Here is a 144179-nt window from a genome sequence, read left to right on the forward strand (position 1 = left end):
AAAGACCAATCCCAAGGAAACAGCATAGTATTAATCAGCAAATTAACAAGCATTCATTAAACTTCTCTTTTGTGACATTACTGTGCCAGCCCTTGAAGACACATAGGCAAAAATTCATTAGTTAAAGAGTTTATAATATAGTTGGAGGAGAAAAAACACATCGAGGTATATACAAAATACATAGATTAGATACAAGATAATTTGGAAGGGGTGATGCACAAACATCTGAGGGGAATATGAGAAGCTTAGGCAAGCCATTTAATTTCTGTCGACCTCAGTTTCCTCATCTGTCGTCCTACTCAATTCTAGAACAAGAAAGTCAACATTTCCCTAGTAAGGGGATCAAATACCAAAAGCAAATGAACAAAAAATCAAAATAAGGCACACCTATGATCTAAAGAGGAATATTTGCTTTGGGTTGGTACTAAATAAGACAGATGTGGGACTGGCTGGGCTACTTGAGATGCAATCTCTGGGAGAGCCAGCAGAGGTCACACCTAGATCAAGCTGTTTCACTGGAAGTAGTGACCTTTGCATTGGGAAGATCAGGTCTCACTGACCCAAGGGCCAAGAGCCTTCCAGTCTCTCTTGAGTACACAGACTCAGGACAGGCTTTAGCTCTCTGAATTCCTTAGTCCAGGTACAAGCTTGTCTAAAAGTAGGAATTCCTAGAATTCCAGGAATGCATTCCTGACAATGATTTACAACTTATTTGGCTCATGCTCATACTTACCCCATTGATGTTCACTTTTAACTCTGACCAGAAAAGATTGCTCTCTATATGTGGATTAGGGAACATTTATGGATGACATCTAAAGTATAACATTAAAACTCCTAAGTGGCTGAACCCTGCCACTCTTAGAAAGCTCTGTGCTTTTGAATTTCTCATCCTATCTTCTACCCTTGAGTTTTATACCTAATCAAATGACCTTTTAGGAAGAGGCAATCATATGAGAAATATACATAGCCAAGGGCATAAGTATTTCCATGCATTCTGCTAAGTACTTAACAAATATTTTCTCATTTAATTTTCACAACAACTCTGTGAGAGAGATGATGTTATTGTCTCCATTTTACAATTCAAGGAAATAAGCAAACAAATCAAGTGACATCTCCAAGTTCACACAGCCAGTACATATCTGATCCTCAATTTAAACTATGGTCTTCTTCACTCCAGATCCAGTTCTCTAACCACTGTTACCTAGTTGATGTAAAGCAATTAACACTGCAGAACCCTGATATCCTTTCCCTTCAAATGATGTAGTCACACTGCTTCTCTTGAGGCAATGTCTGCTGAGACTTCACTGGGATCCCTGGGCCTAGTCCTCTCTTTACCTCAACTTGATATTAGTGGACACTCTACTTCCAGGGATCACTGTCTGAACTATTGAAGTTCCTGCCTTAAGTGATTCCAGAATTAAGAAGCTTTTTTTTCTTATTTTTAAAAGAAATTTGTTAAATTGTAAAACAAATAATATCTTTAATAAAAATAAATTTAAAAAATAAAAGAAATTTGTTGTTAATTTATTTTTTAACATTAATTTAAAATTTCTGGGCCCTGAATTCTTTTCTTTCTTCCAACCCTTCACTAACCCATTGAAAATGCAAGCAATATAATATTAATTAAATATATAAAAATCATACAAAACATTTCCACATTAGTCATGCTGCAAAAAAAAATCAAGAATAATAAATTTTAAAAATTATAATTTCAGTGTCCATCAGTTCTCTCTCTGGAGGTCGATGGCATTTTTCATCATGAGTTTTTCAAAATTATCTTGGATCATTGTTTTGACCAGAATAGCTAACTCTTTCACAATTGATCATTATTAAAATACTGCTTGTATTGTCTTCAATGTTCTCCTGGTTCTGCTAGCTTCACTTTGTATTAGTTCATATAAGTGGAAGCATAACAGGAGATGGTAACTGATACTTCAGTTAGCCGTAGCAAATCATCAATTCCATAAATTCTGATTAAGGAACCTTATCCCTCCTAAAGAAGCATAGAAATATATACACTTTATGCTTCTTTCTTATTGGCAAACCAAGCTAATGTGTCAGCAGACTGATGACCTGCAACCTCTCATGATTTCTCTTGGACTAGTGGTAGTTCCCAAACAAATTGCCTTCCTTATAACAGGTAAGCTGCTTTGAAAGAGATAAAGCAACATACTTCAGGAGCATAAGTTATTGAAACTAGTTCTTTCCAAAATCCTCACTCAGGCTGTAATTATAGCTAAGAGATCTCTAAAAAACCAAAACAATGGGAAGACCTGCTAGATGATCCTCTCTAGGTCTTTCACTGCTGTAGTTGATTCTGAGCCCCATTTGGAAGAAAAGACCATCAGCATATCTAGGTAAGTTCTCTAGGAATAAATTTTTGACTTTCCTTTTTGAACTGAGGGGACACCAAGATCAGTAGCTTGTCCTAGATTTACTTGATCAGGCTGGAGTCTAGATTTTCTTAGGTTTGGTCTCCTACCCTGGTCTCTTATGGAGGGCACCGTCCAATATAGGGCTTCGGGTAGCATCCAATATAGGGCCTCTGCCACTATGGTTTCACCTGACCCTGACAATAGTTCATCAGCTTTGAAGAACTCAATCCCTTCAAGAAGTAAGACCTATTTTAAGTCTTTGCCTCCTGATTTGAGGGAAAACTCAGGTAGCTCAGGGGAAGGATTATAAAAGTTTACTAGACTCTTTTCCAGGTGAAAGCAAACTGCTTTTGATAGGCATAGGAATCAAGAACAAAGCATTTTCAAGATTGGTAACCCCATATCATTCATTTTGATACTGCTCCACCATGTTGATGAGAAATACTGTGACAACTTTATTTTTCTGCAATCTACTGTTAAGTCTCCAGGAGCTATCTCTTCTTCCTTCCTAGCCACATGGGACTGTCATAAGGAGAGATGGGATTACTAATTCTAATGTCCTTTGTGTCCATCACTAGAACTAGGATACAGAACACAATATGTTTGGTGTTAATTCTGTAAATTAGTTCAGGTCATCTCTAAGAGGTTCCATATAGTTCTACCCACAAAAACATACTGAAATTGCCATAAAAGCCTATACATATATCAGTTCCCAAGAACTCATAATGCCATTCCCACATAGCATTTACCCTGTTATCTACCACAACTGTGATCCAGCCAGGGATCTATCTCCACTAGAGCAAAGATACCTTTTCCCTTCCTGCTACCCACTGAAACACCCAATGCAAACTTGAGTGCCACTAGGGACCAACTGGAGATCTCCTATAATAAAAGTAACCTAGTCTCTGGTATCTAGCAGTTTTGACATAGTTGACAACACCCTCTCCTTTTCCCGAGCATTATGACTAGGAGTTCAGGTTCTGTTAGCATCCTAGAGTTAAAGGATGACTTGAGCTCAGGGAAACTTGACTCTAGGGGAACTTATTCCAGAAGTCCCTCAAGTTTATATATAAAGACTTGAAAGATGAATGACTATTTAGTGGAGTAGGAACTTTTGGGAATGCCTTAAACTTAGGTAGAGTTGAGGTCCCTTACTGCCTTGGCCCTGCACATAATGATACAATTATATTTGAATTCCTATAGTTGATCCTCCTCTTATAAAACCCATGTTGTAAGAGTCCCACCTAAAACTCCTTACTTCAGAGGGTTTTGCCACTCTCTTCTCACTTAGCAGAACTGGGGCACCCTATCTTGCTGTTCCCAAAGTGCCTATTTATATGGATAACTGTATTTGTCAGAATAGCTCCTAGTATAAGTTGATCTCTTAAGTTTAATCAGCTGGTCTGCCAAAGTCTGTGTGGTGATAGCACATGGGAGACCCATAGCTAAAACTTGACACCACCCGGGGGCTCCTTCCAGAGGCAAGAACTAATTACTTTCAATATAGCTAGTCATAGAATATGGAGGCCATGGCGGGGGGGGGGTGGCTGATAAATCGACTTTTTCTTCCAAACCCAATTCTTTTATGAATTTTACTACCTATTGCTAGTCCTGATCAGAGAACCAGCTAGAGGAAATTCAACTTTATGAAACTAAATATGCACAATTCTCCATCTTAGCTATTAAAAAAGAGACAAAGGACACTATCTGGTGTCTTTAACTTGTTTAACTGACTTCACAGAGTAAGTATTTTGAAAAGTCCTCAAGTTGATAGAATTCTGCTTGTGAAAGGATCTCTATATTAGCTTCATTAAAAGCTAATTATTTACCACCATTCCAGTGACTCATCAACTTCTCTTGCAACCTTTTAAGTTCCTTGATAATGAAATCCCAACCACTTTCTAAATTCTTGGTGGAAGAAATTAGAGTTTAGGAGTTACTAATAGGATAAGTGGGTAAGTCAGTGTTTTTCACACTGTTAACCATTCCTAATTCTCTATCTCCCTCTCCCTCTCCCTCTCCCTCTCCCTCTCCCTCTCCCTCTCCCTCTCCCTCTCCCTCTCCCTCTCCCTCTCCCTCTCCGTCTCTCCCTCTCCCCCTCCCCCTCTCCCTCCCCCTCCCCCTCTCCCTCTCCCCCTCCCCCTCCCCCTCCCCCTTTCCCTCTCCCTCTCCCCCTCCCCCTCTCCCTCCCCCTCTCCCTCTCCCTCTTCTCCCCTCTCCTCCCCTCCCAATTTTATATTTATTTTATTTTGAAACATATTCTCCAGCCTGACCTCTGGGTCAGAAATATTTCTTTGTAAGTTGTCAATCCCCTTCCCTACTGTAAAGCTCTTTCATTTATGCTGTTATTCAGCCTATTAAGGTGCCTCTCCAACTTAAGCACATAGACCTTAAAAAGATGTCTTTCTCTAGTTACTGAATGTGTATAGATAATTTCTTTTTCCTTGTGCTGGCAATTCATTTTTTCTACACCAAAATAATAACCAAGAAATGCTTCCAATATCTTATAGTATACTTATGCAGCTCTGGGTTAATTCCATCAGATCAGTGTGTTCTCTCGGACTTCCCAGATGAGTAGGTAATGGCCCTGGGACAATCCAAGCTAATAAAACCTTTTCTCTAAATTGTCATTTTCCCACTTCAACCATCAAGTGAGTCATGAAATCACTCTATTTTAGTCCAGTTCAGCCAACACCAAATATTTGAGGCCAAGCCTGATTTAGGTAAATAGAATGGTTCAGGTTTGAGATTGGAATTGAATTAAACACTTCTGGACCACCTGACTTTAAACAAAAGTTTGCTTAACATTATTGTGAAAAGAATTGCTTATTCAATAAATGTAGCTATAGCTACTGACTCATCTTGAGCTCACCATCTTCTAAACCACTCTCTACCTGTATTTTTTTTTCAGATGCACTGCCATCTAACCAAACCTCCTTTATCTTTTTTTTTTTTTGTGTTTTTAGGGTTTTGCAAGGCAAATGGGGTTAAGTGGCTTGCCCAAGCCCACACAGCTAGGTAATTATTAAGTGTTTGAGGCCGAATTTGAACCCAGGTACTCCTGACTCCAGGGCCGGTGCTTTATCCATTGCGCCACCTAGCCACCCCTCTCCTTTATCTTTTACTTGGGAAGTTAATGTTTTTAATCTAAGTATAAGACTTTACAGTTATTTCCAGTCAATTGAATATAATTAGGTTCAAACAAAAGTCCTAAGCTGTCAAAATCTTTTTGGGTCCTGATTGACTTTCAATGCATTTGCTATTGCTCCCAGTTTTGTGGCATCTATTCATTTGATGAGCGCAATATCTATGATGTTATCTAATCAATGATAATACTTTTTATATAACAGGGAGTCAAGAAAAGGCTCCTGGGAACTCCACTGAAGACCTCCTTCCAAGTTGAGCCATCTATTAATGATGACATTTTGCATTTAGTCATTTAACTATTTCTGAATCTATCTAAGGATCTACCTCACATCTTTTCCACAAGAATAACATGATATATTTTGTGAAATGTGTTGTTGAAATATAAGTAAAGTAAATTTATTGTAGTCTCCTGTCAAAAAAAGTGAGACAAAAATAATGCCAAGGTTACAATTAGTCAAGCATGAATGAAGGGGAGCAGATTTAGAGGAAAGATCATTTTTCTTTTCTTTTTGGTACATATTGAATTTCTGACACTAGTGGGACAACCAAATATGGATGCCTTATAGAATACTAGAGAAGTGGATTTGAGTTTAGAAAAGTGATCTGGATTTATCTTGATATGCCATTTCATTGATATGATGGCTCTTCTATAGATGAAAAAGACAATTCCATTCTTTCTGTCAAAATGTTTTTTAATTGTTGGTACCATATAAATTCAAGGAGAAAGAAAGTAGCTAAAATGATTTACAGAAACAAACACACAAAAAATATTCCCACATAAAGCCTTTGCCAAACCTCATCTCCAGTCCCCTTCCCTACATCATAAGGAAAACTTCATAACTCTCCCAAATTGAAAACATCCCCTCATCCCCAAGGAGGCAACCAGGAGACACCCTGCCCTATCTCATCTTCAGGCTCTTCTGGTACCCAATGGAAAACAGACTTCAGGAGATGCAGAAAAGGAAATGGGATCTTCTGGGCCTCATGAGCACATGCCCCATCCATATACACCCCAGTCAGAGGATAGCACTGAACTGAGAACTTTGTCCTAATTTTGCCCCCTTCCTTCAGGGAGTAGGGAACTGAACACTGATTCCCCCCCCCCCCAGGGGAATGGTGAATGAAAACTTAACCCAAAGAAGGGTTCCAGTTCATAATACCCACCTGACCTGGTCCTTCTAGTCTTAGATCTGATTTGGGGTACAGCCACTTTGTACAAAGAGTTCTTGGGCCCAGAGTCCTATTATAGCTGTGTTCTGAAGCCATCAGTGAAGGCTGAGAGGAAAGACCCAGGAGGCCAACCCTGGGTCATTCCAGTATTCTGAATCTCTGACCCATTCAACAGCTGTGGGAGTCTGAGGAATAGGGATGGGGACAATCCCATTCTTTCTTGCCTGTGTTTTCATATAAATTCTCTGCAGAGTCTGGGGTCTTCCTCTAGAAATTTTGGCCTTTGCATGGATACCAGTGGAACAAGAAGGTTGCTCAAACTTACTCATACTATATTGACCAGAATACTTCTTTTACCAATACTACATCATTCTGACATTCTTTAAGTTACTTCCTCTGCACAATTCTTTGTTAATAACACAGTGTAGTCTACTCATGCCCCTTATAAACTTCCCTTTGGGTGATCCACAATTTTAATACTTCAGATTTTTGTTGCCCATGATTCAGTCAAATATCTTCATTGAAAGAAAATTGATTTTTTAAAAAAAGGATATATATGTATTTTAATGATAATCTTGAGAAATTAAAAGCACTATATGATTTTCCAGACTCAGTCAAAACATTTCCTTCCCTCCTGTCCAATTCTGAGTTTTAATCAATTTTATGTCAAAATATCTTTTTAAGATGTATACATCCACCTCTATGAGCTATCCATTCAATTATATGGTACAGTCTGGACAAAGGTCATTTTTCATCTGCTGGGTTTTTTTTTTTTTTGAGCATGGATAATTAGACCAAAAACTGAGTGATTACCATTCTCCATTAAGAGACCCTGAAGAATTATGAAACTTGATACAGTTGTCACCATGTCATTTGTAAACAGGATCATATAGAGATCCTCATTTAAACTGTGCTGGATATCCTTCATTATGATCGAAAACACCTTTGATGAGTACATGTCTCCTTTTTTATACCTTACTTAGTATTAATGTTAAGAGAAACATTGGATAAAGTCATCTCCGTTATTGCATCTTTAAAGGAATTATGAATGCATAATATAAGCTATGATAGCAGTATGCCTACAGGGTCCCCTATTTAAAGTCCGAATTGCACAGATTATATCTGTCAATCAACCCACTCCCCATACTACATAGCCCTTTGCTCTACTCCTCCCTCCCTGATCTAGGAGTAGAAAAAATTGAGGGTGAATTTGGAGAATAATTGAAGAATTAGTAAAAATAGAATAGAATTGAATTTTGGGAAAGACCCAGATCAGGTTAAATGCTATGATTTTTGTGGTTTCAAGAGAAGAACAAAAAAGACTCTGAAAAGAGTGAGATTGTAGGTGCCATGTGGGCCCTTGGAAACATAACTTCTAAATGAAACTCATTTTCCTTTTGATCAATATTCCTACAGTTCTTCATCCCCATTTCCCCATCCAGTTCATCCCAAAAGAATTAATACACAACAAACTGATCAGCCAACTCAAATTTTAAAAAGAAATGTAGGGAAGATGGAAGCCTAGGAAATGGAGAATGAATGAAAAACATATCAAAGATTTATTAAAAACAGTGTCAGGACTGCCTATTAATAATGATGATAAAAAGAATTATCATTCATATAGAATTTTAAGAATTGCATTATCTCATATGAACATGTTTAAGTTCAGAATGCACTTAATAAGGCAAGCTAAGGACAACACAAAAAAGTAAATTGGGGTTTTTCTTCTGGCTACATGGGGAAAAGAGAACAATCAAAGAAGGAAAAGAACCATTATTTGGGATGAATGCAATGATGATAAAACCAACTGAGAGAAGACAATTTTCTTAAATGACTTTTTTAATTGAGATGCTGCAAGCTTTTCATTAGGGCAGTTATATTACATCATGTATAGAGAGTATTAATCTGGCAGTGATGCTTAATAGTAGTTTTTAATTCAAGGAAAATTTGTTAATGCACTATTAAATGAAGCATATTATATTAAGGATTCTAACTAGTTCTAAGTAATTTTTCAGCTGTGTTTTTCCCATGAGAGACTTCTAATGATCAAGTGTGAAGTGAATACTATTATATTTTCAATTGAAACTTTTAATAAATGTTTTATAATATTGACACAGTCTCAGGTAGTTTCATAGTTATCATAATTGTTGATATGATCCCTCAGCTTTTTAAATTTGTATTTTAAAATATTTTTGTAAAGCAATTTTTTTTTTGTTTTTGCAAGGCAATGGGGTTAAATGGCTTGCCCAAGGCCACACAGCTAGGTAATTATTAAGTGTCTGAGGCTGGATTTGAACTCAGGTACTCTTGACTCCAGGGCCGGTGCTCTATCCACTGCGCCACCTAACTGCCCCCATAAAGTAACTTTGAATAAGGAATATAATTTTTCATTTTCATAATTTTCTAACTTCAAAATCATCACCTAATTTGAAAGTAACTTTTAGAAAAGAGATTTGAGGCTGGCAGGCTATGAAGGGTTGGGGTGCCCCAGAAATAAGGGGAAGGAAAATCAGAAAAAAGAAACAATTACTTTTAAGTACCTACTATACTAGCATTTTGCTAGACCCTTTGCACAAATCTCATTTAAGGTAAGGGCGTGTGTAATGATGGGAAGAATAGAAGGGTAGTACAAAAAATGAGAAGAGTTATTATGTTGAGAGATGGGAAAGCAAAGGTTTTAGACTCTCGCAAGTGTCCTTTATATAACTACCTACTCTTAGTCTTGACCTGTAATTTCATAATTTCTCCAGGCAGAATGAGCAGATGAGAACAATTTGTTCCAAGGCCATGAAGGCAACTGAAGCAGGCACCATGGAATACTTAGAGCTTAGTCAGACATTGAAGAAGCCAAGGTCATCACTGAATCCCAGGCTATTCTTAAAGCTGACAAATTTGTGCAACTCTGTCATACTTAAGTCCAATTCACAAACAAGTCAGGATATCATTCCATGATGTCTTGGTCCTCTTCAAGAATGAAGGATAAACAATAACAACAACAGTAATCCCTAGAGCTCTTTACAGTACCAGGAACTTGGTAGGTGCTTACGTAAAATATAATTGACTGAATTACTGCCATTACCCTCCCCTGACATCTGGTGTTCAACCTCATAATTCAGCTAAGACTACTTTTTCCAAAGTTACTAATGATCTCTTAATTGTCAAATCTAATGACCTTTCCTTTTACTCCATTTTCCCAATTAAGGGGAAAAAAAGATACCAAAAGTCCAGCAAAACAAATGTCAACATTGGCTATATGCAAAAATGTATGTCTTATTCTTGATCTTGAGTCTATCACTTCTCTTTCAAGAGGTGGGTAACCTGTTTCATCATCAGTCCTTTGGAATCTAGTTGGTCATTGCATTTATCAGAGATATCAACTCTTTCAAAGTTATTTTGTTTTATAATGTTATTGTTACTACACAAATTATTCTCCTGGTTCTGCTCAATTCATTCTATATCTACTCATAAGATCTTCCCAAGTTTCTCCAAAACTGTACATTTTATCATCTCTTATAACAAAAACATTCTACTACATTCTATTCTATATTTTTCTATTCTATTCATATCCTATAATTTATTTTGCCTGATGTATTCTATTAATAACTCTGAATAACTTAGAGTTAGTCTCAGTTGAATGTTTTTGCCATTCCAGAAATGTTCACACATCTGAGAGTCTTTGAGCTTCCTCAAAGACAATTTCCTCAAGACAACGATGTCTTGCTATGCAACATTTTAGCCATAGAGGCTAAGCCAGACATAACATTGTTTTTCTTCAAATCCTTGTTCAAAACCACCTTCTTCAAGGGGCATTCCTAGTGTCTACCAGACACTTTAGTCTTTCCCACTAATGCTACCTTCCTACCACTTGGATGTATCTTGTATGTCTCTATTTTATTGACATGTTATTTCCCCCTTTAAGATGTAAACTTCATAAAGACAAGGACTGCTTATAGGCTTTTATAAGCCTTTATCTCCCCATTGTTAACTCACTGTCCAGCACTTAGTAAATACTTGATAAAATGCTTATTGAGCGATCATGTAAAAAATAGTCATCCAGATTACTCTTGAGAGTATATAAAAACTACTAGAACATATCTGTTACTCAGCATTCCCTCTGACTTCATAGTATCACTATATTAGTCTTGCAGCATAGTGAAATTAAGTATGAGAATAAATATGTGATATTAATCAATTTAAATGCAATGAAGCCTTTTTCCCCCCCTCTTTTGACATTAAGAAGTCTGAAATTCAAGGTGAAAGGTGAAAGAGAGGAAGCAGGCCCCATTCTCCAGCTTCATCTATGTCATGGCTTCCTCTAGCCTGAGTCTATTCATCTATAATACTGGTGAGGAGGAGAGATCCAGATGATCAACTCTCTCTCTCTCTCTCTCTCTCTCTCTCTCTCTCTCTCTCTCTCTCTCTCTCTCTCTCTCTCATCATCATCATCATCATCATCATCATCATCATCATCATATCATCAGCATCACTCTCCTACTCAGACTGTAGAAGTCTGCCAGCTGGATCTGAGTTGACCACTTAAGCTTTGGGACCTATGCTGACTTGACTTGCTCTACTCCAGGCTAGTTATATCAGGATCCGCTAAATTCTAAATTCAGTTAGCTGTTGAAATTAACTTTTCCACTACTATGGACCCTTGGACAATATACTTTATAATAAAAGATGGAAAAGTTCTATAAAGTCAATTAAAATAAGATATGGAGCTGACTATGGATCAGATCCTGAACTTGTTGTAAAAATCAAATTTAGGTAAAATAAAGTAGGAAAAACTATCAGATCATGTAAGTATGACCTATTAACATTCCTTATGAATATGTAGTAGAGGAGATGAATAGATTTTAAGGGATTAGAACTGGTAGATTGAGTGCCTGAAGAACTAGAACAGAGGCTCACAATTGTATAGGAGAAAGCAACAAAAAATATTACAAAGAAAAAGAAGAGGAAGAAAGCAAAATAATAGTCTGATAAGGCTTTGCAAATAACTGAGGAAAGAAGAGAAAGAGAAAGGAAAAAGGGAATGATATAATAAATTTGTATGCAAAATTCTAGAGAATAGCAAAGAGAAGTAAAAAGTTTTCTTAAATGTGGAATGCAGACATAGAAGAAAACAAAATTGAAAAAGACTAAAGGCAAAGGAAAAGGTAACAGCAGAAGATGAGATGGAAAGTGTCATAAAGCAATGGACATAACCTTGGACAGACAGTGGATGAGAGAAGGGCTTAGCATGCTATGGTCCGTAGGAGCACAAAGAATTGGACATGACTATATAACAGCAATAGGACCCTTGGAGAGCTACATGGAATGGCCATCTCTCTCTTTTTCTTCTTTAAAAAGGGGGGGGAACTTGAGGAAGAAATTATGAACTCCATCACACTTGGCCCACAAATTAGTTACTCCAATTGAAGACTAAGTTGAGACAGGATCTTTAAATATTTAACCCCTTCTACAACTTATTCTAGTTAGGGACTGTAATCATTCTCATTCTACATGTAAAATGAGGGTATTAGACTAGATTCTCCCTAAATTTCTCTCAAACATTCAATCTAGAAGCTTTCCTACTTTTCTGACTTCTCTGACCCTAATCACAGCTCACCACAGCCTAGAATAGGATTAATGTCTGATGTAGAGGTAAAATAATGCTAATGTTTGATGGCGAGGTAAAACTGATTGATATATCAATCAGGGGACATGTATTCTGGACATGATAGCACCATTAGCTCCCTATGTGACATCACCTCCTCTTTCTGGACCCCAGTTTCCTCACCTGTAAAAAATAGAGATGATCTCCACCTTATTTATACATAAAACAAAACCCATTAAGATATATAACTATACACATCTATGATCAGAAGCCTCTGTGAACTACACTCAGGGGCTACTAGAGTGATTTGGAGTTTATTTATTGGCTTCTTTATTAAATTACTCATTATCACATCATAATCATTTGGCCTCTAGTTGGCTAATGTTATTGTATGTGTGTAAGAGATCATTTATATAGACAAAAACTCACCTGATGGAAAAAGCCTACTCCTGGAAGTGAAGGAAATAATTTCCATACCTTCTCTTTGATCTTCACACTTGCATTGTGAGCAACACCATTCTTCTCAAGCCTCTCCCTTTCTTCTCCCATGGGCCTAGCCTCTTCTAGTTACTGTTATGACCTGTGATTTGGGAGAAGCAGTCTTTTTTAGGAATTCAATAGAAGAGAAAAATTGAGAAAAAGGCAGAAGGATCAAATCAGCTGTATTTCACTCTCCTACTAGACAGCAATTTCTTTGGAATCCATTTTTGGTGATGAGAAAAAAACTCACATTGATGCATTTGTCCCACTTTGGGAGATTATGCTTTATAAATTGTGAAATGTATAAAATACTTCTCAAAAAGCTCTAGAGAACTCATCTGAGGCAAAGGTCCCAATAATCCCAATTGAGAGTCTATTGTCTTCCATCTTCCATCTCTTTGGAAGCTAGACCAGATACTGATCTGCTCTCTTTTGGAACCATTCATCCAATGAAACACAGATCAGAAGCAGCTATGGTTGATTCAACTTTATCTAAGAAGGTTTTTTGATATTAATTAAGCAAGAATGTAAACAAACTTGAAAGTGGGTAAGCTTTAAGCTTAAAGGGTCAGAGGAGGGAGGGAAGGAGGAAAAGACTACAAATCCTTCAAAGAGTTAACTCAGCTGTGCCCTCCAGATATTCTTCTCTTCCAGGAGAGAAGATGGAACCCTCATGGAGCTCTAGTGGTTACTTCATGCAAGCTGTTTGCTAACCTTTTCCCTTCTTTGTCAACAAGTCTAATATCTATCCATTTCTCTCACTACTTCCCTTTCTGTATCATCTTCAGAGGAACTCCGTCTACACTTCTGTACTGTCACTTATTTCTTAGAGAGATTTGAGAAGATTCTTCCATCTCACCCAAAGATAAAAAAGTCTTTACTGCATATATTTTCAGACTTCAACTCAGTTTTGATAACTTTTTCTCGACTTTTTCTTTCTTTTGTTGTTTAAAATATTATTTATGAGAACTGAATATTTATTTTGAGTTTTACATTTTTTCTCCAATCTTACTTTCCCCCCCACAGAAGGCAATTTGCCGGTCTTTACATTGTTAAAAATTTTTAAATAAAACGAGCCATTCCTCAATTGACAAATGGTCAAAGAATATGCAAAGGCAATTTACAGATGAGGAAATCAAAGTGATCCATAGTCATATGAAAAAATTGCTCTAAATCATTATTTATAAGAGAAATGCAAATTAAAGCATCTCTGAGGTACCACCTCACACCTCTCAGACTGGCCAATATGACCAGAAAGGACAATGATAAATGTTGGAAGGGATGTGGGAAATCTGGGACACTAATACATACTTGGTGGAGCTGTGAACTCATCCAAGCTTTCTGAAGAGCAGTTTGGAACTATGCCCAAAGGACAACAAAAATGTGCATACCCTTTGATCCAACAATACCACTACTGGGTCTATACCCTGAAGAGATGATGAAAAAGGGTAAAAACATCACTTGTGAAAAAGTATTCATAGCAGCCCTGTTTGTGGTGGCAAAGAATTGGAACTCAAGTAAATGTCCTTCAATTGGGGAATGGCTTAACAAACTGTGGTATATGTATGTCATAGAACATCATTGTTCTATTAGAAACCAGGAGGGATGCAAATTCAGGGAAGCCTGGAGGGATTTTCATGAACTGTTGCTGAGCAAGATGAGCAGAACCAGAAAAACACTGTACACCCTAACAGCAACATGGGGGTGATGATCAACCTTGATGGACTTGCTCATTCCATCAGTGCAACAATCAGGGACAATTTGGGGCTATCTGCGATGGAGGATTCCATCTGTATCCAGAGAAAGAATTGTAGAGTTTGAACAAAGACCAAGGACTATTACCTTTAATTTAGAAAAAAAAACCCTGATATCTTATTATGTAATCTTGCTGTCTCTTATACTTTAGGTTTCTTCCTTAAGGATATGATTTCTCTCTCATCACATTCAATTTGGATCAGTGTACACCATGGAAACAATGTAAAGACCGGCAAATTGCCTTCTGTGGGGGGGAAAGTAAGATTGGAGAAAAAATGTAAAACTCAAAATAAATAAAATCTTTAAAATGAAATAAAATAAAATAAAATATTATTCATTATACTGAATAACTATGTAGAGGAAAGGAGGAGGGATATATTGGGGGACATAAAAACAGGAGACCAATGAAAATTGTTTCTTTTTTTAAAGAAAGTAAATTATAAAAATTATAAAAAGGAGTTATCTAGAGTAAAATGAGGAGAGTGAGCATCCTTAAAACTGTCTGGTTAAGGGGTGGCTAGGTGGCCCAGTGGATAGAGCACCAGCCCTGGAGTCAGGAGTACCTGAGTTCAAATTTGGCCTCAGACACTTAATAATTACCTAGCTGTGTGGCCTTGGGCAAGCCACTTAATTCCATTTGCCTTAAAAAAAAAAAACCCTAAACCCCCCCCCCCCCCAAAACTGTCTGGTTGAAGGATTGCAGAAGGTTAGGGTTAGGTTTACAGTGGCTAAGAGGAAATGGGAAAACAGAGAGAAGTCTTCAAGCATTTGAAAAACTGACATGGGGAAGAAGAACTAGAGTTTTTCTGTGTATCCTCAGAGGGATGAACTTGGAGCAAAATGGATCAAACTAGCAAGGTAAATTTAAACTTCTTTACTTCCTATCTCAGCCTAAATTATTCATGACTCCTATAAGTGTCCCCAGGAAAAATCAGTTAGGATCAAGTCACACATGGCTGTCCTTTCGATTCCTCTGGGTCTTTGGGAATTCTGCCTGGCATTGTCCTTAGAAGTGAAAAAGTGAGGAAATGACTGTAAAACTCTGCCTAGGGGGCGGCTAGGTGGCAGAGTGGATAAAGCCCTGGAGTCAGGAGTACCTGGGTTCAAATCCAGTCTCAGACACTTAATAATTACTTAGCTGTGTGGCCTTGGGCAAGCCACTTATCCCCATTGTCTTGCAAAAACTAAAAAAAAAAAAAAACCCAAAGAAACCCAAAACTGTCTAGGAGTAAGTTACTGGCCACCAGGTGGCAACACAAGGCAAAACCTTCTTAATATAATGAAAAAAAGGGTATGGGATATTCAGGGAGATGAGAATCTCTGATGCAAGGGTTTAAGGAGCCCTCTTCAGGGCTGCTTCAACTCTGACGTCCACTTTTCACCCAACTCCAAGAAGCTGTAGCATGCTACAGTGGTCACAACCTGCTAAAACCCTCAGCACATGGTCTACCCTAGGTTGAAGGTAACCAACAGACCCAAGTTAGTCCATCAGTGAATTAGGGGGATGTCTATGCCCCAAACATGTGATGACTTCCTCTGGCCAAATGGACTGATGAGAACCATGTTGTCTTTGTCCTGCTCCTGAACTTTGATGACTCTGGAAAAAGAGTGAGAGTAATGACTTTGTGCCACCCCACTTAAATCCAATGCATACACAAGCTGAGAGATCACCCCATGATGTCATGTGTTCTCTTTGAAATGAAAGACAAATAGCAAAAATGTAGCATAGGGAAGGGAACCAGCTTTTATCAATTGGTAATTATATACTGTACAAACTTATTTCATTTATTCCACAAAATTACCCTGTGAGATAGGTGTTATTATTATGCCCATCTGGCAGTTGAAGGAACTGAGACAGATAGAGGTGTGTCTAGGATCACAGAACAAGGAATGTCTGAAGCAGGATTTGACAGTAGGATTTGACAGAAGACCTAGTGCACTATCCATTGATGCATATCTGTGTCACCACTTAATCCTAAAATAATTGTTTTTCCAATCAATTGGCAAGCACTACAAAAATTATAGAATGGGACAAAATTTCAAAGATGGCACAGTAGGAAGATCTACAGCCTTACAGTCAAAGGACCTAGATTCAAATTCCACCTCTAACATTCATTGCCTGTGAGATATTAGTCAAACAACTTCCCAAAGCCTCCTTTTCCTTTTTTTTTTTTATAAAATAACAGGATTGGATTGGATGACCTCTGAAACTCACATCTTATTGCTTTTATTTGAGAAAAATGAGGCATCAGAAAGACAGTCAGTATGATGAATTTAGAGCTTGATGAGAACATAGAAGTCATAATTTTACAGATAAGGAAGCTGACATTTAGGGAGATGATCCTCTGTATTTCCCAAGGAGTTCACTACCCAACAGAAAATCCCTTCCTATTTCTTGCAGATTTGATCCCCAAACTCTCATGCTGTAATTTCCTAGGAAAGTTCCATTTTCTGGCTAGAAGGTTTATTTCTAAAGGATTAAAAATGTCTCTTCCTCTTCACTGATGGTTGTAGTTCAGGTATTTTACCCACTAACTACCTTCTTAGATGTATGCAGGCACATATCTACCTCCATCATGTATCTCTGTTTCAAATCGCCATCAATAGCTCCTAGAGGAAAGACATTTCAAATGGAATCAACTTTAACCCCTATTCCAGAACATACTAATCTAGTTTTTCAAAGTTTGAGAAAAACACAGGAAAACAGTCTCTCTATTTATTTTTATAGACCTTCCCAGGGAGGGACAGTTCCTTTAACAAGAATATGGTCCCATGAGTTTCAGTCATCTCAAGTTTCTTTCAATAAACAACAAAGCACTAATGGGCACTCCTAACCTCCACAAGGAGGTGCCCTTTAAATTTCGCCCTAAGAACTGCACCCTGCAGTGCAACTTTAAATTGATTAGAGAATTCAGCAAATTGATCAAAAACTCCTTCAATTGACCTTCCCTCTTTAGAAGTCAATGTCAATGATAATGATAATAAAGAAGAAGAAGCATGAGAAGGAGGAGGGAAAAGAAGAGAAGGAAAAGGAGTAGGAGAATGTGTCAAAGAGGAAGAGGGAGGAAGAGAAGGAGAAATATTAACTGAAAATTGAAGAAAGTTGCAATCTAGCTGGCTATTCAAGCCAACTGGATTAGCTACATAGCAATGTACAGAGATTACTTAGATATAAAACAATGTGGTATGGTCAAGTTCAGAGAAAGGAGGAATAACTGTGATTTGCAGGGGTGGATATGTTGCCTGGATTTGGTGTTGCCAATTTAAGATTGAGAGGCCTTGAATGGTAAAAGAATTCACACACACAACCCTGGGATTTGAAAGCCTTCAAAGTGTACAGATTAAAATCTTTTCTCCTCCTGGAGAAGCAGAAAGCTGTTGGTAAGTTGTTAGAGAGCATAATAACAAAGATGAGGTAAATTTTGTCTGAGAGAGAGAGAGAGAGAGAGAGAGAGAGAGAGAGAGAGAGAGAGAGAGCAAGCTGACTTAATCTGGCCATGTGGCATAAGGGCCCATGGAACGTTCTCCAGCACACCTGGAGTACATGACCCATCTTAGAAAGAGAGAGAGAAAGGATAGCCATCCTTACAAGACATAAGTAGGATGAAGAAGAGAGCAAGAAGGTGGCATTTCTTTTCCTGACAATTTAAATGCACTTCTGTTGTGGGTTGGACAGGGTGGCACTTGGGGAGTGGTCTAGCACCTGAATCCTGGTATTCTCCAATAGGCAAGCTATGTACATACTTATTTATTGGTCCTTCAAGGTGCTTGACCTCTAAGTCCAACATGTAATTTCCTGTCACACCAGTGCAATCTTGACCCATTAATGGCCAAGGTCGGGTAGACTGGAAAACCAGAAGCTGGGGGAAGGGGAATGAGCAAATGATGTAGAGAATTGTGAATGTAGTAGAAACAAAATCTATTAAATGGGTGGAGGTTCCCGCTCTTGAGATTCTGCTCCCCTTGGACACTGTTGATTGTATTCTGTCTCCCCTTGACCCTGTTATTTGTATCTTATCCCCCATTTTCCCATTCATCTAACCTTAGCTGGTGGGCAGGAAATGATCTCCTGAAAGGACAGGAAGGACCAGTATTGGAGGGTTACCTGGCTCCAAACTGAAAGGCCACTCCCCAAGCACTACCCTCTGTCCAGCCTACAATGGGAGGGTATTTAAGAGGAAGCACTGCCCCTTCAAGGTGTTGGAGTCTTCCAGCCTCCCATCCAGAAGGATATGACTTTCTCTGGCTCTTCCTTAATCCATGTGGAGCTCCATGGACTTTAGCATGTGACATGGTAAACCCAAGCCTCATGGCTGCCTGCCCTTTTCTCTCTCTCTCTCAGCCTGCCAACTGGCCTGCCAAGATAAATTAGCAATCCATGTGGCTTTTCTTTAAACTAGTCTTAGCTTTCCTATTACTTTATTTGTGTTGTAACTTCTTTAATAAATCTCTATTTTCTTTTACATCTGCATCCCTGGGTCTCAGAGTGACTCTTCACAGCAGATAATCAAACAATCGTCAACACTAAGATCACTCCCATCTTGATGAATTCACATTTAACAGTGGAGTCACTTTGAACAACAGCCCCAGATAGGCACAGATAATATTTTTCCCTCCACATCTTTCCTTCTTTTTTATATAAATATTTTATTTCTTTTCCAATTATATGCATTAGTGGTTTCTACCAGTCATTTTCTGCAAGGTTTTGAATTTGTCCCTGATTATTGCACTGATGGGGAGAACAAGTTTGAACATCTTTCCTTCTAATCACAATATCTCCTATGTCCATAACTCCCTGTATCATATTCTCATAACTCCCTGCATCAGATGAATGACCAATTCATGGAAAAAAATGAGTCTTAAACTAGGTCTTATAACTTCAGGCAAGATTCAGATGGGAGAGGGGAGCTGAACCAGGTAAGGAGTAACCAGTGTAGGAGTGAGTACATTTGGCAGTTCTGGATAAGTACATTGCAGTAAATGAAAAAGACCTGCTTCACTGACTTGTAAAAAGGCTGAAAAGCTCAGGAGAGTCTTGAATGGCAGGCAGATTTATCATGATAAATAGTGAAAAACCACTGAATGTTTACAACCCAGGGCGGTTATACAAAATAATATTAAGGAAAGTTAATTTGTCACTGGTGAAGCCAGGTAGATTAAAAGATGAGAAAGAGATGAGCCCAGAGGCTGAGAGACAGTGAAGGTCTCTGAGTAAAACAGTGGCAGGGAAGGGCAATTATAAGAAAGAAGGAATCTTCTGAAGGCTGGAAGAGGGGAATAGGAAAAGGGAACAAAGAATAATTTAGATGGGAGAGGGGAAAGAAAGATTTTAGAATCTATCTACTCCCAGTTGACCTTGGCAAGACCATTCACTGTTTTGTTGCTCTTTAAAGGGGAGGTCAGAAGGGGAAAAGATCTATTTGTGAAAATGGGCTTTCCTCCTCATTCAACATCACAAGTTCCTTTTTGCATGTCTAATCTTCCCCATGGGCTCTCTCAGTCCCCAGTCTTCCAATAAATTTTTCTAAGAACCTGCTTTTGACTTGTTCTTTGACTTTTGGCAAGCATTGAACACGAGGGAGATAGAACATGTTGATAGAGACAAAACTTTATTACAGAGTAAGAGAGGGGCCAGGTCACATACCAACAATAAAACGAATCAGTGATTTTCCCCATCCCTCTCCACACAAATCTCTCCTGTCCCCAAAGGCCCTAACTCAATTCAATTTAACACAACAGTTGGTATAGAATTTTATTTTTGAAGTATTAAAGAGTTATTCATTGCCGATGTTGAATTAAAGGGGGTGACTAAATTGAGGAGAGTTGAATTGGGTGTGGTTGGGGAATCCATAGGGTTTAAACCTAAACTATCAAAGTCAAATGAATCTGAACTAGTTCCAGAACTGGAGCCTGAATTCAGCTTTGGAGTATTTTTGATCAAGAACTGGATTGCCTTATTCACCCACTTTGCCCTGGGGTTTGCACAGATGGCTTTCTTTTCAACAGTAATAAACCTGTGTGAAGAGAATCAGAGAACCATAGAATTTTTAGTTAGATGAAATCTTAGAGAACATTTATCTCAACATTTTCATTCTACAGAGGAGGAAATTGAGGTCCAGAGAACAGAAATGACTTGTCCAGAGTCTTGTAGCTGAGGCTAAACTAGAACCCAGATCTGCAGACACCAACAGAAAGAAAGAGCTCAGCAATAGAATGGGTGTGATCTCAGGGCTACAGATACCTTTTTCTTCTTAATTTTGTATTTTTTTAAATTTTGTGATAGCTTTTTCTACTTTCCAAGGGACTCTAAGCTATTCTTGCTATTATAGTCTTTCTTCCTGTCTCTGTTAAAGAATAAATATTCCGAGGTGTCTTTAAGGTGACCAGAGCTATTGCACTTTCCATTTTCTGATCTATTTCCCATTAACTCCTTCCCAAGCTCTACAGCTTGACTGGGGTGTGTGTTTGTGTGTGTGTGTGTGTGTGTGTGTGTGTGTGTGTGTGTGTGAGAGAGAGAGAGAGAGAGAGAGAGAGAGAGAGAGAGAGAGAGAGACAGAGAGACAGAGAGAGAGAGAGAGAGACAGAGAGAGAGAGACAGAGAGACAGAGGATAGGGAGGGAGAGCAGGATGAAGGTTTTGAGCTTTTTGATCTCTTCCTCTGGATCACAGTCAAGGATATAAATTAGGTTGGTGGGAAAGTGTGACAAATTTAAGATGGAAATTCTCCCAGAAGAGAAAAAAGTTTTGATAGCTAATACCAAGGGACAGGATCTCTTTTTCCTTATACTGGAGATATACCTGGGAACCTCTGAGACACAATCTAAGCAAACTCCAAGAAAATGGCCCTCTGTGCTTCCTTCCTAACCCAGGGATTGAGTGATGGGTCATGCCTGGTATGCCCAGTTTTGCCCTTCCTGTCTTATCTCCTCCTCTTCCCCCATCACCCACCTCCTCCTTGGAACTGAAATCCAGGGTAGAGTATAGACTTACACAATGGCCTGCCTTCGACAAACTGCTGAGGTCCTTGTCCATGACACCAGTTTTGGAAGTGGAATGGCTCCTTTTATATAGTTAGCACAGCAATCATGTCCAAGATTGGGTCCTTGAACTGAAGAAAACAAAACAAGAAATAGGGAATTAGTTTGAATTGGCAGAGATGGCATGAGGTGGCATAAGGTTTCAGTAAGCCTCAGAGTTTGTAGATTTCTCCCTCTAGGTTTTTTTCTTTTATGAAAAAATAGTACCTCCTTCCCCTCCAAAGGAAATATTTATAGAATACTTAGCACAGTGCCTCTTTGGTTTAGGAATCAACAGTATCAGGGAACATAGGTGATTGACTGATGCCTCAGTTTCTTTGTGATCTCAAGGAGTAACATGATGATAGGATCATATATTTAGAATGAGGACCTTAGAAGATCACTTTATTTTACAAAAGACAAAACTTAAGAAAGCTTAAGTGATTTGTCAAAGGTCAGACAACAAGTAGTAAAAAAAGGATTTGGACCCAAATGTTTGACCCCCCATATCCATCCCACTTTCTATGGTAATAAGCTCTGACTAGTGAAGCCTGGTATACCCTCCCCTTCTTCCCAATGGATCTGGGCCACCAATCCATAGACAGATTAAAGTCCACCAGTAACCCACAGATCTACCTCTGTTTTTTCCTATCTGATGCAATTTTACAGAAACCAAAAGTGAGGACAATGGAAACTATGAAAAGAAACCTGAACATTTCTATGAAAGCAAACAAAAGCATTGTGCCATGGAGGTATAGGTACCTTGACTGATGGGTACCTTGAACGTCATAGACTCTGGCACCTAAATACTCTCTTTTTCCCACAATTCATTATAGTCTTTCCCCTCATATATTAATATTTGGACATCTCGACTCAAAATTTCCACTGCTGCTGCTGTTGTCTCACTGCCTTTCCCCCTCCTCCCAATAAAACATTGGTCCTCTTTCCTCTGTTCAGTAGTACATGGTATAACTTTTTCTTGATTCTCCAGGTCCTCACCTGAGTAGCTGTGCTGAAGAAATATCCCTAGGAAAAGCACAGCCAGGAGAGACATCTGCAAGCCTTTCATGATCCCAGAGTACAGAGAATGCTGTCTCTTTCTTGCTTGTGATACGTTTCTCCTCTTGAGTTGTGCCTGAAAGCTAAGAGGAAGAGAAGGCTTATTTAACCTCTCAGGTAGACTACTTCCCACTTTCAACTGCCACCACATCTGGGGTAATTCAGAGAATTTGTAGACAGATTTAGGAAAAGTCTTGGAATATTTGTGGCTTTCTAGAGAATGGACTGAATGCAGAAGACAGAAAGGGTAGGAGAGAATTGACAAAGAAGACACACTTCTCCTTTTGAAAAGGGACATTCTTGATGTTTCATTAGCAGAACTGAAAGTTCATCTTTAAACTGTTGAGTTCATGTATGAACAAGATCACAAGGATGTCAAGTCACAGTTCCATTTAATTTAATCAATTTTAAGTGACTAAGTGACTGGTCCCGTTGCTAGAATATTAGAAAAAATTTGTAAGGATCTGCTATTTCTTTCCTCCTAGAAAAAGGTATATGTGTGTGTGGGGTGGGGGTGGGGGTGCATCAATTTGGGTATAGTCGCAAAAATCCAGGACAAAGATCATCAGCTCCATCCTTTCCCTACATTGTGGCTAAATGAAATTTCGCTATAATTTTGAAAATCATGGTACCTTGACATGTAAGGGGCATGATAGAAGTTAAAAGGAATTCACTCACCCCCGTCCCCAAATCAGGGAGGCCTAATGGGGTTCAGTCTCAACTAAAATCTGACTCTTCTTCTTCTTTCTTTTCTGCCTCAGCAGAAACTCCTTCAATTTTAGGATTTGGTTTATGTGAATTCCTTTCAACTCCCATTATGTTCATGATCAGTAGTGCCAGAGCCATGCAGATTAGCATAGAACTTCACTTAACCACACTGAAGGGGCTGCATGGAGCTGGTAATCTTCCTCCTGAATTCCTACAGTTATACTGAAATCACTGGTGTCTCCTACAGGTTTCTGGTCAACTATCCGCCAGAAGAGAACTGAGTCACTTTAATAAGAAGGGGCATTTGCAACTGGTTACAAACTAGATAATTATGTTCTGGCTCTTCCCTTCTCCCTGCAAATACTAAATATTCTCTTTGCTACCCAGGGGTTGTCAATAAAACTACAGTCAATAGAATTTCTTTCTGGAAAGGTTCATCATCTTTATCAATACAGATCTGACTGTATGTGACATGGGATTGGTGATTCAGTCTCCAGAATAGTAGTAATATCTCTGGTCCTGTTTGACCTAGTGAGTCCAAACAATAGAATCATACCTAACGTTTTGGTACCCAGGTCAAGAAGCATGAAGTTTCAAATGAACTTTGTAATTTGTGATATAAAAATAATAAATGTAACAAAGATGAGTTTGGGAATGGAGGATTAGTTACTATGGTAGTTTCTTGTGCATTCAATTTTGGTACCTTCTAAATTTTGTCCTTTGAAACAAAAGCCCCACCACCATACCCTAGTTATAATTTTTCTGATGTGTTTAATTGAAGTGTTTAAATGAAGTTTAATTGAAATTTAATTGAAGATGGAGCAAGATTGAAAAATACTGCTTTTGGTTAAGAGTGAAGCAATGTAGGACATTGTGAGGAAAAAAATTAGACTGGGATCCAAGAGTCTTTGGTTCTAATCCCAGGTCAGCCAATATCAAAATGTGAATATAGGCAAGTTAGAGTATTTGGGTTTCAGGGTTCTCTTCTGAAAAATGAGGGGAATGGACTAAATCTTAAAGATTGCTTTCAGCTCAAACACTGTTATTCTTTTTTCACTTTATTTTTGCATTATGTTACATTCGGAACAGCCCCCCCCCTTTCTACACCCCACACTAGAAAAGGTTACCATTTGACATAGATTTATAAATATATATAAAACCATACTTTGTATACTTCTATTTATCAATTCTTTCTCTGGAGGTTGATAGCATCTTCTTTCATAGGATCTTTGTAGATGATTTGAGTATTTATAATACTCAGAATAACCTGGTTCACAATTATTCTTTGAACAATAGTGTCATTACTCTATATGACATTCTCTTGGTTTTGCTCATTTCACTTTTCATTATTTTATTCAAGTCTTTCCATATTTTTCTAAAATCAACCATTTCATCATTTCTTAAAGTGCAGTAGTATTCCATCACAACCATATGCTTCAACTTGGTTAGCCCCTTCCCAACTGATGGACTCGAATACTAGTTCTTTAGTACCACAAAGAGAGATATTGTAAATATTTTAGAACCTATAGGTTCTTTTCCTTTTTTTTCTGATCATCTTGGGAAACAAATTTAATAATGGGGTTGCTGGATCAAATGATTTGATCTGCACAGTTTTATAATTCTTTGGGCATAATTCCAGGTTGTTTTCCAAAAGAAACTGGAAACCAAATAGAATGGATTGAAAGTATTAAGAGGAGATGAATCACTTCTAGTTGGGGTATCAAAGAGACTTCATACAGGAAGTAACAGTTGTGTGAAGTCCTAAAGAAGAATAGCAGTCAGTAGAGAAAGGGAGAAAGTCTGGTCTAGGTATAGGGAGGCAATGATGTATTTGGGAGTTTCATATTCCAGGAATGCATAGCATGCCCCAAGGAGGGAACCATGGGAGAAAAATAGAAGAGGAAATTAGAGCCATATTGTAGAGGGCCTTGAATGTCTGACTAAGGAGTTTTGATTTGATTCAGAGGCAATTAAGAACTTCATTTACAGATAAGGAAAGTGAGGCAAATAGAAGTTAAGTGATCTGCCCAAAATCACATAGCTACTAAGTGTCTATGGCTAGATTTGAACTCAGGTCTTTCTGATTTCAGGTTCATCACTCTATCCAGTCTGTAGCACCTAGCTACCCCTTTTCATCTATTTCTTTTTTTTTTCATTTTTTCATCTATTTCTAAATCCATTTCTATATTTATATCTAACACCTCTCTCTCTTTCTCTGTTCTCTCTTTTCATCTCTTTATAATATCTATATCTATGTGTTCAGGGAGGACTAGAAATTCTGGTGTAAGAGCTTGCCAACCCTTTTCCAGGGCTGCTGGTCCATCTTTGTTGTCCATCTGTCACGTAATTCTCACTTGTGTCTCTAAGAAGCTGTAGCATGAGCAGCAGCCATACCTCAGTAAAATCATTTCAGCAGAGAGTCTAAACCAGGTTGAAGGTAATTAACTGATAGCCCTCCAAATCACTGGTGAATTAGGGTGATGTTTACCTCAAGCATGTAAAGATTTTCTCCAGAGAAATGGCATATGAGAACAATTTGTTCCAATGGCCATGAAGGCAGCTGAAGCAAGTGCTGTGAAATGCTTAGAGTTTGGTCATTCATCAAAGACTCCAAGGTTATCCACTGCATCATGGACACCACTGGTCATCTTGACTTTTGTTTTGCCTTTGAGCTTCAATGAATTTGGAAGACTGAGCCTGACAACTTTGTGCAACTCCACCTTACTTTCACCCGATTCTTTCTCAAATCAAGACTTCACCTCATATCCTGGTGTTCTTTTGTAAGGGGATAATAGACAGAGTATGTGGCCATGAGGAGTTCATCCTGAGAGTCATTGAGACCTGGGAAAACAGGAATGTCCATACCAGAGTGCTCTGAACTCAGGAAGGAGCTCTGGCCCTTCTCTCTCTTTGTTCTCCTGCCTTTCATCCTTTTCTTGTTGAATATTCTCAGGAAGGACCGTTTGTCCTTATCCCTCTGCCTTTCATCCTCATATTGTTCAACTGTCCCAGGAAGGAGTTCTGGTACTTATCTCTCTACCTTTCATCTTTATCTTGTTAAAGATTCCACATTTTTCCAGGATACAGACCTTTTGTGGCATGCCCCTTATACTTCCACAGGCCTGGAGATGAGGGATGCTGACACAAGGGGACTAGGCTTATATATACCCTTATTTCAACTATGTAAGTCAGAGATGTAGCATATACCTGCAATAAACTCCTTGCTTATCTCTCACTGGCTGACTTTCATTATTGAACATGCGGGACATATCCGGCGGAGCTCCCTGAAGAGTTGTGTGAAATAAACTGAGACCCGGCTGCCCAGAGTGGACCGCAACATTCTTTGAAAACAAAGGATGAACCAACAACAATATCTATGTCTACATATTATCTATTTCTATCTTTACTTATACATATCTATGTTCATCTATGTATATACACATTATATATGCCTCTCTCTCTCTCTCTCTCTCTCTCTCTGACTCTATCTCTCTGTCTCTCTCTTTGTATATCTGGGGAGCCTCTCTGATGCTGGTCCTCACAAGGGCAAGATATAGATGGAGTCTTCTGCTTAGAAGTGAGTCAAATCTGTTGGTAAAAAGATTATTGGGCAGCTAGGTGGCGTAGTGGATAAAGCACCAGCCTTGGAGTCAGGAGTACCTGGGTTCAAATCTGGTCTCAGACACTTAATAATTACCTAGCTGTGTGGCCTTGGGCAAGCCACTTAACCCCATTTGCCTTGCAAAAACCTAAAAAAAAAAAGATTATCAAGAGAGAAGGTTTAGAAATAGAAGAGAAGGGAATCCAAGACAGAACCCTGGAGCCCCTAATGAAAAGTGGGTAGCACCTGGATGAAGATCCAACAGAGGAACCAGAGGAGTGGTTAGACAAGTGGTGTTGAAAGGGGTAGATACCTCCATAGAGGAGGGGAGCTTATTGAAAATTTTATTGAGAGTCCCCCAGGGATATGTAGTTTTGTTTTTGGTTGTGCATTTAAAGGCAGAGTCATCTCTAGATAGCTCTTAGATACAGATGCCAATGGAGACTTAGGTGACTGCTAAGCTCCATCAGAGATCTACTCAGGCTTTCTCATTCTATTCAAGTTAGGATGTAAGAAGTCCAGACTATTTTGGGGTAAGCAGAATGGCTCTCATCATTGCTATAGCCTTTTGATCTGATCTGAAAGGCCTTAGCTTGTAGCAAAATACTCCGTGCATGAACATTCAATGCACTGTACCTTCTACACTCAGGGCAAAGCTGTGAGCTCTAGCTCCACACATACTTCCTCCCTGATTTCCTTAGTGGAAATTCCGATCCAGCTAATACACTAGCACTAACAGTCTGCTATCAGGCATAGTGGACAGGATGGAAATAGTCACCATCTATCTTTGCTTAGCCATCTATCCTGCAAGGTGCTTGTTGAGCAAGCAGAATCCCTTTCTTCTTCCAGGTTCAATGGCTAGAGGAGTGACTATCTTCTGGGAGGGAGAGTTTGGTGAAGACTTTATTGAATGCCAATCTGGGTCTCCAAGTGAAAGTACATGGGGGAAAGGACAAATAGTCTACAAATGTGAGTTATTGTTATTTTTAGCAGTATTAGTATTTGCATTCTGAAGGGGTCATCATGTTCTTCACTTCTAGGGAAACTCCCTAAGTTTAAGTTCCCCATTACTTTCATACAAATTTGAAGCTTTTCACTAGAAGGACCCAAAATTCCCCAGTTGTTCTATCAAATTTTTTTTCAAAACAGGAGAAGGGAGATTCTGGACCAACATCTGGGGCTGAGGTTGGGGGAGGAAGGGAAGAGGGAAACTTATCATCATAAAAGAAAATCTTATGAGCTCTTATTTTATAAAGGGGCCTATCACAGACCTCACCAATATGCTTGAGGGAAAGGGGATTATATGGACTTGAGAAAGAAGCAAAAAAGATAGGAATTGGCTTCTACCCTTAAGTAACTTGTCATCAGCCCTCCAAACCTCCAGTTAATCCAATTTACCATGCTTGATGTCCCCTAAATGATATGGGGGAGGTTACTTTTCTTCAGGGACAGTATTTTTCCAGCTCAGTGGAGAAAGGGCATTGTGGGGCAGTTAGAAGGTAAAGTAGGGGCAGTTCAGTGATGCAGTGGACAGAACACCAGAGTCAGGAGGACCTCAGTTCAAGTCTGGCCTCAGACGCTTAATAATTATCCAGCTGCTTTACCTTGGGCAGGTCACTTAATCCCATTGCCTTGCAAAAACCTGAGAGAGCGAGAGAGAGAGCGAGAGAGAGAGCGAGAGAGAGCGAGAGAGAGAGAGAGAGAGCGAGAGAGAGAGAGAGAGAGAATTGTGTTTATTATTATTTTAGTCATTTTTTTCCTCTGGTGTCCAACCCTTCTTGACTGTTTTTGAGATTTTTTTTGGCCTACATTTCTTCTCCAGATCATGTTACAAATAAAGAAACTGAGGCAAACTGGCTCAAGTGATTTACCCAGGGTCACCCAGGCAGAGTCTGAGGACACTCCCTGACTCCAGGCCCAGCTTGCTATCCACTGGCCACCAAGCTACCCATGCATTGTATATAGAAGGCTGGATGAAGGAAGTGAACTCAAGAGTGTAAGGGATTTGATACAAATGGTAAAGAGTGGGTGTTGGATGCTGTCTCAATGACTAATCAAGCAGGACAAAACTGTGCCTATTCTAGTTTCTTCCCAAATCCTGAAACTATTTTTGTTCAATCTGACAAATTTCAGTAGTTACTGTCACTCTGGTAACCAAACCCAAGGGGCAAAGAGACCACCTCAGCTCAAAATAGTCCTGAAGAAAAATTCTTGCCTTATCCTGAAAGGTTGAGAATAATAAATGCTTGCTTGGCAGATGAGAGACAAGCTGCTTTTCCTGGCCTCATTTATGTGGAACTCAAGATCCAAAGGCTCATAAGACTATAGATTTCCAACTAAGTCTGTAAAACACTTTAGCGGGTTATGGAGTCCAACCTTTTCATTTTACAGATGGGGAAACTGAGGCCTGGTGAGGTTTATTGTTTTTTTTAAGGGGCTTTCTTTGGGTTCCACAGCTTCTGAATGCCAGAGGCAGGTCCTTTTGATTCTGAGTCCAATACTGTATCTACTATGCTACAATCTTCCAGGTGGGGCTGCTCAGTAGCACTTTATTATTTTCTAGACTTGTGGTGATTCCATTGTTATAGAAATCTCAAAATGAGAAAACATCTCCAGAGATACAGGTCAGCAGATTCTTAGTCTTGGAGTGTTCCCTTGGCTAATGGGGTTAGGTGACTTGCCCAAGGTCACATAGCTAGGAAATTATTAAGTGTCTGAGGTCATTTTTGAACTCAATCCACTGAGCCACCTAGCTGCCCCGTGAAGAATTTCTATTTCTAATAAACAGCTGATAGTTTGAGGAAAAATAACAATAACTCATATTTGTAGAGTATTTGTCCTTCCCCCCATGTACTTTCACTTGGAGACCCAGATTAGTATTCAATAAAGTCTTTACCAAACTCTTCCTCCCAGGAGACAGTCACTCCTCTAGCTGCCCTGTGAAGAATTCCTATTTCTTATAAATAGCTGATAGTTTGAGAAATTATCACCTTTTCTCTGTGAATCTCATCTCATCTTTCTGCCTCACCATCAGTACTAAGCCTCCTCTGGATAGTCAAGCACTTTTCTTGTCCTGTTATGCTAGGTATCTTATACTTGAAAAAACAATTATTTCTTTGCTGGAAATAATGGAAAGCAAATCAAAGTTTATCGGGCCCTCTGATTTGCTAGTTATGGAAAGCCTGATAGGAGTAGAAAGGATCTTTCTTATACTAATTCAAAGAATAACCTGAATTCAAAGATTGGCAGCTGAGGCTGAAGAAAAGAAGTCTTACAAAACAAACTAGATTTAATGCCTAAGGGCTTCTGAGTGATTAGTTGGCTATGTCTAGCTAAATTCTAGGAATGAGTCACAAAGAAGATAGAAAGGCTACAGGTACAAGGTAGTAGTAATTCCTCAAAGAATAAGCTCTTAGCCACAACAGAGACCCAGAAGATTTGATCTCAGTTCCTCCTGACTTCAGGGCTGGTGCTCCACTGTGCCACCTAGCTGCTCCCTAAGTATTCTTTCTTTTTTTTTCTTTTTTTCTTTTCTTTTTTTTAGTTTTTGCAAGGCAGTGGGGTTAAGTGGCTTGCCCAAGGTCATACAGCTAGGTAATTATTAAGTGTCTGAGATCGGATTTGAACTCAGGTACTCCTGACTCCAGGGCTGATGCTCTATCCACTGCGCCACCTAGCTGCCCCCCAAGTATTCTTAACGTGAAGTTTGTGAACTTTTTAATTAATGTATTTTGATAACTGTATTTCAGTATAATTGATTTCCTTTGTGACCCTATGTATTTTATTTTATTCATTTTAAAAACATTATTCTGAAAATAGATCCATAGGGTCTATCTGCCAATATAATAGTCCATAAGTCTATGACACCAAAAAAATTAAGAACTTCTGTTTCGGATTGTAGTCCCCATGAAATTAAGGACATCTTAAAGAAACTTTATACCAAAACCTATACCTGCATCTACCACACTAATAGGAGCAACTAGATGACATAGTGGGCAGAGTGCCAGTCTATAAGTCAAGAGGATCTGAGTTCAAATCCAACTTTGGACACTTACTAGCTGTGTGATCTGGGGCAAGTCACTTTAACCCTAATTGCCTGGCAGCTAGGGTCAGGTCCTGTCGTCCTGATTCATATCTCGCCACTGAATCCAGATGGCCCTAGAGGAGAAAGTGAGGCGGTGACTTAGTACAGAAACCCCTCTTCCCCCCCCCCACTCTAATTCAATTTGAATACATGTCATGGTACCATCTCTCTGGTATCATGGTCTTCTTTGAAAAATAGGACAAACATCACTTTGGCCTTTTCTTTTTAAAATCTGGACTTATAATTTCAATAATACAGAGATATCCCTATGTGGAACTTTTCCTTACTTGGATGCAGGCACTATAGTGACCTATAGTTTGAGAGTTGTCTGGCATAAGATACTATGTGACTTGCCCATTGTCACACAGAAAATGTGTGTCATTGGAAGGTCTTAAATCCTGGTCTTCCTGATTCCAAGATTAGTCTTCTACCCACTAAATCACAATGCTCCTTATATAGCAGATAAATTGAATGTGTTCATTTGAATTGACTTGAATTCATAGTCATTTTGAATGCATCTAGTCTCTTCTATTGGCCTGAAAGACTGCTAAAACCCTCTAGCAGTCTATGTCCCTTCAAATCTACACAAGATTCCTCTCTGGTAAAATAACCTTCACTTGACCCTGTTGTACCCACTAGTTCTTGTCTTATTCCTTTTCTTCCTTTTGAAGTCAAGCTTCTCAAAATGTGGTCTATAACCACTGTTTCCATTTCCTCATTCACCCACACCTTAGCACTCTGTACTCTGGCTCCCATCCCCATTGTTCTACTGAAAACTTCTGCCTTCAGTCTTGGATTTCTCTGAAATATTGATATTATTGATACCACTTCTTGAAATTCTCCTTTCTTTATTCAGTGATACTGTACATTCTCTCCTGATTCTCTTCCTAACTCTGATAGCTCCTGTCTTCTCCTACCCTGTTTGATGGATATCTCAGTACTCTGACTTAGACTGCTATTCTTCCCTCTCTGTACTCTCTCCAATGAACATATCCCCAACTACCCTCTTTCTCTAGTTCAACTATCACCTGCTTGGGATTGATGACTTCTCCAGATATAGAGACCTTTCCAAACTCTAGTTCTACATCTAAATCTGCCAGCTGGAGATCTCCACCTGAATCTCCCACTAGTACCTGAAACTCATCATGTCTAAAACTGAATCTACCCACTTATTCCTTCCAAACCACCTCCTCTGACTGACTTGACTATTTCAGACAAAGATACCACTACTCTTTTAGTCAACCAGGATCTCATCATTACAAGTTGTCTTCAATTTTCCCCATTATTAAAAACAGATTTTTATTGAGATATTTTGTTTTTACATCACCTATATTTCCCCTGTATCCATCCTCTTCATACCTCCCAGAGGAAATACAAATAAGTTTTTAAAGAAAAGGAAAGGGGGCAGCTAGGTGGTGTAATAGATAAAGCACCAGCCCTGGAGTCAGGAGTACCTGGGTTCAAATCCAGTCTCAGACACTTAATAATCACCTAGCTGTGTGGCCTTGGGCAAACCACTTAACCCCATTGCCTTGTAAAACAAAAAAAAAAAAAAAAAAAAGAGAGAGAGGAAAAGAAAAAGAAAAAGAGACAAAAACTCAGCAAAGCAATACATAGAAAAAAAAATCTGATGTTAGATGCAAGTTGCCAAACTCATGGGTCCCCCCCTCTGTCCTTTGATATCTCTTCTTTAAAGTCAAACTTGGGGGCTGCTAGGTGGTGCAGTGGATAAAGCACCGGCCCTGGAGTTAGGAGTACCTGGGTTCAAATCCGGTCTCAGACACTTAATAATTACCTAGCTGTGTGGCCTTGGGCGAGCCACTTAACCCCATTTGCCTTGCAAAAAAACCTAAACTAAACTAAAATAAAATAAAGTCAAACTTGGTCACTATAATTTCATGTAGTCCAGTGTCAAATGTTTTGTCATTGTTATTTCCATTTGCAGTGTTGTAGTCGTTGTGTATATTGCTTCTATACCTTTAACTACTTCTCTTTGCACCATTTCAAATATATCTTTCCATGGTTCTGTGTTCATCGTTTCTTACAACTCAGTAATATTCCATTACATTTATAATACTCAGGAGATACTTCTAAACCATTCACTCACTCACCCCGACAGGTCAGGTCCTTACTGTTCAATTATTATGCCAAACCCCACTCTAGAGTTAACCCTGAGGGAATGGGGATGTCTTTTCTAGTGCTACAGTTCATGAGTCTCTACCAGTGTGCTTTCCTTCATGACTATGTATTGACCATCAATTAAAGAGAGCTATTTCAAAAGTGATATAGCTCTATGAAGAGTCTTAAATTTGCATCTTCTCTGTCCATGGCTCTGAGTGCAGGCACTGCTCCCATCACTGCTGTCCTGACATATGAATTGCATAAAGTGGAAGATAAATTGGAGATGAGATAACTGAGATAGGGAGACCAACAGGAAGCTACTGAATTAATGTAGATGAGAGGTGATAATGGACTGATTTAGGTTATTGGCTATATGAGTAGTAAAGAGAGGGCAATGATGATGTTTATCCTTCATTTTCAAAGACCATGATATCAGAGAGGTGATTTCAATACAAGAACATGAATTGGATTTGAGTGAGGGGAGTTGTGCTAAGTCACCAGCCTCACTTTCTCCTCCAGAGCCATCTGGATCCAATGGTCAGATATGAATCAGGAGAACTGGAGATTGTCCTAGATGCGAGGCAATCAGAGTTAAATGATTCACCCAAGGCCCAAGGTCATACAGCTAGTAAGAGTCAATTATCTGAGGCCAAATTTGAACTCCCATCCTTCTGACTCCCAAGGCCAGTGCTCTAGCCACTGTGCCACCTAGCTGCCTTCAAAGAGGGAATAAGAAAGAGCTAGATGTGAAGATAGACACATTATGAAATGACAATTAATTGGATATGTAGGGTGAGTAGTAGTGAAAAGTAAAGGAAGATTTCAAGGTTGTGAACCTGGGTGATAATTATATTCTTGATAATCTCAAGCAAGTTCAGAAGAGGATTTGGTGGGGAGAGATATGTAGAATGTGAGATGGTTACAGGCCATCTGGTTCAATGGTCAAGTGATGATTTGAAACTGGAACTCAGAAAAGAGATTAGTCAGTCAGTCAATAAGTGCTTATCAAACACTTAGTATGTGCTAGACACATAAGAGGCACTGGTAGCTAGGACTGGGGAAGGGCTAGGAAGAACCTCTTGCAGAAGGTAAGTCTGGAGCTGAGTGCTGAAGGAAGCTGGGGAAATCAAGAGGAAGAAGTAAGGATTCAGATCATTCCTGGCATGGGGGATAGTCAATGTGAAGGAACAGGGATGAGAGATGGAATTTTGTGTATGAAGGAAAGCAAGTAAGCCAGTGTTACTGAAAAATAGAGTATGTGGAGGGGAATAAAATTTGAGCTGATAAAGAGATTAAACTCTCAAAAGGGGTCTTTATATTTGATCTTGGAGAAAACATGGAACCATTGGTGTTTATTGAGCTTGAGAATGAAAATATCTATGGTTTTTTAAAAATCACCTTGACAACTGAGAAGAGACTGGATTGGATGGAAAGAGATGGATCTAGGAGAACAATTAGAAGGCAATAACCCAGGCAAGAAATAAGGGCCTGTACCAAGTGGAGAGAAAAGGAAGTAACTATATGACAGATAGTGTGAAGTAGGAAAATAAGATTTTGCAATTGTGGAATAAGTGAGAAGGAGAGGAGGAAACTAAAATTTCAAAAGTAAGTGACTCAGGAGTGATGGAGACATTCTGAAGGAGTACGGGTGTGGGAGAGAAGGCAATGAGGTCTGCTTTACACATTAAGTTTGAGATGCCTGTGGGATATAAAATTGAAGAGATCCAAGAGGCAGTTGGGAAAGTGAGACTAGGTCAGGAGAGAGAGGACTGGAAATAGAGATGCAGAAATCATCTGCATGGAAAGAGAAGAGGGCCCAGAATAGAACCTTGCAGCACAGTCTTGTTTAGCGGATTTGACCATAAAGTATTCCCACTATCCCAACTCAATCAATGAGTTGAGAGTATGAGCAAAAGTATATAGTCCATACTGGGAGAGGTGGTGAGAAAAGTAATGTCCACAGAGAAGAACCATGATTCAATGAGAGCCAAAACATGAAAGGTATGATAAAGACAGGGGTTTAAGATGCCAAGATGGAAGAGTAGGAGAAAACGGAATTGCCTAATCTTCCTATAGTTATTTGAGCTAAAATCTAGTGACTGGGAAATCTAAGGGGAAATCTCAGTGGGACAACTTTGCACTACAAAATCACAAATTTGAACCATAGACAGGTAATGAGAACAGAAACTATGGAACAGGAATGGATTAGGATCAAGGATTCAACCCCAAAGACTTCAGTCAGGTAGCCAGACAGGATTTCCCAGATCCAATCATGAGCTTTGCCAGGTGCCCAGGTCAGCAAACAGCACTGGATCTCTCAAGAGGAACTAGACTGAAGACAGCCCCTAGGATTCCCAAAGGGGTTAGCCAACAGCATAAAGCAATTTAGACCAGCCTAGAATGGATGTCCTTTTTTTGATCAACAAATATTTTATTTTTTCTTTCCTTTTTGTTTTTACAAAAACAGATAATCTTTAAGTTTTTTTTTTTAAATTCATGAATAACCCACAATCAACCAAGACATATAGCCACACCAAACTGACTTGATTCTCCAATACCCTGACAACCAGGGAAGTTGAGGAGACTTTTCCTGTAGTACAATTACAAACTCCAGGGGAATAGAAAGGAGAAGGGAAGAGCTCTGTGTGCAGGCTTCCTGTTTTAGGTTTTGCTGTAAGCAGGGTATCATGCTGCCAAAGTCAGGGCTTGCTCCACTCCACTGGTCACAGACTGAAATGATTGATCATCTCTGCTCCAGGACAGGGATAATCCATTTTAGCTGAAGTGAAAAATCCTGTATCCTCTTTCCACCTGGAATCTAAAGCCCTTGCTTGAATGCCTAGTGACCCATAAAAGACTGGGATTCTACTTTTCTCTATCAAAGAGACTCCTGTTTCAGTTCATAACTGTATATTCAGGAAAACCACCAGGTAGCCTGATATAATTTAGCAGCAAATTTTACTGTTTCTACCAAGAAAAAAAAAACTAAATCAAAAAATCCAACAAACAAAACAACAGGTATGTAGGGATGATGAAGGAAAGATGAAAAGATTTCTGGTCCCAATAAAGAATTTTGTTTTCAAATATGATAAATTCCCATGCTGAACAAATTCAGAGTTCACATTTTGAGAGACAACCTCATTTTAGGAAACCTGGCTCCTAAAGGGGAGGGGAATGAAATTTGGAGACCTCTTCCTGCTCATTTCTGGATGTGTAAATTGTGGGGTAAGAGATAGGGAGGGAACTGGTACCCCAAAGGGGAGCAGCCCAAGAGAAGAGCAGCAAAAGCTTTCAAAAGCAAAAGATTGGAGAAGGAACTAATCTGTTATTAAATATTAAAAATATTATGCGTATGTATTCATATATGGACAGCTAGGTGAGGCAGTAGATAGAGTGCTGGGCATGGAGTTAGGAGGATCCATCTTTCTGAGTTCAAATTTAGACTCATACTTACTAGCTTTGTGACCCTGGACAAGTCACTTAACCCTGTTTGCCTCTATGTTATCAAATGAGTTAGAGAATGACATGACAAACCATTCTAGTATCTTTGCCAAGAAAATCCAAATGTGGTTGCAAATAGTCAGACATGACTAAAATGATTAAATATAAATATATATATATATAAACACATACATTTATATAGAATTTTTACCTCCATACACATCTACACATGTACATGTGTAGATGTGTATGGAGATTAAAGATATGAATATATATTAATATCTTTATCTTATGCCTATTATTATTATACATTATTAGGTCCAGAAGTTGGAGAACAGGTTAGAAGTTAGGTGTGTTTGGCATATGGAAAGTCATTGCTTTGTAGCAAAGGAAGTGAGATTGCTCAAATCTAGAATTCAGATTTTTGATTCCCTATAAAACCTGAATCAAATCTTTGACTACAAGTTTGGGAAGCCCAGATTTACGTGTCTTCAAAAATATACAAAGTTAGAAATAGAAAAGGTTTTGGTAATCTAAGGCCATCTGTGCAAGCCTGTTGGGGAGGGAACCTGCAACAGATTTCTTTTTAAAAATATTGTTGTGGTTGGATAACAATTTTTACAACTAGTGTTTCTGACAAAGGACTTATTTCTAAAATATATAGAGAATTGAGTCAAATTTATATGAATATAAGTCTTTCCCCAGATGATAAATGGTCAAAAGGGGCAGCTAGGTGTCCCAGTGGACAGAGCACCAGCTCTGTTTTTGTTTTTTTTTTTTAGATTTTTGCAAGGCAAATGGGCTTAAGTGGCTTGCCCAAGGCCACACAGCTAGGTGATTATTAAGTGTCTGAGACCAGATTTGAACCCAGGTACTCCTGACTCCAGGGCCAGTGCTTCATCCACTGCACCACCTAGCCACCCCCTAGAGCACCAGCTCTGGAGGCAGGAAGACCTGAGTTCAAATTTGTTCTCAGATACTTAATAATCACCTAGCTGTGTGACCTTGGGCAAGTCACATCACCCCATTGCCTTGCAAAAAACCCTAAACAAACATAAAGATAAATGGTCAAAAGATATGAAAAGATAGTTCTCATATGAAAATATTAAAGCTATCCTTATTCATATAAAAATTCTCTAAATAATTCTTTTAAATTTATTTAAGGCAATGGGGTGATGTGACTTGCCCAAGGTCACACAGCTAGGCAATTAGTGTCTGAGGTTGTATTTGAACTCTGTTTCTCCTGACTCCAGGGTTGCTGCTCTATCTACTGCACTACCTAGCTGCCCCTCTAAATCATTGATTAGAGAAATGCAAATTAAAATAATTCTGAAGTACTATCACACAACTATTAGATCGATCAATATGATTAAAAAGGAAAATGATCAATGTTGGAGGGGATGTGGGAAAACTGGGACACTAATGCATTGCTGGTGTAATTTTAAACTGATTCAATTTTTCTGGAGAGCAACTTGGAATTATGCCTAAAGGGCAATAAAATGGTGCACATCCTTTGATCCTGCAATACCATTACTAGGCTATCTTCCAAAGGGATCACAAAAAAAAAAGGATAAAAAACTCACATGTACACATGTGTGTATACATGTACAAAATATTTATATCAGCTCTTTTCATAGTGGCAAAGAATTGGAAATCAAGGGGTTGTCCATCAATTGAGGAATGGCTGAACAAATTGTGGTATATGACTGCGATGGAACATTATTGTTCTATAAGAAATTATGAGGGACAGGATTTCAGAATAGTCTGGAAAAACTTCCATGAATTGTTGATGCTGAGTGAAGGGAGCAGACCTAGAAAAACATTGAATATGCTACAGCAGCAATCAACTGTGGTGGACTTCTACATATCAGTATAATAATTAAAGACAGTTCTAAAAGACTTGTGATGGAAAATACCATTTATATCCAGAGAAGGAACTGTGGAATTTAAAAATAGACCAAAGCTTACTATCTTCAATTTTTAAATGTTGCCTTATGTATTACGTTGTTTATTTCTCTATAATGTTTTTTTCTTCTGTTTGGATTTGAATCTTCTTTCACAACATGATTAGTATGGATCTATGTTTAGCATGATTATACATGTAGAGCCTATATTAGATTGTTTTCTGTTAGTGGAGGGGGAGGGAAGGGAGGGAGGTAAGAAAATGAAAAATTCAAAACCTTGCAGAAAAAGATTAATGAAAAATAAATATATATAATATATATTAAAAATAAATAAATAAAAATATTATCATGAAAAATAATCTACTAAGCTAAAGTGTAACCTTCCCTAAGAAAAAAATCTCTGATTCCTTTTGAGGGGACTTTGTCTTGTGAAGAGGGAATAGTGAGCTATGCAGGGGCTTCTAAAGAAGCTTTACCATAGTCTCTGATGTAGTAATATGTAGCCCATAGTCATTTCACAGCTCTTCACTGGCTTTGATGTCCATCAAGGCAATGAAGGTGAGATGAGGAATGCCGTCAATGTCAGTATCATTAAATTTGATTTGACAATTATCACATTTGCTGGGATTGATTGATCTGAGAAAATTTGGTTCTCCAGTGATAGCCACACAGTTCATTTTACTCAGTTATAATGTGAGCACTGAAAATAGAACATGTAGCAGCCTGTGGGAAGAATTCTGAGCATACAGAACTTTCCTGGTGATACATAAGCTCCCCTCTTTGTAAACTGTTTAATGGTAATCACTGCTCTGCCTTTGCCATCAATGAAATCGATCTTCTGTGCCTTCTTCCCTTTTTCTCTTTTCTTCTGATTGTAATGCTTCTTTCCTTTTCCAGGAGTGACTTATCAGTGACTATGATTCTCCTGAGTTTTCACCTTTTTAACTCTTGTCAAGGCCTGCTTGTGTTTAAAAAAGTTTCTTGGGGAAAGAGGCACATTGTGCTGGCAGCAGAGCTCTGCAATGGGGAGAGCCACAGTTCTGTGGTTTCCTGCAGTTCCAGATTTATGGTTTGGAAGGGATCCAAAGAATCCCTCCACCACCACCCTAGTGTTCTTTGCATTTCAGCTCTAGGCTTCATGGTGCTTGCAGGTGTTATGCCATTAAATCTTTTCTCCTCTCTAGAGAGCAATTCAGCTAAGACTTTTCCATGATGTTATGATGTGCTACAGAGTATTTGTCCTGGAATGGAGGGTGAATTCTAGAGGATCTGTGGGGGTTCACGTAGGAATAGATCTTGACTAGCCATAAATATATTCTCCCTCTTGGCTCTTCTATCCACATTCTTTGACCATGGCAAGGGCTACAGTTCCCCTGCTTCCCTCATTTCCTCCTCCTCCTGGGCCTTAGACACCTTCCTGTGGAAGGAGAGGGGCTGCTCAGGCTCAGGATGGGATATGGGAGGTGGGGCTTGGAGGTGAGAAGGGGGACATTTTGGGAGGGGGACATTTTCCACTGCATCTCTGTTTAAAGGTCCTGGGAGTTGCCCCCTTCCCCCCTCCAACTACAGGGTGAGAAGCCATGCCAGAGCTCCCAGAGAGACTAGCTCCAGGTATGCCAGTACTTTAAAAAGAGTAAGATCAGGGGCGGAGCCAAGATAGCGATAAGAACTGGTCCTGTCTTGGGCGCTATCTCATAAAACTTCTAAAATAAGGACTCTAACTAAATTTTCAAGAGACAGAACCCAGAGAGGAACCCAGTGAGGCAGTTCTCCTACTCAAGGTAACCTGGTAAAGAGCAGAAAGGCTCTGCTCCCCGGGGTTGGAGGGGCACCCGCCAGAGGGGTGGCCTGCCAGAGCAAAAGAACTTCAGCCTCAGGGGCAGCTAGGTGGCCTAGTGGATAAAGCACCAGCCTTGGAGTCAGGAGTACCTGGGTTCAAATGCAGTCTCAGACACTTAATAATTACCTAGCCATGTGGCCTTGGGCAAGCCACTTAACCCCATTTGCCTTGCAAAAAGAAAAAAAAAGAACTTCAGCCTCCCAGAAGCAGCCCCGGGGAGTTTCCTGACCTGGGTGGGGGGGCACCAGGCACAAATTGGGGGAACAGCGGGGGACCTCTGCCAGAGCAAGCAAGTGAAGTCCAGCCCTCAGGGCACACAGCAAACAGCAAGCAGCAGCATGGCCAAGGCAGTCCCGATCCAGGAAACAGAAGCAGGCGAAGACAGTAAGCAGGAGCCCCCAGGGCATGAGCCCATTGAGCTGAGGGAGGGGAGTGAAGAGAGACTGCAGAGTTCTGTCCTCTGCCCCTGGAACAGGACTCTGGGGCTCTGACCACATTCAGATCCTGATCACTGTCTAGGCCCCCCTATAGAACAGCAGGGACCTGTGGCAGAGGGGGGGCGCATATGGTCATTCACAGACCAAGAGGGAGGACAGAGCCTCACACACTGAGACCCTTGTGGGGTGTCCCCAAAACTCAGGAAGTACCCCCAAAACAGGCTCAGGCTGGGAAAATGAGCAAGCAGAGAAACAAGAGGAACACCATTGAGAAATATTTTGCCTGTGAGCCCAAGAAGGATCAAAACACTCAGTCTGAAGATGAGGAAGCACAAGCTTTGGCATCTAAAGACTCCAAGAAAAACAGAAATTGGGCTCAGGCTATGACAGAGCTCAAAAATAGACTTTGAAAATCAAATGAGGGAGTTAGAAGAAAAACTGGGAAAAGAAAATATGAAAATGAAGTCAGCAGCCTAGTCAAGGAAATCCAAAAAAATGCTGAAGAAAATAGCATGCTAAAAACCAGCTTAGGTCAAATGGATAAAACAGTTCAAAAAGTTATTGAGGAGAAGAATACTTTAAAAAAGCAGAAATGGCCAGATGGAAAAAGAGATAAGAAAGCTCTCTGAGGAAAACAAATCCTTCAGACAAAGAATAGAACTCAGGGAGACTGATGAATTTACCAGAAATCAGGAATCAATACTTCAAAACCAAAAGAATGAAAAATTAGAAGAAAATGTGAAATATCACATTGAAAAAACAACTGATATGGAAAACAGATTTAGGAAAGATAATTTTTTTTTAGGTTTTTGCAAGGCAAATGGGGTTAAGTGGCTTGCTCAAGGCCACACAGCTAGGTAATTATTAAGTGTCTGAGACCGGTTTTGAACCCAGGTACTCCTGACTCCAGGGCTGGTGCTTTATCCACTACACCACCTAGCCGCCCCTAGGAAAGATAATTTAAAAATTATTGGAATATCTGAAAGTCGTGATTAGGAAAAGAGCCTTGACATCATTTTCTTAGGGGTTTTTTTTAGTTTTTTTTTTTTTGCAAGGCAGATGGGGGTTAAGTGGCTTGCCCAAGGCCACACAGCTAGGCAATTATTAAGTGTCTGAGACCAGATTTGAACCCAGGTACTCCTGACTCCAGGGCCGGTGCTTTATCCACTGCACCACCCAGACACCCCCTTGACATCATTTTCAAAGAATTACTACAGGAAAATTGCCCTGATATCCTAGAAGCAGAGGGCAAAATAGAAATAGAGAGAATCCACAGATCCCCCTGAGAAAGAAATCCCAAGAAACCAACCCTAGGAATATTATAGCCAAGTTCCAGAACTCCCAAGTCAAAGAGAAAATATTACAAGCAGCCAGAAGGACACAATTCAAATATCATGGAACTGCAATCAAGATCTCACAGCACTTAGCAGCAACTACATTAAAAACTCGTAGGGCTTGGAATATAATATAATGGAAGGCAAAAGAGCTTGGAATGCAACCAAGAATCAACTACCCAGAAAAAATGAATGTCCTCTTCTAGGGAAAAGGATGGAATTTCAATGAACCAGAGGAATTTCAAATGTTCCTGTTGGAATGCCCAGAGCTGAAGAGAAGGTTTGATCTTCAAATACAGGACTCAGGTGAAGCATAGAGATTGGAGGAGAAGGGGAAAATATGAGGGACTTGATGATGAACTGCATGTATTTCTGTATACAAAAATGACACTGATAATACTCATATGAATCTTCTCAATTATCAGAGCAGGTAGAAGGAGCTTTTATAGATGAAGCACAGGAGAAAGCTGAATTTGAAGATAAAATATGGCGTAAAAATGGGGTCAATAGAAAAAAGGGAAATGTAATGGGAGAAAGAAAAAGGAGAGGGGGAATAGGCCAAGATATTTCATATAAGATTTTTCTTTATTCCAATGAGCTATTGCAGTGATATGGAAGGGGGAAAGGCAAGGGGAATGAGGGAATCTTTGCTCTCATCAGAGGTGGCTAAGAGAGGAAACAGCATATATACTCAATGGGGTATAGACATCTGGAGTAAGAAGAAGAGCGGGGGGATGGGGGAAGGGGGGGATGTGAGTGATGGAGGAGAGGATGGACCATGGGGGGAGAGTGGCCAGATATACCACATATTCTTTTTTGCTTCTTGCAAGGGGTTGGGATTGGATGGCCTGTCTGGGACCATAGGGCCAGGTGGATGCTGGGCCTAAGGGGTGGTATGGGGGCTCGGGGCCTCTTGGCTCCAGGGCCAGGGATCTGTCTGCTGCGCCACTCAGCTACCCTACAGCAGAGTCAGTGAAAGGAAAGAGAAAAATATAGTACATGGTAATGGAGAAATACCAAAGGAGGGAGTTGCAATCAGCAATGGCAATGGTGGAAAAATATGGAAGTAACTTTTGTGATGTACTTATAAAGAATGGGACCCACCTGCCACAGAGTTGGTGGTGCTGGAACACAGACTGAAGCACATTTTTTAATATTATTATTTTTTGGGGGGGGGTGCAGGGCAAATGGGGCTGGGTGGCCTGCCTGGGGCCACATAGCAGGGTGATCATTGGGTGTCTGAGGCTGCATTCGGACCCTGGTGCTCCTGGATCAAGGGCCAGTGCTCTGTCTGCCACCCAGCCACCCCTACTATTATTACTATTTTATTTTATTTTAGGTCTTCCTCCCCCCGCTTTTTGGTTTATGCAGGGCAGTGGGGTTAGGGTGGCTTGCATGTCACACGGCTGGGTGATTGTTGGGTGTATGGGGCTGGATATGGGCTTGGGTGCTCCTGGCTCCAGGGCTGGTGCTCTGTCCACTGCGCGACCTGGCCATACCTACAATTATTACTATTTAATTTTAATTTTTTTCTCTCCCCTTTGCTTTATTGCTCAAGTAAGTCTATATTTTTTAGGGGGAGGGGGTACTTTGTTTACTCTTAAACAAGAATATTTTATTAATGTATAAAAAACATTGTACAAAATGAGAATAAATAAATATTAAATTACAAAAAAAAATTAAAATTAAATTAAAAAAAGAAAAGGTTAAGATCAGCTGCAAAAGAGAAAAGACTGAAGGCTTAAATAGATCAGTCATGCAGTGACTTTGAACTTGCTGAGTCTTTCAGCTAACAGTCAGGGGACTAAGAATGCCTGCTAGAACATTATCCCAAGCACATATGCAGCCATGATATCTAGACTCAATTTGGGACTTGGAAAATCCAGGAGAGCAGTGATCAGACCATGATCTTGATTTGATCCCACAGGAACCTAATATAATCAGGAATTATGGGAAGAGTCAAATAAGACAAAGGATCTAGGAATAACTTTTTTTGGTTTTTGAAAGGCAATGGGGTTAAGTGACACAACTAGGTAATTAAGCGTTTGAGACTAGGAATGACTTTTTCATCAAAGCATGTATTCTCTTCCTCCATCTCCTAAAGTACCTTCCCCTGCAGTTGTAAGGTTCTCCAATGTGTTATGTGGATCTCTTTTCTCTACCATCAGCTCAAGACTCTACTAGCTGAATTTCCATTCACCACCCCACCATTTATTTAATGGTCTGTGATTCACTCCCTAGTACACCCCAGTTCCATTTAACCACTTAAGATCAGACAACTTTTTCAAGTGGTTATTTACTTTGACAGTATAGGTGTGTTCAAGGATGATTGGTATGAGGGCTGCTCCATACCTTGCTTTCTACCTTTAATGTCCACCTAGCTCTCATCTGTAACTCCAAGAAGCTGTAGCACATATAGTGGTCTCACTTCAGCAAATGTTTAGTCAGACAGGTTGAGGGTAACTATCTGAAGAGATCTCAGACCTGTCAGTGAGTTATGGGGCTGTCTACTTCAAGCATGTGAAGTCTTCCACAAATAGAAAGAGCAGATGAGAACATTTCATTCCAACTGTGAAGGCAGCTGAAGTAAGCATTGTAGTGTACCTAGAGCTTGGTTAGACATCAAATATGCCAAGATCAACCACTGCATCTAGAGTCATCACAAATTGTCTTGACTCTGTCTTGCTGACCATAATGACTTTGAAAGAGAGTGAGGCTAATGGCTTTGTGCCACTCTGCTTCACTTAAATTCAATTTATCTATGAATCAAAAAACATCCCCCCATGCCAATTTACCATTCTCACCTATCTCCAAGTACTGTGGTGAAGTAACAGAAGCAGATACGCTGGAAGCTGTAGTTGCAACCCTACACATAAGCGATCCAGGTCAAAGGTCTGTCTCCTCACTGGAAGCAACAGTGGGATTTGGCAGCCCCTGGGCTATCTGAGTAGACTTTTAAGGCTGCTCTTGGTGTGAGGAAGGGGCTAGAAAAGGTGATCTAAAAATTCTCTCCTTATGCAGCCCTGGTCTTATTACCACAGCAGGTGGGGATCCCATCCTGTGGTCAAAACACAAAAAAATGTACAAAAACTTCTTCAAAGAAGAGTCCATTCACCATAAGTGCATGGAATGTCCACACATTTATAGACAATACAAGATCTAATAGACCTGAAAGATGAATTACTCTTGTTGCAAGAGAACTCAGCAAATAGTAGCCCTGAATGAATATGGCTGGCAAATGAAGACCAACTTGTTAGGGACTGTTGTGTGTGGGAGCACTGTAAATTATCTTCACCTGGGGTCCTTAAGCACCAGAGCCTTGTTTTACTAAGTGCCATGGGAGTGGGAGTGGATTAAGGGCCTGGGAAGGATATTTAAGCACTGGTATTTGGTTCAATAAATGGAGACCTTGCCTCCCTTGCCTCCCTTGCCTCCCTTGCCTCCCTTGCCTCCCTTGCCTCCCTTGCCTCCCTTGCCTCCCTTGCCTCCCTTGCCTCCCTTGCCTCCCTTGCCTCCCTTGCCTCCCTTGCCTCCCTTGCCTCCCTTGCCTCCCTTGCCTCCCTTGCCTCCCTTGCCTCCCTTGCCTCCCTTGCCTCCCTTGCCTCCCTTGCCTCCCTTGCCTCCCTTGCCTCCCTTGCCTCCCTTGCCTCCCTTGCCTCCCCTCCCACCCCTTCAATATTTACCTGGAGAGAGATTGAAGGAGTCCAGAAAAGTACTCAACATATTGGTGTCCGAACAGGGACTCAACACCAACTGATTGAAATCAGAGCTAGATACAGTTTTCTGGAGTAGTCGAAGCAAAGGGGAGCACTGTGAAGCTGGGATAGGTTTTGCAATTAAAGCTAATCTACTCAACAAATTTGAATGCCCACCAAAAGAAGTGAATGACAGGCTCATGACAATGAGATCACCCCTTGTAGGAAAACACCTTGCCACCACCATCAGGGTCTATGCCCATGACAAAGTCAGACGAAATCAATGAGAAATTTTATGAAGACCTGGAGACCTCCATTATTAATATGCCAAAAGAGGGCAAACTTATAATTCTGTGTTATTTTAATGCTAGAGTAGACTCAGACTTCCAGACAGGACAGACAGTTCTTGGGAGGAATGGAGTTGGAAACAGCAACAGCAATGGTCACTTACTACTGAAGACTTGTGGATCTCATGACCTTATCATCACAAACACTAGTTTCCATTAACCCAAATTCAATAAAACTTCCTGGATACACCCCCACAGCAAACTTTGGACTCTAATAGACTATGTGATGGTAAGGAGAAGGGACAGACAGGATATGAGAGTGACAAAGACAATATGTGATGCAGAGTGCTAGACTGATCACAGATCCATCTTTTCTAAGCTAAATATTCACATTCAACCAAAGTGGTAGCCCCAAAGCAAAATGAATACTAGAAGAATTAATGTCAAGAGATTAGAGTGTCTCTCAGAGCTAGAACTATTTATTGCTCCCTTGGAGGGAAAGTTAAGTCAACAAACAGCTGGCAACAATGGAGCAGAAAAGGGGTAGTCAGCTTTCAGAGCACTGGTGTATAGCACTGCATTTGCTCATCTGGGTCGGAATACTCACAAGCATCAAGACTGGTTTGATGACAATGATGGGGAAGTACAGAAGCTGCTAAATAAAAAATGAGAGCTTCTCAGGGTTTACCAGCAGAATCGTTCATCCATTTCTAAGAATGCAGAATTTAATAACATCAAAAATAAAATATAATTAAAACTTAGAGAGTTGCGGGATTCTTGGTTCAGTAGGAAAGCAGGTGAAATTCTGTTTTTATGTAGATAGTAACAATCCAAGGTGCTTTTAAGATGCCCTGAAGGTCATTTATGGGCCAAAGACATATGGTACATCTCAACTACTCAGGGCTGATTAGTGATAGGGACAAGATCCTAGAAAGATGGTCTAAACATTTCCATAGTGTTTTTTACTTTTTTCAAGGCAATGGGGTTAAGTGACATGTCCAAGGTCACACAGCCAGCTAATTATTAAATTCTGAGGTCAGATTTGAATTCAGATCCTCCTGAATTTGGGGCCAGTGCTCTATCCACTGTGCCACCTAGCTTCCCCCATTGTCATCAATCAATGCAGAAACCAAGGTGAAATCAATCCATTCCTAACTGAAGTTTCAATTGAAAAAGAAGTTTTTAATTCAGTTAGGCTACTTTCATGTGACAAAGCATTGGATGCTGATCCTATTCCAGCTGAGATTTACAAGGTGAGGGGAGTACAGGGGGTCTCTTAAAAAAGCTGATTGAAATTTTCCAAGTTATATGCCATGAGGAGATTGTCCCCCAAGAATTCAAGGATGCCTCTATGTCCATTTCCATAAAAGTAAAGAGAATAGATTGCCCTGTGACAATCACAGGGATGTTTCTCTTTTAGTCTTTGCTGGCAAGATTCTTGCCGGAGGCCTCAATAGGCTTATCTTTCACTTACAAGATGGTCACCTTCCTGAGAGCCAGTGAGGCTTCAGAAGGAATTGAGGAACAGTCAATATGGTATTTGCTGCCCCACAACTCCAGGGAAAAAACAAGGAACAGAACAAAGGTCCATATATAACATTCATAGGTCTGACCAAGGCCTTTGATACTGTCACTTGTGAGGGTTTATGGAAGATCATGTCAAAATTTGATTGCCTGGAAAAGTTCATCAGGATTGTATGCCAATTTAATGACGGCATACTTCCAAGGATTATGGATAGTTGATGTTGTTCTCATGATTTCCAGGTCACCAATGGAGAGAAATAAGCTATGTTATTGCTTTCATGCTTTTTAGCAGGATTTTTTGTCCTTGTTATCAAATGCTTTCACTAAGGCAACCTTGCCAGTATACTGCCAATAAATTCTTCATCTTGAAAAGGCTGCAAGCCAGAGTGGAGGAAGTGTTGGTACATGATTTTTTTTTTCTGAAATGATTGTGCACTCAATGTTGCCTCTGAAACTGAGATGCAGGAAAGTATGGATCAATTCTCTGCTGTTTATGCTAATTTTGGTCTAACAGTTATCACCAAGGAAACAGATGCCCCATCAGTTAAGACCACTTCCAACACTGGAACCATTGGTTATAGCAATTGGAGAAGTTTTCAATACTATGGAAAATACTATGGAATCTTGGTAGTGTGCTTTGTATGCATTGATAATAAGGTTGTTACAAACATTTCCAGAGCTAGTTCAGTATTTGGGAAGCTCCAAAAGAAATTGTGGGAGAGAAGAGGGATTAGACCAAAATGAAAGAGGTATTGATGACCAAAATGAAAGTCTACAGAGTCGTTGTACTGACTTCATTGTTGTATACATACCTGGATAGTCTACCAGTACCATACCAGGAAACTGAATCTCTTCCATTTAAATTGTCTTAGGAAGATTCTGAAGATCACCTGGGAGGAGAAGGTACCAGACACTGAAGTCCTTTCTCAAGATAAACTGCCAAGCATTAAAATGTTACTATATAGAGTACAAATTCAATGGTCTGGTCATGTTGTTCATATGCCAAACATATGCTTGCCGAAAAACTATTTTATGGAGAACTTACACAGGGTAAGTACTCACAGGGGGATCAGAAGAAGGAATTCAACTTTTGAATTGATTGTGCGGAATGGGAAACACTAGCCCTGGATCACGTAGCATATGGGGTGCCTTAATCAAAGAGAGTGCTGTGCTCTATGAGCAAGGAAAATGGAAGCTGCTCAAAGAAGATGTAATATCCTTAAGTTTAGAGTACCCATCTCAGTTGTTCACATAGATTATTTGTGCTCTACCTGTGATAGAACATTTTGACCTCATATATATATATATATTTTTTTGCAAGGCAAATGGGGTTAAGTGGCTTACACAGCTAGGTAATCATTAAGTGTCTTAGGCCGGATTTGAACTCAGGTACTCCTGGCTCCAGGGCTGGTGCTCTATCCACTGCGCCACCTAGCTGCCCCCTCTGACCTCATATTGATCTGATCAGTCACAGTTGGACACACTGTAACTTGTGTCTAACAGTGATGTTTTCTTGGTCTTTTTCAATAATGAAGGATAAGAACCAATATAACAAGAACAAAGTTTAAAAATTCACACACACTCAGGGTGGCTAGGTGGCGCAGTGGAGTCAGGAGTACCTAGGTTCAAATTTGGTCTCAGACACTTAATGATTACCTAGCTGTGTGGCCTTGGGTAAGCCACTTAACCCCGTTTGTCTTGCAAAAACCTAAAAAAAACACAAAAATTCACACACACACACACACACACACACACGCACACACACACACATACACACAGTATCTCTAGGAAATATTTTGTGTTTCTTGTATTTCCCTCCCTGGGGAAGTAAGCTTCATACTTACCTCAGTTCCTATATAACATTGTTTCCTCCAAGTTCATTTCATTTCTATAGATAGAATGCTGCCAGATGATTCCTAATTTCAGCTTTTTTAATGACATTGGCCCTAAATATTGTCCCTTTTTCCTTAGGGCTTTGATGTTGGACTGGAGTCAATACCCATCTTGGATTCTGATTCTGAATCCTTGTGATTCATTGTTCCCACCAAACTAAGGACTGCATTTCCAGCATCAAGAACAAAGAGAACAAAACAATCCCATTTCTGTCCCACAATGAAAGAGTCAAGGGAAAAGGATTACTTATTTGGGGGCCATTTGGACTCAAAGATAAAATATTTTTTGTCATTTCCTCTTATAAAATGAATGGTCTTTCAATGGAATCCATCACATCTTTCAAGTGTAGTTGGAGACAAGAAGGCAGAGATTGCTAAAGCTGACTCAGGCCTTTTGGATGATCGGAACAGTTTTGGATACCCAGGTTTCTCCTATCTGTTGAAGTACAATATCAATGTTTGTGAAATTCCTGTATAGAAAGGGATCCCTGACCTCCTTCTGGGCCCTGAGAAATTCCTTAGAAATATAACTTTGGCTAGGCACCTTTGGGTCTGAGAATAGTCTGATAGGACACAAGGGGTCATGGATATACCATAATATTGTCTAAAGATTTACAAAGCACCCTTGTTAGCCTAATTGTCTTGCTGTATCTGCTAAATTCCAGGACTGTCTCCCCCTTCCCCAGATGTGACTGGAACCATAAGATAGTAAATTCCTGACTCCCTCCGTCTCAGACGATCATTATACAAAGACCCTGACACTTTCTCACCCCTATCTATATAAGAACCCTATGTTTACATATGTATATGTCAAGATAATATATCTAACTGCTGTCTTTGCTTTTCTGTATCTTGCTTGCTTTCAGTACCGCCCCCCCCATCAAAACACTACAAAAACCCTATCCCCTGAACACTTAGGTACTGTCTGATTTGGTTACTCAATCCCCAGATAGTCCCCAGGAATATTAAAGATCTCCAACCTTATCAAATTCTGGCCTCTGTCTTGCTCTTTGGGTACAACATTTGGAGGCCCCAGCAAGATCTTGGTGTTTTGTGTCACCAAAGGAGACCACGGGAGCCTCGAGTTTAGGTTTGAACAGACTGTCTCTCCCTTTCCTAGGGGAGCTGGCCCCTGATGATGTTCCAGGGTCCCCAGGACTAGGTAGACATAGTCTTAGTATGAACCTCTCCTCGACTGCAATCCCCCATTCAGCCTAAGTGGAGATGCTGTTACACCTCCGGAGGTAAGCTTGTTCTGGTTCTGGGTCTAGACTTTTGGTTGCAGGGGATTTCCATATCAGACATGATGTCTGGGTCCCCTCTTTTGGGTGCTCCTTGCGATAGCAGGGACACATTTGGTCAGCCTTTGGGAGGGCAAGATGGTCGGACACAACACTGAAATCTCCCCTCACGGCATTCCTGAGATGTCAGGAATTTGACATTGGCCTGTGTTTGTGGATATCTGTTGAGCTTGTCAGTTTGGAAAAATCTGTTTGTTTGTGTGATTTGTGCTTGTGCCTCATCTGTCTTTATGTGTTTAGATTGTCTATTTATGTGTGTGTTCAGGTTCTTCTATTGATTTGTTAAATGGGGAGAAAAGTTCCACTAAAATTGTCCTTGGGCTGCCACATTTAAATTGCTGCTGTTTGTTATTTTGGGCAGCTAGATTTTTAGTTATCTAATGCCTTCACTGGCTCTCCCCTTGAGCCTGCTTCCTGCCTGTGTTACAGTGGGTAATCTGATCCCTCCCTCCTCACTTCCAAGAGGGACTTTTTATTTTTATTTAAAAAAAGGAATGGATTTTGGTGTTAAATTGATTGAGGCCAAACTACTCACCCTGTTATTTGACTATTATGAGAAGGCTCCCCCCAATTCCTTGTTTATGTTCCCTTCTCCTTCCCATTCTCCTTGATTCTGTGCTGCCAGAGTGTTTCCCCCTCCCTCCCCCTTTCGGGGAGAGAGCTACTTCAGGAAGAATTAGTAACGAAAGTGTTAAAAAGGACCTTACTTTGAAGTTAGAGAAACAGCAAATATTACCAAATATGTTAAAAAAAGAAATCATAGAAAGAAATGCTATTTTAATTTGAAAATAGGGAAAATAAATTTCAGAAAGACAAGTCAGGTTAATCCTAAAGTGTATAATGTGGTTACCAAGATGCCTGTATAGGGGAAACTAAATAACTAATTTTTTTCCAGAATGATATGGCATCGTTAGAGCTTCAGGAGTTTATCAATATAGATTCAGATATTGTTAGTTATTGCAGAAAATTATGGGACATGTAAGGGTTGAAGAACAGAAGACCAACCCCCCCCCCCACGAAAGAATCTAGGATGGTCTCTCTATCTCTATAAAAGTTATTCAGTTTACTCTATTTCAAGAAGGGGAGCAGGGAATATTTTAATTAGGCTAAGGGATTTTTGAATGACTGCCTTCTCCAGGATTTTAGCAGTTATAATCAAGAAATGTTAAATATTAAAACCTTGGAATGGAAAATGCACTGTGAAAAGTGGAATCATATCTGTAGTTTATATAGCTGTATAAGCTATGTGATTCTAGTTTGGAATAGTATGAATTAAAGTCAAGAAGAGCTAATGAAAAGGAATGGTGTAAAATGTGAGTTGTATAGTTTGAGTAAGAGATTCTGAAAGTACTGGAAAGAAAATCCAGACTTAGAGACAACTGGGGGTTCTTTTGAAATATCTGTTAAGTAAGGAAAGTAGTAAAAGTATGTAGACAGAAGGTTTGAGCAGGGTTGATTTTGTACACCAAAGATGGATTTTGGGAACTTTGGAAAATGGTGTACAAATCATTATGAGAAAAGAAGAAAGTATAGAACTATAAGCCTATAGGGAGATATGTGTTTATATGAGATTGGGGTGATTTAAAATTGCATTAAATTGGTACTTTTTTGCAATGTTTGGCAATGAATTGGTTAGAAAAATAATAAACACCATAAAGTGAAAAGTTTCATATGAAAGCAATTGCTAGGTAAATGTTAATTTTATTATGTTATTAATTGATCCTATAATGTGCTAATCTAAAGATACATATAAATTGAATTAAGGGGTTTGTAAAGAATATGTTTGAGTTTGGATTCTGATGTTTTATGTTATGGCTCCTCCAGAGTCATGGGAATCAGGACAGACTTGTGAGTTAGCTTTAGAATAACTAAACAAGAGGAAGTTAAGATTGGAATGTGGTTCATGTATTTGGGAAGAATCTGGAGTGAGTAATGATAAACAGTAAAGGTAAAGAATTAGTACATATCATTTTGATATCTCAAATTGTGGGGAATCTCTCATTCCTAATTTAAGAAATGTTGGTCAGTAAAGATAGAAAATTCTTATAAGTGAGAGCATTGAGAAGTTAGAATTGCACTGATGAAGATGAAGAATTGTAAGGGGATAATAGATAGAGTATGTGGCCATGAGGAGTTCATCCTGAGAGTCATTGAGACCTGGGACAACAGGAATGTCCATACCAGAGTGCTCTGAACTCAGGAAGGAGCTCTGGCCCTTCTCTCTCTTTGTTCTCCTGCCTTTCATCCTTATCTTGTTGAATATTCTCAGGAAGGACCTTTTGTCCTTATCCCTCTGCCTTTCATCCTCATATTGTTCAACTGTCCCAGGAAGGAGTTCTGGTACTTATCTCTCTACCTTTCATCTTTATCTTGTTAAAGATTCCACATTTTTTCCAGGATACAGACCTTTTGTGGCATGCCCCTTATACTTCCACAGGCCTGGAGATGAGGGATGCTGATACAAGGGGACTAGGCTTATATATACCCTTATTTCAACTATGTAAGTCAGAGATGTAGCATATACCTGCAATAAACTCCTTGCTTATCTCTCACTGGTTGACTTTCATTATTGAACATGCGGGACATATCCGGCGGAGCTCCCTGAAGAGTTGTGTGAAATAAACTGAGACCCGGCTGCCCAGAGTGGACCGCAACAAAGAATTTACAAACTTTTTAGGCTTTTGAAAAGAAAATGATTTAAGGCTAATATGACTTTTGGAATCTAAAAGAAGTATGGAGAAAATCTTATAGTCATAAAAAGGGAGTTTTTTTAGCAACTCCCTGGTCTTAATTCTGTGTATTTTAAAGTTTTAGGGAATAAAGAAAACATACATGCAATTTAAATACTCTATGTACAATTAGTAAGCTTTGTATAAGAACAATTTAAGCTATACTTTTTGAGATTTTAAACTTATTTTATAATGACAAATGAATTGAAGTTTCACCTATCACATTTTGTTTTAGGATTTTGCAAGGCAAATGGGGTTAAGTGGCTTGCCCAAGGCCACACAGCTAGGTAATTATTAAGTGTCTGAGACTAGATTTGAACCCAGGTACTCCTGACTCCAGGGTCGGTGCTTTATCCACTGCACCATCTAACCACCCCCACCTATCACATTTGTAAAGATTTTGTTATGAAAAAAACAACTAGAGACTACCTTGCCAATGGGTTATAGTTCTCAAGGTCATTTTGGTCCAGAAAATTTGTGAAAGGCTTTGTTTTTCACTTCATGTTTATGAAAGGGAATATTTTTTAATTTAATATTTATTCTCATTTTGTACAAATAATGTTTTTTATACATTAATAAAATATTATTGTTGAAGAGTAAACGAAATACCCCATCCCCCCAAAAATATAGACTCACTTGAGTGATAAAGTAAAGGGGAGAGAAAAAAAATTAAAATTAAAAACAATAATAATAATATTAGTAATAATTGTAGGTATGGCCATGTGGCGCAATGGGCGGAGCACCAGCCCTGGAGCCATGAACACCTGAGCCCACATCTGGCCCCATACACCCAACAATCACCCAGCCATGTGACATGCAAGCCACTCCAACCCCACTGCCCTGTGAAAAAAAAAAAGACCCAAAATAAAATAAAATAGTAATAATAGTAAGGGCGGCTGGGTGGCGGACAGAGCACTGGCCCTTGACCCAGGAGCACCTGGGTCCAAATCCAGCCTCAGACATCCAACAATCACCCTGCTATGTGGCCCCAGGCAGGCCACCCAGCCCCATTTGCCCTGCACCCCCAAAAAATAATAATAGAAAATGTGCTTGAGTCTTTGTTCAAACACCAAGAACTCTGTCGCAGGTGGATCACATTCTTTATGACAACTCCATCGCAAAAGTTACTTCCATATTTTTCCACCATTGCCATTGCTGATCGAAATTCCCTCCTTTTGTATTTCTCCATTATCATGTACTATATTTCTTCTCTCCCCTTTCACTCTGACTCTGCTGTAGGGTAGCTGAGTGGCACAGCAGACAGATCCCTGGCTCTGGGCCCAAGAGGCCCTGAGCCCCCCATACCACCCCTTAGGCCCAGCATCCATCTGGCCCTATGGTCCCAGACAGGCCATCCAATCCCAGCCCCTTGCAAGAAATAAAAAAGAAAATGTGTTATATCTGGCCTCTCTCCCCCCCAATGGTCCATCCTCTCCTCCATCATTCACATCCCCCCCTTCCCCCTGTCCCCTGCTCTCCTTCTTACTCCAGATGTCTATACCCCATTGAGTATATATGCTGTTTCCTCTCCTAGCCACCTCTGATGAGAGCAAAGATTCCCTCATTCCCCTTGCCTTTCCCCCTTCCATATCATTGCAATAGCTCATTGGAATAAATAAAAATCTTATTATATGAAATATCTTGGCCTATTCCCCCTCTCCTTTTTCTTTCTCCCATTACATTTCCCTTTTTTCTATTGACTCCATTTTTACACCATATTTTATCTTCAAATTCAGCTTTCTCCTGTGCTTCAACTATAAAAGCTCCCTCTACCTGCTCTATTAACTGAGAAGGTTCATATGAGTATTATCAGTGTCATTTTTCTATGCAGGAATACATGCAGTCATCATCAAGTCCCTCATATTTTCCCCCCTCTCCTCCAATCTCTATGCTTCACCTGAGTCCTGTATTTGAAGATCAAACCTTCTATTCAGCTCTGGCCATTCCAACAGGAACATTTGAAATTCCTCTGGTTCATTGAAAGTCTATCTTTTTCCCTGGAAAAGGACATTCAGCCTTGCTGGATAGTTGATTCTCAGTTGCATTCTAAGCTCTTTTGCCTTCTGATATATTATATTCCAAGCCCTACAAGCTTCCAATGTAGTTACTGCTAAGTCCTGTGAAATCCTGACTGCAGCTCCACGATATTTGAACTGTGTCCTTCTGGCTGCTTGTAATATTTTCTCTTTGACTTGGGAGTTCTGGAATTTGACTATAATATTCCTAGGGTTGGTTTTTTGGGATCTCTTTCTCGGGGGGGAAATCTGTGGATTCTCTCCATTTCTATTTTGCCTTCTGCTTCTAGAATATCAGGGCAATTTTCCTGTAGTAATTCTTTGAAAATGATGTCAAGGCTCTTTTCCTGATCATGGCTTTTGGGTATTCCAATAATTTTTAGGTTATCTTTCCTAAGTCTGTTTTCCATATCAGTTGTTTTTTCAATGAGATGTTTCACATTTTCTTCTAATTTTTCATTCTTTTGGTTTTGAAGTATTGATTCTTAATTTCTGGTAAATTCATCAATCTCCCTGAGTTCTATTTTTTGTCTGAAGGATTTGTTTTCCTCAGAGAGCTTTCTTATCTCTTTTTCCATCTGGTCAATTCTGCTTTTTAAAACATTCTTCTCCTCAATAACTTTTTGAACTGTTTTATCCATTTGACCTAAGCTGGTTTTTAGCATGCTATTTTCTTCAGCATTTTTTTGGATTTCCTTGACTAGGCTGCTGACTTCATTTTCATGTTTTTCCTGCATCTCTCTCATTTCTTTTCCCAGTTTTTTTCTAACTCCCTCATTTGATTTTCAAAGTCTATTTTGAGCTCTGTCATAGCCTGAGCCCAATTTCTGTTTTTCTTGGAGTCTTTAGATGCCAGAGCTTGTGCTTCCTCATCTTCAGACTGAGTATTTTGATCCTTCTTGGGCTCATATGCAAAATATTTCTCAATGGTGTTCCTCTTGTTTCTCTGCTTGCTCATTTTCCCAGCCTTTTGGGGGGCTTGCTGTTCTATGGGGGGGCCTAGACTGCAATCAGAATCTGAATGTGGTCAGAGACCCAGAGTCCTGTTCCAGGGACAGAGGACAGAGCTCTGCAGTCTCTCTCTTCACTCCCCTCCCTAGGTTCAATGGGCTTATGCTCTGGGTGCTCCTGCTTACCAACTCTGCCTGCTTCTGTTTCCTGGAACTCGGCTGTGCTGGCCACGCTGCTCTCTGTGTGCCCTGAGGGCAGGGCTTCACATGTTTGCTCTGGCAGAGATTCCCTACTGTTCCTCCAATTTGTGCCTGATGCTCCCTGGGGTGTAGCTCAGGAAACTCCCCCACTGCTGTGAGCCATGGCTCCCAGTGCTCTGGACTGCCTCTGGGAGGCTGAAGTTCTTTCACTCTGGCGGGCCACCCCTCCGGCAGGCCGTCCCTCCGACTCCGGGGAGCAGAGCCTTTATGCTCTTTTCCGGGTTACCTTGAGTAGGAGAACTGCCTCACTGGGTCCCTCTGTGGGTTCTGTCTCTTGAAAATTTAGTTAGAGTCCTTAGCTTATGAGTTTTATGAGAGAGCGCCTAAGACACAATCCGTTCTTCGAAAGGGAATATTGATATGTTAGATCAGTGTAGTTTATTATCTGTTAAAAAGAGGAAATTATACATATAACTGTAACACTGTCATAGGTAATAAGTGTACATTGGACTTTTGAAATTATTGTGTAAAACTAATTTTAAAAATTATGTAACCCTAATTAGATGACTTATCAATAAGTAAGATTGAAAGGTGTTGTCAAACATGTGATCTGCTTTTGGAAATATAAATTATTTTATTGTAATTAATGATTGTTAATGAGGGAAATTATCAAAGCATGATCCTCTGGGTTCCCTGAAAATTTTAAATGATGTGTTGGACCTTGCTCTAGATCTGTAGGTCCAGATATAAATGTAATAATGGAAAGATTATTTTGAGAAATCTAGTTCTTAATGTGTTACACCTATTACTGTTTTGTTAAATTTAGAGCCCTGGGGCAGCTAGGTGGCACAGTGGATAAAGCACTGGCCCTGGAGTCAGGACTACCTGGGTTCAAATCCAAGCTCAGACATTTAATAATTACCTAGCTGTGTGGCCTTGGACAAGCCACTTAACCCCATTTGCCTTGCAAAATCCTAAACAAACAAACAAACAAATAAATAAATAAATAAATTTAGAACCCTCAGCCCCTGAATTTCCAAACCCCCTCCCCCCACCCCTGTCACCAGGTCCTGTCTGTTCCCCCTTGGAAAATTCCTTCTAGATCAAAAGAGGGGCATACAATAGCAGGGAAGGTAATGAACTTTCCTAGACCTATCTCCCCTTCCCCCTGAAGTAGCCTACACCCCTCTCAGAAGATTCCTTCCTTTGCTGAATAAAAAGAGGAGAAGAGGGTAGCAAGTAAAGGGGCCATGTGAGACATTCTGTATTGTTTTTATGATCTTAAAAGAAGAAAGGGAGAGGGGAAATGGATAGAGAAGCAAAAGGGAAGAATGGAGAATCATCTCATAATTAGAAAGAGCAGGGGCAGCTAGGTGGCGTAGTGGATAAAGCACCGGCCTTGGAGTCAGGAGTACCTGGGTTCAAATTTGGTCTCAGACACTTAATAATTACCTAGCAGTGTGGCCTTGGGCAAGCCACTTAACCCTGTTTGCCTTGCAAAAAACTAAAAAAAAAAAAAAAAAAAAAAAAGAGCAATTAGAAATCTTTACAAACAAGGAAGGGGTGGTAGGTTTTAGGCATCATTGGAAACTAACTTTCATCCAAAATGGTCAAAGGATAGGCAAAGGCAATTTACAGATGAGGAGATCAAAGCAATCCACAGCCATATGAAAAATTGCTCTAAATCATTAATTATTAGAGAAATGCAAATTAAAGCTTCTCTGAGGTACCATCTCACACCTCTCAGACTGGCCAATATGACCAGAAAGGAAAAACAATCATTGTTGGAAGGGTTGTGGAAAATCTGGGACACTATTATACTGTTGGTGGAGCTGTGAACTCATCCAACCTTTCTGGAGAAAAATTTGGAACTATGCCCAAAGGGCAACAAAAATGAGTATAACCTTTGACCCAGCAATACCACTACTGGGTCTATACCCTGAAGAGATGATGAAAAGGGGTAAAAACATCATTTGTACAAAAATATTCATAGCAGCCCTGTTTGCGGTGGCAAAGAATTGGAAATCAAGTAAATGTCCTTCATTTGGGAAATGGCTTAGCAAACTGTGGCATATGTATGTCATGGAGCACTATTATTCTATTAGAAACCAGGAGGGACAGGAATTCAGGGAAGCCTGGAGGGATTTGCATGAACTGATTTTAAGTGAGATGAGCAGAACCAGAAAAACACTGTACACCCTAACAGCAACATGGGAGTGATGATCAACCTTGAAGGACTTCCTCATTCCATCAGTGCAACAATTGGGGACAATTTTGGGCTGTCTGCAATGGAGAATAACATCTGTATCCAGATAAAGAGCCACGGAGTTTGAACAAAATTCAAGGACTATTCCCTTTCATTTAGGGAAAAAAAACAGATATCTTATTGTTTGGTCTTGTTATCTCTTAGGCTTTTTGTCTCTTCCTTAAGGATATGATTTCTCTCTCTTCACACTCAATTTGGATCAATGTACAACATGGAAACAAAGTAAAGACTGACAGATTGCTTTCTGTGGGGGGATGGGGGAAGGGAAGTAAGATGGGGGAAAATTGTAAAACTCAAATAATATCTTTAATAAAAAATGATCAAAAGAGAATAAAACACACACACAGACACTCAAAATACACAAAATTTCGTACATAAATACATCCAATTTAATAGGGATTTGGGGGGAACAGGGAAAGAAAAAAGGAGAGGAAGAGAGAGTAGATTTAGAGATGGATTAGTCATAAGAAAAAGGGGAACATTAAAAGGGATTTTAAAGAAAGAAAGATGAAAAGACTTTGAAACTATAATTGTCATCTGAGTAAGTGGGACAGAAGAGGAATGGGGAACAGAAATTGATTGCTTCAAATATAGAGTACTGATGAAGAACAGTTTTCTATTCTATGGTCCTCTTCCTTGTAAAAAGGTAGCAGAGAGAAAAGATAGGAAAAATAGAAGACAATAGGATAGAATTTAGTTATCACAATCATTCAATTATCACAATTATAATTATGAATAGAATGAACTCACTCATAAAATGGAAGAGGGTGGCAGAAAGCAGAATCTAATGATATATTAGTTTATAAAAAACACACTTGAAACATAAAACTCAGAATTCAAAGGGGTTGGAGCACAATCAATTATTCTTTATATGAATTAAAAAGCAGGGGTTGTGGTCATGATTTGAAACAAGATTAACATTAAAACCATAATTGACTAAAAGAGATAAGCAGGGAAACTATATTTTATTGACAGATGCAATAGATAATAATCTTAATATCAGTACTTAACATATATACCAACAGGCATATCATCCAAGTACTTAAAGGAAAAACCTAAAGAAGCTACAAGGGAAAAATAAAAAAATCATAATAGCAGGAAATTCAGAACTCGAAAAATCTAACTAAAAAAATAAAGAAATTAAAGACTTAGACAGAATTTTAGAAAAATTAGGTATGCTACACCTATAGCAATTATTGAAAGAGAAAGAAGTAAACATGTTTCTTAACTTTATAACATCTTCATAAAAGTTGAGGATAAATTAGGGCATAAAAACCTCAGAAACAAAAGCAGAACCATAAAACAATTCAATAAAAATAATATATGCAATAAAGACTCACTGAATAAATAATTAAGATTAGAAAATGAATAATGCAGAACTGGTAAATAATATTAAAAAATAAATAATTACACTAGAATTATTGACAACACTTAGACAACATACCAGAACATTTGGAATGCAACCAAAGTAGTCCTTAGAGGAAATTTTATAACTCTCATTAATAAAAGAAAATGATAATAAATCAATAAATTGATATTGTAACTAAAAATAAGGGAAACTAACAAATTAAAAGCTATATGTGAAAATAGAAATCCTGGGATTCAAAGAAGAGATTAATAAAATTAAAAATTTTTATTGGATTATAAATAAAGTTAAATTATTTTTTTAAAAAAATGAAACATATGGGACTTTGGGCCAAGATGGTGGAGAGAAGACAGACACAGTTCTAAAGTCTCCTGATCTTTCCCCATCTATCATATGAAACAAACCTTTTAACAGAAATCTGATCCACAAAACCCAGAAAGAAAAGCCAGGAGAAAGAAAATCTACCTCAGGATTTGTCTTCCGCAGTGTGGTTGAGTCCAGCTGGGTGAGTCCTGGCACAGAGGGCAGATCAGCCTGGATCAGCCAGATTAGCAGCTGAATTGGAGCCTGGGAGCCTGAGGGCCTGAGAGCCATACCTGCTTGATCAGCAGCAGGGCTAGACCATGGGGGCTTGAGTCAACTAGGGAGCAGAGGCACTGGTGTTGTTGCTGACCCTCTGGAGCTTGCCGACAGGGCTGGGGGGAGAGTTCTGGTGCAGGAGAGCTGTGGACACCATCCCTGGGCTCCTCTGGTCTGAGGAACTCTGAGTCCACACCTCCATTGCAGCTGAAGCCTCTTCCCAGAACAAACACAATTATAGACTACTTCTGCCTCAGGCACAGGTGTGGAAATTGGAAAATTTGTTGCAAAAGGTTAATGAAGAATACTCCTCCCTAAAAAAAAAGAATGGAGTCTGCAGAAACTAATGACTTCAGGAGACAGCAAAAGCCTGTTAAACAAAATAAAAAAAATAGAGAAATAGAAGAAAATGTAAAATACCTCATCAGCAAAACCACTGACCTCGAGAATAGGTCAAGAAGGGTCAACCTGAGAATTATTGGACTTCCTGAAAACATTGAAGAGAATAAAAGCCTGGACTTAATATTAAAGGATCTAGTAATAGAAAATTGCCCTGATATCATGGAACCAGAGGGCAAAGTAGTTATTGAAAGAATACATCAGGGGGCAGCTAAGTGGCGCAGTGGATAGAGCACTGGGCCTGGAGTCAGGAGTACCTGAGTTCAAATCTGGCCTCAGACACATAATAATTACCTAGCTGTGTGGCCTTGGGGAAGCCACTTAAACCCCCATTGCCTTGCAAAAACTAAAAAAAAAAAAAAGAAGAATACATCAGAATACAGAAAGAGATCCTAAAATGAAAACACCAAGGAATATTGTGGCCAAATTCCAGAACTATCAGATAAAAGAGAAAATCTTGCAAGGAACAAGAAAGAAACAATTTAAATATCAAGGAGCCACAGTAAGGATTATGCAGGACCTGGCTGCATCAACATTAAGGGATTGAAGAACCTGGAATGAGATATTTCGAAGAGCAAGGGAGGTTGGAATTCAGCCAAGAATCCACCATCCCGCAAAGCTGAGCCTTCTCTTCCAGGGAAAAAGATGGACATTTAGGAAATGGAAGAATTCCAAAAATTCCTGATGAAAAGACCAGAGCTAAATAGAAAATTTGGACATCAAACAGGAGGTTCAAGAAACACATACAAAGGTAAAAGAAGGGGGGGCGATAAAAGAAAAAAATCTGCTATCCATCCAAGAAGTTGAAACTGGCTATATCCCAGCATGGAGTAAAAGATTCTCATAACTCTTGAGAATTGTAATTCTAGGGGTGTCTAGGTGGCATAGTGGATAAAGCACCAGCCTTAATAATTACCTAGCTGTGCGGCCTTGGGCAAGCCACTTAATCCTGTTTGCCTTGCAAAAAACTAAAAAAAAAAAAAAAGAGAGAGAGAGAGAGAGAATTGTAACTCTAACAGAGAGAATATACCTAGCCAGAAGTAATGGGCACTCATGAATTATCCATGAGACTGCTATCCAATGGGATGAAACTGGCTATAACCCCACTTGGGAGAAAGATTTTAATAACTCTCAAGAATTTTAACTCTGTTAGAATGTACTTAGCTAGAAGTGATGGATACTCATAATTTTCTATGACTCAGATGGAATGATTTTTAAAAACACTACCTCCTTAAAAAAAAGGGGGACAGGAAGGAGATGGGAGGAGGAAGGGGAGTGAATGGGGCAAATCTCATTACACTAAGAGGTACAAAATATCTATGGTAATAGGGGGGAGGAAGGGAGGAGAAACACTTGAATCTTCTCATCGGACTTGGCTTAAAGTCAACTTACACACATACTCAGTTAACTTAAAAATAATCTAACCTTTCAAGTATTAAAAGTGGAAAAGGGGAGGGGGGATGGAGAAAGGGAGGGGGAGGGGGAAAGGGGGAACTAGCAAAAGGAAGGGAAGGTGGGACAGCTAGGTGGAGCAGTGGATAAAGCACTGGCCCTGGAGTCAGGAGTACCTGGTTTCAAATCCGGTCTCAGACACTCAATAATTACCTAGCTGTGTGGCCTTGGGCAAGCCACTTAACCCTATTTGCCTTGCAAAAACCTAAAATAAAAAGGAAGGGAAGGGAAAAGGGAAAAAGGGAAAGGGGAAAGAAAGGGGAGGGGGGTGATATAGGAGGGCAAATACTGAAGGGGGTGGTATTCAGAAACAAAATACTAGGGAAGGGGAAAAATACAAACAGAGGGAAGATAGCATGGAGGGCAATGAAGAATTAGTAATCATAACTTTGAATGTGAATGGGTTGAACTCTCCCTTAAAACATAAGTGAATAGCAGAGTGGATTAAAAACCAGAATCCTATAATATGCTGCTTACAAGAAACTCATTTGAAGCAGAGAGATACATATAGAGTAAAGGTAAAAGGTGGAGCAAAATATATTTTGCTTCAGCTGAAGTGAAAAAAGCTGGGGTAGCAAACCTTATCTCAGACAAAGCAGCTGCAAAAATAGATAGTGTTAAAAGAGATAAGGAAGGGAACTTTATCCTCCTAGAAGGTACTATAGACAATAAAGTTATTTCAATAGTGAATATATATATATATATATATATATATATATATATATATATATATACACATCCAATGGGGTAGCATCCACATTCTTTTTTTTTTTAGGTTTTTTCAAGGCAAATGTGGCTAAGTGGCTTGCCCAAGGCCACACAGCTAGGCAATTATTGAGTGTCTGAGACCGGATTTGAACCCAGGTACTCCTGACTCCAGGGCCAGTGCTTTATTCACTGTGCCACCTAGCCGCCCCCCAATAGCATCCAAAGTCTTAGAGGAGAAGCTGAAAGAACTACAGGAAGACATAGATAGCAAAACTCTACTAGTGAGAGACCTCAACCTCCCGCTCTTAGATCTAGATAAATTGAATCATAAAATAAACAAGAAAGAAGTTAAGGAGGTAAATAGACTTTTAGGAAAAAAACTAGATATGGTGGACTAATGGAGGAAATTGAATGGGAATAGAGAGAAATATACCTTTTTCTCTGCAGTACATGGAACTTATATAAAAATTAACAATGTACTGGGACATAAAACCCTAATGATCAACTGCAGAAAGGCAGAAATAATGAATACATCTTTCTCAGATCACAATGTAATAAAAGTCATATGCAATATTGGGCCAAGGAGATATAGACCCAGAACCAATTGGAAACTGAATAACCTCATTTTAAAGAATGAATAGACCAAAAAACAAATTATAGAAAGAATTAATCATTTTATCCTAGATAATGACAGTAATGAAGCAACATACCAAAACCTATGGGATTCACTCAAAGTGGCTCTCAGGGGATATATTATAGCTTTAAATGCTTACATGAATAAATTAGAGAAAGAGGAAATCAATGAACTAAATATGCAACTAAAAAAATTAGAGAAAGAACAAATTAAAAATCCCCAATTAAAAACCAAATTAGAAATTCTAAAAATTAAAGGAGAAATTAATAAAATCAAAAACAAAAAAACCCCTATTGAATTAATAAATAAAACTAAAACTTAGTTTTATGAAAAAACCAATAAAATTTATAAACCTCTGGTCAATTTGATTAAAAAAAGAAAACCAAGTTGCTAGTATCATAAATGAAAACGCTGAACTCACCACCAATGAAGAGGAAATTAAAGTAATAATTCGGAATTATTTTGCCTAACTCTATGCCAATAAATTTGATAATTCAAGTGAAATGGATGAATATTTACAAAAATATAAGTTGCCCAAGTTAAATGAAGAGGAGATTAAATATAGACTAGGTGCATTAGCAGGAAATGATTATAGTAATATGCTGTTTGATAAACCCAAAGAGTCCACCTATTGGGATAAAAACTCTCTCTTTGATAAAAACGGGAAAATTGGAAGTTAGTGTGGAAGAAACTTAGATTAGACCAACACCTCACACTGTTTACCAAGATAAGATCCAAATGGAAACAGGATTTAGACATAAAAAAAACAATACTATAAGCAAATTAGAAGATCAAGGACTGACTACCTGTCAGTTCTATGGAAAGGGGAGTAGTTCATGACTAAGAAAGAGTTGGAGAACATCACCAAAAACAAACTAGATGATTTTGATTACATTAAATTAAAAAGCTTTTGCACAGATAAAACCACTATAACCAAGATCAAAAGAAATGTAGTAAATTGGGGAGCAATCTTTATGACTAATGACTCTGACAAAGGACTCATTTCTAAAATATACAGAGAACTGAGTCATATTAAAAAAAAAAAGCCATTCCCCAGTTGACAAATGGTCAAAAGATATGCAAAGGCAATTTACAAATGAGGAGATCAAAGCAATCCACAGCCATATGAAAAATTGCTCTAAATCATTAATTATTAGCTAAATGCAAATTAAAGCTTCTCTGAGATACCACCTCACACCTCTCAGACTGGCCAATATGACCAGAAAGGATAATGATCATTGTTGGAAGGGTTGTGGGAAATCTGGGACACTATTACACTGCTGGTGGAGCTGTGAACTCATCCAACCTTTCTGAGAGAGAAATTTGGAACTATGCCCCAAGGGCAACAAAAATGTGCATACCCTTTGATCCAGCAATACCATTACTGGGTCTATACCCTGATGAGATGATGAAAAAGGGTAAAAACATCACTTGTACAAAAATATTCATAGCAGCCCTGTTTGTGGTGGCAAAGAAGTTGAAATCAAGTAAATGTCCTTCAATTGGGGAATGGCTTAGCAAACTGGTATATGTATGTCATGGAACACTATTGTTCTAGTAGAAACTAGGAGGGATGGGAATTCAGGGATTTTCATGAACTTATGCTGAGTGAGATGAGCAGAACCAGAAAAACACTGTACACCCTAACAGCAACATGGGGGGTGATGTTCAACCTTGATGGACTTGCTTGTTCCATCAGTGCAACAATCAGGGACAATTTTGGGCTGTCTGAAATGGAGAATAACATCTGTATCCAGATAAAGAGCCTTGTAGTTTGAACAAAGTTCAAGGATTATTCCCTTTCATTTAGGAAAAAAAAATAGATATCTTATTGTCTGATCTTGTTATCTCTTATATTTTTTGTTTCTTCCTTAAGGATGTAATTTCTCTCTCATCACACTCAATTTGGATCAATGAACAACATGGAAACAAAGTAAAGACTGACAGGTTGCTTTCCGTGGGGGTGGGGGGTGGGGGAGGGAAGTAAGATGGGGGGAAAAATTGTAAAACTCAAATAAAAATCTTTAATAAAAAAGAAACATATGTACAATTAATTTATTTTTAAAAGGAAAAAACAAATTATCAGTATCAAAATAAAAAATTTAAATGAAGAATTGAAAAATATTATTAGAAACTACCTTGTCCATATTTTGCATTATTTATGTTTGTTCAGTCTAGGACTTGATTTCAAACTACTATCAGTGGATTTATTCTTCCACTGGGCAATTTATTTCAATTCTCTAAGTCTTCCAGCTTAGAATCTTGAGATTGCAAACTCTTATCTTTAACTTCCTTCGCATTCCCCCCCACCCCTCTGACCCCATAGGACCCAGAACTGGGCTCTGCATACAGGTAGAGTCTGATAAATACTTTTTGAAGAATTAAAAAAAAGAACTGGCCTGGAAAGACAGGAAGACCTGGGTCTACCAGCCCAGGACAGGGCTACTGGAAATGAGTCACTAAAACTAAAGTATGTTGTTTAGACTCTAAAGGAATTTAGATTCATCTCTGTGACAGTCAAACACTGATAAAGAAGAAGGAGGGGAGATCAAGTGAAGGCTGTTGGAGGGTGCTTGGTGGAAAGGATTGTTTATCCTACCCAACCCCTAGCACCAGTTTTCACATCTGAGCCCAGTATAGACCTGGGCATGGACAACTGACTGTATTCTAGCTGCTCCTGGAATAATGTGACAATATCAAGGCTAGAAGGAACCCTAGAGTTCACATCCTGTCTTATTTTATTCCAGTCACTTGCAGTGGAACAAAACTAATAATAATATGTCCTGAGGGTCTCAATTACCTTTTCTGTAAAGTGAGGAAATTGGATGAAATGACCAATGAGAGCCTTCCTATATTCCATGGTTCTATGTTTCAAGGCCCTCCAGTTGCTCAATTCTAGATGCTAAGACAATATACAAAGTGTTTCACTTGTATTAGATAAGCTATTCCTCACAACAACATTAAAAGATCTAGTGGGGGGAACAAGGACTGCATCACATCCACCTTCCTGGAAAGACAGTTAAGAAATAGTAGTAAAGGGTTGTGCCTAAAAGGATCTAACTTTGTTTGTGTCATGGACTCCTTGGCATATTATTATCAAAATTTTTTTAAATTTAATTTTTATTTTTCCAATTACATACAAAGGTAGTTTTCAACATTCATCCATTTGCAAGTTTATAAGTTCCACATTTTTCTACCATCCTCTCTTTCCTCCCCCTCACAGGGCAACAAATAATCTGGTAAAGTTATACATGTTCAATCTTATCAAAATATCTTTTAAAGAAAGTTCAAGAACCATTGTCCTAAGGTTACACAGTGAGAAAATTGATTTAATGAGTGAAATTCTAATCAGTGTTAGTCAACTCAATATGATTTTAGAAGAGGTAATGATTGTTAGTCATAATGAATGTTTACAAATTTAGTCATCTAATAATAGGTATAAGAATAAATAAGAATAATGTATTAATCCACATACTGTAAAAGTTGTAAAAGAATATAGATTCTAATAGAAAGGTCCTATAATAGAACTCAAAATTTCATTAACGCTTACTTGTGTAATTACAAGAGCACTGACACAGATATCTCCTTTCTGTTTTGCTTAAATTCCATAACCAAATTATGCATGGGTGGTTGTTATGATATGGAATGCTCTGAGAAATATAATCTTGAAACAGATGTATAGCCATATCATCTTCTCTTGTCCAGTCTTAGGAATAGCCCATCCACCTTGTGACCACCTAGCCGCTATCTCCAATATTAGAGATATTCCTTACTTCACCAAACTCATGACCCTGCTGATATTTGTTTTTGTCTGTTTTAGTGTATGTCACATACCAAATGATGGAATTATTCTGTATTTGAGACCAGTGTTCTTGTTCAGGCTATAAGGAACTGTAAAAGTTGGTTGGTTGTTCATCATTCTTGAAGAGGACCAAACTGATATCACTATTTTAGAGTCAAATTAAAATGTGTCAGACTGTGGCTGCTCAGACCAATATAAGCTCAAAATGTTCTACCAAAGGTCGGGCACAAATAGGCCATGTGAACTTTTGGAGTGAATTCTCTAAATTTGTGCATCTTGCATTTCTTTAGGAAAACATAAAAGTAGTGCCCTGGAAGGAGAGGGCATCTCAAATCGTGAGGAAGATCTGAGGTCCACTCCAATAGAGAGGACCGTAAACCTTTTAATAAAAGGCCATTGGTTCAGAGCTCTGCCTCAGTCTCCTTTATAGGTGAGACAATTTTAATCACCACATTATGGGCACCCTGAGATGGGGCCTCAACTTCTTTTGTCCAGCCTCAGCAAGGGACCCAACCTTGAATGTTTGCTAATGGCCACCCCTCCCCCGCCCCACACTGACCCTGGGGAGTTTGGACTTCCCTCATTACCTGCACTCAGATTCTCTGAGCTTGAGGTCTCCTCAAGATTTGTGAGTCTAGATTTACCCTAAATTAATTTTCTTTAAGAAGGGTCCCTGGGGGGTGGCTAGGTAGTACAGTGGATAGTGCACTGGCCCTGGAGTCAGGAGTACCTGAGTTCAAATCTGACCTCAGACACTTAATAATTATCTAGCTGTATGGCCTTGGGCAAGCCACTTAACCCCATTTGCCTTGCAAAAACCTAAAAAAATAAAAAAAATAAAAATAAAAAAAAAAGGGTCCCTGGGGAATGACTTGTAACCTTATAAATTTGATGCAATTCTCTAAATAACTTTAATTTAGTTTCAAATCTTTAAAAAAATTTCTTAGTTTTTAATTAATTCTTATATCTGTCTTTCATCTCTTCAATTTCTAATATGGTCAGGGTTGGAAGGAGAGAAAAATAGAGATTTATCCTTTTTTAAAACTTTTTTTAAAAAGCAGCCTGTTTCTTATAATTGATCATGCCAAAAAAAAAAAAAAACAAACCTCTTGAGAGCTTAAATGATTACAGAATTTTTAAAAGGAAAACTCATTTTCTGAGCCTGAAAAAGTTTCAACTAGCCAATTTCAAAGTCTGAAGTTTTAGGGTATCAATCAGACTTTGAAATTGGTTTTAATTTTAGTTGGTTTTAATTTTAATTGGTTTTAATTTTAGTGCTGGATAAAGGTATACTAAAAAAATTGCATTTAAAGTTTGGGAAAACTTATTGCAGAAAGGAATTTTTTTTTAATTGAACCAGATTATGACAATATAACACTGTATTGTAAAGAAGTATCACAATATTTTTTAACCCATTTTCAAACATTTAAATGGTTTATTTTCATATTACATTAAACTTATTGTGAAAATAAACATAAATCCCCCTCCTCCCAAAAAGATAGAGAAATCTCAAGAAAAATAAAGTTAAAAAAAAGTGTACTTCAGTCTGTGTTCAGATACCATTGTTTTTGTCTCTGGGATGGGTGGCATTCTTTATTATAAGTCCATCAGAAAAGTTACTTCAATATTTTTCCTACAGTTGCTATTATTAAGCATATTTCCTTCCATTTTTATTCCCCCCTACTCCCATTTATTCTAATTTTTCTCTCATATCACTTTTTCCTCCTCAGAAGTGTGCTGTATCTCATTACCTTCTTCCACAATCTTCCCTCTCTTCTATCACCTACACCCCTCCTTCTCTCCACCTGTCCCCTTTCTCCCAGCCCTTTCCTCTCCTTTTTCCCTGGAGAGTAAGATAGATTTCTATACCTTATTGAATGTGTATGTTATTTCCTCTCTGAGTCACTTCTAGTTTGGTGGGGTTTTTTTTTTTGGCAAGGCAATGGGGTTAAGTGACTTGCCCAAGGTCATACAGCTAAGTAATTATTAAGTGTCTGAGGTCAAATTTGAACTCAGGTCCTCCAGACTCCAGGACCTGTGCTCTATCCACTGTACCCCCTCACTTCCCCCTCTGAGCCACTTCTGATGAGAATGAAGGTTCACTCATTTCCCCCTCACCTAATCCCCTTCCATGTCATTGAAAAAAGCTTTTTCTTGACTCTTTTACATAAAATATCTTAGCCCATTCTGCCTCTCCTTTACCTTTCTCCCAGTACATTCCTTTTTCACCCACTGACTCTATCTTTATAATATATTATACTTCATATTCAGCTCCCTCCTATGCCTTGTCTATACATACTCCTAACTGCTTTTATAAATGAGAAGGTTCCTATGAGTTATCAGTATCTTCTTCCAATGAAGGAATATACACAGTTCAATATCATTAAATCCCTCATAATTTGTCCTTCCTATCCACCCTCTCTATGCTTTGCCTGAGTCCTATACTTGAAGATCAAATTTTCTGTTCAGCTCTGCTCATTTCCACAGGAAAGTTTGAAAGTACCCTACTTCATTGAATGTCTATCTTTTCCCCCTGAAAAAGAATGTTCAGTTTTGCTGGGCAGTTGATTCTTGGTTGTAGTCCAAGCTCTTTTGCCTTCTGGAATATCATTTTCCAAGCCCTACAAGCCCTTAATCTAGATGGTGCCAAATCCTGTGTAATTCTGACTGTAGCACCAGAATTATTTCTTTCTGACTGTTTGTAGTATTTTCTCTTTGACTTGGGAGTTCTGGAATTTGACTATAATATTCCTGGGAGTTCTTTTGGGGTGGTGGTCTCTTTTTTTTTTTAGGTTTTTGCAAGGCAGATGGGGTTAAGTGGCTTTCCCAAGGCCACACAGCTAGGTAATTATTAAGTGTCTGAGACCGGATTTGAACCCAGGTACTCCTGACTCCAGGGCCGGTGCTTTATCTGGGGGGGGTCTCTTTCAAGAGGTGATCAGTGGATTCCCTCAATTTCTATTTTACCCTTTGCTTCTAGGATATCAGGGCAATTTTGCTGAATAATTTCTTTTTTTAAAAAAATTTTATTTATTTATGGCAATTGGGTTAAGCGACTTGCCCAAGGTCACCCAGCTAGGTAATTATAAGTGTCTGAGACCAGATTTGAACCCAGGTTCTCCTAACTCCAGGGTCCATGCTCTATCCACTGCAACACCCAGCTACCCTCTGGATTATATCTTAAAAAATGAAATCTAGGCTCTTTTCCTGCTCCTGATTTTCAGGTAGCCTAATAATTTTTAAATTATCTTTCCTGTTGTAGTGGCAAAGAATTGGAAATTAAGTAAATATCCTTCAGTTGGGGAATGGCTTAACAAACTGTGGTATATGTATGTCATGGAACACTATTGTTCTATTAGAAACCAAGAGGGATGGGAATTCAGGGAAGCCTGGAAAGATTTGCATGAACTGATGCTAAGCAAGATGAGCAGAACCAGAAAAACATTGTACACTCTAACAGCAACATGGGGGTGATAACCAACCTTGATGGACTTGCTCATTCCATCAGTACAACAATCAGGGACAATTTTGGGGTATCTGAAATGAAGAACACCATCTGTATCCAGAGAAAGAATTGGGGACTTTGAACAAAGACTATTACCTTCAATTTAGGAAAAACAGAAAAACATTATCTTACTATACAATCTTGCTATCTCTTATACTTTATTTTTTTCCTTATCACATTTTCTTCTCTCATCACATTCACCTTAGATCAATGTATACCATAGAAACATTGTAAAGATTAACAGACTGCCTTCTGAGTGGAGGGGGGGAGGGAAGGAAGATTGGGGGAAAAATTGTAAAACTCAAAATAAATAAAATCTTAAAGAAAAAAAATTATCTCTCCTGGATCTTTTTTCCAAGTCAGTTGTTTTTCCAATGAAATATTTCACATTTTCTTCTAGTTTTTCATTCTTTTGGTTTTGTTTTATTGTTTCTTGATTTCTCCCAAAGTCACCAGCTTGCCTTAGCTCCATTGTACATTTGAAGGAGTTATTTTCTTCAGATAACTTCTCTCCTTTTCCATCTGATCAATTCTGCTTTTTAAGGCATTCTTCTCTTCACTAACCTTTTAAACTACTTTTTCCATTTGACCTAAACTGGTTTTTAACATGATATTTTCTTTGGTATTTTCTTATATCTCCATTACCCAGTTGCTGACTTGGTTTTTGTAATTTTCCTGCCTCACTCTCATTTCTCCTCTCAATTTTTCCTCTACCTCCCTTATTTGCTTTTCAAAGTCTTTTGAGCTCTTCCATAGTCTGAGATCAATTCCTATTTTTCTTGGAGGCTTTGGATACAGAAGCTTGGACTTTGTCATCTTCTGAGTGTATATTTTTATCCTTCATAGGTCCAAAGTAAGTTTCTATGGTCAGATTCTTTGTTTTCTGTTGTTTGCTCATTTCTCCAGTTTATGACTTGATTTTATCATACTTCCGAAGATTTTGGGAGTTTTGGGGACCCCACACTCCACACACACACCTACACACACACACACACACACACACACACACACACACACACAACACACACACACACACACCTTAATTCATCCAGCATCTTATTGACTGCTCTCCTGGCCTGTGCTCTGGTCTATGGGTGACCATAGGCACTTTCCTCTGTTCTGGAACAATGAAGAGGGTCCCTACTCCTCTGTGGTAGTATGGGGGCCCAGACTGCACTGGATCTGAGTATGGGCAAAGCAGCAGAGTCCTGTCCCAGGAACAGCAGAGAGACCTCTGCAGTCTCTCCCTAGCCCCTTACCCTTAATGTGAAATATCTCATTGAGAAAGAATTGACCTAGACAGCAAAAGAGTTCTCTTGCTCTCCCTCCAAGTCATCTCCAGATCCTTTGGACAAGAAGTCTGGAAACCACTCCTGCTGCCAAGGATTCAGGCTTCCCTAGGGACCCAGGTGCCCTGTGGACTGTTACTGGAAGGCTGAAGCTGTACTGCAGCTCTTTCCAACCCTGGACCTGGTGGAATTGACCATTCCTGTGGATCTACCAAGTTGTCTTGGGCTGGAAAATTGTTTCACTCATTCACTCATAGGTTCTGCTGCTCTAGAATTTGGTTAGAGTCATAATTTTATAGCATTTGGGGTTTTCTGGGGAAAAGCTTCTGGGAATTCCTGCCATCTTGGCTCTTCCCCACCACAGGTTAATTAGAAGGTAGAACAAGGAAATTTTAGACCATCTTTAGAAGAGAATAAAAATAGGTGAAATTGTAGTTTTATTTATCCTTCTGTTATTTACTACTTTTAAACCACCACTTAAAGGGTACCAAACAAGCCTTGACTAGGGAGCCTAAATTGAAAGTGTATCCAAATGCCTGTCAACTGGGAAATGGTTGGACGTGTTATGGTATATGAATAGTATAGAATATTATTGTTCTATAAGAAACCATAAATGGTCAGATTCTAGAGAAGCATGGAAATTAATTACAGGAACTGATGCTGAGAGAAGGAAGTGGAACCAAGAGAACATTGCATGCATTAACAGCAACATTGTGAGTTGATCAAACTTAATGTTTGCAGCTCCTCTCAGTAGTTCAGAAAGCTAGGACAACCCCGGGAGGTCTGTTATGGACAATGTTATCTATTTCCAGAGGAATAAAAACAGAAAACAAAACCCAAAAAAACTACAAAATCTGAATAAACACTATTCACTTTTTTAAAATTTCTCTTGTTTTTCCTTCCTATATCATAGCTTTCTTTCTTTTCCCTCAGTCCTAATTCCTCATATAGAAAATTACTGATCTGTAAATATGTTAAACAAAAATGTTTATGTACAATGTTTACCAGGCTTTTCGCTGCTGAGTGGAAAGGGGTGGGAAGGGAAGATAGAAGGAAATTATTTAACTTATGAATGTGTAGATGTATGTGAATGAATGTTAAAAAAAAAACTTTCATAATAAATAATTGGAAAAATAAAGTAAAATATCAATTGTGAAAAAAAGTGGATCCCAAAGTTCCCCCAGAAAAAAAAAATCAGAAAGCAACCAAAGGTAAGTAGGGTTCTACTGCAGTTTAAATCAATTGTTTGAGTAAATTAAAAACATAGTAAAGCTTGTATTGCAATCAATTGGTAAGTGAAAACAAGTCCAAACAGTATAAATAAATCTAAGATAAATTAGGGATAGAATCAGTGAAGATAGAATTGTGAAAAGAATATATATTTATTTTTCCCCAATTACACGCAAATGTAGTTTTCAAAATTGATCTCTTTATAAATTTTTGAGTTTCACATTTTTCTATCACCCTCTCTTCCCTTCTCCCTCTCCTTGGTAGTAAACAATATGTTAAAGGTTGTACATGGGCAATCTTGTTTAACATAAGGAATATGTATATTTATTTAGTTAGTTTTTTTGGCAAGGCAATGAGGTTAAGTGACTTGCCCAAGGTCACACAGCTAGGTAATCATTACTTGTTTGAAGTCACATTTGAACTCAGGTCCTCCTGAATCCAGGGTCAGTGCTTTATCTACTGCACCAACTAGCTGCCCAGGAATACGTATATTTAAAAGAAAGAATGCTATAGGAATAAATTTGAGCATGTATCCTAATAAAGGGTGCAACTAGAGAGACCCTTCTTTGGGATATCTTATGAGCCTGAACACCAAGTCTGTGACTAGAATTCCGCAAGTCTCTTATAAAAGCTGACAGGGATAGAACCTTCAGGACAGGGAGCCCTGTTTTCCATACCCTAAAAACAGAGAGGATAATTTAGTTATCATAGGAAGGGAAAAGGGGAAAGGACAACACTGAAGCAAGCCACACTTGTGACTGGAGAAGCAGGGCACTGTGATTCCAGTTGTAGAGGGTAGGGACTAGTGGTGAAGCCTTGTGACTCTTTAATAGGAAAGAAAGGTCCTTAGTAGCTTTCATGGTATTAGGGCTGATTACAGGGCCATTTTTTAGTAACTTCCTTGAGTTAACCTATTAATGATGACTTTGACAGTAAGATTGACTAGTCTGAAAGTCAGGAAAAGCCATAAGTGATATTAATGATCATAGGTGCTCAAGTTAGGTAAGATCAAATTAACATGAATCTATGACTATAAATATAAATATAAATATAAATATAAATATATATAGCTTGAAATTTTGAGGGAAAAAGAGAACTTGCAAATTATTTAAAACACAAAATAAATGGATTTAATTTTGAATGATCTGAAAGGAAATTTTTAAAAAATTATGCCCTGAGTCCTTTAGAAAAGTACAATCTCGGGGCAGCTAGGTGGCATAGTGGATAGAGCACCGGCCCTGGGGTCAGGAGTATCTGAGTTCAAATCCAGCCTCAAACACTTAATAATTACCTAGCTGTGTGGACTTGGACAATCCACTTACTTAACCCCATTGCCTCGCAAAAGCCTTCAAAAAAAAAAAAGAAAAAGAAAAGTACAATATCTGTCAGAGTTTTCTTGTAGTGTAATTTCTATGTCATTACTGTGCCATAGTTGAATCCTTAGTCATGCCCAAATGAATTCATTTGTCAAAATAGCTAGATAAAAGTTTTTTTCCAGCATAAAAGACATTAACTTTGAGGAGACAGATCATGTCTTCTCCAAAGTCATCCTGTTTACCAAAGTCTGTGATACACAACAATGAGGAACTTTTGCTGAATGAGTTGTTCTTGAGTCTATTTATCTATCACTTTCAAAAAAAAAAAGAAAAACAAAGTAATCAAAAAAAAACTGTGTGATTTAACTAATTCTAATTGTTCAGAAGCTCTTAAAGAAATTGGTATCAAATGTGCATTTTTGACCACTAAATAACCAAAAAGGGGTTTCCCAGAGGAATGAGTAGAAGAAAGAAAAAGTGGTGTTACAAGAGGAAATTAGAAAAGTTAAGAATGAATAGAAAGTTAAAGAAAGTTTGAGTCTCTAATGCATTGTTAGTGGAATTGTGAATAGATCCAACCTTTCTGGAGAGCAATTTAGAATTATGCATAAAGGGCCATAAAACTGTGCGTTTCCTTTGATTCATCAGTAATATTACTAGGTCTATCCCAAAGGGATCAAGAAAAAAGGTAAAAAAAAATCCCACATATACAAAAATATCCATAACAGCTTTTTATGTGGTGGCAAAGAATTGGAAATTGAGTGATACCCATGAATTAGGGAATGACTAACAAATTATGGTATATAAATATGATGAAACACTATTGTTCCATAAGAAATCATGAGGGCCAGGATGCCAGAAAAGCTTGAAATGACTTACATGAACTGATGATGAATGAAATGAGCAGAATGAGAAGAACATTATACACCCTAATACCAACTTTGGGTGATAAACTATAATAGACTAATTCATTTCAGCAAAGACAATTCTAAAAGACTTGTGATTGGAAAATGCCATCCATATTCAGAGAATGAACTGTGAAGGCTTAAATGAAGACCAAGACCTACTATCTTCAGTTTTTAAAAGTTGTCTTATGTATTTGTCATTTTTTTCTCTCTAATTTTTTCCCCTTCCATTCGGATTTGATTCTTTTTTCACAACATGATTAATATAGATCTCTAGTTACACACGGAGAGACTATATTAGATTGCTTTCCGTCAGGGGATGGAGGAGGAGGAGGGAAGGAGGAAAGGGACGGAAGGAGAAATATGTAAAACTCAAAACTTGCAGAAAAAAAAATGATTCATGAAAACTACCACTGCATGTAGTTGGAAAAACAAATAAATAAAATATTTAAATTAAAAAAAAAATTGAAGTCTGCACTGACACAGAGTAGATCCAGGGTTTGAGAGTAAAGAGTTTTAGAGTTTTGAAAAGAAAATTTAAGAGGTCTTAATCCCACTGAAATCAAAAATATTTAGAAAAGATATAAGAATATTTTTATGTAATGCCCCTTTAATAGTTGCCACATGTCTTCTACCCCAAATTAATATAAAAATTTAAAATAAACTTCAATAAAGGATTATTTCTTTGCTCTGTTTTAAATAGTTATACCAAAGGACTAGTAACTTAGAAAGTTTTAAAACTTTAAAGTTTTAAAGTTTTTGGCTCTTTGAGTAACTAAAAGGAAGAAAGAAGCAGTAATGAGAAGGGTCTACATGATTCTTATAATGTAATTCAACTAAAAATTAATAGTATTGCCACAAGTAATTATAAATCAAAATTGGTTGGGTTGAAAATATTGTAATGGTAGTATACTTGAGAATCCAATCAGTCCTTATGTGTACAAATGGAATAATAAATATTCACACCCATTTCCCAGGTTGGGAGAAACACATAGTTGTGAAATACTTAACATAGTGCCTGGCTTATGTAAAGAACTATAGTGTAGGAATGAAATTGAACAAAATACTATCCCAATATTTTTTTTCTAATTGGCCTGGAATGGAGCAAATTGAGAAATTATAGGCTAAACATTTTAAATTATTAAAAAAACAGGTTTACTAAAAACTTTCAAGGCAGAAAAATCCTGGCACGAAACTGTCAGGGTAATAAGATAAATGACTTTCAATGAATTAATAAGTTTTCAAGATATTTAACTAAATTATTATTATATGATTGGTGATATATTGAATACAAGAAGGTTAAGAGAATCTGTTAAAGCAAGTTTTTTCCTCTTTTTGATCTGAATGTTGCTACATTATAAATATATGCCATATGATCATTAGAATATGATTTTTAAAAAGCTAAAAAAATAACAAAAATAGTAGATGACTTAATGCTGGGAGAGAAATATGGTGAAGTCCTCTTAAGAGATCTTTGTCAGTGAAGTTTCTTTTGAGAAGGTAAAAATAGAATTCTCTTGACCTATCTGCAATTTCCCCACCTGATTAATTCTAAAGCTAGCTGTACTAATTAATTCTGAGGCTGGTGTATTGTGAAACCAGCAGCACAAGAACTAGGGCCTCTCCCACCCAAAGTGAAGAGATAAAATTTTTGAATAGCAAAGTGGATGCCATTTGGATTATTTGAAAACTCATTTAATTGAATCTTTTAATGCCATTATTTTGAACTTACTCTTCACTGTGTTTGAAATTGTGGTGAAGAAACGGAAACAGCAATACCTGCAGGTCTTCTGAGGAAAGTAAAGCTACTCCTTTCCAGAACTTCTATCACCTGGTTTACTTTTTTAATTTATAAGGGTAGGTCATTGTGGCACACAAGAAATAATAGATTTTAATTAAGCAAGAGTAGATTACTCTAGACACCACCCCAGTGGCAACTTGCATGACAACTTGTGTAGTTTTTAATCAGTTTGTCTTTCAAATCTTCTCCACTGGTGGTCAGTCTGCTAAATTACACCCCAATTTGAGAACTTAAAAAAACTTATTATTGTGCTCAAGTTAGTCCTTAACAAAGTTTGAACTATGGTGCCATAGTTTTCATCAAGGAAATTGTGTTCAGATATGTCCCATTTGCCTACATGGACTTTGGTGGGAGTATCTCATCTCATTCTCATCCCATTGTATTCTTGAAATGGTCTGATATTCTTCTCCCTTTTTTTTTTTTCTGCAGATCAAGTGTGGGTGGGAATGATACTAATGAAAAGATGTAATTTTTGAATACTTAAAAAAATTCTAAGTGAAATTTTGAGGATAATATTTGAGAAAAATGATTATCTAGCCCTAAGCTGTAATTAATGAAATTTTGCTATTTGAGGAAGAGTCTCCTGGAATTTCAATTTGCTGTCTTTAATCCAAGTGTAAGTGTCTGATTCCTCATGAGGTTGCTGATTCACCATTCAAGGGAAATGCCTTTTAACCCTGTAGTTTAAGGACTGTCACAGAAAGATGTCTGTCCCTGGGAAAGTCAAGGGAATGACTTTGAGAAGGTGAAAGTAGGAATATCTTGACCTATACACATCTTGGTATATAAGAAATTTCCCCACCTGATTAATTCTGAGGACTGGCTATGACATCCTGCTATATAATTGGCTGACAATGGCTCATACCTGAAATCAAGCAAAACTAATGGCTCTATGACCCTAACTTTCTCCTCACTTAGCTAATTCCATTGATAAGAGTAAGTGCAAAAGAAGATGAACTCCTATCAGTGACTTTTAATAAAGTTATACATGCTAATATAATGAGGGATTATTTTGAATTTTCATTTGAATTTCAAATAATAGAGACCATAAAGCCTTATAACTGGTGGATTATTTAGTTCCTAAGAGACTTCCCTATAACATTCTTTCATCATGATAATATGGCAAGTAGGAGGTATGACACAATTTTCAAAATTAGAATTTTAAGCCTAAAATAGAATCATGTTCAGTTTTGATTTAAAAATGGGGGGTGCAGAATTATAGAATATCTAATGTTACTAAAATGAGAAAAATCAACTTTATTTGAGTTTATTATTACCACCTCAATATTGAACATGTCTTATAAAGCAAGTCTATTTTATTATAAATAACTTATTTGATCTGTACTGTCCTTAAATAGACTACTTAATATATTTATATATATCATCCAAGAACCTTTTCTGACAATTGCAATTATTTAAATGATTTTTAAATGAATTCAATTGTGTACCAGAATTATCACTGTAATTTTTTTTAAAGTATTATATTTTTTTTTTGCAAGGTAAACAGGGTTAAGTGGCTTGCCCAAGGCCACACAGCTAGGTAATTATTAAGTGTCTGAGACCAGATTTGAACCCAGGTACTCCTGACTCCAGGGCCGGTGCTCTATCCACTGCGCTACCTAGCCACCCCTTAAAAAGTATTATATTACTAGTTCCCTAGAGTACAGAGTACAGAGTACTAGAGTACAGTTCCCTCCTAGAGTACAGAGGACTAGCTAAAGAAAATGACTAGGAAAGAAAATAGAGGGATAATTTTTCAATCATCATTTGTTAAACTAAAATTAGGGGCGGCTAGGTGGCGCAGTGGATGAAGCACCGGCCCTGGAGTCAGGAGTACCTGGGTTCAAATCTGGTCTCAGACACTTAATAATTACCTAGCTGTGTGGCCTTGGGCAAGCCACTTAACTTCATTTGCCTTGCAAAAAACAAACAAAAAACAAAACCAAAAACAAAACCTAAACTAAAATGACAAATTCTGTAATCTAGAAATATTTATATTAGTGCTATTAAGGTTTGAGCTGACCTGGTTATTGTAATAACAGACTAGAATTGTATTAAGATCTCTTTTGTCAAAGATTCTTTAAGATAGAATGGGATCTCTGCAAGTAACCTGAAATGGAGAAGCAAATTCACTAGAAGCCAACTCATTCTAGCATTCCTAAGAGGAGAGATCTTCAGAGCACCACAGGACTGCATCAGAAGTTTTCTCAGAGACTGAACAACTGTATGAGAGTGGATGAATAAGCAAGACACCTTCATCATCATGATCTCCACAAATGATTTCTACTCCATTTGTTCCTGAACCTGCAGAGACTGGAACCTCAAATCCTACTTTTTTTTCAGTCTCCTACTTTGGTTTTTACTCTACAACTGACAGCAATAATTCCTTTATCCATGGAATTCAACTTATTCTTTATTTTCCCCCATTCCATATGTTACAACCATCTAGATCTGTTCATGTCTGTAGGAATGTTCCTTCTCATCACCACAATAAGGTGGCTGTTTGTAAAATGGTTGAATTGTTTTCATAAATTCAGAAGATTTCCAAAACCTGGACAATGCTTGCACACTCAAACAAATGACCCTTGATCCCCCAATTCATGTACCTTGTAGGACATATTTTGCTTTTCCATTGTGGTTCTTGGTTAATGAGACAATTGCTCATCTGAGATATTTATTGTATATTTAGTATATTATGAATTAATAATTAATCAAAAAGAACATAATCAGTATAAGTTGCGCCCAATTCCCTCATTACTATTATCATCTTTGTGCCTCAGAGAGGGGACTGTCCCCCTTTTTGTCTTGCATCATATGTGGAGGACTGACTGCCCTCCATACATTAGATTGTAACAATCCAAATAAAGACTGTGGGGGTGGGGTGGGGGGTCTTTCTGTGTATCGAAAGGAAGAATGAGAAAGTTGAAAGAGTGAAAGTCCCTACTCAAATTCTTCTGTGTTATTCAATTCATTATGATTTTATAAGAAGTAATGATTATCAGTATTTAGGAATGCATATTCATTAAGTTATCCATATTTAATATAAGTATAAGCATATATACTTATATATAATAACAAGTATAAGAATAAGCAACATATTAATCCATACTTTGCATAAATTACAGAGAAATACAGATTCAAATAGAAAGGTCCTACAATAGAGCTCAAACTTTCAATGCATTGGTCATTACTGCTTAGTTGCATAACTACAAGAAAGTTGGCATAGATATTTCCATCTTGTTTTGCTCAAATTCCATTACCAAATTATGAAGGGTGGTTACATGGTATGGAAAGTCCCCATCTGATATATTCTTGATAACATATCTTCTCTTACCCATCTTCTCTTACCCAATCTTAGGAATAGCCCATCCATCTTGTGAACACCTAATTAATGGAGATATTACAAGCTTCATCCAACTCATGACCTTGCTGACTTTGGTTTTTGCCTATTTTAATTTAAGCATAAAATTCCAAGTGATGGAATTATTCTGTATTTGATAAAGCCATTCTTGAATGTCAAGTTATGAGGGGTTATAAAAGTAGGATCTTAGAAGAAGAGGACATCTCAAATCATGAGAAAGATCTGAGGTTCACTTCATTAGAGCAGACCATGAACCTTTTTAAAAAGTGCCACTGACTCAGAGTTCTTTAGTCTCTTTTATCCAATGAAGTTGAGACAATTTTAATCACTGCAGTAGAAAGTTGGTGATAGGACTGGGACTAAAGTACAGTTCTCCGGACTAAATTAAGGTCTTTTCCCATCATACTATGGATCATTCAAATACAATAGGTACATTATAGTTTTAAGTGATCAGGACATGTATGGAATCTAGACATGTCACTGCAGTTAAAAATGTGTTTACTTGGCTCCCTGAAGACTGCTGACAGCTTGATGTCTTAATACAGACAAAAGCATGTTCTTTTTACACACTCTGTCTCTCTATGTCTCTGTCTCTCTCTGTTTCTGTCTCTTTCTGTCTCTGTCTCTGTCTCTGTGTCTCTGTCTCTGTCTCTGTCTCTGTCTCTCTCTCTGTCTCTGTCTCTGTCTCTCTCTCTCTCTTTCTTCCTTCCTTCCTGCCTCACTCCCTTCTGCTTTCTGTGTCTGTTTGGCCTTTCTTCAAGTCTTCTTACACAAAAATGACTAATATGAAAAAGTTTTATAAGTTTGCCCATATATAATCTACATCAGATTGTTTACTCCTTCAGGAACTGGGGGCAAGGGAGGGAGGAGGAATAAAATTTGGAACTCAAAACTTTAAAAAAAAATTTTATATGTAATTGGGGGAAAATAAAATATTTTTTAAAAGGGAAAAATACAGCTGGTAGCTTGGTCTTTGGCTTCAGTAAGAGAGTTATAGTTTCTAAAACATGGAAACTGAGAGTTCAATTGTATTGCACCCTGGCCGGAACACATCTGGAATTCTGCATTTGACTCATTCAAATTTCAACTTGAATAATTACTATTAGGCCCTGGACAAGTCATCTAAGCTCTCTGTTTTCAGGTCTATCATCCCTAACATGAGAAGGTTGTACTCAATGGCCTCTAAAGTCCCTTCTAGCTCTCATTCTAAGATTCTATGATACCCTAAATTCTGAGTGCCACATCTTTAAAAAGATATTAGCAAATTTAAGACCATTCAGGGGAAGACAACCAGGATGGTGCAGATGTAGATCATGTTATAAAAAGATGCTTAATCTAAGAGATTTTGGAGCCACTTGCTATCTGTCTTCAAATATTTGGTGGGCTGTCATGAAAAAGGAAGATTAGATTTGTTCTGTTTGACCCAAAAAGTCAGATGTAGAAGAAATGGATAAAAGTTGTCAAGAGATAGATTTAGGCTTAATGTTGGGAAATATTTCCCAATAATTAAAGATATCCAAAAGTGGAATAGGTTGATGGGAAGTAGCTGGGTTCCTATTCAGTAGAAGACTTCAGATGAAGGATTGATAAATACTTTAGTATGTTGTCAAAAGAATTTTTGTTTAGGCATGTGTTGGGCTTCATGGCCTAGAGCTGTTTCCAGTTCTAAGAGTCTCTCATTTTGTAGAGAAGTTGCCTTGTGTGTCATATACTCAGAAGAACAGGTCTAAGGGATGGGGAAATGAGAATGAGCATTATGAACCTCACAGAAAGCATCTAGGATGTCTCAGAAATTTTCCAGGAAAGGGGGTGAGGAGAATTACCACCCCCAACTCTGTGACTGAGAACACAGAGCATCTGAGAGATAGCCTTTGGTACCTGCCAGTCTCTCTGATATATGGGTGTGGGGTGGGAAAGTGAGATATTTTACTGGGGCTGGAATGAGAAACAAGCAGTAGAACCAGTCCTTTGGTCTAGGATATTGCCTAATTGGAAGTGATTTAAGAGGCAGATTCCAGGAAGAGAGATCATGTCCTTCTGGGGGGACAAGGGACATCGGGTGGGTAAGGGAAGTTGTTTATATAAGGAAGTCTGAATTCCAGGGAGAGATTGAAGAATAAAATATATGTTCCTTCTTGAACAGGAAATCATCTGTCTTTAGTCTCTCATTGTGATATGAGAATAGACAGTTGTATTGGCTTTTCATGACTCTGCTGCCAGAATTTTTAGTCCTAGAGCTTATTTTTCTCTGATTCTCTCTAACCTAGCTATTCTAACACTGAATACCCTTTTCCTTCAGCTTCCACAGCTCACCTTTTTGCCCTCCCAAAGTAACTAGAAATTCACTTTTCCTATATCATCCCATTTTATCCTTTTTTATTCCATTCTACTTAATGCCTTTCTGTTCAATTCAGTGCCACCCCCTCTTCTCCTTCAGGATATAGTATGCTGTATTATAGTGGAAGGAGTGCCAAATTTTGGAGATCAAGTTAGGTTCCAATTCCACCTCTTACTATTCTCTTCTTGTATGCCTTTGAATAAGTGTTTCCTGCCCTGAGGTTTAGTTTTCTCATATATCAAATGAGGGATTTGGAATAGATGAACTCCAAGGTCAGTTACAATTGTCAGTCTTTAGCATTTATCATTGTTATCCCTTTCCAGACCAGATCACAGATCATAGCACCCTGGGAAGGGATTGGATGTTCCCTTAAAATATGTATAGTGGAAAAATTGCTTTGTCTTCTTGTCCAGGAACCTGGATTTTTTAAACACAATTAAACCATTAACTAACCATGTGACCATGAAAAAATGCTTTCTCCACCCTGGGCCCCAGTCTTTTCACCTGGAAAATAGGGATGATAATCTCTGCTCTGCTTAGTTGCCTAAGTACAAAAAAATGACATGGAACCACATACAGTTGGACTGACAAAGTCCCTTTGACTACTGTAATGATCAGGTAACAAAGGATGTATTAGCCTATTTGCTTGTCTGTTGAACTGGTCACTACCACATGAAAATCATTTGATATCAGGATGTTTAACATAGACAGTACCCTCATTAATTCAGAGCCCTCTAATTGAGACTTCTCAGTAATCTAGAGAAAAGATGAGTTAAACCTAACTTTTCTGCTTTCTATGGAGAAAGCAAATCACATCAGGGAGCCATCCAGAGATAGTTAACTAGCTGGTGAGAGGCTTCCAAGCCATGCCATTCAGGGATTGATTGAAGGACTTGAGAGTGTTTACTATGAAGAAGAATAGATGTGACTGAAATATCATTAATATCTATTACCTGTCACTCTTCTTAATAATCCTAGTAATGTTAGAATCCTAGTAAGGTTCCTTATTCCTACTTTTAAGATATTTGTTCTACATTACTTGAGCTGAACAACACTCTGAGTCCCCACCGTAAGAGCTTACCTTATAAAAGAACCTGTCTTGAGTTGAATCTTGATTCTAATGTCCTTGCCCCTTTCCGTTGGGATTCATGGCATGAAAGGCAAAACAGCTAAAATGGAGTGATTTTCTTTGCTCAGATTACAGAAGGGAGACCTTGCTACCTAATGTGACTCCTGCTCCCCCTTTTCTCCTAAAAAATAAGTACAAGACCTTTACTTCAGCTTCCTGGTGGAAAATCCTCTAGGATGGCTTTGCTATCCTGTTATCTCGATTAAAGACACTTTATTCCTTCACTTAGGAGTTTGGTTTATTTAAGGACTTGACACATGATAGCTAATCTCAAGTATTTGAAGGGCTGTAATTAGACTTGTTCTGGTTGGCCCTGGAGATCAGAACTAGGAGCAATGGTGGAAGTTATAGGGAAATGAATTTAGGCTTAATATTAGGGGGAAAAAACTTCCTAAAATTTTGGGCTAGATTCTAGGCCTGAGATTTCATTGATTTGGAGAGATCCTGCAAGAGGAAATTCACTCCACTAATTCAGGATAGTACCTTCTCTCCTTAATTTATAGCCTTAGTGTTGCCTGTAGTAGAGTTCCCTAGTGCACAGATGTAATTAAAAAATGATTACTAAAGTAAATAAAATACAAGGAATGTTACTTTGTGGTTTTCTGATTTAGCATGCATTCTGGGGAAATCTCTTTCTATTTGACACCATTGTTCTTCAATACTGAGAAATGAGGCAATTCTTTGGACAGGGTCCTACAGCCTGTATATGTCAAAGGCAGAAGTGGAACTCGCGTCTTCTTGTAGTTAAGATCAGTTCTCTATCTCCTAGGCCACACTACCTACCTTAACATTTAGCTACATCTTAATTTTCAAGCAAAGACTAAACAATCAGTTGTTAGGGTTGTCTTAAAATGGGCTCTTGGATGGGTATTCTCTGAGGATAGGTGTTCTCTGAGATTGCTTCCAATGCTATACACACACACACACACACACACACACACACACACACACACACACACACACACATATATATATATATATATATGTTCTGTGAATTGTATAAGCAACAGTACACAGATGTCTATCCTACTCTAAAGGAAAAATGTTGAAGCACTTTAGCAGCAAGCTTTTGTATAACATCAACATGCTAAAGCCAAATGAATCTTACCTGCCACTGTTTCTCTCCCATAGTACTACCTTGGTCTTTAAAGAACTGGTTTTCTTTGCAACTGTTCTTTATTTCAGATTTGTCACTGGTTCACACCAGCCTCCTGCTGTCCAGCTGTGATTAGTGGGGTTTGACCTGAAGGAGTTAAAAAGGCCTGCAGCCTCCCTGCTCTGGCCACTGAAGACTGGTACAGCCTGCCAGGGTTAGATCCTGCCAAGATGGGTTTGTATGACTTCATTGGCTCTTTTCATGAGTCTCTGCAGCTGTGTGTTATTATTTATCTGGGAAATCATGAGACCGAACTTTCCATTTGTTGGAAGAGGGAAAGAAAGCTCAGTTTTAAAAACATTTATCGCCTGGCCAGTCTTGGAAAGACCAAGTAGGGAGGGTTTGCTTATGGTTTATATCATTTTGTCCAAGCTAGAAATTCCCTTTGAGTCAACCTGAATTTATTAATAGTTGCTTTGGATTCTATCTTGTGGGAATGTACATAGAAATTCACTTTGTTGTAGTCGATACCCAAATAGTCATTACAAAGCTTGGAAAGGAGGAAGCTGATAAGAGACACAAATCAGGAAATGACAGCCTCAAGGGGTCAGGCAGGAAGTTACAAATGGAATGAATACCTTTTAGAGATGTGATCTATGAAAACTTCATCAGGTCCTGCATTTCTACACAGTACTCATTTCATTTAAGACCTCTAAACTCACTGGAGGGCCTCACTGGCAATCAGGACTCTGGTCTGCATCTAGCAGAGTATGCAAAAGAAGCCAAAGGAAGGCAATTACTTCCCAGAGCTGATCTCTACCTCCAACTTAGTCTCTCCTTCAATAAGGAGGGAAGGGATTTAAAAAAATTTTTTTTAAATTAGCAATTAGTAACATCTGAGGAAGAAATTTAAACAAATATTGCAAAATTATGGACAAGCCTGATCTCAAAGAAGAGATGTTGGAATTATCTCCCTCACCTTTTTATTCCTAGTCATCCTTATTCATATCTGCCCTCTGGATCCAGATAACTCCAGAGGATACAGTGAGGCTGTTGACTTTGCATAGCACCTCCTCACTCAAATTGAATTCACTTGCTTGTCATGGCATCCATGGTCTTCTTTGGGAAAGAAGAACAAACATCATCAGAAGTGGGGGAATATGAAGATGGAACACAATATACTTCAGAGTTTTTCAATGTGTTGGTTAGTTTGACTGAATTAGTCTTTTTCTTTATGACAATGTTTTACAAGGAATGATTATCTGAAAGTAGAGAAAGATGCAGTGGGAAACAAAAGTGATCTAAAAACAAAATCTATTAATTAAAAAACTTTTTAAAGTGAAAGACCAAAGAGTAAGCTTGTTAGATATGGAAGAACCCTAGAGAACACCTCATCCATTTTTCAGAAAAAAACTAAGATGCAGAGAAGAGAAGGAATATTTCCTAGGTCAGATAGCAAGCTGAAAGCAGAGTCAAAGTAAGAATGCAAGGTGGTAAGAGAGGTTTATGATCATTGCAAGAATTCTCCTCCTTTACCCAGGATATTAGCATCTTTCGGCTCTTCTTCCCTTTTGGGGACTTCTGCTAAAAAAAAAAAGCCAACATTTGTTTCACAGGACTTTTAATGCTTCTTTTTTCTTACTAAAATACAAAATGTTACAGACACTAGCAATGAATAATGAGGAGAGGAGTCAATGCCTGTCAAGTGCCTCATCCCTCTGGAAAGGACAGCATCTTTATCCACTGTCTGTTGATCAGGGGTAGTTGTGTTTGGTGGTCCCCAGGATGGGGATTAGCTGCCCTTAGAACCTCCTTCTACTACTCCCTACTCCCACCCCTTTACCCCCTTTCAGGGCAGGAGAAACCACTTTCCAGGGTTCAGTATACTTCCCACAAAGTTCAGCTGTTTCCAGAGAATCTATAGAATATTCATTCAAAATGGCTTCTAATCCTGTTTCCATTCCTTTCCCCAAACATGTCCACTATCTTCCCTACTTGTTTTATCTTGGAAAACCTACTTTCATGAAGCTAAAACCAGGCAGATCAGCTAGGGTTGGTCAGTGGTCCCAAAACTATAAGGACCAGGCCAAATCAAAGTTAAGACTTGCATGTTTTATTTTCTGATAACCAAATTGTGTTCTAAGTAGGTTGCTTTGCCTCCAGTCTTAGAATAAGAGGTCTCTGGAGCCCAAGTAGGGGAGGACCAAGGGTCTTCTTTGAGGACAAACACAGAGTAAGAACTGCAGGCAAAAAAATTCAATAAAACTGAAATTAGGGATTTCCATGAAAGAGGGCCATGGGTCCATTCCCCACCTTTCAACTGACCAGGATAGTGTCAGCTTAAGAAATGTATATATTATATATTACATATATATACATCTGTGTTCATCATTTTAGACATTACTCAGTTAATGTCTTGGAAAGCTAGTCTCCAGACTATGACTTCCCCTTTATCTGTCTGTCTCTCTCTCTCTCCCTGGGCAAAGGACATTCAAGGGAAAAAAATCCAGTTCAGACCTTTGCTCATCTAACTATATAATCACTTTCTTTTGATTCTAACAACCTAGTTTTGGGAGAGGGATTAGGGATTTTATAACGTAATGATGATCAGTGAAGAGAGTTAGGTAGAGTCACTCTGACCTTGAGAGACAAATTAAAAATGCTGATCCTTTTCATCATTTTCATTAGATCATTGGTCAACTATCTTTCACCAATGAGCTGGGTTAGATCTACAATTCTCTGGGTTAAGTAGGTAGTATGCACTAAAGATATACTTGCCCAGGGCTAGCAGCATTGAAAGTCCTTCCCTCACTTCTTTCTCCTTCCTCAGAACATATCTCCTCCCAGCTGGTGACTAAGTGGCAGACACCTGTAAGTTTCTCTACTCTCCTCACATCATTGGTTTAAGAGGCTCAGAGAATGCAAGGAGACTGCAAATGCTGGTGTAGGAAGATGGGGGGAAGACTTTAGGGAAGAGGGTGCCCTATACTCTGACCATGTGTCATTTGCAAACTATATGGGGGCCCTTTCAAATCAAGGATCAAGGACATGGGTTCTGAAGCATCTATTCACCTTTAGCCCATTCCCCAGAGTCATTATCAAATCCCTCTTTCAGTAGGGGAAAGAACCAGCCCCTACAACCAGCAGAGATTTCAATAGCTGAACCCAAATTCCTCAGAAAAGCAAAAAAATAAAATGAACAACAACAAATAATACAGCCTCCCCCCAACAACAAAACCTCCTACTCAACAAAAATCTTTTCATTTCCTTTCCAACTATGTCCCATTGGCTTTAAGGGGGCTGAGGCATCTTCAGGAAACACCACATTTGCCTCATGCAAAGAATGAGAACCTGGCTAGGGCATTTGGTTTCTGTACAGGTGACTGATTTGAATAGCACCTCAGCTAGCCAGGAAGGTGGGGTGAGTGACATGGGATACAGGTAACCAAGGGAGAACAGAGAAATGATAAAATCTGAGAGCAAATCAGCCAACCCCGAGGGCCCAGAGCTGGATCCATGTGTGATAGAGAGGTGGTTGGGAAGAGGGAAGGAAGCATCAATAAATAGCAATTCATCAGAGGGGAGAATCTGGTACAAGGGGAACCTTTGTCCGCCAGCGGCATAGGATTTTCCAGCTTCAGGGCACCTTCCGGGGCAGGGGCATGCCTCTTACAATGGAATTAGGAACTGAGAGTGTCCCTCACTCTAACCCCCTTTGGTGGTTTCCAGGGTAGCCAGGCTCTTGCTTCAGGGTTGGAGCAGGGCCATTGGCACTCCCAGCAAGGGCCAGAGCAGCAATGGGGTGGCTGACTCAGTCAAAGATCAGTGTCTGGACACAGACAGAAAAGGCTTACATAGGGACTCAGGTTCACACAGGGACCAAGACATAAGAGTTACTCCCACAGCTCCTGGGTATATAGCGGAGCCCCTCCACCACTTCTCCTGCCATCCTACGAGGGCAACTCTGGAGGCTCTGATAGGCAAACATGGCTACCCCCAAGCAAAAGAGGAAACCCAAGAAGGCCAATAAGCCAAAAGCCTGCCTTCGGGTTGCTGCCTGTGGAGAGTCTGGGATGGGTGTGATGGCAGATGCTAGCTTTTGGGGATCAGCTGTGGCAAGGGGAAACACTTCCACTTTGGAAGGTAGGTTGGTTCTCTCAACCAAGCCTGGACTCGGGGTTTCTGAGGCTGGGATAGAGGCAGGGGAGTGATATTCTGCATGGTCGATAGCCAAGTTGGAGAACGGATTTGTGAGAGTGATAACAGAGCTCATCTCCTCACTAATAATGGGATTTTCAGTTGCAAAATCCCTTTCTTCCACTGGTTCAGAGTGGTCTTTTGACCTTCCTGACCCCTCCTCCCTGGGTTGAGAAGTAACAGGGATCTCCCCGGACATCTTCCCCTTCACCAAGGAGCCTGAATCAGAACTCTCAAGGATTGGAGTCATTGTTGTAGATACAGCCTCCATAATGAAAGTCTCAGTCCCCTGGGAGGCTGGCGGAGGATCTGGACTATTTCCCAGAACCATGGATGAGGTGGATCTCACCAGAAGAGGGTCAGGGAATGACACTGATGAACTAGCTATGTTGTCTGGCACTGCTGGGGAAGTGTCCAAGGTCATCAGTTCCTCTAGGAAGGCAGATGTTGGACTTGGGCTAGGATTGATGGTGGTTGGGACAGGGGCACTAGTGACTTCTGGAACCAGGATAGTAGCTGAAACAATGTTCTCTCCACCATGGACCTGGGTGGTTGGAGGTTCATTTTCTCCTGTTAGTTTTTCGAATGTGCCACCATTCTCCTTTCCTGAGACTTGTTTCTGAGCAGCAGCAGCAGAAACATTGTTCAAAAACTGTACTGCATCTTGTACCCATTTTTCATTTGGATCAGCACATAAGATCCTCTTTTTTATAGTTGTGAATCTGAAAAAGAAGAAAACAGACAATGTTGACTCCCAGGATATCAGCATTTGAAGTAGGTCCCCTAGTTTAGAATACAGTTATCTCACATTCATTATAAATTATGTAGCCTGGTATGAAGCAGATAATCCTAAACTCTATGCCAGGAGATTTGAGTCCATACCTTATTAAAGAGAGGTATGGTAGAGTAGAGAAATTTTGATTCAATTTCTATCTCTGAAACAAAATGACTGTGCAGTCTTGGGCAAACCACTTAACCCAGAAAAATTTCTGATCTGCAGTGGTTCAAGAGGTTACTCCAATAGAACTTTCTTGCATCAATGAAATCACAGATCTTGTCCTCCCCCCCCCCCAAAAAAAAAACTCAAAAAACCCTACTGGCTTGTGTGACCTAGAGTAAATCACTTGCCCTCTTTGAACCTTTTTTCCCATCTATAAAATGGGATTAACGACTGCTTTTGTCTCATAGGGTTGCTATGAAGAAAACACTTGTAAAAATTAAAGCAAGGAATTATTAATTATTGTAAGTGTTGTGTTGAGATTTGAGTAGCTCAGACAATTGAAACCTGATGTTTATGAGCTCAAGGCTTTGACTTTATGGAGGGGCAATTAGTTTTTGCCCATGGGCCCAGAAGGTCCCTTTAAACCCCTTCCAGTCATAATCACAAGTGCAGGTCCTTGATCGTAAGTGCTAAAGGAAAGTGTGTGGATGACTCAATGTAAGCTATCCCCACTGTTTAAACTCATCTCCAAGACCAGGTGGCTTCACAAGGATTCAGCTGCATCAAATGCATGTGGGAACGTCAGCACAGATGCAGAGAGATTGTATGGGGAAGTCAGCATAGTGACTTGAGGCTTCATAAGAAAGAAGACCTTCAAGGAAAGTGTTCTCTGGACATATCAAAGTCCAGGATTCTGGGTTCAGTAATTTTGTTTCCTTTATCTCTTCATGTCTGAAAACAAAATGAAGAAGGCCAGCTACTGTTCTTGCTGGAGTAGTTAATTAGTTCACTGTAAATAATAATCCTGGTGGAAAAGATTCCATGACACTCTTCTATAGTTTCCAAGAAAGACAATATTTAATTCTTAAAAAGAGAGATGTCTGTCATTTCCTCAAATTCTGTAAAAAGGACTATAACTAGTGTTCTTAGGGAAATTTTAGATCTAGAAGCTCTCTCTGTGGGTCTCTCTGCCCGTCTCTATCTTTGTCTCCATATGTCTGTGTGTGTGTGTGTGTGTGTGTGTGTGTGTGTCTCTTTCTCTGTATCTGTGTATCTTTTTCTCTCTGTTTCTCTGTCTTCTCTCTATGTCTCTGTATCTCTCTTTTTCTCTGTGAATCTGTCTTTGTCTCTCTGGGTATCTGTGTATCTTCCTCTCTCTCTCTCTTTTGATATCTCTCTGTCTATGTCTCTCTCCTTCCCAGAAATAAAAAACATCTCAGTACTTTTAACTTCCCCCTACTGAAGATATATTTCCCAATTTTTTTAAATTCTTCTGGCCTTTAAGAATTAAAAAAAAAAGATATTTGGTTTCTAATATATTGCTCCAAACAAAAACGCTAAGAATCTTCCCAGGTCAAGGTGGTTTTTCAGCTTAATTAGGATTTGAATCTTCTCTTTGATGTGCCACCACAGGTCCCCTCTGAAGGGGAAGGGGAAGAAACAAGCATTTATGAAGAACTTCTTTCAGGGGGGCTCTTATTATCTATATTTTACAGTTGAGGAAACTGAGGCAGAGTAACTTAAGTGACTTGCCCAGGGAGACCCAGCTGCTAAGTGTCTGAGGCTGGATCAGAGCTCGGGTCTCTTGTGCACTGTGGCGCCACCTAGCGGTCTTCTGTACTCAGACTCAGTTCTCCCATCCCCAAAATCGGGATGGTAAGAGTTGCATTTTTATCTCACATTGCTTAGGATGATCAAAGGAGTATTTAGAACCGGAAGGGACCTCAGAGGATTTATAGACCAACCCTTTTGTTTTACAGTTGATGAACTCAAGGTCTGAAGGGGCTAAGGGTAAGGGACTTAGCCCTGGCCCTATAGGCAGTAAGAAACCAAGGTGAGCTTGGGACTCAGGTCTTAGAGGGTTAGGGCTGGATGAGACCTCTGAAGTTAGCTAGCACAAGTGTCAGACTCACTATAAAACTCCACAGGGCTACCTGAACAAGATCAAAATGTAATTCAGAAATGTTTACTAAAATAATAATACCATATAATGATAATGTTAATTTGAGGTTTTCTAAGTCTATATGTAGCCAACTAATTTCTTTTTGAGTTTGACATAATTGCTCTCATTTTCCAGATAAGTAATTGCACAGAGAAATTAAGTGATTTGCCCAAGGTCGATCAGGTAGTTTCCATTATAGGTGGTATTTGAACTTGGTTCTCCTGAATCTAAAACTAATGTACTTTCAAATGAGAAAAATGACGTATCTTATATGTCATCTGATATTACTATTATTGGGATCTATTCCTCCACAATCACCATTCTTCTTTTTCTTCTCAGAAGTAAAAAAAAAAAACAACAACTCAGTTACTTTTAGCTTCCCCCTACTGAAGACATATTTCTCAATTTTTTTTAAATTTCTCTGGACCTTCCTTTAAGAATTTTTTAAAAAGAAAGGTATTTGAGGGTGGCTAGGTGGTGCAGTAGATAGAGCACTGGCCCTGGAGTCAGGAATACCTGAGTTCAAATTTGGCCTCAGACACTTAATAATTAGCTAGCTGTGTGGCCTTGGGCAAGCCACTTAACCCCATTTTCCTTGCAAAAAAAAAAAAGAAAGAAAGAAAGAAAGAAAGAAAGAAAGAAAGAAAGAAAGAAAGAAAGAAAGAAAGAAAGAAAGAAAGAAAGAAAGAAAGAAAGAAAGAAAGAAAGAAAAATATTTGGCTTCTGATATATTGTTCCAAACAAAAATGCTAAGTGTCTTCCCTGGACAAGATGGTTCCTAATGTTAAGGACTATTGAGGGATCTTCCGAACTTGTCTTTTTGAGTTGTCATATTTTCCAGAAATACTTGACCCAGAGCATGCAGGAGGCCTGAATATGTCAAGGATGAAGCTCCCCCTGAACTTAAATAATTTGCTGTTGCACACCAAATTGGACTCCCTGTATGTCCTTAGGAGGCAAGACAGGTGCCAGTCAGGCTGTGATAGGCTGGGATAATGCTTGTGCAGCTGGGGTCCGTTGCAGAAAATCAGAAAGTCAGAACCTCAGATCCTCCTATCTTCATATTCTAGCAGTTCCCAAGGGAAAAAGAATGTGACTTTTGCCATCACTTTGCTCCTCCCCGTGGGGAGTGGTCTTCTCTTTTTTCCCACCTTTGCTGAATTATTCCCCTTCCCTTGTCATGCCCCTTCCTGGTATCCCCTTCTCTCTTTGTCCTATTAGAAAAATGTAAACATCTATAAAAGCTGAGATCCTTTTGGGTCCCACATGCATGTTCATTTCTCCTGTAATAAACTTGGTTTTCACTTAAGTCTTGTGATGTGATTGACTGTTGACATTTGGGGTCAGAAATAGGATATGATGAAAGAAAGGGGCTCAGACTGTCCAGAGAATTCAGATGCAGGGCCTCACCTGCAACAGATCTCTGATTTGGGGAATTCCACTTCTCCATTCATATCTCAAATTCCCCTCTCTTTGACTTGAGTTCTTTATTACAAAAGAAAATAGGTTGTCCACGGTACAGGGGACAAAGGTGAGATTTTCTTTAGTTAAGGTTATCCCAGATGATGCAGATTTGAAAATCCAATTTGAATAAGTGGACTAGATGTTTGGATAAAGCTAGGACAGAATTGGGCTTAGCTATCCCTAGCTTGAAGACTTTGCCAAAGAAAATTTTAGGAGGAGCCATGTTAGAAATAAAGGATATAAGACATATAGACATATGGGTATGAAAATGCAAAAGTTTAGGGTTATTTCTGCCATTGCTGTTTCAGTTGGTTTGTGTGTGTGTCCCTCCCCCCGCCCGGGGTACTAACATGTCCAAAGATGGCTTTGTTCCCCATAAGAGGACTGCCCTGGGTCAAATTTTATAGCTATATGACCCTGGAGCCTGCAGTTATTTATATGTGATTGGTGAAGATGTGCATTTTAATTTGATTTGTAAATCTAAAGTCTAGGCTAGCAAGGAATTTTTAGCATGGCTAAATTGTGTTTCTTTTATCTGTGCTTATTTGTCTTCCTGTGTTTTACTACCTAATTTATGTTTCTAGAAAGCTTTTACTTCCTTTGAATTTCTGAACTGTGGTCAAGTTCTTTCCATCACCCCCCACCCCACCCCTGGAATGACTAGTTTATTGTTTTACAGCTAGAGAAGAAGGTCATTTCACTGATTATCAAAAGACAAGTTTGAGGGCTATTTCAGTGAGAGATTCAAGGCTTGAACTTTGGAATTGGATTGGAATTGGAACCTTTCCTGGCTCATCAAAAAAGGTAGTCTTTTTTGACCTGGGATATAACTAAAAGGTAATTGAGTCTGATTGGAATATCTAGTTTGATATTAAATTAAAATTAATTGAATTAATTAATTAAATTAAAATTAATTGATTAAAATTAAGCACAGAACAATGTAAATGTAACTGTGTGTACCATGAAATTGGAAAGCTTGCTATAAATTGTATAAAACTCAATGATTTAATCATATATTTCTATATTTGAATTTCTTTTTTTTATAATTTTATTTATTTAAGGCAATGGGGTTAAGTGACTTGCCCAAAGTCACATAGCTAGGCAATTATTAAGTGTCTGAGGCTGGATTTGAACTCAGGTTCTCCAGATTCCAGGTCCAATGCTCTATGCGCTACCTAGCTGCCCCCTCTATATTTGAAATTCAAAAACTGTCTTGTTCCTTATCCATACAATATTATTTCTGAAAGTAACTTGAAAATGTTTTGTTGCTACTTTTGTGAATACTATATCAGAACTTGTCTATTACTTGAATAGACTTGTAAGCTGTTAAAGATTTTTTTATAAGGGCTAAAAGCTTCTTTTTTTTAATTTTTAGGTTTTTTTTTTTGTAAGGCAAACAGGGTTAAGTGGATTGCCCAAGGTCATACAGCTAGGTAATTATTAAGTGTCTAAGGCCAAATTTGAACTCAGGGACTGCTGACTCCAGGGCTGGTACTCTATCCACTGCGCCACCTAGCTGCCCCTACTAAAAGCTTCTTAAAGGATTCTTTTTTTTGCTTCCATTTCTTAGCAATTAACAAAAATGTTAATAATTCAACAGTTTAAATGTTATAGGCATATTAATAACCAACATTTAAACCTTAAGAATCAAATTCTTTAATAGGTCATTAGTTTTGTTTAACACTATTATACATTAAAAAATGTTAAGGAGAATTCAAGGAGTGAATTAAATAATGAATGGCATAAGGGAAGAATCTGAAAATAAAGAGGGTGTAGATATTTTTTACTAAAGACACTTTACATTGATAGAAATGGTCGAGAAAGTTTTGGCTTTCTTGTAGCATGAAAATTGTATGAAATATCATGTATTTATTTTAGTGGAAACTATAGTAATAAGAATTGCTACTTGATTTGGAAATATATAGGAGGAAATCATAGAAAGCTCAGAGTAAATTGACAAACTGTGGGTTCCTTCTGAGATTGTGGAACCTAGATTTGAATTAAATTAAAATGTGCTCTTAAGTGTGTTGGTTGGGGTAGATTAAATCCTAAAATCAGACTGCCACTTTTACAATCTTTGGCAGAGAACTGACTGGAAATTTGTGTAAAATATAATACCAATAGTATTAAAATCATAACCCTTGATTCTGTGTAATACCATTTGGAAAATAGAACTAGGTATAATTGAATTCATTCAAGTCACAATTTATGTGAAATTTGTCTCAACTAATTTGATGTGTAAGACAAGTCAGAATTTATTGTACTATTTGACGTTAAGATAAATTGGGAAAATTCATGGATTTGAAATTTGTTAACTCATTGTAACTCCATGAGAGGAAAAGTAACTACATCCCAACTTAAATTGTGATTGGTGAAACTTGCCATTTGAGGTTAAAGCTCACAGGACTGTAACTGATTTTTGTTTTCAGTGTGAATTCAGGCATACTTGTCTGATGGATCATTTAATGATTCATCATTCCAGAGAAATGCCACAAGCTACTCAGAGGGAATATGATCCTGAACTGTTACAGGTGGAGATCTGTATATGGAAGAATGTCAAGAGGATGATCTTGACCTAGCCTAAGGTAAGATCCTTCTAGCTCAGATTCCCCATTGTGTTCCTACTGAACAAGAATGTTTCCCATCCAGACATTCCTGGAGACATTACTACATGGTTTACTGTCAACTGTGACTGTTAGCAGAAGTCAAACCTAGCTAAGAATGCTTTATCTGGTCTTATATGTGTTGAGTCCTCAAGGACTAGTTTGATGCTGTTATGATCATATCCCAGTTTTTTCCCCCTTTATAGAAAATTTCTACAATCTGAGTAAAAGATATGAACACAATGCAAGTAGGTGAGATCTTGCTGTTTTCCATCTGAATGTGCAGTTATTTCATATCTCAAACAACTAGGGAAATTAGTACTTGTACTTTCATCTGCCTGCTAATGTTTAGAAGAAACAAAGATAGACAAGGATTTTGACCTCCATATGAGTAATATTAAATCCCTGATATAGCCCATTCTTTCTAAATAATATGGGAATAATTAGGCAAGGATAAAAATAGTTTGTGAAACAAAGATGCAAACAAGGTATTAAAAATTATTATCCCGTAGATTAAGAAAGGAATATATCTGAACTACTATAATAAAATGCAGGTGTGTAAGATGAGCTATTCAACCTAGAATGATTAGTAAATGAGTATTTGGCCTAGTCATTTGCCTGTTGGTAGACATTTATCTGTATAAAATAAGATCCTTAAATGTTTCAGAACAATGTAAGAATAATAGAATATTGATACAACTGTTTGAGGGACCTAGCTGTTAGTCTAATAATTATTGAAACTAATTCAGAAACATCTTCAGTTAGGTTTGTAGAAAAGAATTTTGGTGCAATCAATTTTCTTATAGAGATGTAATTTATGGAATATTTTGTGTCACATTAATGGAAAAGTCAATTCTATTCATTTATTACTAATGTAGAAATAATATCTGTTTGTACTACATCCTATAGTAACAAAGATGTTTTCTTATAAACAACTTATCTGATATGCACTGTTTTGAACTTGATTGCTTCAGTGTCATCCCAAGTCTTTTGCCATGATTAAATTAATTTGGTGACTTATGTGACTACATTTATGTATCATGGGTCATTTTCTTGTAAAGTATTTACTATATCCTGATTTTGTGTACAGATAGAAATCCTTTTCTATCTCAGTTTCTCCTAAAGGGGAAATATTGGATAATTTAATTAATCAAAAATTAATTTAAATTGAATTGTGCTTAAAATCGAACTTCTAAAATGATTAATGGATAATTGCTAAATATTGCTAAGCTAAAAAAAATTTGAATAAAAATATTGAGACCACAACAAGTTCATATGAATATATTCATGTAATTTGGAAGATTTTGAGAGTTCTGCCTTCTGAGGTATTTAGAATGGTATATATTTGGATATAATATATATATATATGGGTGTATATATATACATATACAAAATATATATACATATATATACATATATAAAATCTATTTGTCAATATGTCAATAGCCCTTTAGCTTGTTGTAAACAGGTACAAAGTTTAGAGTAAGATAGAAATGGCATGAGATATTTATAACCCAAATTTCCTTAAAGTTTCAGATAAACTTATTTGGTATTCCCCCTTTTAACTTTGTTATTCATTAGATTAGAACTTCAAAGTTTGAACTGGTTTTTACAACATGGACTAGTTATTGAAAAACAACATTTTGAGAGTCCATACCAACTTATATTGAGATCTGATTTGTTAAGGATTCTAGCAAGAACAAATGAGAAGCCTCTATAAGTAACCTGGAGATGGAATAGGAAAATCCAAGGAGGGGTGCCCTCAGAAAGTCCTAAGAAAAGATGTGCCAGGGAACTTGACAACCACATGGGATATCTGAGATCCAGAAGGAATTGTGTTGATTGAATTGATATTGGGCAGGAGTACTGAGTTGCAGAGATTTAATACCTGTTGCTGATGTGTCCATTATTATATCCCTTTGGCTTTTGTTTTCTTTATCTGTATTCTATGTTATTTTGATTACTTTGATTTTGTTTGGGTTTTTCTCCTTCAAATTAGCCCCTAATTTTGGTCATTCTTACTATGGCTTAGCTGTGGTTGGCTAATGGTTAATGGTTAATGATTGGTTAACAGTACTGTGTATACTGCCTCTCTGTGGTCATAGGGATACCTAGAGGTTTCCTTTGAACAAAGGGGAAGGGGAAATGTTAAGGACTCTTAGGAGATCCTCTGAACTTATCTTTTGGAATTGCTGTATTTTCCAGAAACACTGGATCTGGAGCATACTGGAGGCCTAAATGTATCAAGTATAAAATTACCCCTGAGCTGATATAATTTCTTGTTGTACCCCAAGATGAATTCTATGTGTGTCCTTGGAGGCAAGACAGGTGCCAGTCAGTCTGTGATAAGCTGGGATAATGCTTGTGCAGTTGGGGTCCTTTGTTCATAAGCAGATCCTCCTGTCTTCAGATTCTAGCAGTTCCCAAGAGAAAAGAATGAGGCTTTTGCCATCACCTTACTCTTCACCATGGGGAGTGGCATTGTCTTTTATCCCACCTTTGTTGCATTGTTCTCCCCTCCCATGCCATGCCTCTTCCTGGTAACTCTTCTTCCTTTTGTTCTATTATTATAAACATGTAAACATCTGTAAAGACAGGGAACCCTTTGGCTCCCACATGCACATTTAGTTCTTTTGTAATAAAGCTGGTTTTCCCATAAGTCTGATGATGTTGTGATTGCCAGATGACATTCATAGGACCAGGATGGAAGTAATCTGTGAATGTGAGAGTATGTGTTTATATATACATATATATGCATATACATATATATATATATATATATATATATATATATATACATATGTGTGTGTGTGAGGCTATGACAAGGCCACTTGTAAGAAGAATAATTTAGTTGTCAAAGATAGGAAAGTCTACTATTATCTCTACAAAGGAGGTGTGAACCCTTCCATCTTCTCCCAAGGGTATCTTTGCTGTACTTGGACCTCATTTGGGGATTTAGGCTAAGGATTACAAATTGCTTTTGTTCCTCTTAGGGCAGCAGGCCCTCGTTTCATAAAGAAATAATCCAGTTACTACTCAGAGAAACCTGAGTACAATTTTCTCCAAACCCCTGGAATGACCATGTGAAACTTAATAAGGTATTCATAAAACTCCTGTATAATAAAACAACTATCCCAAGAAGTTTACATACTGGTTTTTTAAACTGCATTTTGATTAAGAGATACAGTCGAAGTCTTATAGATCTTATTAACTTGGGGGGGTTCCTCAAAACATGTTCTAAGACTATATGTTGTACGTGGCTAATGTGGAAATATATTTTGTATAACTGAAATAAAATCATTTACCTTCTCATAGAGGGATTAGGGGTGGAAGGGAAGGAGAGAATTCAGAACTCAAAATATTAAAAATTGTTTTAAAATTTTCACATGCATTTAGGAACTATCTAATAAAATATGTTTTTAAAATTTTTAAATTACTATATAATTGGAAATATGTTAAACATGATTGCACATGTTTACTTATTATCATGGAGAAGGGGAGAGAAGAGAGGGAGGTAGAAAAATGTGGAACTCAAAAACGTCAAAAAGATGAATGTTGAAAATTATCTTTGCATGTAATTAAAATAAATAAAATAAAATAACATTAAAAAAAAAAGTATGTTCCACACAACTAAAATACCTATTACTACCTGGTAGAATCATATCCAAATGTGCTTTTGTTGAGTAAATTTCTTCTGAGTAAAATCTTTAAATATAAACACAAATAACAATGATCATACTTTGTAACTGAACAACAGTCCCTGCTTTCTCATTCTCCCTTTTGTCAATAGAAACACCCAGTAGAGGAAATTTTAGATACCAAGACTGGAAGGCTTATCCCATAGCTTGGAATGTTTTAGGGTTTTTTTTTTGGGGGGGGAGGTTGTTGCTTTTTTTAGTGAACATTAAAAACAAAATAAAAAATTTTTATTGAGGGAAAAAAGACAATGTTGCAATGATGATGCCAACTTACTTGGGAGTTCCCTATATCAATTAAATCTAGTCCCTATCCCTAATTTATAGTTGATTTAAGAATAAAATATCTTTAATCTCATGTTCTACCTGACTTTGGTCTCAGATTAAACAATCTTTTTCACTTTAGATGAGACAGCAACAATAGAACATTTTCCTTTAAACTATTAATACTTGCTAGAGATGTTAAAAAATGGGGAGGGAAAGGGTTGGAGTGGTGGGGGCATAAAGGAACAATGGGCTGAAAAGTTTGGCCTCAGGAGGTTTGTTAATACACGCTGGTAGGTAAAATAGGAATGAGTTTGAAATATCTCAAGATCCTGTCACTCAAGCTCATATACCTGGGTATTAAAATCTCCCTCTAATGGAATTGTCTTCCTCTATTGGAATATGAGCTACTGAAGAACAGATTGTCTTGCTTTGCTATTAGTATCCATAGAATTTATCAAGGGGCTTTGCACCTTGTAAGTACTTGGTCAATGTTCCTTTATTCATTTTACCCTTTTCTAGCTCTGGGTTTCTGATACATGTTCTCTTTTTTTCAGAGTGACTTTGGGAGGGACAGTTAGGTGGCACAGTGGATGGAGCACCAGCCCTTCCCCCTCAAGAAATGAATGACTTAGGGAAATTTGGTGGGAGCAGGTGGAATCAGTATTTTGAGAAACATAAAGATGTTTCTTCAAAGATCAGTAGAAGGGGCAGCTAGGTAATACAATAGATAGAGCACTACCCCTGGAGTCAGGAGAACCTGAGTTCTAATCTGACCTCAGACACCTACTAGGTTGTGACCTTGGGCAAGTCACTGAACCTGATTGCCTCACACACTCAAAAAAAAGCCAATAGAGATTTAAATACTCACTTTTATGTAGTTTGGCTAACTAAAAATATTGACTTGAAGGGTCAATAACAGGGAAGGTAGTTTGTGATTTCTTTCTTCTTCCCATGCCTTACAAAACCCTTCACTAGTGAAAGCAAGATGGAACACTTCTTGATAGAGGTGATGAATTCAAAGTTAAGATATATATATTTGAACATGATCAATGTGGGAATTTGTTTTTCTTGATTGAGAATATTTGTTGCAAGGCTTTTCTTTTACCAAACTGGGGGTGTAGGAGTGGGAGTAGGAAGGGGACAACATAAATGCTTGCTAATTGAAAAATGAATTTTTTAAAAAAAGAAATAAGAAAGGGAGTAGATGGGAGAGAAGGTCAAGTTCTTTGGTGTATGAAGACTATTATACTGCTTGACTGCTAGCTCCCAGGAGCCTTGTATAGGGTTAAACAAATGACTTTGGATCCCCCAAGACTTAGTCCTGCTCCATAAGTTCTGTGGTAGAATAGAAAATTTGAAGAGTTTGTTATCTGGTCAAATAAGGCTCATGCCAATACCAAGACCAATGAGTAGTCAGAGATTACAATGGCCCCTTCTGACTTTGGCCAGATGCTCTCTCTGACACATATAGCCCCGGTCATGCAGCCTATAGCTCCAAGCAGAAACTGTTCAACATTATCTACAACAGGTCTTTCATTTTATGAGTTCATAAAGTACAAGTGGGTTGTCCAAGCTGACAGACAGTAAGCAGCAGTCTCAGGATTTGAACTCAGGTCTTCTGTTTCTATAACCAATACTCTTTTTTTTTTAAAATCACAGTTGGATGAATTCTAACTTCTGTCAGGATGATGATACCTTGGGTGTTAGTTGTCAGGAAATATGGGAATAAGACATCATCACAAGGATGTGGCAGAAAAGCATACTGGGAAGGAAGAGTGCCAGGGACATCCCCCAAAAGTAAATTGGCTGATTATCAAAAGATTCTTGGAGCTGCCCAATTCAGTTGCTCGATTTTTATGTGGGTAAGAGATGCTCTTCTAATAGGAAAGGGAAAGGTCAGAGGTTCTGAGAGGAGTGGGGCAATGAGAGGTACTTACATAATAGCCTGTAGTCGACAAGAAGGTGATGTCACAGTGTAGTTCTTTAAAATGCTTTGGGGCACTTTTCTGCTCATTTTGGAGCACTCCTGGGTACATTTATTCATGCCAAAATGTTGTCCTAGGGCAATGAAAGTAACCAGAATTAGGAAAGTTTCAAACATATAGCTGGTTTTTCTTCTTCAGAATTCCAGCACATTCCCCAGCTCATATCTCCACTTCCCCTCCCAATTCTTCCCCCAGCACTGGGCTTGGAGTCCCAGACTCAGAAGGTACTTTAAAAACTATCTAGGTCAGCACAGTGAATAGAGTACCAGCCCTGGAGTCAGGAGGACCTGAGTTCAAATATGACCTCAGACACTGTGTGGCCTTGGGCAAGTCACTTAACCCCCTTGCCTTGCAAAAAAAAAAAAAACAAACCTAAAAAAAATTATCTAGGCCAGCCTTCCCTTTCCCCTCTTATTTACTAAATGAGAAAACAGGCCTAGAGTAGCTTTCAGTCCAAAGTCGAACGGGGGAAGATAGAAAGATCAGGATTCAGACACACTTTCCTTGCTTTCAGACCTAGGGTTCTTTCCCCTCAACTAATTTATTTTTTGTCCTGGAAAGTTTTCCTTTTTTATTTTTTGAAATATAGCTCTGAAAAAAATAGGCTTTAAAAAAATCCCATTATGTTTCAAATGAAGCTATTTGTTTTCTGTATTGGCATAAACTTTGTGAGGGTCTTCCCTCCCAGAGTAATAGCTATGTGATGGTAAATTGAGTTCTCTTTTGTCTCAGATCTTACTTAGTCCTTAGTTGTCTTGACCTTTATCTAGCCAGTGAACTTTGAGGATTCTTTAGGAGAAAGTGAGGCTGATAACTTGGCCCAGCTTTGTTTCACTTCAATTCAATTCAAGTACAAGTAAGACACAGGCACATCACCTCCCTCCTCTTCAAGATCAAAGAATGAATAAGTTGGGAGATCCCAACTTAAAGCCTGGCTCAGCTACTTAGCACCTATTTGAAACTGGCAAGTTGCTTCACTTCTAGAGGTTTCTCTTTCTTTATAGAATGGAAAGATGGCTAAAATCCTATTTCAACATCCCAAGAGCCTCATTTTAATCGCCCTCCCCTCACTTTTCTTTTCAGTGTCATTAATCACAGTTATCCCGAGTCCATAGGTTAGTCAGACATTCAATGTTGACTCCTACTTTATTGCCATGCTTTGAGCCTCTGACGATGCTTTACCTCCCTCCTTACACCCACTCTCTCTAACCTCCTCTCCACCAACCTGGAATTTCCCCAATTTCTGCCTCTCTCCCCACTTCCAGCCAGGGAAGCTAGCTCACTCACTTCTCCCTGCCCACTCATGGCTTATGCCTTCCCACACTGTTCCTACATTTGACTCAGAGAGCCTTTGGCAAGGTACCTAAAGAATGCCATTCATTGAAACTCCATTCTTATTCTCTAATCCCTACTGTGCTTGAGATTTCATTGTATAAATTCTGATGTTTCATTCATTAATTTTTTTAGACAGGTATTTTTTAAGCCAGATTCTATGCTAAACATTTAAAACAAGTTATTTTTTGATTCTCACAACTACCCTGGAAGGTAAGCACCCCAGTTTATGGATGAGAAAACTGAGGAAGACAAAAATTAAATGACTTGTTCAGGATCTCATAGATAATAAATGCCTCAGTGGGATTAGAATTCTGGTTTTACCTGACTTAAGGCCCAGTTCTCTATCTACTGTGCCACCTAGGTGACTCTGTTTTCTTTTCTAATATTACTATCCTGAATCCCTCAATCCTGACTTCAACTCAAGCACTAGCTTCTGAAGTAGACCCTTCCTTATAGCCCCAGCTCCTAGTTCTTCTCCTCAAATGACCTTGTATTTCTTTTGTATATCTTATATATACATGTGATAGATAGAATGTGAACTGAACTGGTAGAATGTGAATCCTTGGAGGAAAGGATTGTTTTATATTTGGTTTTAAATTCTTGTTTTTAACATGATATATGGTGCATAATTTTAATATTGATTGATTAATGATTGATTGATTGATTCCTCAGTTTTTCCTTGACTCATCCCTGCTACCTAAATTCCTGCCTACTTCCTAGTTTTAACTTTCAGTACAGTTATGAGCCTTGATCCAGATCACTGTCCTAGTCTCATACTCCAGTGCTACTGTAGTTTCTAGACCCTGCCTCTTGTTGCTCTTGGTCTATTTCTGATTCAACTTATTCAAACTTTATCCATCCTTCAAGGCCTAGGTCACATGCCATCTTGTCCATGAATACTTCCTAGTCTACCCCAACCCAAATGATCTTTCTGCTTTTCTGAATACCTGCCTCAACCTGCCTTCTTTTTGTACCCATTCTTCTCCAGTTGAATTGATTGAAACAAGCTTGTGAGACATGATCCTGCTTACTTGCTTATCCTGGCCATCCATTCCTCCTCCAGGTTGTCATAGAAATATAAGCATTTGCACATAATGCGAGAGTGCATAAGCATACACTTCAGTCCCCTTCTTTCTTCTTTCCACCATATTCTCTACCACCTCTACATCAAAGCTTAGCAGGGAGGAGAGAGAAGACTTGGGAAACCTCATAACATGCCCAGGTTAATGCCACATTTCCCTAGGGTAGTCTAATACTGCAAAAGACACACAGGACCCTGGACTACCGACTTGAGAAAACTATCCCTTCCTCCCATCTGAGAGTCTCCCAGGAGAGTTGCTGAGTTATTGTGTCAGTCCAGAGATATAATCTTGGAGGCTGAAGCAAAAGTCTCTATGAGTCATTGAGGAAACTTCTCCCTTCCCCCTGTTTCCTTCCTTAGGAATCAAAATGCAAAAGTAAATGAAACTTTGAAGACTTTTTAATCCACCTCCCCTACTGGCATTGGGCTACTGTAGAGGACCTCAACATAACTCAGATGCTGTCCCCAAGGCTTCTGCCCTCTCCTAACCATGACTGTCTTCAGCTGACCATGACCAAGATGGACATGAAATGACTTCTGAACCTCCAAAGGAAATCTAGGAACCTGCTTAGGTCACTGAAATGACCTCTTCTAGGCTCAGTATTACTTAAGCTAGGAAGAGCCATGTTCATCCTCTTCCTGGAGCAGGACCTAAACAAACTGAACCTTGAGGCAGGTTCTCCTGGGCACTCCAAAGCAAAGGTTGGAGCTCCTAAGGAGATAGGAATTTCCCTATCCCTAGACTCCTATTAAAACATTTAAGCCTAGGATGAAGGTCACCAAGCTGTATGTATCTTCTCCAGTATTAAATTGGATACTTAATGCTATACAAATACTAAATGATAAGAGTATCATTTATAGAGTATTTTATGGGTTTATAAAGCAGTTTACAACCACTCTCATGTGAGTCAGCTATTATTATCTTCATTTTACAGATTAGAAAACAAAGGGCTAGATGGGCTTAATCACTCAATCTGGGTCACAGTAAGTGTTAAAGGAAGAATTTAAACATAATTTCTTTCCTGATTCCAGGTCCCTTTCCTGCATAATTCTTCCTTGACCTCCTGATAAAAAGATTTCCTGGTCTGCTGTAGAGTGGTTAGATTGAACTTCTCCCCAGTGACAAGGAGACCATAAAGACAGAGAAAGTCAGAATGATGGATGGATATCTATGAGTATAGACCCTAATACCAAGGTCATTCTACAGATCCCTGAGTTTCTTATTAGATGATCTACTCATGATTGGTGAGTTCAGAGATACTTGAGGTCTGCATACCCCAGACTGGAAAATTTGCAAGTGACTCCAACTGATTTTCAGCTTCAATACTGAGAAGAACATTGTTTCTCTCTTATATCAATAGCCAGTTATTGAATTAGAATTAAGGTTTTTCCCTTTCCTTTTCCTCGATGAAAAATCATTTCCTGTAGGTTATTCAGGTAACCTCTGAAGTTTAAGGTTTGTAATGAAATGAAATCTTGGTCATAACAGATCTGTTCAAAAGGTAACTAAATTTTAGTTTAGATGAATTGGTGGATTCCAACCCCTTTTGTTTTATTCAGACAGGTCTGGTTAAAAGTGAATTACCCCTCTTGTCTAAATTACCCTAGACATGGTGATATGGGTATAGATGAGTCTCTTTGACCAGACTGAGTAATCAGTCATTTCCTCCAGACTCTTATTAGAATAAACCCACCTCTCATTGTAATGTACATTCTCTCATTACTTGTTAGTCAGAGTTGATTTCTACCTCATTGCACCCCCTTTTCCAAAGGCTTTATAAGTACTGAAAACTTCACAAGTTCTCCTTGATCATCAAGAGGAACAAATGAGTCCATTTTGATGATTATTTGCTAACTGTAGTTAATAAAATCGATTATAATTTACCCAGAAACTGTCTCTCAGAAATTTCTGATCTATATAATTTAAACTACACAGACTAGGCAGCCCAGTGGATAGAGTATCAGTCCTGGAGTCCAAATCTGACCTCACACACTTAATTTGCCTAGCTGTGCAACCTTGAGCAAGTCACTTAACCCCATTGCCTTAAGTTAAAAAAAAAAGTCCATAAACTACACAGTCCCTAACTACTGTGATCATTTTGATTTAGTCTATAGAGTCTATTTCCTGGGAGAATGATGGATGTAGCTTGATTTCCTACAGTCAGATCAAGCTGGTGCTAAGGTATTAGAGATATAAATTGGTTTGTGTTTTTTTTTTCCTTTGAGGCACCAGTTCCATCATTAAGTTAACTTAAAGTTAGAGTGACTACCTCATGGCATCACTTCCCCTCCTAGAACAAAGGACAAATCATCATCATCATCATCATCATCATCATCATCATCATTATCATCATCATCATCATCATCAGAGTGACTACCACCCTGTTCTTCAAAAAACTGAAAATGACTACCAGAGATCACCCAGAGCAAGCCCAACCACATTTTGCTACTTTAATGAATCACTGACGTGAATACTCTCCCAATAATGCAAAGCATAATCTATTGATATTTGCCTTCCATGAGTGATTCTTGTCCAAAAGCTCCCATTGATGTATTCAGTGTTTATCCACAATGTTTGACTCTAATAAGTGTGCTGACCAATCAGTTCCATGGTTTGTTTGTCTTACTGAATATCATAGACGGACATTTTTCATTCATTTAATTTTTCCTCTATGAATAGTTAGAACTCTTGAGTGACTATGATCTCACCTAGGAAGTTCTACAATGTTTTGTGAATAGTTAGCTCTTGAAGGATTATGATCTCACTTAGGAAGTTCTACAATGCTCTGGGACCTGACACAATCAACACAGTGTCATATTGCAAAAAGGATCATCTGAATGACTTCAATATTTAAAGGTAAACACTTTTTGACTTGGCCTTGGCATTGTACATTCTCCAAGACTATGACAAATAGGGCACAAACTCCCTAATTTGGGGGAATTGTATATCTCATTTAATATTTGTAATCAAAGTGTCATATAAAGAGAAGTTCAGAAAAGGAAGCACAAAGTAGCAGGCAACTTTTCAAATGTAAATTTTATTGTATATTTTAATAGAGAAGGTGGCATAGTAGACAGAATAGCAGGTCTGAAGTCAGTAGGACCTGAGTTCAAAGTGAGCCTCAGACACTTATTAGCTGTTGTGACTCTGAACAAATTTCTCAACCCTGTTTGCCTCAGTTACTTCATGTGTAAAGTGAACTGGAGAAGTAAATGGCAAGCCACTCCATCATCTCTGTCAAGAGAACCCCAAATGGAGTCACTAAGAGTCAGACATGATTGAGCAACAAGTTATCTGTCATTATGTCTTTTAAAGATTTTTGCATGATTTTGACATAGGGAGATAGTTTGTTGGAATTTGTTGGAATTTATGGAGATACGGATATATATATATATATATATATATATATATATATATATATATATATGTATATATCAGTTAAACCTTTTTTATAATTTTTTTAAAATTCTGAATTTAAACCCCCCAAAAAAAGAGTATTCACAAATCCACAGCAGGAAACAAAATGGTAAGATTTGTGGTTTTTATATAATTTGCTTTACAAAATTTTTTTAAAGAATACAACAAATTCTAAATCAAAAAATTACCTGGGGCAGCTAGTTAGTACAGTAGATAGAGTACTGCTCTGAAGTCAGGAAGACCTGAGTTCAAATTTAGCCCAGGGCCCATAATACTTACTTAGCTGTGTGACCTTAGACAAATCAATTTAACCCCATTGCCTTGCAAAAAAAACCCAAACAAACAAAAACTCCTAAAGTTTTGTGCTTCCTCCTGAATTTCCATTCTCTTCTATACTTTTTTAAAAAAAAAGTTTAACTAGGGAATCAGAGTTAAGTGACTTGTCCAGGGTTACACAACTAGTAATATGAAATGACTGAGGTTAGATTTGAACTCGGGTCCTACTGACTCCAGGGCCAGTGCTCTATTCACGGTGTCACCCTAGCTGCCCTTCTATATATTTAAAAAAAATTCAATAGTCTTTTATTGGCTATAATTTGTTAATAGTTTAACTTTCTGCTCCTCCCCCAGTTAAGAAACAAAATAAGAGAAGGGGATAGCGGGTAGAAATCCTTGCAGAGACAACAACCAAAAATGTACCTGCGTCAAACCTCTCCCTCTGTTGTGCTTTTAGATTAGAGGATGAAGTGGGGCAGTCAGCCCTGCTTGGTCATCCTGAATCACTGGGGTTTCTGCATCAACTTCCATCTTCTAGGGTTAGGCCTATCTGGATCTCTGAGGTTCAGAGTGCTGGCTCTTCAGGACCTTCTGTGGAATCTTAAGTCAAAGTGCTAGGGATCTCTGAGCTACTAGAAACCTGGGCTCTCAGTTTGCATATTACTACATTGTACTGATCATTGACATTCCTTGGGGTTTTCCAGGTTCCCTGGAGTTGTTTCAGTTGAGCCCTCTACTCTTGCTGCCTCTTGATACAGACTGCTCTTCCAATTTATTAGCTTGAGCTGGTGATAGTTTTTTGAATAATTCTGGGTTGACATTGTTGTATTTTGTCATTAGAGTATTCTTTGGTCTGATGTGAATTTTAGATTTTTGTTGAAGTAAGTATTTGGGAACTTCTTGGTTAGCTGTCTACATGAGTTAAACTTCTTTAGGAAATGGATATAATCTGTTGTCTATTTTTTTATCCTTTCCCCATCTTTCTATCATTGTTTAAATAGGTCAAATTGAAGTTATTTTAAGTTTATACCATTATTCTCATTTTTAGTATTTTTAGCTTTATATTCTTTTGATCTTTGCTTTAACAAATCTCTTGCACAACCTTGGAGAACCAAGGACCACTTCTACATCGTGAAAGAGTTCAAGGTGAGATTTTGTGGTGGCCCAAAATCTTGCAGAGAGGATTTTTTCAATGGACAATGGGACACAAATTTTATGGCCATGGGTCTAGTCAGTGCTGGATACACACACACACACACACACACACACACACACACACACACACACACATACACAAATTATTTGACTGCTTACATAGTAGTAAATAAGGGGTGCCACAATACAACCCTATTCATGCAAAAATTCCCTTAACTCCTCTATCCCAGTGCCTGGCATTTCTACCACTAGTTTAGTCCTTAAAAACCTCCTTGAGGGAATAAGTGCATCTAAAGATCACAGGGTCATGACTCATTGATCTGGAAAAAGGATTTAGAACTCATCTAGCTTTATAGAGATGAAACTGGGGCCAAGAAATGTTACTAATTAAAAAAATGTCTACGGTGGTATTTGAACCTTTATCTTCCTGACTCAGAGTGTAGCACTCTGTTCACTATATCATGCTATCTTTTGCAGAGAAAAAAAGAGGAGCCAATAGGGTGTGGTTGAGGGCCAAGAGGTGTTACAAATGCAGGAGCTGGGTTAGAGGTCGGAAAGATCATTTATAGCTATGGGGGAATGCACAAAAGTATTTGATCCTATCCATCAGAAACAATAGTCAAGGAATAAGTCAAGAGTGACATTTTTGGAGGAGAGGAACATAAGCAGAGATACATAAGTAGGAAAGTGATGAATCAATTCTGGGAATATCAATTCAGCTATTATGGCTCAATCATCAGGCATGTGCAGAGGAATGTTTGATAAAATTGGACAGGTTGAGTAGAGTCTTGGTACGATCTGTAAATTCCTCCACAAACTGAGGGAAAAAAATTGGATCTTTTCATAATCTTTTATTCTGGATTGGGAAAACAAGGAGACTGCTAAGCATAGCACAATTTTTGATCAGGGGGCATAATAAACCAAGTTGTGAATGGAATACTTTGAGAACAAATAGCCTATTAAAAAAGATATTTATAGAAAGTTAAGCTGGTACTCTTAATTGTTCTGTCTAGTGAAACAAAGAATATCTTCAGAGTAATCATAAGTCAATAATTAGCATGTTGGACTGGAGTTGGGAAAATCTGAATTCAAGACCTACTCACAAATAGCAACTAGTTTAGGGCAGCTAGGTGGTACAGTGGATAGAGCACTGGCCCTGGAGTCAGGAATACCTGAGTTCAAATCCAACCTCAGACACTTAATATTTACCTAGCTGTGTGGCCTTGGGCAAGTCACTTAACCCCATTGTCTTGCAAAAACCTAAAAAAAAAAAAAAATAGCAACTAGCTGTAAGACCATAGGCAAATAGTTTGATCTCTTTGGTTCTCAGTTCTTCATCTGTAAAATAAGGGACTTGGATTTATGACCTCTAAGAACCCTTTCAACTCTAATTCTAACATTCCTCTGATTCTTGGACATCTAAACCATTATTTCTGCCTCTGGTCATGGAAGTAAATTCATACCCAGTAGCATCCTTTGAGAATATGTTCCTATTCTCCCTCCAGGTCATCCTTATGTTTCTATCTTTTTCTTCAAGGCTTCCAGAAGCCCTGAGTTGGATCTGAAAACAACAAAATTTCTCTCTCTCTCTCTCTCTCTCTCTCTCTCTCTCTCTCTCTCTCTCTCTCTCTCTCATCACGAAATCCTGAGTTCAAATCCAGTCTCCAACACTGAGTGATGCTGGGTAAATCACTAACCTGTTTGCCTCAGTTTCTTCAACTGTAAAATTACTATAATAATAGTGCCTATCTCCTAAGATTATGTTGAAGATCAAATGAGATAAAGCACTCAGCTATAAAAAAGTTTTAAAATAAGCTTTTAAAATCCAAAGCCTGGTACATAGTAGACATTTAATATTTGCTTTTCCTTTCTTTCTCTTCCTTCCTTCTTCCCTTCCTTTTCTTCCTTCCTTCTTTCCTTTCTTCTTTCCTCTCTCCCCTCCTCGCTCCCTTCTTTCCTTCCTTACTTTTTTTTCCCCTTTCTTTCTTCCCTCCCTGGTTATTCTTTCCTCTCCTGGGGTGGGAGACAGAGGAGAAGATGAGAATAGTAATGAGGAGCCCTGACATAGGAGGCTGCAAAGATAGCTAACTAGTTCTATGAGCTTCCTGTGATAAGAGAAAGTATCTGCCACTAATTCATCTCTTAACATCTTTACACCTTATTTTCCTCATCTATAAAATGGAGTGAAGTGGATTAGATGACTTTCCTAAGGTTCATCACAACGTTAGTAGCCCATGTTTCCTGAGTCTTAGGGAGTGCTATGGCTCCAGGGTAGCCTCAGATCACTCCATCTCCATTCCACCCTTGGCTCTGCACCATCCCCACCCTCACTCCCCATCCACTCTCCACAACAGTGCTACCCAACACTCCATTGTGATCCCCCCCCCCTTAGAACAGACAAGAAGAGCTTACAAAAAAGAAAGGAAGAAACTAAGACTTTTTTATCCCTTTCTTTCCTGGGGAGTGAGTGGGAGTGAATGCGTCAGTGCTTGGGAAAAAAAAGAACTGCTCCGGACTTGTTTCTGCAGGTTTGTTATATAATACAGTTAAGTCTCTTTATCAAAAAGAAGAAAAGCAACCATTTCAGGGAAGTCACAGACTCCCTCTTGCATAAGCAAGATATGACAGGCCCAAGGCCCAGAGTGGAAGACCTCTCTCACCCTCACCTTCACCCTCACCTTCATCCACATTCTCATCCCCCTCCCTCTCCTCCACACCTGAGCATCTCCATACCTCTGGTTTCAGGACTCTCCCAGAGGTCTTTCCAATCTTATAGGGCTACCTTAGCTGCTCCAGAGAAAAGATTCACAAAACAAATACCATAAACAATGTAAGAATCATCTGGTTCATTGTTCTTTGTGTGCATGTGTGGTAGTGGGTGAAAATGGTAGGATTTAGAGTCAAGGTACCAGGGTTCAAATCCTGATCCAATTGTTATTTTGGTTAATTAACCTCTCTGGTCTTTAATTTCCTGTGATATTGGGATATGGGGGATTGTACTATTAGATGACTTCTATTGTCCTCTCCAGCACCTAATCTATGGTCCTCATTTTACAGAGGAAAAAAACTGAGTTCCAGGGATATTCAATGATTCGCTCTGTGGTTACTAACTGAGGTAGCAGCAGAGTTCATGAATCCTGTCTCCTATTCATTTGCCTTTACATTCCATCACCTCTCCTGGGTATCCTCTGTTAATGGGCCTCAAGTTTGACTATAAAGAATTGACTTCATCCTGGGGATTTCTGAAGTCAATAGAGAGCACCCCAAATATGAGAATTTCAATACAGGCTCAGTATCCTAGACAATGGTTGGAGGCATTGTCCATGCAGTTGCCTTTAGCCTTAGATCAAGCTGATGTAAAGCCCCTTGAGACTCAGGCCCTTCTTCAGAAACACAGGAAGAAGAACATAGGATTTTGCTATATGGGGTTGACACCCTCTTGCCCTTGACCACAACAATAATAAAAATCACTTCCATTTCAATAGCTTTATGGTTTTTTCATAACACCTCCACTTGAATTTGATGACAAAGCCTTTGATAATATATTCCCATTTAAGAGAGAGGAAAACTGAGGGACTGAGAGGGTCAGTGATTTGCCCCAAATCAAAGAAGGGGTGGTAGAGTTATGCCTTCCAATCCTGCCTCTATTAACTATGTAATCACAGGTCAATTGTCTGAGTCTTGGTTTCCTCAGCTGTAAAAGGAGGGAGTTGGTCTCTATCCTTTCCAGTTTTGAATTTATAAACCTATGTATGAGTAGAACCCAGGTCTCCAAACTCCCAGTTCCTTTCCTTTGCACATTATATTTTCTCCATGCCTCCATAGAGGATTGGTCCAGAATTAAGAGTTGCCCTTCCCTTACTCCGAATCTGGGTTTCTTCTATCTCTATCCACTACCCCATACATAGACCCCTCCCCTTCCCCCAACAAGTTAAAAACAAGCCCCAGGGTGATCAGAAAGATTCTAACCATCTTTTTTTTTTTTAAGTAGAACCAAAGTAGCATTCATTCTACAAGGAGGAAGGAAAACCAGCTTCTTGACTTTCTATGAAATGACTCCTCTCAGCTGAGATTACCAGCAACTCCCTCTTCAAAAAAAGAAAAAGAAAAAAGAAACCCAGATTCAGAGACTCATGATTCCCTCTAGCTTTCTAGTCCCTTCCAGCTCTGCCCCTTCCTTGTAAGAAAACACCTGGATGTTGTGTTTTTTTGGAGAAGGTTCTTCTACAGTGTATATGTTAATCTCACAGAGGTTGGTCTACTCTGCCAGAGACACTGGTTTGAAGGTCTAAAGTCTTGTAATTAATGGCTCTATATGTGAGGGAAGTGAGCTGATCTCTTAGGAGCTTTTGATTCTCTACAATCAATATCTAGAGCTGGAAGGGACCTTAAGAGTGGAAGAAATTGAGACCAGAAGGGATAAGTAACTTGCCCAAGCTCACAAAAACAGCCAGTAGCAGAAATGGTATTTGTACCCAGGCCCTTTGTCTCCAAATCCAGGACTGCAACCTCCTAGGCTGAGGAACCCTATTTACTGGAGTGTTCCACTAGGGAGGCATGTAAGTGTGAAGAATGGCGACAGATGCATCCTCAAAGGTCAGGGTCTGGCTTAGGGAATAGATAGGCCTATTCCATTTGGTGGATTTGTGGTCCTAAGTGTTTCTTGATGAAAAGGCCTAAAAAATGCAATGGGTACCTGGTCAAAGACCAGGAACTGTATAGTTCCAAAGCACCAAATACAATTATTCAGAGATTTCAGGAAAGTTTGAACAGGAATAGTTATATATTAAACCAATTAACCTCTCTGGACTTTCCAGTGAATTATTGCTATTTTGCCAGAAAACCCTCCCACCCCACCCCCCTTCAAGCTAGCTCCACCCCATCAAGGGGCTGCTCCTCCTTCCCCAAGCTACCTGGGAATTCATAAAACATCTTCCCTTGTAGGTATTAGTCATCTCTTCAGAACTACCTGCCCCCAGAGTATGCAGACAACTAGGGTGGACTACCACGAACCCCCAATCGAATCCAATAAGCAGTCATTGTCCTTCATCTGCCCTTTCTCTCCTCCCACCCTCAGTCTCTGTCATTTAGCTCCGAGAGATCCTGAGGTAGCGATGGAAAGCTCCCTGGTTCAGGAACTGAGACCTAAATTCTAGAAGGCTCTGCCACTGCCTTCTTTACCTGTGTCCTTGGTGGCTCCCCTCACCTTGCCTCAGGGCCTCTGTTGCCTCCTCTATAAAATAAGAGATTTGGATCAGATGATCTCTAAGGTCTGGAGCGGCTCTGCCTTTCCTTTGGTGTGACATTTGCAAAGGACTCATCCTAACGAATCCTCCATCCAGGGCAGAGCAAGGCCCCTCTTGGTTAGTCACTAATACATATTTTAAGAATCAGGGCTGTAGCACATTGCCCCATTCCCCTACCTACCAGCTTCCCTGTACAACGGCTCCCAATCTAAAGGAGGACAGTGGAGGAGGTGGGGGATGCTGAGCACCCCACCGCTACCCCCATTCTTCCACCTTATTAATTAATAAAGGGTCTTGGAGCAAGTTATTGGCATGGTGGGAGAGGGTTGGGACCCTGGGTCCGACCAGCCTCAGCTCTTCCTACTAATCTGAAATGAATTGGATCAGCCGGGGAGCGCAGCCTCTGGGGAGGGCGGCCGGGGATGGAGCTGCGGCTGCCATCCTCCCGGGGAGGACTCACCTGCCAGCGGGGCCATCAGAGGGAGGAAGACAGCTAGGAAGAGCAGCTTCGCGGACCCCATGGCAGCCAGCGCTGCGGATGCCAAGGCTGCTGCGGGCGAGGAGCCGGGGGCCACGTCCCGCAGCCTCTAAGGGTCTCCCCGGGGTCCCTGGCGCAGCGGCTCCCGACAATCCCGGACTCCCCGGCTAGCTCCGACTTGGGAACCGCTGACACTGGAGTCTGGTCCCTCTCTTCCTCTGTCTCTCCCTCTCTGCCTCCTCACCCCCCAGCTCGGTGGGAGGAGAAAGGAAGGGAGATGGAGCGCCCCTCTTGCCACAGATTGATCAGGAGGTTGCCAAGTAACAGTCGGGGAAGAGAGCTTTTCGGCTCAGCTCCCGCAGCATCGGAGGAGGGAGCCGAAGGTGAAACCGGGGATCATTCCCAGCCCACTGCTTTCCCCCTCCCGCTCAGCCCTGCCAGGCCATTGGTTCTTTAAATAAACATTCCCTGCCGGAGAGAGAGTGGATTCCAACCACGTGCTCCTTCCTCCTCTCCAACAGAATAATTTTTTTTTCCTTTTTCCTGTTCCTTGGCTCTTCGTGAACCTTCCATTCATTGTAGGAGCCTAAGGTGGACTATAGTAGTCATTTATAGAACATAGAAAAATCAGGAAGGGATCTTCCTTAGGATTCCTTAGAATGTCAAAGCTAAAAGGGGCCTTAGGACATGGAATAACGTCAGAACTGGAAAGGACTCTAGGTTACAGGATGACAGGACTAGAATTGTAAACTGGTATAAAGAGAAGGAACTTTGAAGTTCACCTAATCTATCTAGTCTAGCCTTCTTATTTCACATGCGGAGAAACTGAGGAAAAGGAAATGACCTTGGCAGCCAGGTGGCACAGTGGAATAGGGGCCTGGAGTCAGGAAGACCTGACTTCAAATATGACCTCAGACATTTAATAACTTTGTTACTGTGAGCAAGAACATCTTACGTATTATTATTATTATTATTATTATTATTATTATTATCTAATAGTGGAGCCAAATCTCCTAATTTCCAAACCACTGTTCTTTCCATTATATCCTATTGCACTGTACAGAAACACATTTCAGGACAGGGTCCTTGGGTCTGAGACTGAGAAGGGAATAAAGGGCTCAGAAAGAAAGATGGAAGGTGCTAAAGATAGACTTCATTCACTTTCCTGTTTTGCCAAGGACTAAAGGTCACCTGATGCCTGGTCTCCCAGAGAGACTTCTAAGTTCATTTATTATCTTTGGCCTTCTTTCTCCCCTTCTCTAACACACACATCTCTTCCTTTTCTGGGTTGTATTTTCCCCCAATTTCCTTTTCCCATACCCTCTCATTTATTTTTTTCTCTCTTCTTTTCCACTCCTTTCCTGCTTAGGGCTCAGGCATACCTCTTTAACGGCTCCCTTTCTCCACTATGTAATCAACAGAGACATTCCTGATGCATAGGCCTCTAACCAGGCTAATGAAGTCATTCATCTCTGTGCTGAACAAGACTTCAGTTTGCTCACAATCAAACTATTCCTCATGGAGTGATCATAGTTATGGAAATTTTTTATTTCCTTTTATTCCTCCTGCAACTTTTGGCTAATATAATCTTACCTGACTAAAGCTTGTCCCATGAGATGTAAAATTTTCCTTATAGCTTTAAATATTCCTTAGATAAGAAGCCAGAAGAAGAATCACATCTGTCCCTGATTGGTTTTTGTAGTTCAGATTTTTTTTTCAGACATGCCTGACTCTTCATGATCTCATTTAGTATTTTCTTGGCAAAGATCCTAGAGTGGTTTGTCATCTCCTTCTCAATTTACTGATAAGGAAACTGAGGAAAACAGGGTAAAGTTACTTATCCAGGGTCACACAGCTAATAAGTATCTGAGGCCAGATTTGAACTCACAAAAGTTACTTACCCAGGGTCACACAGCTAATAAGTCTCTGAGGCCAGATTTGAACTCACAAAGATGAGTCCTCCTTACTCTAGGCCCTGTGCTCTATCCACTTTTGCATCTAGCTGACCTACCCTAATCCTTGGTGCCCTCTTCCTCAATCAGTCTATATGTCAAACTTCTAAATATAATTTAATCTGTAACCTGATTTAGTTTACCTATATAATTTTTGGTGAAGTTTATTTCATTAGGGGATGTAAAAGATTATGACTATTTAACCAAGTTTGACATTGAAGGAAATATAGGATTATGGATCTATCTTCTCTTTTATGGCAAAAAAAGATTGTAAAGACAGTAAAATGAAAAAGAACTATTTGTCACTCTGACATAAGAATTCTTGTTAGAATCTTTATAGTTTAAGCTTTCTTTATGCCTGAGTATAATAGTGCCTCTATATTTTCTGCATTGTGGTAAATATATATTTGGTAGCAATTGCCCATCATATGAACTCAGAGAGGAGATATTTCTTCCAAAATAATGCATAGTGACCTTTGACCCACCTACCCTGGAATATCCTTCCCAGCAGTTGTAAATGCCCATCTCTTTCATTATGAGGATCCTTCCCTAGTGTCTTACAGAGTTGACTAATTAGCATATGAAGTCTCAAGCTCCCCATCCCTTCTCTCTCTCTTTCCACTGATTTCTGAGCTAGGACTTTCCCCCAGAAATTCCTGCCTCAGACTTTGAAGAAATTCTACCTTACATGACACCATAGTGAATGTGAAGGTAGAGAAGCTTAACCCAACTCAATGTTGCATCCTTGTTGAATATTCCTTTTGTGGCATTGTTAGGTAAACTTCCTTTTGTTAATGGTTAGATCTTTGAGTGTCTTATTTTATTCCAGTTCCAAATTTGAACAACCAGTCTGAATCAGTCCTGGCCCACAAATGGGGAGAATAATCTTTATCCTATTACCTCCAAGGGATGTTATAAAATCTCATGAGATCATGAGTGTGAAAACACTTTGGAAAGTGGAAACCGCAATATGTAAACTACTGTTGTCAAAATTTGGCAAAGTATTGGAGCTTATGCTTGGGAGTTGGGAAAAAAAGAGGGGGCAGAAAACATTCCCTGTGATAGAACATATTATCGGAGCAGGTATGTCTCAATAGTACCCATGTGTGTATGGGGTGGCTAGGTGGCACAGTGGATAAAGCACTGGTCCTGGAATCAGGAGTACCTGGGTTCAAATCAAGCCTCAGACACTTAATAATTACCTAGCTATGTGGCCTTGAGCAAGCCACTTAACCCCATTGCCTTGCAAAAACCTAAAAAAAAAAATAGTACCCGTGTGTGCAGTACAGCTAGGTTGACTAGTTTCCAGGAGAAGCCTCATTATAGGTCTTTTTGAGGCTAGAGCTACCACAAAGTTGCTAACCTCAGTCTCTGATGAAGGGTGCCAAGGGGTTTCCCACCAAATTAGAAAACAGGCTAGAATCTATAGGGACAGAAACCACTATGAAAAAGGAGAATTGTGAGGCAGCTAGGTGGCACAGTGGATAGAGCACCAGCCCTGGAGTCAGGAGGACCTGAGTTCAAATGTGACCTCAGACACTTAATAATTACCTAGCTGTGTGACCTTAGGCCAGTTAACCCCATTGCCTTGCAAAAATAAAAGGAAAAAGAAAAAGGATAATTGTACTTGACTGGTACCCTTGCCTTGATTAAGGGATGGTTTGCAGTGGGTGAGGAGGTTGAAGAGGTGAATGTGTTTAAGAGGGCTCTGGTGAAGTGTACTTTGAGACTGGGAAATGACTGTATTTCTCAGTTCAGGACACTATTGAAGGTGAGGAACTAGTAGTCTGGTATCAGATTGTACATATATGCATATCCTCTCATACACTGTATATACATTATATATATGTGTGTGTGTGTGTATATATATATATATCTATATATATATATATATATATATATATATATATATATATATATAAACAATTAAATCCCTGAGCTACATGATTTATAAGGTTGTTGTAAGGATAAAAAAAAAGATATGTGACCAGAGGATTGAGATCTGGAAAGGACCATAAGACCATCAAGTCCAACTCCTATCCCCATACTATTTCCATTTTACAGACAAGGAAATCAATCAACAAGCATTTATTAATTGCCTTCCATGTGCTAGGCAATATGTTAAGCATTAAGGAAAAAAAAGCAAAAAATTGTGCCTTTGGGGAGCTTACATTACAGCTAGGAGACAATATAAACATAAATACATACATATCTATATCTATATCTATATCTATATCTATATATATACACATATATATATATATATATACACTTTTGTAGTAGAGTTTGGTTTTTTTTTTAACAGAGATAGTAGGACTATCCTTTATTTATCACTAATATTCCTTAAAGGTTATTCCTCAGGGGGTGGCTAGGTGGCACAGTGAATAGAGCACCAGCCTTGGAGTCAGGAGTACCTGGATTCAAATCCGACCTCAGACACTTAATAATTACCTAGATGTGTGGCCTTGGGCAAGCCACTTAAACCCATTGCCTTGAAAAATCTAAAAAAAAAAAAAAAAAAAGGTTATTCCTTAGTCTGCAACTTGATTCATTCCTTTATTTAATCTTATCATTCTGACTCCAGATGAACCAGGGACCCGTTTATATATTTGATCATTCATTAATAACATTTTAACATCTGTCAATCAATTAACCTCTAAATTCATTAATCATTATTTATTTAACAAACTGGAGAAATTGCTTTTCTCAATAGTAGTTACCATATATTAAATCCCTTAATCCCCTAGGAATAAACAGATATTAGTTTCTAAACATATGATTAACAATGAAAATATAATTAAACAGCTATATGAATAATTATTTACAACATTTTAGCTGTGAGAATGATCATGGTCAGTCAGACCTCAAACCCTCATTGTAATGATTGATGACTTTCCTTCATTTCTGAAAATATAGTCATACCATTTAGTTCATATTTCTTAATAAAACAGTTGACTGTTGTAATAAAAAAGAAGTTGATCTCACCTTCTTTCTCTCTATAGTAATAGTAGCATCAGAGCATTTTAAAACTTGCAAAGGGCTTTAAAGATAGTATCTCATTTCATGCTCACAACAACCCTGAAAGATACATGATGTTATTCCCATTTTAAAGTTGAAGAAATTGAGGTAGCTAGAGATTAAGTTACTTACCCACAGTCACACATCAGGAAAAGATCTGAGGCTTATTTTTAACTCAGGTATTCCTCTTTATCTATTATCCCATCTCACCTACTGGAAATATTAAAAGTATTAAATCTTTGTCTATAATACTTATCTTCTTAGTTTATCTACAAAGTCTCACAGATCAGAGGCAAATTTAAACAAATTCTCCCTGACTCCATAGGGAGAAATATGTCATAGAGTGACAGTCCTACCTATAACTCTTACCTTCTTCTCTCATAAATATATATAGCAATGTTTCTATGAGTTTTGTAAGAACAATTGGCTAGCATGATTTAAATATAAAATGGATTGTTGGGTGGATCTAAAATGTCTCAGGAAGACTGAAGTTTCTTTCCTTTGTGACAAGGACAACCATGCCTGAGTTGTTATTCCCTAGTTTTCCTATTGCCAAAAAGATATTGGACTTGGACTTATATCTACTTATTTACTTTGAATATTTGACATCTAGGAGTATTAGTTTTGGGGGGGAGTTCAGTATAAAAGTCATTTTCCCTAGTCATTGGAGTTCTATCCCAAAACCTTAGTGGTCACAGTTTAATCTCATTAGGTTTTGCTTTTCCTCCCCATCAAAGGCTTATTACACAAAAAAATGTTCACAGAAAGAGAGTAAACATATTTATCAAAACAAGTGAGTAAGGCAGTAATTAGGAAAGCTATACCAATCAGTTTAGATGATAGGGTACGTAAGGGTTAACGGACTCTACAGCCCAGGAATGAGATGAAACTCTCAGCAGTGGTCTCATTTTACAGTAAAATATGAGTAGAAGAATTCAGTTGAGAAGATGGGTTGGGAGAGGTTTGAGGAGAGACAAGCAGGTTGTAATGTGGGAAAGAGAGATAGAGTTTGGTAGGAAAAGATAAAGAAATTGCCTTGTTTACAGTGAGGACTCAGCTCATACTTGATAACATATATGTCTCAGGCAGAATGGTTACTCTTTCCAAGTGGATTGTGGGATTAATCCAGTAGATTTGCAGTGGAAATTATTCGGATAATACTGAATGAATGTGTGATGTAAAATATCTAAATGGTAGTACTATGAATTGCTTCATGTTCTGATAATTAATAATAATAATAATAATAATAATAATAATAATAATGTTTATCCTTCATTTTAGAAGAAAACTATATCAGGGAGCTGATGCCATGACAAGCACATGAATTGGATTTAAGTGAAGGCATGCTGTGCTAAGTCACCAGCTTCACTTTCTCCCCTGGAGCCTTCTGGGTCCAGTGGCCAGATATGAATCAGGACAACTAGAGATGGTCCTTTGAGGCAATCAGGGTTAAGTGACCTACCCAAGCTCACACAACTAGTGAGTGTCAAGTGACTGAGAACAGATTTGAACTCAAGTCCTCCTAATTTGAGAGTTGGTGCTCTACCCACTATGTCATCATGTTTAAGTATCAGCCTCTTAGAAAATTGTAACAGTAGTTACAATAACAGTAATTATGCTGTGACCCTAGGATGTATTCAAGGAAGATTAGTATCTTGGTGTGAGGGTTGCTTTCCACCTTTGATGTCCCCCAGGGCCACCTAACTCTCACCTGTGGCTCCAAGAAGTTGTAGCATGCCACACTCCAGTATACCATTTCTGCAGGAGGGCTGAACAAGGTTGAGGGTAACCAAGGGAGTCCCAAACTCATCAGTGAGTAGTGGGGGGTGTATAACCCAAGCATGTGAATTCTTCCACTGGTGGAATATATAGATGAGAACACTTTGTTCTGATGGCCATGAAGGCTGCTGAAGCAGGTGCTGTGGAATGCTTAGAGCTTGGTTAGACATTGAAGATGCCAAGGTCATCCACTGCATCTAGGGCCCTTACCAGTTGTCTTGATTCTGTCTTGCTATGCTGGATCATGATGACTTTTGGAAGAAAGAGTGAAGAAGTTGATTTCATGCAGCTCTGCCTCACTTAAATCCAATTTATGTATGCAACAAAAGACATCACTCATAACCATTCCTCAAAGTCCTGTAGTGACAGGCATGTGACGAAGCAGCAGTTGCAGATATACTGGGAGCTGTAGTCACAACCCAGCACACAGGAAGCCCAAGCCATAGCACTGATCTCCACTGAAAGCAGTAGGGACATTCTGCAGCCCCCCTGGGTGACCAAGCAGCCCTTTTAAGAATTGTACTGCTCACTTCCTGATTTGAGAAAGGGGCTAGAAAAGGTGCCTTAAAAATTGTCTGCTTCCCCAACCCTGGCCTGATTACCATGGCAGGTGGGGAATCCCACAGTGTGGTCAAAACACAAAAAAAAATCTACAAAAACTTCTTCAAAGAAGACTCCACTCACCATCGGTGTATGGAATGTATGCAAACTCAAAGACAACACAAGATCCAATAGACCTGAAAGACAAACAAGTCTTGTGAGAGAACTCAGCAGGTATCATATCCATAGTCCTGCATGAAACAAGGCAGGCAAATGAAGGTCAACTTACTGAAGTCAGAGCTGGAGATGTATTTTTCTGGAGTGACCATAGTGAAGGGGAGCACCATGAAGCTGGGGTAGGTTTTGTAATCAAAACTGATCTAGTCAGCATTCTTAAATGGCTACCAAAAGGAGTGAAGGACAGGCTCATACAATGTGATTGCCACTTCCAGGAAAATGCCATGCCACCCTCATCAGTGCCTATGCTCCCAGCATGACAAACACTGATGAAGTTAAAGAAAAATTTTATGAAGACCTGAAGACTCTTATCATCAATGTACCAAAAGAAGACAAATTTAAAAGTATGGGTGTAGACTCAGATTACCAGACATGGCAGGGAGTCCTTGGGAGGAATGGAATGGGAAACAGTAACAGCAATAGTAACCTTTTTTTATTAGAGATTTTATTTATTTTGAGTTTTATAATTTTTCCCCCAATCTTACTTCCCTCCCCCCACCCCCCACAGAAAGCAATCTGTCAGTCTTTACTTTGTTTCCAGGTTGTACATTGACCCAAATTGAGTGTGATGAGAGAGAAATTATATCCTTAAGGAAGAAACATAAAGTATAAGAGATAACAAGACCAGACAATAAGATATCAGTTGTTTTTTTTCTAAATTAAAGGTAATAGTCCTTGAACTTTGTTCAAACTCCACAATTCTTTCTCTGGATACAGATGATATTTCCCATTGCAGACAGCCCAAAATTGTCCTTGATTGTTGCACTGATGGAATGAGCAAGCCCATCAAGGTTGATTGATCATCACCCCCATGTTGCTGTTAGAGTGTACAATGTTTTTCTGGTTCTGCTCATCACAATCAGAATCAGTTCATGCAAATCCTGCCAGGCTTCCCTGAATTCCCATCCTTCCTGGTTTCTAATAGAACAATAGTGTTCCATGACATACATATACCACAGTTTGCTAAGCCATTCCCCTATTGAAGGACATTTACTTGATTTCCAATTCTTTGCCACCACAAACAGGGCTGCTATGAATATTTTTGTACAAGTGATATTTTTATCCTTTTTCATCATCTTTTCAGGGTATAGACCCAGTAGTGGTATTGCTGGATCAAAGGGTATGCACATTTTTGTTGCCCTTTGGGCATAGTTCCAAATTTCTCTCCCAAAAGGTTGGATGAGTTCACAGCTCCACCAACAATGTAATTAGTGTCCCAGATTTCCCACAACCCTTCCAACAATGATTGTTTTTCCTTTCTGGTCATATTGGCCAGTCTGAGAGGTGTGAGGTGGTACCTCAGAGAAGCTTTAATTTGCATTTCTCTAATAAGTAATGATTTGGAGCAATTTTTCATATGACTATGGATTGCTTTGATCTCCTCATCTGTAAATTGCTTTTGCATATCCTTTACAATAGTCACCTTCTACTGAAGACTTGTACATCTCATGACCTTCTCATCAGAAACACATTCTTCTGTTTACCAAATGCAATAAAACTTTCTGTATGCACTCTAGTAGCAAACATTGACATCTATTAGATTATGTGACTATAAGGAGAAGAGACAGACAGGATGTGAGAGTAACAAAGGCAATTTGTGGTTCAGAGTACTGGACTGATCACAGACTCATCATCTCTAAGCTAAATACTCATATTAAACCAAAGTGGCTACTCCAAGGCAAAATGGATGCTAGAATTAATGTCAAGAGATGAGAGTGTCTCTCTGAGATGGAAGAGTTTGTGGCTAACTTGAAGGGAAAACTGAGTCAACCCCACAGTTGGCAACAATGGAACAGAGTGGGCAGCTTTCAGAGATCTGGTGTACATCACTGCATTTGCTCATCTGGGCCATAACACTCACAAACAGCAAAACTGGTTTGATGAAAATGATGGGGGAAATTCAGAAGCTGCTAAATGAAAATTAGAACTCCACAAGGTTTACCAGCAGGATATCTATTTCTAAGAAGGCAACTATTTCCATCAAAAGTAAAATCCAAGTGAAGCTTAGGGCTCTTGGCTCAGTAAGAAGGCAGATGTGATTCAATTTTATGCAGATAGTAACAAATGAAAATATGTTAATGATGCTCTGAAAGCTATTTATGGGCCAAGGACATAGTATATCTCAACTACTCAGTGTTGATGGATCCACATTGATTAATGATAAGGATATGATTCTAGAGAGATGGGCTGATTACTTCCATGGTGTTCGTAATAGACCATCATTAATCAATGTAGAAGCCATTGACCATTTACCTCAAGTTGAAGCCAATCAGTTCCTGGCTAAAGTTGCAACTGAAGAAGAGGTTTTGAATGCCATTAGGCTCCTTTCAAGTGGCAAAGCATCTAGTGTTGATTCTATTCCAGCTGAGATCTACAAGGTGGGGGGGTCCATTGCTTATCTAAAAACTGACTGAAATTTTCCAGATTATATGGCATGAAGAGGTTATCCCCCAAGAATTCAAGGATGCCTCCATCATCCATCTCTATAGAGATAAAGGGAATAGATTGTCCTGTAGCAATCACAGGAGTATCTGTCTTTTAGTCATTGCAGGTAAAATTCTTGCTAGAGTCCTTCTCAATAGGTGATCCTTCACCTGAAAGTTGGTAGAGGAACAGTTGATATGGTGTTTGCTGCCCAACAACTACAGGAAAAATGCCAGGAACAGAACAGAGGTCTGTATACAACATTTATAGATCTGATTAAGACCTTTGATTACCGTCAGTTTTGAGGGTTTATGGAAAAATTATGCCAAAATTTGTTTGCCCAGAGAAGTTTATCAGTATTGAACTTCAGTTTTATGATGGTATGCATGCCCAGGTTCTGGATAGTGGACTATGCTCTTGAGATTTCCCAGTCACCAATGGAGTAAAACAAAGCTGTGTCCTTGCTCCCATGCTTTTTAGCATTATGTTTTCAGTCATGTTATCAAATGCCTTCAATGAGGATATACATGGCCTCAATATCAGCTACCACACTGATGGCAAATTTTTTAACCTGAAAAGGCTACGAGGGGCAGCTAGGTGGCACAGTGGATAGAGCACCAGCCCTGGAGTCAGGAGTACCTGAGTTCAAATCTGGCCTTAAACACTTAATAATTACCTAGTTGTGTGGCCTTGGGCAAGCCACTTAACCCCATTGCCTTGCAAAAAATCCTTAAAAAAAAAAAAGGCTACGAGCCAAGAAAGTGGAGGGACAGTTGTTGCATGATCTTCTGTTTGTGATTGAGCACTCAATGCAGCCTCTGAAGCTGAGATGTAACAAAGTATGGATCAGTCCTCTGCTACTTGCGCTAATTTTGGTCTAACAATTAACACTAAGAAAACACAGGTGCTCCATCAGCCACACTATACCATCCATATGTGGAGTCATTGATTACAGGAAATGAAGAAGTTTTGAGTACTGTGGACAAGTTCACTTACCTTAGAAGTGTACTTTTCAGGGAGGTACATGTTGACAATGAGGTTGACACTTGCATGGCCAGAGATGGCTCAGTATTTGAGAGGTTCCAAAAGAAAGTATGGGAGAGGTGAGTTATTAGACTGACTACCAAACTGAAGGTCAACAGAGCCATTGTGCTGACCTCATTGCTATATGCTTGTGAAACCTCAACAATCTACCAATGACATGTCAGAAAACTGAATTGCTTCCATTTAAATTGTCTTGCAAAGATTGTGAAGTTCACCTGGCAGGAGAAGATACCAGACACTGGACCTTTCTCAAACTAAACTGCCTAGCATTCCAACATTACTTCAGAAAAATGTTAGAATGCCAGATGTATGCTTGCCAAAAAAAAAAAAACCAAAACTATTTTATGGAAAGCTCACACAGGGCAAGTGCTCACAAGGGGGCCAGAAGAAGCGATATCAAGACACCCTGAGGGTCTCATTGAAGAACTTTAGAATTGATTGTACAGCATGGGAGACACTGGCTCAGGACCCCCCAGCATGGTCTGCCCTCATCGGTGAGAGTGCTGCGCTTTATGAGGAAAGTAGAATTGAAGCAGATCAAAGGAAATGTGACATCTGTAAGTTTAGAGTAAGCACCCTAGGTATTCACATGGACTATTCGTGCCCAACTTGTGGTAGGGCATTCTGACATATAGCAGGTAGTAAAGGGAAGAGTTCAAGGGTGCTTTCCTTTTCCATAAACTCTCTCAGAGTTTAGACTCTCAGAGAGAGAGAGAGAGAGAGAGAGAGCAGGCAGTCTTTCACTTAGTCCTTTTTATCTCAGCTCTCTCTGAAATATAAAAATATTTCTTGGGGTGGCTAGGTGGTGCAGTGGATAGAGCACTGACCTTGGAGTCAGGAGTACCTCAGTTCAAATCCGGCCTCAGACACTTAATAATTACCTAGCCGCGTGGCTTTGGGCAAGCCACTTAACCCCATTGCCTTGCAAAAACTTTAAAAAAAAAAGATATTTCTCAAGTAGCAGATTAGAGTCATGAATGCCAAAGAAATTGGACGCTTATTAGATAAGAGAAAATCATTAAAGTGGAAAAACATATCTAGAAACTAAAGGCAACAGTACTAATAAATAGACTGGATCAGTTACAGAAAAATGCACGATGCATGAAGCAACTTAGTTGTTTCAGAGACCATGCAGATATGGCCTCTCCCTTGATTGCACAGTAACAATAGGAGGGAGAAATGAGCAGGTTGTTACAGGGGTAAAATTGACCGGATTTGGTCACAGATTAACTATGAGACATAATAAAGATGAAGACAAACAAAAACCCAAAGTTATAAATATGCTTGATTGAATTAACAAACAAACCATTGACAGAAATTGTAAAGTCAGAAGAAGAAACACAGTAAGTCCTTAGAATCCTAATGGGACCCTTCAATCAAAAGTGATTGAAGGACTCTTATATAGAGGACTGGCAGCTACAGTGGATATAGTACTGGACTTGGTATCAGGAAGACTCATCTTCATGAGTTTGAATTTGACCTCAGACAAATCACTTAACTGTTTGCTGCCTTGGTTTCTCATCTGTAAAATGAGTTGGGAAAGGAATGGCAAACCACCCCAGTGGTCACAAAGAGTTGGACATGGCTAAACAACAAATATAGAGGGCATGCTTGCTCAGGTATGGACTGGACTTAATATTTCTGAGGTCCTTTCCAACTCTGAGATTCTGGGATCTTTCAGCACAACAGGATTATAGATGTCAATCTGGAAGGTCATCTAGAATGCCTTCATTTTACAGATGAAGAAAATGACTGTAGAGGGTAAAACAATTTGTGCAAAGCCACATAGGTGGGACAGTTGGGATCCTGCTCCTTTGATTTCAAAGCCAGTAACCTGTCCTCTGTGGTTCTGCTTACCAATTTTTTCTGCTGGAACAAAGGGAGGAATTAATTCTTTGAGATCAAGGTGATAAATAAGGAAATTTTCACCCTTAACTGACACTTTTAATGCACAGTATTAGAATTTATTATATATCATCAATTATGGGACCTATGTTTCTTCCTGTATGAGATGAGAACTTTGGATTAGTTAATCATTGAACATTCCCTCCCTCTCAGGAGTCTGGGATTTGATGCCTGAATATGTAGTGCTTAAAGTCTTTGCCTCATAAGGCTACATTTTTGCTCAAAGTTCTGAAATTAAGCATTGTTGATGATGCTTACATTCTGTAATGACTGCCTTTGTATTTATACATTAATCCTGTCCACTTCCTGGGGACTTCCTTAACTTCTTTAAGCTGATACACACTACATATACCCTTAACATGAAGATAAATACACTGCTGAATCTGTAAAATGATGGTCTGAACTAGATGATCTCTAAGAATCCTATGAGTCAGTAGCTCTGAGTTCTAAGCCTTAGTTCTACCACTTTAACTACATGACCTGACACTTCCTTGTTGACACAGAAAAGAGGGAGAGGTTTGGGTGGAAATCACATGTCTTCTTCCACTTGGCATTGACATGTTCAGACTCTGTTCTTGAGGAGTGGGGGAGAAGATAGAAGGAGAGGACATTGTACACCTTTCATTTCACAATCATTCTGTAAATCAGCTGTAAGAATTAAAAGTAAAAGTAAAAACAGCTGACAGGAAACAACCAGATTAACCTTGAAGCAAAAAATAAAAGATCATTAAAAGCAAAGAATACCCTATGATCGGATTTGGAGGAAGAAAGGGGGCAAAGAGTTAGTAGTAATAGGAGGTAGAATGACTCATCCCTCTTCATTAAAATAAGGAGAGTGTATTAGGATGATGTCTAAGTTATTCCAGCTCTGAGTCCTAAGTCCTAAATCTTATGTCCTAACTTTGAAGATCACTTTTGTCTCTATTTTCTTCAGTTTCAAGTTCTTCTAAGTCTGATATCCTATGTTATAATAGCTCTTTCAGCTCAAACATTCTATTTCTATATTCTAAGATCCTATTCAACTAAGGTCTTGTTCAACTCTGACATTCTGTCCATTTCATCTCAATATCCTTTAGCTTAAAATCCCTTCTAAATCTGATATTCCATGTTATAAGATCCCCTTCAGCTCTGAAATTTTGTATTCTGTGTTTAATGGCCAAGGAGCATTTACTGAAACCCTTGGCATTTCCAGGAAGGGAAGGTATGTGTTGAGGGACCTGAGATTTGGAATGATGAAATGCTTTTTGGTCTTGATCCAACCATATCAGTGGGACTGGGCAAGCTTTTGGCGTGTTTTCCTGCCAGCAAGGAAATTGTTGCTCTACTTCAAGCATAATACTATTCCAAAGTTGGGGCAAGAAAAGATCATGACTTTCCAGGGGGGGAGGTTCATGGAGAAGTGGTCAAATAAAATGAAACTCACAGAGGGAAAGAGATAGTTTACTAATCTGTTAAAAGTAGGCATTCTTCCTTCTCTGGACTGCTTCATGGAAGATAGGATGTTTGAACTGAATTTGAAGGTGAAAAAGGAAAGAGGGAATCTGAAGATGCTAGAGAAAGAATAATTGGGGCTTCAAGATTCCTAAAATTGGTGGGATCAAAAACCCAGGTGGGAGACTGGAGCTTTGGAGAAGAGGGAAAAGTTCCTGTCCATGAGAATTTTTAATCTAGATTCTAAGATTCAATCTCTCAGTGTGAATAAGCTTCTCAATTACATTACTTGACAAAGAACGCTATGGAGCACTTGACTGGTAGATACTTATAATAATAAGAATCTCACAGGATAAAAAATCATGAGTGGGTTCTAATCTGCGGCAGTGGATATTAATACTCACATTCTTGAATTCATATTGAAGTGACATCAAACAGAATTGATTCTAAATATAACTTAATTGATTTGTTACATTGACTAATTAAATTATTTTAATTTATATATTTCTCCTCCAATTTTTATTATTTCCTCTTCAAAAAGAACATTGAGCTTGAGATCAAAGCATGTTGCTATAAGGACCACGGAATCTGATTTACAGTTGGAGAGGACATTAGAAGTCCAATGGTTTCGTTTACATTTGAGAAAAGTGAGGCAAAAGTAGTTAAATGTCTTGCTTAGGGATGATTTCAAGGAAACCTGAAAAGATATGGACTGATAACAAAATAAAGTAAGCAGAATCAAGAAAACAATTTAGGTTTTTTTTTGTTTTTTATTTTTTATTTTTGCAAGGCAAACAGGGTTAAGTGGCTTGCCCAAGGCCACACAGCTAGGTAATTATTAAGTGTCTGAGACCGGATTTGAACCCAGGTACTCCTGACTCCAGGACTGGTACTTTATCCACTACGCCACCTAGCTGCCCCCAAGAAAACAATTTATACAAAAACTACTATTTAAAGAAACAATTGTGATAGACTTAGGACCTCTGGTAGATACAATGTCCAACCATAATTCAAGAGGCCTCATGATGAAACATGCTGCTTACCTCCAGAGAAAGGAGTAAAGGACTCAGAGTGCATGTAAATTTATCCATCTATATTTTATATCTTTATACTTACATATATATGTATACATGTAAATGCATATATATATACATACATAAAATGTGTGTATGCATATGTATGTATATCATTGTTGATCTCTATTGCTGTTTGTATCATCAGTTGGTACTAACAACCTGGAGAGGAAAGAGTCACATTGCTTTGTGGAGATCTTTAGCATAACTGGTAAGGCACTCCTTTTAATGGTATGTCTGATATCCAGCTCCTTTGTTCCATCCTGGATATTTATAGCTAGAAAGCTTTTCAGATTCTGCCTTCTGATAAGAGGAATGGTATAAGAATCCCTCTCCAAAACTCTATTTTGGAGTGTTTTTTTAGCTGGGCCCCTCACACACAACTATGTTATCCACAAGCTTAGAGAAATATTAATAAATGTGCATATTAACTTAATTCTGATTTTTTTATGAGTACAAATTCTTGAAGCTAACATTTGTCCCTTATTAGGGCAAACTCTGAAGGCTAATGCATATTTATTTTTTTAAAGGACAGACTTATGGAGGTCATCAATATCTGTCTATATGTCTATAGGTCTGTTTGTATTGTGAGTATTTGAACATAACTAATGCAGGAATTTGTTTTGCTTATCTATACATGTTGCAATGGGTTTTGTTAATCTTGTTTTCTCAGTGAGAGTGAAGGCGATAGGAAAAAGAGAATTTGGAGTTGAAAATAATAAAATGAATTTTTAAATTTATTTATGACAATGGGGTTAAGTGATTTGCCCAAGGTCACACAGCTAGGCAATTATTAAGTGTCTGGGGCTGGATTTGAACTCGGATCCTCCTGACATCAGAGTCTGTGCTCTATCTACTGTGCCACCATAACTGCCCCCATAAAAACAGAATTAAAATAAAATCCTGCCCAGAGTCATCTAGCCAGTGAGCATTAAAGGTAGGATTTGAATCTGGGTCTTCTCAACTCCAAGTCTAGTATTCTTTCTACTATATTTGGTCTTGTGGTCCTCAGTTTCCTCATCTGTAAATCAGAAGAGCTGTGAGAAAGTTTGATTTGGAATCGGATGACTGGGTTCAAAATTATGCCATTCCTGGTCTGTGTGACTTTGAATAAGTCCCTTCACCACTCAGGGCTTCTAAAAATGGAGTTATATTAAATGATCTTTGAAATCTCTTCCCACCCAGCAATTTGGTGATTCTAATTAATCCCAACTTTCCCTAGAATACAACTCACAGAATACAACAAAGACCATAATTGAAGTCTTAATCTTTTTACTTCAGTCTTTGTAAGGAGTTTACAACCTGATGGGAGTGGATGAGGGTGAGGGAATGGTGAGAAATAAGAGAAAAAGACAGACAATTCCACAAGTTAGAACAGAATAAGTACATTCCATCACTTAAGAGAGACTTGAAAGATTCAAGAAAGGAATCTTTTTGCTGGGGGGATCCCAAGGTCTCATGAAGGAACTAGCAGCTGAGCTAGGGCTTAAAGTGGGGATGGGTTTCAAAAGGTGGGTGTGGGGGATAGGGAAATCATTTCAAGTAGGAGAAACATTGCAAAGGCATGGAAATGGGAGTGCAAACTTTATTGTCTCCACTTTCCTAGCTGAGGAAACTTAAGATGTAAAGAGGTAAACCAGATTTATTAAGGGTCACATAGCTGTAAGCCAAAGTTCCAATTCAGGTTTTCTGACTCCAGCTCCAGTGTTTTGCCTCTTAAAAGTAGTCTATTAAAGGAAGGAGCAGGAGAGGGCCAGAAAAAAAGGTAATGGGGACCTGTGGGATCTGACCAAATATACAAGGAAGGAATGGCAGAGTATAAAGATCCCATCTAACTCTCAGTTGACCTAGCCCCAGCCTCTAGCATGCAATTAGAGGGCCTTGATTTGAACCCTAACTCTGCTTCTAACCACCTGAACAACCTTAGGAAAATCATTTCACTTCTCCGGGAATCAATATTCTCACCTACAAAATGAACTGGATGATCTTTTCTTTTCAGATCAAGTTACAGTTAGAATCTCAGTACTGGTCCTCTTCCAAAGGATTGAGTAGCAAATCCAGTTTCCCTTTCTGGCCATCATGAAGGGCCTAATCTGTCCTAGAGGGGCTTTATAGACCTGGAGATTTTTCTTAATTACTTTCTTCCTGAGAAAGTTTCCTCTCAGAAAGTATTAGGATTTGGACTCTGTGACCAAAAAGTTCCCACTCTCACCCTCTCCCACAAGATGCCTAAGGTGCTTAAAATAAATTGATCATTCAAGATTTTCTTTTTTTAGTTAATCATCTCTTCTTTTAAAATACAAGTCTTGGTTGAAGGTGTGAAGAGGGGTGATGTAAACATAAAGCCATTATTAGTAATTCATACTCCAATTATTCAGCTGTGGAATCATTTTATACTATAAATAAAAAGTTCTTAACCTAGAGTCTGTAAGTTAAAAAATTATAATTCTTTATATATATATATATGTATATATATATATATAATATATGATGTTTCCTTTGTAATCCTATATAATTTATTTTATGCATTTAAAATGATTATTCTGAGATGAGGTCCATGATGCATTAAAAAAAAAATTAAGAGCCCTTACCGTAAGGCATTAGAGGGGAAATTAGGACTGGAAGCTGTATATAAGATATCTGTAGGGGAGAATGAAGTAATTAGAAGGACTTGGGACCTCCAGGGTAGGAGAGGACAAAAGAGGGAGTATAGACTGGTTGGATGGGTCCTGTAGATCTTAGCCTATTTCTTCTGGCCATGGCCTAACACTATTCAGCAACTGCATTGATATTGATTCCCATTAAAGGATGAAGATGAAGACCATATCTAGGAACAACATCTGGAAAGAGAGGCCTTCAGGACTTCCACAGTAGGGTTGCAGATTCCTCACTTATTCTTTTTGAGAATTGTCAGGGCATGCTTCACCCAGGCCTTCCGAGGGTCTGCACAGATCTCACGATTCTTTTTTGTTATGAGGCTAGAAAGAACAAGAGTTAAAGAAATGTTGTTATCAGTGAGTGAGAATTCTCCAGAATTCTTCAGAGTTCAGTACTTATTAAGTCCCTGATGTGTAAAGAGTGCCCTGCTATCTCTTAGAAAAGCAATAAATACTAAATAGGGTTTAAAGGACATCGAGAGGAATGATTTAATTTTTAAAATACTTGTTATTTTAAAAATAAAAATAATTGACTATCAAAAAAGAAAAACAGGGACGGCTAGGTGGCGCAGTGGATAGAGCACTGGCCCTGGAGTCAGGAGTACCTGAGTTCAAATCCAGTCTCAGACACATAATAATTACCTAGCTGTGTGGCCTTGAGCAAGCCACTTAACCCCACTGCCTTGCAAAAACTAAAAAAAAAAAAAAAAGGAAAGACAATAACAATAAAAAACCAAAGTGACTCTGTAGCTCACTTCCCCCTTTATTGCCCTCAGTCTTTCCATCTGTAAAATGAGATAATTGGATTTGATGACCTCTAAATGCCCTTTCAGTTCCAGCATTTGAAGTTCAAAGATTAGAATTCTTTCTCACATTCTGTGTATTCTATGTTCCATCATCTGTTCATCTGTATTCTCAGCAAGAGTCAGTTAAGTCAACATATATTTTTTAAGCATCCACCATGCATCAGGTACTGTGTCCTAGCATCTAGGGATACCAAGAAGGATAAAAGATAGTCTCTGCTCTCAAGGAGCTCATGGTCTAATGAGGGCATCAAGTGTAAATGTCTATGTTCAGGTAGTACAAACTATGTACAAGAGTGCACTTGTCTACAGTTCCCTGGGGGTTTACAAAGCATTTCCCTCACAACAATCTATGAGGTAGGTAGCTCAAATGCTACTATCCCCACTTTACAAATGAAGACACTGAGACTCAAAGAGAATTAGTAGTTTATAAGCTCAAAGTCATATAGCTACTAAATAGCAGAGTCAAAATTCAGACTCAGTTCTTCCTTCTCCAAATCCAGTCATCTCTGTCCTATTTCTCCCTGGCTCTGCCTCTTTCTCTCTCCCAGTTGTATCATTTTACCTCTCAAATCACTGTTAGCTCTTATTTTCTTAATAGAACTTTATTTTGTTTTTAGGTCCTCCTCTTCCTCTCTTCCACTGAGAAAGCAATAAAACCAAAATCCCTATTACAAATACACATAGTTAAGTCAAAAAAAAAATTCTGCTCAATCTTATGTTCTTGATCCTAAGGCATCTTTTATGTTTTATGTCTTAAATAACCAGCTGAGTCATCTTTATTTTCTTTTATACAATTTAATACACACATACAATAGCCCCAAGTGCAAAATCTGTTTTAAAACAGACACAATCTATTGATAATTCCCTTAATTTTATGGGCTTAGGATGCCTTCAGCTTCGATTATTTTCTGTTCCATGTTCTAAGGTCTCTTTTAGTTCTGACATTCTATGATTTTCCAAAAATAGAAGCTCTAGGGCATTATCTCAAGGACAATATAATCCCAACTGATATGACAAACATAATAAGCATTAGAGAAGCCTTGAAGCAGTCTATTCCACTTGTAGAAAGAGACAGAAGAAAACTAGACCAAAGAGTGCTGAGTGGACATCAGATAAAGAAGACATTAAAAGCAAGTCAGATCCACTCTGGGAAGGCTTTCTGGAGGAGGTTACTCCAAAGTCTGAAAACACCCACTTTCCAAATAAATTGATTCTAGGAATTTGTCCACAATTCTGTCTTGCCTCGCTGACCAAACCTTCTTGTCTCCTCCGGTCCTGTAGTCATCAATTTATTTTTACTTTAAAATGTTGGAAATTGGGAATTAAAGGATGCCCATCAACTGGGGATTGGCTGAACAGGTTGTGGTATGTGTATGCAATGAAATAATAATTATTATGATGTAAGAAATGATGATTGAGATTTGTATGAACTAATGCTCAATGAAGTAAGCAGAACCAGGAGAACCTTGTACACAGTACAGTAACATTGTGTGAACATCAACTATGATAGACTTAGCTCTACTCAGCAAAACACTGTTCCAAAACAATTCCAAAAGACTCATGATGAAAAAGGCTATCCACATCCAGAGAAAGAACTATGGAATATGAACACAGTTTTGCTTTGGCTTCTTTTGTTCGTGGTTTTCCCCTTTTGTTCTGTTTCTTCTTTTACAACATGACTAATGTGGAAGAATGTTTGACATGATTGCACATGTATAATCTTTATCAGATTGCTTGTTTCCTTGGGGAATGGGGAGGAAAGGGAGGGAGGAAAGGAGAAAATTTTGAAACTTGGTATCTTTTTTTTAAAAAACTCAGTATCTTATAAAAAAAATCAATGTTGAAAACTATCTTACATGTCATTTAAAAATATAAAATACTACTGCTAAAACAAATTTTTTTTGAGTTTCAAATTCTCATCCTATCTTCCTTATTGGGAAGGCAAGCAGTTTTTTTATAGATTATACATGTGTAGTCAATGCCAAATATATTACCATGTTAGTCATGTGTCATGTGTCACACTCTACTTATCTGTGTAATTGTCATAACTCACTAATTAGAATCAATAAATCTTAATTAATGCTTATTATGTGTTTGGTCCTGTGCTGAATCTTGGGGTCCAAATACAAATAAATAAGATGGTCTGTGCTCTCACTATGTAGAAAACAACACACAAAAGGCTATAGAAGTTCCCAAGGCAAGAACTGGGTTCCATTTCATTTTTTAATTCCTCCCTCCTTCTCCCCTCCCCACTGGACTGAGCACAAGGTCCTGCTTATGGAACTGCATTGATTTGCCACCTATTCCTCACTGCTAGAGCTCCAGTCTGTGTCCACCCAAGAGGGCATCTTCATTAATGCCTAGGGATCACTTGTGCTGTCAACACTTGTGGGCTTGGAGGCACTGGAAAAAGGGAATTCAATTTAGGTAAGGTTGGGTGGGGAGAAGGGGGGGCTCTCTTGTGCCCTTCAGGCTTCAAAGGTCAGTATGTACAAACCAGGCCCTAAATGGTTCTCTACCAGTTGTGATTCAAGATGTGCCAGAAAAGTCCTCCATCCTTGCATGGAATTCTAGATTTAGAACTGGATCTTAGGGTCCTAGATCTTAGAGCTGGAAGAAACCTCAAAGAATACCTAATCCAAATCTCTCTTTTTACAGATTAGCAAACTGAGACTCAGGAAATCTTGCTCATGCTCAAATGAATGGTGTCAGTGGCAGAATTTGAACCCAGAATCTATGATTCCAAACTCAGGGCTCTCTCTCCACTATATCCTGCTGCTTCTCCATTAAGGATTTTGTTCCTTTGTATCAAAACACTTGTACTTTTCTGAACCTGCAAATTTCCCTTAAGAGGATGTCCCATTGTTTTCATTATCAAATTGAGCTCTTTTCCTTTCCTGGCACCTCTGGATAAATCTGATTTTTTCCCCAAGGGAAAGGGACAATGGAGCACCAGCCTAGCTGAGTAATTCCAGTGGTTGGCCATTCCAGGTGTCCATGAAGAAAGAAAGACTTCCATCAAGAAGAAATGGAATTGGAAATCAGGATAGAAATAACAAAACCTGGGTTTACTCATCTTTTCTTAAAAACCAGCTGTGTAACTTGGAGTGAATGAATTCTTCCTCTACCCCTCTTCCCTTAGAAATGGGAACACTCAGACCTGGGCTAGGCTACCTTCCTAGGTCTACTAACTCCCAGCCCAATTAAGAAAGAAATAGCTTGTCCGTTTATCAACCTACAGAAGGTCCCACAGCCTGTGACTAAGGTCTGATTTATGCTTCTCATAATCCTCATCTACCTCTTAACTCCCCAGAGAAGAAATACTTACATCATTCCTTTTTTGTGGCAGGTGTCAGAGGTCTTGTAGAAATCTTTCAGGAATATCAGAGGCACGGAAAACTGAACGAAGTTCTTGCAGCAAACACTGCTCTCCAAGTTTACACCAAAGGGGCCTGCCAGAAAAATAATTAGCATTTTCATTTCTAAGCTATTTTCTGATTTACAAAATGCTTTCCTACTGATAACCTTGTGAGTGGATGCTATTAACTCTTTTTATGGATGAGCCTGAATTCTAAAGAGCTGAAATGACTTGAGCTGGTAAGTGGTAAAAACCAGGTTTTGAATTCAAGGCTTCTGAGTTTTCCAGGATGCCATTGCAGAAAAAGTAAAGAAAGGGTGTCAAACAGGCCTGGACAATCAATCAGCAATTACCCTACTCCCTGGAACAGGAAGAAATTAGATGCAATGAACAAAACTCTGGAAAAGTTAATTTTACTTTTTTTTAGTTAATTTTACTGGCATTTATTTGGTACTTTGTCTATATTACTTCCTTTAAGCCCCTTAACAGCCCTGTGAGATGTATATTATAGTTCAATTAAATTCAAATTTAAGTACCTACTGAGCAAAAGATCCTCGAGATTCAAATAGATATTATTATCATCCCTAATTTAGAGATAAGAAAACCCAAGTCCAGAGAGGTGAAGTTATTTGTTCAGGGTTACACAGCTAGTAAGTGTGAAAGGTAGCCATAGGTTAGGAAGACATATCTTCATGAAGATAAATCCAGTATTGTAGCCATGAGGCCACATTCCCTCTTCACATCAAGGTTTCATTTTCCTCCTACTCCTCCTGCTCCTGCTCCTTCTCCTCCTCCACCTTTTCCTCTTCCTCCTATTCTTCCTGCTTCTCCTGCTCCTGTTCATCCTACTTCTCCTTGAAGATGATAAAATCCTTTAAGGGACTATGTGTTATCACCATTTTTGAGATTTATTTCAATTCAATCATGGTTAACAGGATGTTGACTCTGTTTGCTATGCTCAAGCTCTGGAGATTCAAAGATGAGAAAGAAATCACCAATTCCCAAAGGAGAACTCACAATTTCTCAAGTGAAGGAAATTTTCTGTGGTCATGTATCATTCTACAATGTACTTCCATTTTTAGGGTTTTTTAATTTTGCATTAGGCAATCCTCAAATGATCTATAGACTGGTAGGATGGATAAGATGATTGGAGATACAAGGCAGGACATGTCAAGAATTCAGGAGAGGTGTGCAATGTGGTCTAATGGGATTCAGAGAAGGAAGAGGTCACTCTTCGATAAAAGGTATACAAAAAAAGGAGAAATCACTTGAATTGAAAGACAAATGGAATCTCGATAGGTAGAAAAGGAAGGAGAATATTTCCAGAACACACAAATAAAGGTGAGACTCACTCAGTGTTGTTCTATGGTAGATGGAGCCATTACAAATTCAATAATGTCAGGAGAGTTAAAAAAGAAAAGCATCTGATTTAAAAGGTAGAAGGCCTAGTCCGAAGTTAAGGGTATACACCATCTAGGCCTTCTCAATGGTCCCTCAGGAAAACAAATAATAGGCTCCTAACCATTGGGGCTGAAAGACCTTTCCCATTCTTCCAATACAGCTCTTGTAAGAAGTTCCAAGAGCAAAAGAAACTTGACCAAGAGCAGAACCAGGTCCAGAACCCAAATCCCCTAACTTCAAGTCCAACATCCTTATTGTTATGAAGTGAAAGCATTTCTTCTATTTCTAACCCTTGCCAGGAAGGGCCAAAAAAGGAGGTAAATTCTTTGTTCAAGGAAGGTCAAGGACCTTTCACACTTTGTCCCAGATACCTCCTTACCTGCTTGAGTGAATGGAAGAGAAGTGCCTAGGATCAGAGCCACCAGTAGGGTTATCTGGAAGTAGAGCATGGTTCTTTGGTGTCTATCCTCACCCTGAGCCAGTGTTCTCAGTTAAGGAATGAAGAAGGTCAGCTGCTTTTTAATCTTCTCCAGCCAAGCCACTAAACCCACCACCCACTTTAAAGTTCTTAGTCATCAATGAGCCCAAAATATTTTTGACATACAAATCCAGAAAGAGGAACTTACCACTTCCTCTCAGTGGCCAGGTAACCATGTCATAGGGACCTTTCTATTTTGAGGAGGTTTTTTTCCCTTGCTTTTGTATCCCCATGAAATAAGCATTGAATTAATGTTGTTGAATAAATGAATGAATGAATGAATGAATGAATGAATGGAGATATCATTAGAGGAGGACTTTACTTTTTTCCTGTTGCCTATAAAATAGTTAATAATATGTGAAGAATCTAAGCCATATGTATAAAGAGAGTTTTATAAATAAAGCTGTGGTGATTCCTTTTGTAAAGTCAGGATTTTTTTTTTTAAAAAATAGCTGCTCCCATAATTTATCTGTTTGTCTTTGTATTCTATATGTATTACATGTTTAGAGCAGGTCTTACCTTGATCTTCATCAATTGATTTGGTCAAGTTATGCCTTTCACAAGTATGAACACTCAATTCCTCCTCAGTAACCAATTAAATTAAATTAAATTTTGCTATTCATTGCAGCCCTATTCATCGCAGCAAATAATTGGAAATTAAATGAAGATCCTTCATTTGGGGAATGGCTTAACAAACTGTGGTATATGTATGTCATGGAACGCTATTGTTCTATTAGAAACCAGGAGGGAGGGGAATTCAGGGAAGCCTGGAGTGATTTGCATGAACTGATGCTGAGTGAGATGAGCAGAACCAGAAAAATACTGTACACCCTAACAGCAATATAGGAGTGATGATCAACTTTGATGGACTTACTCATTCCATCAGTGCAACAATCAGGGACAATTTGGGGCTGTCTGCAATGGAGAATACCATCTGTATCCAGATAAAGAACCGTGGAGTTTGAACAAAGACCAAAGGCTATAACCTTCAATTTAAAAAAAAAAAACACGTCATTTCATTATGTAATTTTGCTATTTTTTTATACTTTATTTTTCTTCCTTAAGGATATGATTTCTCTCTCATCACATTCAACTTAGATCAATGTATACCATGGAAATAATGTAAAGACTAACAGACTGCCTTCTGTGGGGGGGGGGGGGGAAGGGAAGCAAGAATAGGGGAAAAATTGTAAAAGTCAAAATAAATGAAATCTTTCTTTAAAAAAATTAAATTTTGCTTAGGGTCAAATAGGTGACTCAGTGGATAGAGGACTGGTCATAAACTCAGAACTTGAGTTCAAATCTAGCCACTGACACCATCTGTGTGACCCTGGGCAAGTCATTTAACTCTGTCTTCTAAATTTTTTTCATCTGTAAAATGAGCTGGAGAAGAGAATGGCAAACCACTGCAGTATCTTTGCCAAGAAAACCCCAAATGGTATTAGACATTACTGAAAATGACTGAACAACACAAAAACCAATTAAAAGGTTTTTCTTTCAAATAAGTAGGCAGGAACAATCACAGTGTCTGTGTGTGATCTGAATCTCTATTACCCATCATCTTATTTCCAGAAGCAGGTTCACCAAGCTCTCTATGTGGATTGGCAGTAGGCAGAGTATACTGTGCATACTCTGAGGATTGGACCTCCATTGACCATTACAGATACATTGCATTTTCTTAAATGTTATTCCTGAAATGGTAGCTTGGTGGGAGAAACCCTAATAACCTAGGAGATAAGGGACCTTGGTTCTAGTCTCAATTTTCTTAATTTGTTGCCTAGGCAAGTCACTTCCTTTCTGGAACTCTATTAAGAAAGAAGGAGGGGGCGGCTAGGTGGTGCAGTGGATAGAGCACTGGCCCTGGAGTCAGGAGTACCTGAGTTCAAATCTGGCCTTAGACACTTAATAATTACCTAGTTGTGTGGCCTTGGGCAAACCACTTAACCACATTTGCCTTGCAAAAAAAAAACAAAAAACAAACCTAAAAAAAAAGAGAGTTGATCCCTTTCAGATCTGACAATCTACATGAATGTTCTTGAGTATCTTCCAGTTCTGACAGTCAAAGTCCTCAGATCTCTTCTAGATCCTTTTAATCCATATTCTGACCTGACAATCAGTGTTCTAAGGTACCTTTTAGCTTTAATACTCAATAGCTCTAGGAAAATCCAAAGTTGTTCTTATCTGTGTGCTTTGAAAATGTGTGCTAAAAATAAATAAATAAGTCAATTGATCAATCAATAAATGAAAGTATGTGTGTTGATCCTCTATTCATAATTGTGGAACTTCCTTCCTCTCTACCAGTCAACTGCCTAATATAGCCTCCTAACTTTCTCCTAAATATTCTTGTAGGTTTTCTCCTCATCTTTTTTCTCCATTGTTTATTTTCTGAAATCTTACTGTTCCTCTTCGTCTTCCCTTCTCCAGTCTGTCAAGCTTTCTATAGGTTACTGAATTAAGTGTTTTAGTATCTTTTTATATTATAGTATAATTTTAATTCCCAGTACAATATTGTAAATTTTCTAAGGGTTATGTTCATCGTCCTATTTACTTTTATTTATTTTTGGATTTCCTAAAAGACATGATGATGATGTTATCATTTGTCCTTCATTCTTGAAGACCATGACATCAGAGAGGTGATACCATGACAAGCACATGAATTAGATATGAATGGGGGGCAACTGGGTCCAGTGGCTAGATATAAATCTGGACAACTGGAGATGGTCCTAGATACAAGGCAATCAGGGTTAAGTGACTTGTCCAAGGTCATACAGTTAGCAAGTGGCATGTGTCTGAGGCCGGATTTGAATTCCTGTCCTCCTGACTCCAGGGTCAGCACTCTATCCACTGTGCCACCTAGCTGCCCTCCTAAAAGACTGAGGTTGCACAGCAAATCAGAGAAACTGCCTCCTGGGTGGGGTGGGGGGAGAGAAGCAAAAATAGGGGGAAAATTGGAAAATTCAAAATAAATAAAATCTTTCTTTAAAAAAAAAAGAAAGAGGAGTGGCTAGGTGGTGTAGTGGATAAAGCACCAGCCCTGGAGTCAGGAGTACCTGGGTTCAAATCTGGTCTCAGACACTTAATAATTACCTAGCTGTGTGGCCTTAGGCAAGCCACTTAACCCCATTTGCCTTGCAAAAACCTAAAAAAAAAAAAAAAGAGGGGGGGGAGGAAGGAAGAAAGAAAAGAGAAGAGAAGAAAGACAGAGAGACAGATTTAGAACTAGATCTTTTTTTTCCCTTTATTCTTTGGTATTCACTGCCCATTGAAAAGCAATGACACAAATAAAATTATACATCTAAGACCAAAAAAAAAAAGAACATCAGATTAGTATCACTGGATGATCATACTAAATAATCAGAAATATACTCAAAAACAGTCTTTCAAGGAATTAAAGGGAAGTTCCTTTTCAGGGACCTAACTTTTCAAGTCACACCAAGAATTGTGGGAAAAACCAGTTAAAAGATAACCTTAAGGTTTTTCCCCCCTCCTCTGCCCATGTTACTCTGTTTAATACCACATTTGTTCGGTAACACATCTGGAAGGTCCCTGTGACCAAATCCTAGTTGCTTCCATCCTCTTTCTGTGGCATTTAGTTTCTACTGGGATTAAAAAAAAAATGAAAAACCAAGCCCTCAATAACAACAACCTGCAATCCCCAATTCTGCTATTCTTTTGTTTCACAATTTAGGGAAACCCGAGAAAGTTTGAAGGGCTGGAATTCAGTGGGAACAAAGTCACCACTATACCCTGAGGTTCCCAATTGGAGCTTCTTGAAAAGACAGAAGAATCCTCCAGAAAGATGATTACACAAAGGTCAACCCGTTTGGAATGAATATTCATTTCTGGATTAAAACCAAGTCCTTGTATTAAAGAAACTCTCAGAATGGAAAAGTCAAATGATCCCTCAGGAATCATCTCCTCCACACTTTCTTTCAGAGCAAGCATCCCAAAATATTCATCTGTCTCCAGACTATCCACTCCCTGGAGTTTCAGGTAGCTTCAGAAAATGATAATGTCATTCATTTTACTAAGTGGAACTAGAGTATACTGATAGGGAGGGGGAGCTACATGTTACATTTAGTTGTAAGGTTATATTAATCAGCAAGAATTATCCAGGGAAGTCCAATCTTTAGTGACTCTTATTGTTAGCTAC

The 144179-nt window shown here is 38.7% G+C and overlaps 2 protein-coding genes across 4 annotated transcripts; both read right to left on the reverse strand.

The window, feature by feature from the left end:
* Nucleotides 1-43882: 43882 nt before the first annotated feature.
* CX3CL1 (C-X3-C motif chemokine ligand 1) lies at nucleotides 43883-116353 on the reverse strand. 3 transcript variants are annotated; one of them, XR_012473598.1, is made up of 6 exons: nucleotides 115906-116353; nucleotides 102887-103007; nucleotides 85854-90760; nucleotides 48390-48467; nucleotides 45755-45889; nucleotides 43889-45129 (listed from the first exon to the last, which is right to left on the reverse strand). XR_012473598.1 is itself a non-coding variant. In XM_074211251.1 (3 exons), exons 1-3 carry the CDS (start codon nucleotides 115964-115966, stop codon nucleotides 89710-89712), a joined length of 1233 nt encoding a protein of 410 aa, XP_074067352.1. In that variant the 5' UTR covers nucleotides 115967-116353; the 3' UTR covers nucleotides 85743-89709. The 3 variants fall into 3 exon arrangements, 1 of the variants encoding a protein (XP_074067352.1); XR_012473597.1 differs by having other exon boundaries at nucleotides 43883-45129; nucleotides 45755-48467; XM_074211251.1 differs by lacking the exons at nucleotides 43889-45129; nucleotides 45755-45889; nucleotides 48390-48467 and having other exon boundaries at nucleotides 85743-90760.
* A 17476-nt stretch (nucleotides 116354-133829) lies between these two features.
* Nucleotides 133830-140024, reverse strand: CCL22 (C-C motif chemokine ligand 22). Its single transcript, XM_074227843.1, has 3 exons — nucleotides 139928-140024; nucleotides 138118-138241; nucleotides 133830-134304 (listed from the first exon to the last, which is right to left on the reverse strand). Exons 1-3 carry the CDS (start codon nucleotides 139995-139997, stop codon nucleotides 134214-134216), a joined length of 285 nt encoding a protein of 94 aa, XP_074083944.1. The 5' UTR covers nucleotides 139998-140024; the 3' UTR covers nucleotides 133830-134213.
* Nucleotides 140025-144179: the final 4155 nt, after the last annotated feature.

The sequence above is a fragment of the Macrotis lagotis genome, chromosome 1 (genome assembly GCF_037893015.1).
Source record: "Macrotis lagotis isolate mMagLag1 chromosome 1, bilby.v1.9.chrom.fasta, whole genome shotgun sequence".
Taxonomy (NCBI): Eukaryota; Metazoa; Chordata; class Mammalia; order Peramelemorphia; family Peramelidae; genus Macrotis; species Macrotis lagotis.

Bases quoted from the DNA above. Each gene is read 5' to 3' on its own strand.
- CX3CL1 (XM_074211251.1), bottom strand. From the start codon at position 115,966: ATGGGGTCCGCGAAGCTGCTCTTCCTAGCTGTCTTCCTCCCTCTGATG. The intron at 103,008-115,905 runs GTGAGTCCTCCC...TCATTGCCCTAG, and splicing joins TCTGATGGCCCCGCTGGCAG to GACAACATTTTGGCATGAAT. The intron at 90,761-102,886 runs GTAAGTACCTCT...CTTCTTTTTCAG, and splicing joins TGTCGACTACAGGCTATTAT to ATTCACAACTATAAAAAAGA.
- CCL22 (XM_074227843.1), bottom strand. From the start codon at position 139,997: ATGCTCTACTTCCAGATAACCCTACTGGTGGCTCTGATCCTAGGCACT. The intron at 138,242-139,927 runs GTAAGGAGGTAT...TTTTTCTGGCAG, and splicing joins TCTTCCATTCACTCAAGCAG to GCCCCTTTGGTGTAAACTTG. The intron at 134,305-138,117 runs GTAAGTATTTCT...TGTTCTTTCTAG, and splicing joins TGCCACAAAAAAGGAATGAT to CCTCATAACAAAAAAGAATC.